This window comes from Passer montanus, unplaced genomic scaffold (genome assembly GCF_014805655.1).
Source record: "Passer montanus isolate IOZ18808 unplaced genomic scaffold, ASM1480565v1 scaffold13, whole genome shotgun sequence".
In the NCBI taxonomy this organism is placed as follows: domain Eukaryota; kingdom Metazoa; phylum Chordata; class Aves; order Passeriformes; family Passeridae; genus Passer; species Passer montanus.
The window spans coordinates 5,845,786-5,989,334 of NW_024359832.1; the positions used below are offsets into that span (position 1 = coordinate 5,845,786).

At 43.0% G+C, this 143,549-nt stretch overlaps 4 protein-coding genes and 2 long non-coding RNA genes across 10 annotated transcripts; 4 read left to right on the forward strand and 2 right to left on the reverse strand.

The window, feature by feature from the left end:
- Window positions 1-10,355: 10,355 nt before the first annotated feature.
- LOC120497511 lies at window positions 10,356-11,243 on the forward strand. Its single transcript, XR_005626521.1, has 3 exons — window positions 10,356-10,440; window positions 10,758-10,854; window positions 11,222-11,243. It is a non-coding gene; the product is annotated as an uncharacterized LOC120497511 (long non-coding RNA).
- Window positions 11,244-11,854: 611 nt separating this feature from the next.
- LOC120497498 lies at window positions 11,855-13,461 on the forward strand. Its single transcript, XR_005626519.1, has 4 exons — window positions 11,855-11,983; window positions 12,374-12,456; window positions 12,774-12,870; window positions 13,242-13,461. It is a non-coding gene; the product is annotated as an uncharacterized LOC120497498 (long non-coding RNA).
- Window positions 13,462-20,893: 7,432 nt separating this feature from the next.
- RBM47 (RNA binding motif protein 47) lies at window positions 20,894-97,288 on the forward strand. Of its 5 annotated transcripts, XM_039699042.1 has the most exons (6): window positions 20,894-20,995; window positions 21,151-21,291; window positions 87,058-88,217; window positions 89,726-89,932; window positions 93,893-94,095; window positions 94,466-97,288. In XM_039699042.1, the coding sequence occupies exons 3-6, from the start codon at window positions 87,089-87,091 to the stop codon at window positions 94,709-94,711; spliced, it is 1,785 nt and encodes a 594-aa protein (XP_039554976.1). In that variant the 5' UTR covers window positions 20,894-20,995; window positions 21,151-21,291; window positions 87,058-87,088; the 3' UTR covers window positions 94,712-97,288. The 5 variants fall into 5 exon arrangements, with proteins under 5 accessions (XP_039554976.1, XP_039554974.1, XP_039554975.1 ...); XM_039699040.1 differs by lacking the exons at window positions 20,894-20,995; window positions 21,151-21,291 and adding an exon at window positions 21,940-22,363; XM_039699041.1 differs by lacking the exons at window positions 20,894-20,995; window positions 21,151-21,291 and adding an exon at window positions 54,865-54,988.
- Window positions 97,289-120,096: 22,808 nt separating this feature from the next.
- Window positions 120,097-126,547, reverse strand: CHRNA9 (cholinergic receptor nicotinic alpha 9 subunit). The gene is made up of 5 exons (XM_039699011.1): window positions 126,430-126,547; window positions 124,176-124,321; window positions 123,179-123,333; window positions 121,998-122,530; window positions 120,097-120,653 (listed from the first exon to the last, which is right to left on the reverse strand). The coding sequence occupies exons 1-5, from the start codon at window positions 126,497-126,499 to the stop codon at window positions 120,097-120,099; spliced, it is 1,461 nt and encodes a 486-aa protein (XP_039554945.1). The 5' UTR covers window positions 126,500-126,547.
- Window positions 126,548-137,154: 10,607 nt separating this feature from the next.
- Window positions 137,155-138,718, reverse strand: LOC120497458. The gene is made up of 2 exons (XM_039698999.1): window positions 138,469-138,718; window positions 137,155-138,282 (listed from the first exon to the last, which is right to left on the reverse strand). Exons 1-2 carry the CDS (start codon window positions 138,695-138,697, stop codon window positions 137,336-137,338), a joined length of 1,176 nt encoding a protein of 391 aa, XP_039554933.1. The 5' UTR covers window positions 138,698-138,718; the 3' UTR covers window positions 137,155-137,335.
- Window positions 138,719-138,869: 151 nt separating this feature from the next.
- LOC120497447 lies at window positions 138,870-141,477 on the forward strand. The gene is made up of 2 exons (XM_039698969.1): window positions 138,870-139,870; window positions 140,353-141,477. Exons 1-2 carry the CDS (start codon window positions 139,531-139,533, stop codon window positions 141,228-141,230), a joined length of 1,218 nt encoding a protein of 405 aa, XP_039554903.1. The 5' UTR covers window positions 138,870-139,530; the 3' UTR covers window positions 141,231-141,477.
- The last annotated feature ends 2,072 nt before the right edge of the window (window positions 141,478-143,549 follow it).

Sequence of the window (143,549 nt, forward strand, 5' to 3'; positions counted from 1 at the left end):
CTGGCCAATTCTTGAAAATAATTAAGACAATCTAAGTCAAAATTCATAAATATTCAGTCAGATTTATACTGTGACAAAATTTCACCACACTGGATCACACATCAGCTCTGTAATCAAGGCAAGGCTCTTTGCTGCTATTTAATGTACTGTTATGCCAGATGAGAAACCAGTAGTGCTTCCACACATCACTCATTTAGCAAAGCTGTCACTAACTGCATGTGACCAGGAGAGATACCCTGGGGCAGGGAAGGATTCTTGTGTCTCTGGGTGCACTTGCTTCTCATCTCTCTATGTACATTTGGCATGTTCTGTTTTCTAAAATGGCCTCACCTTCATGTGACCATCTCATGTGGCTTAGCAGGAGAATCCATGCAGCCTTTGTGATGGGCTGTAATATACAATGCTGAGGTTCTGGGTTGCTGTGGAGGTTCCCCCAGAACTCAGCTTCATTTATCTTCCAGATGGCGTCCCCTTCTCTGCCAAGACATCTCCCCTGGTTGGCAGCAGTGGCTGAACTGCCAGAGCTGAATGACAGCTGCTACCTAAACTAGAATCAAACCAACAATTTGCAGGAAAAGCATCCTGTTCTGAGCAATCAGATTCCCAGTTTCAGGAAGAATTATCTGTGACACCTTCACACTAAGGCATGTGCCAATTTTTGGGTAATGAACATGGTTTCTTGCCATTCAAGACTTCCAAAGATTTCCATTTTATGGATAACCTAATTTGCTACATATGGGGAGGGAAGGCACAGAATTTCTGAACCTGTGTTTCCTGATGGTGGTAGACTTAACATGTGTTCTTTTGCCATTAAATTGTATTGTTAGCTTTATTTATCTTCTCAGCTTTTGTATAGGATGTTGCAGGGTTTGTTAAAAGGCCTTTGCTACTCGGTTGGATGTGTGAATCCATACTACAGCTGACTTTGAATGGATTACTTCTCTGCATTCACAATCTATCTTTCAACAAGCAGCACAAAAGAAAAAAATCCAAGTAATGCTGATGGTTAGAAATTTCCCCTGTTGTTCATCAAAAATAAGCACATTGTTAGCTTAAATCCAGCTGAGAATTTTGAGAAGAGTGGAGAGAGGCTGCAAACCCCTGGTTAAAAATAGAGAATACTTTTTTAAAGGTTAAAAAAAGGTTTAAATATAGTTTTTGCAGATATCAGAAGGAATTTAAGAAAGGTGCACTAGATCTTGTACAACTTGTGTTTTTCTTCCATTGAAGTTTCCCCACATGCTTTACAAATGCTTGCTTTAGCTGATGAATTTAAGACTATTATTCAGTACAATGTGTTTGCAAACACTGGAAGGGAATGTTTTTCTCCAATGAAAAGGGTTCTTTCACATAGCTGTGTTTCCATTCTTTGATGTGGGTGACGTAATCTGTACCTAGTTAGTGCTTTGGAGTGTTTAAAAAGTGTTTAAAAAAAAAAAGAAAAATCTTCTATATTTTCTATATATTAGATCCCTTTTATTCCCTTACAAGATGCCAAGAACATAAACAAAAGCCTGTCTATCTATGAAGAGAGCTATCAGGCCAAAGAGGGTCTCACTGAGCCTTTGTTCACCTGTTTGGTTTGTCTACAGCCTTTCATGCGAGTCGCATTTCTGAAAGCTGTTGTTCATGTTTTATGGGAATGGCCAGCTGGTTGTACTGGGTTTGCGAAATGCCTGCAGATAAAAAAACACGTGATCATTTTAAAGGCTTTTGTAAAGGAGCTACCTTGAGATCTAGCCCAAACTGACCACAATCCTTTGCACTTGGGGCTTGAGGCTCAGCATGTCCTGTGCTGTTCCTGTGGTGTTTGGGAAGGCACAAAGTCTGGAGTTCCCTCTGTTCCACCCTTCCTCCCAGGGATTAGCACTTAGCAGCAGTAACTAACCACAGAGGTCTTGCAGAGAAGGCAAGCTCTATAAGCACTGTTTGCATTTACAGCACAACCCCAGTTATGGCAAAGGAGCTCAGCCCTCTTGGTTTTGATTGCCATGTCACCCAGATGAGTTATGTCACCATTATATGATACAACTCATTATGAGGAAGATAAGGTTATTCCCCTGTCACCTGAAGTCTGTGAGTTATATTGTTTCTGCACAGCACTATTAAGTCCAGCTTGCTAGACTTGCCTTAAATAGCCATGCAGATAGGGATTTTGAACAGTTTTCTGTTGAATAGAAAGGGTTTAAGTTTGAAGGGTGTTCTCTGGCCTCAGCAATGCATTGTCAGAGTTCATATTTCTCTAAAGAGCTCAGATTCAAAGGCAGCTGGTGCTTCTGAGCAGCTCTGCATTGCCATCGAGGTAATACATCAGTGCTAATACCCACACTCAAGATCAGATGGGGTCATGGACAGGAAAAGAGAGCTTTTAGCTCTACATCTACCTCTTCCAATTCTTTCCAGACAGCTTTGTTCAGCTCAGAGCAGGAAAACAGGAGATCTGTCCTATCATTTCATACTGTCTCATGATGGACTTCATGGGATGACACCATGGGGACTCACAGGGAATAACCCTAGGGCTAAAAGGCTGTTGTGTGTCCTGCCAGAGGGTTTGAAGGGATATGGACAGCTTCAGGGAGTGGTGGGTGCTCTCAAGGATGCTCTGCTTGCTCTCTCCCTCCAGTCCTCTACAGACCAATTTTTGAGCTTGTAACCTCTACACCCTTTCCCTTTTTTCCCCAGTTTTGGTTTGGGGTTTTGTGGATTTGGTTTTTGGTTTGGTTTTTTTATATTGTTTTGGGCTTTTTTTTAAACCCTTTCCCTTCTGGGAAGGGCTTGAAGGTTTTGTTAGAGCCAGGAGCAGATTAAATGTTACACTGTCCTGGGTGCAGCCAATGGTTGCTTGGAGAACCTGGGAGCTTGGCTGTGACCCAAAAGATCTAACCTGCCTGGAGATAAGGTGCTGGGCTCCTGGGGCTGGCAAGGGACCAGAGCATGGTAAAAGCTGAATTGCCCAATCAGGCTGGAGGGGTAGGATCTCTGCTTGCTCTGGTAGAGATGGAAGGAAGTGGCTCAGCTCTTTTGGAACTTACTAGTTCTGTCAGAAATTTTACATCCCAAGAGAAGTGTGATTTGTGTTTCCTAGTAATAGTTGGGTGAGCAGTGTGAGAAAGAACACAGGAATTTTCACACAGCAGCTGTTTTATGGGTTTTCTTGGGGTTAGTAATGGCTGGGATTTGGCCCATGCTTTTGAAACCCCAGGCCAGGACACACAGAAGAAAATCTTAACAGAAGGATTTATCCAGAATTACTTTTTCTTTAGTTAACACAACTGAGATCAGCTCCCAAACATGAGATTTCCATAAGCAGAAGATAACCAGCCCAGCTGAGGAGTTGCACTGGAGATGTCAAGTTCAGCTGGAAGAAGTTTATATCTGGACATTTTCAGTCTGCTGAAACTCAGGAAGAAAATTTCCCATGCAAAACATTTGAGACTCTTAGCCTCAGACTATACTGCTGAATCTTGATGTTCTTTGAGACATTTGAAACTACTTGGGGTTGGAAAATATATCTGCAAATTGTAGGTAGTCATGTTTGACTGTGATGGACTTTCAGTTCTTGTAGCAGCCACACATACAAGTGGAGTATAGCTTGTGCCAGTGCTTTGTGCTGGAGTTCAACTGGTGCTGTCTTCTGCCAGGCCCCACAGCTAAATGTATGCCCAGCTATTTAAAACACTGTAACAGTGGTTTTAAATATAGGGGGGCATTACAACAACTTTACTCGGCAGTTTTCTGCAAATAATAGCCACTTTATTAAAAAAATTCCAGATCAGCTTACAGCTTAACCCCAGTCATTGACAACCATTTATAATAACAAACATCTACATTTCAGGGAATGGGACTCATGCAAATTTTTGAAAGATCAAACTTGTGGCTGACATATTTTTTAAAGATCTTTAAAATTAGATACCTCAGATATCCTTGCAGAGTGAATTCAAATATAAAAGGTTTTTTAATCCTTCTGCAGGGGCTGCATTGGCAGCATGACCAAGTCTTGGCCAAGCTTGGGAGACTTGCATCCCCTCTATGCTTCTGAGCCTGGGGTGACTGCCCCTGTGCTGAGGGGTGCAAAGCAGAGATCCCACAGTCATCACTGGTACAAGTGTTCATCTGTCCCTCAGCCGCAATGATCGAAGAAGAAAAGCCTGAAGATTGCTCTTCCTCCACCTCCCAAAGGAATTTTTTTGGCAGGTCTGGTTATTTCATCCAGACATTAAATAGCTTTGTTTTATCTTCTCCCCATCACTGCCAAAAGTTCTGAATACTGTTGTGTGTCAAAAAAGTTTTTCTTTAGACCTCAGATAATTAAAATAAAATAGCAATCATTAAAACTTCTTTTAAAAGCTTAAAACCTGTGAGCTGAAATAAGCTGGAGATTTATTCATTTTTAAGAAATGTCTTCCCCAGTTGACAGGAGTTTAGAAATCTTCTTCGGGTACTTCCAATCTGTCCATCTCTTAATTTCTTTACCAAGAATTGAAGTTAATAAATGGAGAAGACATTCATTTTTTCCACACACAAAGACTCATGTTTCCACACAGTCGCAACATCAACAGGGGCAAATTTTTCTGGCTTCACAATACAAAGCCAGCCATCCACATTAGCTTAGAAACCTGGCTGCACTTAATGCTCTTTCTTTTTTCCAGCAAAGGCTCATTCCTGAAAACATCTTGTTCTTTGAATAATGGCCTTTTTTTGGATGATTTTCTTTGATGGGCCTAGGCTTGGCAGGTTGCTAGTGCTACTGGGTACCAGGCTTTCCCCTCAGGGACTCTGCAGTGGGTGCATTACTGGTAACTGCAGCAGTTTGAGTCCATCATTTTATTTTGAAATTTTCAGAAGCAAAAGATGTTGCTCTTCCCACAGTTTTTCCTGTTGAAGTCTGTGGAAGATTAGAAGTAAATTCACAAATGTAGTTCTTCCATTACAGACAACAAAAACCCCTTTTGAGGAAAACTTGAAACCACATCAATATTGCTGTACTTAATCCCTCAAATAATTTTGCTAATTAATAAGTAATTTAAAGAAAGTTTACATCAAAACTTAGGTACTAGGGTATTACTATGCCTGCATACTTCAGGTTTACATGCAGCTGCTAAAATATACTTTTGATCATACTCTGTAACAAGAGTATCAGGCTGGTCATACAGCATTAGGTCTCATGTAAAATAAGTCTCCTAAACCTTATGGTCATAATCTTCCATTTTGCTTATAAATCAGTTATAATGGTGCATTTCACTTTTAATTTTTTATGTTCTTCTGTTTCAGAACTAGGACAGCAGATAAATGTAAAAGTATCTAAAGGAATCCCAGTTCCATCTCCAACTGTCTCTTCATAAATGATTGCATATGCTGACAAAATACATTCTGTGACCTTCCTTCTGCATTTCTTATTTATAAGGTTTCTGGAGATGAACTCCAAAGATACATTTCTTATTTAGAAAGAACAATTTTATTGAAAGAGCAAATAATGACTCTGAACATTTGCTTATTCCAAAAATGTGCTTTTTCACATGGGATCGCAGGACCAGTCGCTCCTCTACAGCAGCAGCAAAGCAACCTTTCTTGCTGTTAAATTATTACATCTTCTCTCTGCAAAGTTCACCAGAGAACTGCAGAGGGAATGAAGGGACAGTGACAGAGGTGGGGTGTACAGTGTGAAAAATGCAAAGCAATACCCAGGAGCAATTCTGGTAGTCAGGGACTTAATGGTCTCCTCCACTCCCAGTGCACCCCCAGATCCTGGCTCTCCTACTGGAGGCCAGCAGTGGTTGCCCCTCTGGCCTGGGCAGCATGGTCTGACACAGATTTCTAACATGCCAAGGAGACTAAAACAGAACATTTCCAGAATAGCAAGGTGGAATGATTCACAGATACACAGCTCCACTACATCATCAATTATCCCAAGTGATGCCCATGTCTCCTACATTTAATATGGGATTCTGTGCCACTCCAAACAGGGGTTTAAAAAATGGCCAGTACAAGACAAATTAAATTATCTCTCTAATTACTTCTGGAAAGCCAAACTCCTCGTCTGACACTTTAAAGCTTTATCTCCAGCTGTGTCTTGGCGTACCTTCTCTGACCAGGCTTGCCTATGCCCTCCTTGGGTATATTCTCACCATTCACTAAAGGTTGTCCCCCAAAACACGCCAGTGCAGCATCCCGTGTGGGAGCAGCAGCTCAAGAGCCTCTTGTCTCCCCTCCATTTGCCCCTCTGGGCTCTGCCGGGCTTTGCTCCAGTTCTGCTCATTCCGGGGATTCAACACTGTCTGCCGTGAGGTAGCTGTGAGTTTCCCGAGATTACTCCCAACTGTGGGAATTGTCCCAAAACATCTCTGCTGTTGCGACTGCCTTAGCCGGCATCTCTTTAAAATGCGGGCTCCAGGTGATTGACTTCCAAGTAAGAGGAGCTGAATGGGTTTAGACAGATTAACATTCTAGCAGTAAGTGGCAGTCATTCCAAGGAGCTAAATCAAATTCTCAAGTGCTCATTAGCAACAGGAGAGAAAGAAAAAAAGAAAAAGAAAAAAAAAAAGAAAAAAAGAAAGAAAATAAAAAGTAAGGGGGAAAACTAGTTTGAGAGCATAAAAAGAATGACCACATAATGGAGACACTTGGTGGAGGCTGTTTTTTCATTAGAGTTTTTCACCGATGGCCATCTCCCTAAACCACCGGTCATGGGGTGCTGCTGCATGGCATTTCCTTGCAACACAAAGCACGAAGGTGCAGCTGCCCCGGGTCACTCCAGGTTCAGAACCAGCCCGGTCCCCTCGGCTGGCAGCATGTGTGTCACCGTGCGGCGCTGCGGTGGCAGCGGGGGGACAGCTACCGCAGCTGCTGTCTGCTGTCCAGCCCTGGAGGGACTGCTCTGCACCCTGAGGAACGAAGTACAAGTCTGCTGTGATGAGTTCACTCGGGTCATCCAGGGCACTTCGTGTGCTCGTAATAATTTGTCTGTTTGGAGTGTCCTGATGGGACGGAATTGCAGCAATCGTCGTGAGGGGGAGGCGAGGCGGACGCTCACCTCTTAGCAGTCCGGGCAAGAATTGCCGCTCTGTCTCGGGGCGTGCGGGGACAGCGGCTGCCCCGCGGGCTCCGAAAGGTGCCCTGGCGCTGGCACTGCCGAGCTGCCGGCGGGGCAGGGGCACAGGGGCCCTGGGCGCTGTCCCCGCACGGCCGCCCTGGCTGCGCTCCCGCCTGCGGCAGCCCGGCCCCGCCGCCCGCCCGGGCACCAGCGGCAGGGCGAGTCCTGGTCCCAGTCCTGCTGGTGAGCGGAGTGGTTTACGTTTATACAAAATATTTACGGGTTTTTTCTCGAGCTTGTTTTCCTAGAGTTCTGCAAATCATGCAAACAGATTTTTGCAGTTTAGGCAGTTGCACTGCAGAAATTCACCTGTTCTCACTAAAATCATACCAAAAGACATAAATAGGAAAGATGTGAAATTATTAACAACTCATCCCGTAAAAGTAAAACCAGCTCTACCTGAGTGCAGAGGGAAGTCCCCATTTAACTTTTACATTTCAGAAAGATCAGAGGCAAATCCTGCCTCAGGTTCCCTTTGCCGCTTGATTTACTCAGAGAAATATTTTCACTGCTTTCCACACAGCACTAATGAGTTTAAAACTCAGTGGGTTCACGGCAGCTGAACGGCAGCAAGAGCACAACCCTGAGCTGTACCCAGCAACAGACTCGCCTGCAGGAAAGGAGGAAAACCCAAAAGCACTCTACAGGCTTGAATGCTTGAAGAAAAGTTGTCTAAGGGTTTGGGTTTAAGTCAGGCACCCACACCTGGCTTTGTACACATCAGAGTTCCTGATGCCAGCCCTCCCAGGTTCTGCTTGGCTGCTGGCTCGTGCTGCTCCATTCCCTGCACTGTCCACCTGCTCTGCAGAGTGTGCTTTGCCTAAGTGAAGCTCACCCTTGGCACAGGAGCGTGATGGAAAGTGCCTGGGTGTTCTGGCAACAGAGTCAGCATTAAGCCTGGAGACAGTTGAATACATTCCTTTGACCGGCACCCACATTTTTCAAAGCCTTTTAGAAAGCGGCTTTCACTGAAAAAAGAAACAGCAGTGAAGAGATCAAGATGTCAGGAAATGCTTTTGCTGACTTGGTGTGAAGAAAATATTTTTCTTATCCAAAGCAGGAGAAGAAGCTGAATAAGTCACTTGACCTTCCTTCCTTTCCTCTCCTTACCCTCCAGGCCTTCTGCCTCTGCAAGGGATCTTTCTTCAGCCATTTGCCATCCTGTCTAGCACATTTGTTCATTATTTTTTCCCTTACACAGTCAGCTCTTTGGTCTATTCAAAACACCTCTTGATTTGCTCCTACCTTGCACTGATGGGCATGGCAAAGTCTTCTGCTTGGATCCACCACACACACAGTGATTATAGAATTTTGCTTAAACAGTAGCGGAAACGATAGCAAGCAAGTTTTCTTTCTGGTATTCTGAATCTCTCTGCTATAGTCTCAACAGTTTACAAGCTGTAAATTTGTGGCTCTAAGCCCATTATGCTTGAAAGCACTGCATACTGCAAAAATTCGTGCAGGAATTTGAGTCATTTTGCTAGGAAGTGTCATGCATAGCTCTCATGATCACTATTACAAAGTATGATCCTAATTAAAAGAAACCCAAACCACAAAAAGCACCTTTGTGTTCAGAATCCTGATAGTTTGCTAGTGCAAATTATTGTTTGTTTCCCTTCTCCTCTGGATTTCTTTGATCCTCTAAGCCAGCACAGGTAAGGAGCAGAAAGCTGGATCTTTTTTTTTTTTTTTTGCTATATCATGCATCTGCACTGCAGGTACAGTCCCCACTGCAAGCACTGTGTGCACAACATAGTCTCCAGCCTCATAATTAACAGTGATGGTTAATGGCAAAGTATGTCAGAAACTGTGGGAATAACTGCTCATACCTTAAGGAAGGGGGATGGACAGGATGACCTCTCAAAGTCCCTTCCAGCACCTGACTCTGTGACAACACAAAGCCAAAAGTCCTCCGGCTTGTTTTTCTAGTAGTCAGCTCTTTTCAGGGCTGCAGCTAACAGCTAGGAAAAAATATCCTTCCATCTGCAAGCAGAGCTCATTGATAGGTATGCAAAACTCTCCTGCCATGTAAAATTTTAATAAATATTTGTTTATTTTCTTCCAATTATTACCACAATTGTACTATGATGCTAGCTGCTAATGGCAGGCTCTCTGTTCAAAATTATGCTTTTTGACAGCTGTAATGTATGGATCTAGAAATGGTGCCCCAATTGCAGGGCATGTCTTGTTAGTTTAGAGACTTCAGTCCAATGATACATAGTAAAATTAATAACTTTTTACCTGTTTCAATGGAAACAGGTTTTGACAGCTGTAATGTACGGATCTGGAAATGGTGCCCCAATTGCAGGGCATGTCCTGCTGTCTTGTTAGTTTAGAGACTTCAGTCCAATGATACATAGTAAAATTAATAACTTTTTACCTGTTTCAATGGAAACAGGTTTATATTAGAGAAGAATGGAGACACCATATCTCAGAGATTTAGACTTTTGCAAATCCATTTTTATCATTGCTCTTCTACCTTCCACAAGAAAACTAGGAACAACAGCACACAAGTCAATGAAACTTTCAATTTTTAGTAAAGATCCTTTCCTTGAAAGGGGAAAATTACTTCACCTGGTGAACCTTTTCATGATGCTAATGTGATGGCGTGAAGTGATGCCACTGCAGTAGCTTGTGGGCGTGAAGGGTTTGTTCCCAGGTGGAGACCATTCCTTGATAACTGGGCATTTCCTCCCCTGGTGGCTCAGGGGCTATTTATGCTGAGCAAGATGGCTCTGGCCAGAACTATATTTTGGGAATGCACACATGGTTTCTTTGTCAGCTCAGCATCAGCTTGTATTAACAAAGTGGCAGAAGATGGGAGAGAATAGGGTCAGAGCACTCCACGTTTTTGTGTGGCTTCTGTCTGTTTCTCAGGTGCTCAAAACCTTCTTCTAGATTTCTCCACTTGCTCCTGCACACTGGGTAGAATCTATGATTTTTTTTTTCTACCTGCAGTTTAAACTGGTGAATTTTGGGAAGAGCTGCAGCTGGGTGAGGAAGGAAGAAGGGAAGGGAGGAAGGACCTTGGCCATTGTAGTAGAAAGTGCTGCTAAATAGCCAGTCATATCAGCATTGGCTTGAGGGAAGGTGCTCCTGACTCTGTGCCATTCCTCTCCATCACTCCTGCTTAAAACAATACCAGTAGATATTTTGGCTGTGTCAAGGTTATTATTAGCAAACCACTAATTACTAAGCTAATAGAATTAAAAGAAACACCCCACAATTAAGGCCTATAAAATTCATATAATCTCTCTAATTTTGTAGGAGCAGTCTGACAGGGAATGGCAGAGCCCCATTACATGGCACAGAGGGTGGCTGGGTTCCAGCTCGTCAGTGTAAGTCATCAGGTCTGTGGCAACTTGTATTTCTTACTGCTGTTGCTAAGAGGCTATTTTAGGGTGCACAGATTTATTTGACCTTCACTTACTAAGACCAGACTAAGCCATTAGATTTTCTTCTGGTGAATCCCATTAATTAATCTGCCAAATATTTCATCAGAGTCTGTAATGGGAAAAACTACAGAAAAGCTAATGTTTATTATGGTCACTAATGTAGTTTATCTTACTGGAGAAAAGATACATCTGGATGGACTTGGTCATGGATCAGGATCCTGTTATGCCAAATGCTGCCAAATGCGGATCACATCCCATGTTTTTCCCCACAGAACTTATCATCTGAATAGACTATGTCAACAGATCTTCCTTACAGTAGAGTACACCTGGACTGGAAAGATGAAACAGCAAGAATTGCCTTTTTTTGTTGTGAGTTATACTCAAAATATAGAAATATAACTTTAAAGTCATACTTATTTAAAAGTTAAATGAACTGTGTCTGTGCCCCTCTTTGTGTCTGTGTTCCAAATTCTTCCACTTGCCATGTTATGTGTAATCAGAACTCATAGTTTTATTTTGATCTTGTTCTTATTCATGAATTGGTATATGCAGTGCTAAACATTTGTTTCTAGATTAATTTTTTAAAGAACACTGAATTACTTAGAATGTTGCAACTAAGACTAAAATAAAGCATGCAGTTTAATGTGCTACATCTTTCAAGCATATACAGTCTGCACTTTTCACATAGGCTGGATGAATTTTATCTTTACACTGTACATTTGTAATTAATTTTCAGCTGTGGAGGATTTACTTGCTCTCTAGAACCGACTTGTTTGAACTATCAAGTTAAGCTGAAAAGATGCTGTGAAATACTGAAAAAATGGAAGAAACAGAAACATGCAAATGTTCATTGTTAGCTAACTGCAGGACACTGCAAGTAAGGAAGTTAAGCTGATAAATATGCTTTCTGTATAACATCTCAAATCTGTGTTGAATTGTTCATCTTGCTGCTATGAATCTGAAGGGGCTGTTAAGTGCAGGCATCTTCTTCAAATATTGCAGCAAGACACCTTGTGCTGCTGTTATATGGTAACCAGTTATGAAATGATTATCATGGAAATTTTCAAAGCTGGATTTCAGTACTACTCAGAGTATTCCTGCCTGAGCTGGTAACAACAACAGCACACAAGTCAATGAAACTTTCAATTTTTAGTAAAGATCCTTTCCTTGAAAGGGGAAAATTACTTCACCTGGTGAACCTTTTCATGATGCTAATGTGATGGCGTGAAGTGATGCCACTGCAGTAGCTTGTGGGCGTGAAGGGTTTGTTCCCAGGTGGAGACCATTCCTTGATAACTGGGCATTTCCTCCCCTGGTGGCTCAGGGGCTATTTATGCTGAGCAAGATGGCTCTGGCCAGAACTATATTTTGGGAATGCATACATGGTTTCTTTGTCAGCTCAGCTTCAGCTTGTACTAACAAAGTGGCAGAAGATGGGAGAGAATAGGGTCAGAGCACTCCAGGTTTTTGTGTGGCTTCTGTCTGAGATGTTTCTCAGGTGCTCAAAACCTTCTTCTAGATTTCTCCACTTGCTCCTGCACACCGGGTAGAATCTATGATTTTTTTTTTCTACCTGCAGTTTAAACTGGTGAATTTTGGGAAGAGCTGCAGCTGGGTGAGGAAGGAAGAAGGGAAGGGAGGAAGGACCTTGGCCATTGTAGTAGAAAGTGCTGCTAAATAGCCAGTCATATCAGCATTGGCTTGAGGGAAGGTGCTCCTGACTCTGTGCCATTCCTCTCCATCACTCCTGCTTAAAACAATACCAGTAGATATTTTGGCTGTGTCAAGGTTATTATTAGCAAACCACTAATTACTAAGCTAATAGAATTAAAAGAAACACCCCACAATTAAGGCCTATAAAATTCATATAATCTCTCTAATTTTGTAGGAGCAGTCTGACAGGGAATGGCAGAGCCCCATTACATGGCACAGAGGGTGGCTGGGTTCCAGCTCGTCAGTGTAAGTCATCAGGTCTGTGGCAACTTGTATTTCTTACTGCTGTTGCTAAGAGGCTATTTTAGGGTGCACAGATTTATTTGACCTTCACTTACTAAGACCAGACTAAGCCATTAGATTTTCTTCTGGTGAATCCCATTAATTAATCTGCCAAATATTTCATCAGAGTCTGTAATGGGAAAAACTACAGAAAAGCTAATGTTTATTATGGTCACTAATGTAGTTTATCTTACTGGAGAAAAGATACATCTGGATGGACTTGGTCATGGATCAGGATCCTGTTATGCCAAATGCTGCCAAATGCGGATCACATCCCATGTTTTTCCCCACAGAACTTATCATCTGAATAGACTATGTCAACAGATCTTCCTTACAGTAGAGTACACCTGGACTGGAAAGATGAAACAGCAAGAATTGCCTTTTTTTGTTGTGAGTTATACTCAAAATATAGAAATATAACTTTAAAGTCATACTTATTTAAAAGTTAAATGAACTGTGTCTGTGCCCCTCTTTGTGTCTGTGTTCCAAATTCTTCCACTTGCCATGTTATGTGTAATCAGAACTCATAGTTTTATTTTGATCTTGTTCTTATTCATGAATTGGTATATGCAGTGCTAAACATTTGTTTCTAGATTAATTTTTTAAAGAACACTGAATTACTTAGAATGTTGCAACTAAGACTAAAATAAAGCATGAATTTTAATGTGCTACATCTTTCATTCAAGCATATACAGTCTGCATTTTTCACATAGGCTGGATGAATTTTATCTTCACACTGTACATTTGTAATTAATTTTCAGCTGTGGAGGATTTACTTGCTCTCTAGAACCGACTTGTTTGAACTTTCAAGTTAAGCTGAAAAGATGCTGTGAAATACTGAAAAAATGGAAGAAACAGAAACATGCAAATGTTCATTGTTAGCTAACTGCAGGACACTGCAAGTAAGGAAGTTAAGCTGATAAATATGCTTTCTGTATAACATCTCAAATCTGTGTTGAATTGTTCATCTTGCTGCTATGAATCTGAAGGGGCTGTTAAGTGCAGGCATCTTCTTCAAATATTGCAGCACAGTTTAATGTGCTACATCTTTCAAGCATATACAGTCTGCACTTTTCACATAGGCTGGATGAATTTTATCTTTACACTGTACATTTGTAATTAATTTTCAGCTGTGGAGGATTTACTTGCTCTCTAGAACCGACTTGTTTGAACTTTCAAGTTAAGCTGAAAAGATGCTGTGAAATACTGAAAAAATGGAAGAAACAGAAACATGCAAATGTTCATTGTTAGCTAACTGCAGGACACTGCAAGTAAGGAAGTTAAGCTGATAAATATGCTTTCTGTATAACATCTCAAATCTGTGTTGAATTGTTCATCTTGCTGCTATGAATCTGAAGGGGCTGTTAAGTGCAGGCATCTTCTTCAAATATTGCAGCAAGACACCTTGTGCTGCTGTTATATGGTAACCAGTTATGAAATGATTATCATGGAAATTTTCAAAGCTGGATTTCAGTACTACTCAGAGTATTCCTGCCTGAGCTGGTAACCCTCTCTAGGTTTCAAGCAGACTAGACAGACAAGCAGAGTGTTTTTAGATTTCCTCCACCCAGTTTTGAGACTACACCCATCGAGACTACTCAGTGCAAATCCAACTCTTATAATGGCTTACAATTCAATTATTTTTTCAACAGGATGTGGGGGTTTTGAGTGTTTTGTCTTTCTCTTAAAAAAAAAATTAAAAAGAGAGAGAGAAAAGAAAAAATATTGTGGCCTCAAGTATTTTCCTGTCACAAAGCCTTCTGTTCCTATTTCCCAGATAGGTGTATGGATTTTTTGTCATGTTTAATTACTCCTTCTGTCCCCATTGCTAATGCTTATCTTTCCTAGTAGTCTGCATACTCTTTTTTCCTTCTGCATTTTAATATCTTTTAATTATTGTGTCCTTTTTGGAGGGTAAGAGCCATGGAGCTGGATGCTGGCACTTGGTGTTTGGGGTTTACTCAGCAGTGGGAGAGGGCAGCAGCTGCCCAAAGCCTCGGATGAGAAAACATGTAATGTTCAATCAAAGGTGTTCAAGGGCCCAATCTTACTTTTCATTTTGCCCTATCATGACAACATGAAAATATTTTAGGGAATCATTTCAAAAATTAGTTTGAGCTCATGGAAGTTGGTTTCTGACATCTGTCTCACACTATTGAAGGAGCCCCTGTACCAGAATGGGTGTTAAAAACAAGAATGATCTCTAAATTTGGTAGTGACCCAGAACTTTGATGAAAGTCAAGGCAAATGTAAAGGTAACCATAATTTTCTGCTGAAATTTGTCTTTGGGCGTATGTTCTCCCAGGGTTAGATGATCAAGAACATGAAAACTGAATATTTTTACAAAAAGTATTCTTTAAAAGTATTCAAAAGTTTCAGAAAGAGTTTTAAACTGAAAGAGAGTACATTTAGACTAGATTTTAGGAAGAAATTTCTCACAATGAGGGTGTTGGGGCACTGGAGCTGGTTGCCCAGAGAATGGATGAGCCATCCCTGGAGCAACCTGGTGTATCTAGTGAAAGATGTCCCTGCTGTGACAGGGGTTTGGAATTGAAGATGGTCTTTAAGGTCCTTTGCAACCCAAGACATTCTACAGTGCCTTGATTACTCCTGGGTGGGTAGACTGGAGACAGCTGAGGGCTCAGAAGCTCCAAACCAAAGCACAGAACAGAGAGGAAAAGCAACAGGTTACGGCAGTGCAGGTGAACAGTCCTACCGAAAGCCTGTGGAGGAGCCTTCTGATTTAGATCATCTGTTGCTGAAATAAACTATTTCATGATTATCTGATTTTTTCTGCATCCAGAAAATTCCTGGGTTTGTTGCAAATTGCTAATTAAAATTAAAAAATAAAAAATTACCTGGCTATTTAAGTCAAAAAGAAGATCAGTGTTTATTATCATAAGGCTTATGTTGTACATGAGATCTTGTGTATCTGGGTGACGTTCCTGTTTGATGGCTTCCTTTTCTGCTTTATAGTCCCACAGCCCGTGTCCTACGTCCTGCTGGAGTACTTCTGTCCATTGGAGTGTGGAAGGGGTTCAGCTCTCACCATTATTTTCAAGTCCCTGAGTCATCTGAGTCCTTTTTTGTTCTGGTAACCACCCATGGCTATTACGGGATGTGTGTGAACACCCTCTCCCTCCCACAGTCACAAACCTTCCTGGTTGTTCCTCTGACCTCTTCTCAAGCTCACACCCAGCCAAGCACATAAATGTCTACATGCACCACAGTGATATCTGATGCTGTCTTGGCGGCCTCTCAGACCTCACTGCTTATGTGAGCTGAGAGACAGAAGTGAATTTAGGCCATGTCTTTCCTCTCCTCCCCCTTTTTACAAGGATTAATAAATAGCTGGATTCTTGGCTTGGCTTTTGTTCTGTTCTTAGGTCTTGCTTCAGTACATAACGATAATTTCCTGCTGAACTGCTTCTGCTGCACTTTGCCTGTTTCACTTCCCTTCCAAAAGAAGTGACTTTAGAGTAAATACCGGACCAGAACAGTGTGACTCCCAGCCAGGGTTAAATCTGACCACAGAGCCTTGTGATTTTACCCAGCTTCTGATTTCACCAGCAATGGCTTCCAGTTTTAGGCTAAAGTATCTTTGCTGTGAGGAGAGCGCCCAAGTTTTCAGCTGCAAATTCTCAGCAATATGCAAAGAAGATAACCTGTGCAAACTGTCTACTCTTGTGAGCTGCAAAGCTGTGAGAGCAGGGTAATACTACATTCAGAGTGGTTTGCCCTTGCTTTTTCAGGTCCTCATTTTATTATGAGGACTGGAAAACCACTTTGTATGTGTGAGAGAGCTCGGCACAACAACAATGGAAATGACATGACTATTACTATTTCTGTGCTGGAGGTGCTGCTGTCTGTGGCTCTGTGAAAGCGTGGAGCTCTCTTCCCTGCAAAGCTTTAACAGAATCAAGAGGGAAGAAGAGCAACAGCTTGTTGCATTACTCTCTGAGTTGTGGGTTTGGTTGAAGGGTTATGTAAGGGCATGTTTGCATATAGCCAAGGTGCATCGTGCAGACACCCCTGAACTAAACCACCTCAATATATGCCTCTGGCCAGAAGCCCCCGAAGGCTATTTGCTAGCCAAATGCAGCAGGAGCACATGGCATGTATACCAATGTGTCCTGAGTGAAGGGATGACATCAAAGAGAAACAGCTGTAGCTGTGACACCCCCAGGCCGGGCTGATGGGCACAGAGCCCCTGGCAGCTCGCAGGCCCTGGGCAAGGTGTGGCTGCACCTCTGCTGCTGGGGGCTCCTGCACACAGCAGATGCAAACCCACTGCTTTGTGCCCGCTCTCACAGGTGTGAACAGCTGCACAGCGACCTGAGCTGGGGCCTGGAGGTGGAGGGGAGTTACTGCAGTGAGATGAAGGGCAAAGAGAAGACAGCAGCTTCAGCATGGCCAAGCAGGCAGCAGAGTTTCTGCCAGGGCCAGGTGAGGGCACATGTCCAGGCTTGTCATCCCCATCCCAAAACACAACACTGGGAGTCTCGCTGCTCTCACAACAGATAGCCTCTAGGAGCAACTCAAAGAAAAGACAGCAGTGGCTTTACTTCCTTTTTTGAGGGGGGATTGTATTTGGTGTGAGGACAGCACGGAAGAACGCATGAAGTTACTTGTAGAAAAGCAAATATTACCATGACTTGGGCTGGTGCTGCTGGAGCTGTGGAAAGACACTGCTCTCACAACAGATAGCCTTTAGGAGCGACTCAAAGAAAAGACAGCAGTGGCTTCACTTCCTTTTTTGGGGGGATTGTATTTGGTGTGAGGACAGCATGGAAGAATGCATCAAGTTATATGTAGAAAAGCAAATATTACCATGACTTGGGCTGGTGCTGCTGGAGCTGTGGAAAGACAGAGGCAAAGCACTGAGATGGAGGCATGAATAAGGGCTGAGAAATTAAGCGTTTAAATTAAAGCCTGAATCTGAAATGTGTGTAGAGGAAGCAGCTTTTGAGAGGGGTAGGATGGCCAAACCAAGAGGAAAGCAAGAGGTACAGACTGGAAGGAGATGATGGGGGGACCACAGTGACAGAAGTCACAAACAGACTTCATGCAAGTATCAGAAAGAAAACAAGATCTTTCTGAAGAAGAAGGTGCTGTGTTACAGACTAAGCACATTGAGATCTTTTACATAGGAAGGAACACGATTTCACAGACCATTATCAGAAATGTTAACTCTCCAAACTTCAATTGGGAAAAAAATCAAATGCTGCATGATTGCAGACTTATTTACAGACTCTTTGATTACTGAACTATATTCAAATGTTTAACCTGTAGTAGGAAACATTTTGTGTTATAAAACTTAAATATAAAACTTAAACAAAATTTAGAGTTGAAGTAGAGGCTTTTTAATTTTTGACAAAAGTACAAGTGTTCTACTTCTCCAATTACTTTTCTGATAATTAGAAATTCATTCTTGAGTAACATACTCTCACTTTTTCATAGTTTCCCAATTAGAGAGAGGGGGGAAAAAACATTTTGCCATAATCTCCTTAATGAAATGCAGTCACCAAACTTTAAACATGCAGTTTTCTTGCTGCAATAAAGTCAGCTATTGGGCAGGAGTGACAAACTCTACAATAGGTATTTCACATAACTGATAATACAGTAAGCCATATTCAGAAGGAAAAATTGCAGTTCAGGAGACACAGCCCTCCAAAAAACATCCCAAACCTCCTGACATTTTTTATTGCAATTTTAAGATCAGTTTTGGAGGACACCTTTCTTAATCAAATACTATTGCCTTTAAAGATTAGTGTTCACAGCCTAATCATGCTGCACTTAGCTTAATTTGCTTTGCTATGGTCTCATTAAATTCTTTCTTTTGGTCAGAAACCCTGCCATGGCTTGGCAGAGAAACAGGAAATTTCTTCTTCATGTTGCAGGATTGCGACTGCTCTTTGATTTTAACACACAGACTGGAGGGTGCTGCAGCAAATTACATGTGGGTCACTCATTCCTTCCTATGCAAGGAGCTCACAACCCCTCAGAACACTTTGTCAGCTGGACAATTGGGACAAAAGGGAGAAAAATCATCCTTGTGTCAAAAATGTCTCAGATTGCCATTTTATCAGTTAGATCTAATGTTTAATTTTAGCTTACCTGAAACCTCAATGATAACAATTCCTACAACTGATTGTTGAAGTTGCTTTTATCCTATCTTCACTTGTGATAGATTCAGCATTTGGTGGTCAAGAAGAGACTTTCCTGAATTGCTACTCTCCTTTGTGCTGAGAAAGTGCACTTAAGGAACAACCTGGCAACATTACCTGTTATTTGATCTGGAATCTGTGAATCAGAGTAAAGCACAAGCAATAAATAGTAGAGTATTTGCACTATTGTTTTGCTGGTAGATGAGAAATTTAAAAATTGCTTTCTTCACCAAAGTTTGGAAGTCCATGAAAAAGTGGTGAGCAGATGTGTCATGATCATCCCTACACCTGCAGGAGTATGCAGACAGATGTGGTACCTTGCAGTCTCACCTGGGTCCATGGAATGTGTCTCCTCACACAGGTGGTGAGCAATAAGGAGTATTTAAATTGCTGGATGAGCTACTGCCAGGGATCAGATCTAACCAGACAACCTCTAGTGCTGTCATGCACTTCATCTGCAGCTGACCTGAATTAAGAAGAAAGTCAAACTCTTTCCTATTTTTGGTATCTTCCAAGGAAACCTATTTGCATCCTGCACCAGAAAGGCATGAACTGGCTTTCAGAGGTAAGACACACAAGCACATGTGCAGAGTCAGTAGAACAGGCAGAACTACACTTTTAGCAGCATACCTTAAAATAGTTGACTTTACCCCAGTGGTGCAACCATGGCTTTTGGTAGTATGCCTGTGTTCTGGACATGCAGGACAATGCACTCACATGTCTTTCCATTTTCTGTACTAGCCATTGCAGTACAGAAATGCTCATTTAGAAGTAATCTGTACATGTTGGCAAGGAACTACTTCTGCCAGAAAAGCCAATTTGCTCCTCTAAATGGAGCAAATGGAGCATAGGTTCTCTCTGCTTGAGATGGATTGCCTGAGAACTTTGTTGGCAAACTTATCAGATGAGGATTCTATGGAAAACCTCCCTTTGGGTGAATGGGTTATGATTTTAAAGAGCACTAAATACTTAAGAGGTTTTTGTACCACTAAACCCCTCATTATTTACTATTCTGGACTATTTTTTCTTAAAGAATTTAACTGCGTAATATTTGCTGCTAATGCTGAACTCCCATTTTAATTCACGTATTTTGCAAAACTTTTCTCCATGATTGTTTGCTGATTAATGCAGGTAAGTTCTGTAAGATTTGGTTTTGGTTTGTGGGGTTTTTTTGGGGTTTTTTTTGTGTTGGTGATTGTTTGGGTTTTTTGGGGGGTTTTTTGGGTTTTTTTTTTTTTTTGTGTTGGTGGTTGTTTGGGTTTTTTGGGGGGTTTATTGGTTGGTTTTTGGGGGTTTTTTTGTGTTCTTGATGCATTTATTAAAACTGGAATCACATGCTTTTATCAACTTTTGAATTGCAATAGTTTGGAGAGAACACACTGTTAACTTGAACTTTGCAACATTTGACTGAACTTTACATATTATACCAATAGTAGTTTGATTAATTGGTTTCTACCTGCAGCAAAACTCTCTTAGGGAGTGAATGTGGATTTGTTTAGGTAAAACCTGTGAGAATTTTCTATGTTTGAAAAATAATACAATTAGATTTACAGTTGTTTAGAAGGACAAACTGCTTTTAAAAAGTATAGGTAATATCACAGAAAAAAGGCAGCATAGCAGGTACCCAGCTCTGAATAAGTCTTTTAGAAATTTAGAAGCATTAAGAAGAATTCTTAATTAAGAATAGCTAAGAATTAATTAAGAATAAAAATAATGGGGTTTTTTAATTATGAAGAATTATGGAAATAAATTTCTTTCACTTTGAGCTCCAATATTACTTATTCTTTAAAACTTTAACTTGCAGGACTTCTAATCTACTGTTGGAGACTTGAATTATCCTGGATGAAGATCCTCTGTCTACTCATCAGTTACAGATGTTAATTGGGGTGAGGGTCATGATACTAATCAGCTGCACAAATGACCTACATGGGGAAACAAATAGGTGAATAACATCTCCAGGTCACCACTAGTGGTAAATATTGCTCTGTTAAATATTTGCATATACAGATGGAACATCGCTTGTTCGTTTTGGGATTTTTGTTGGTTGGTTAGGTTTTTGCTCTCCAGAAAAAAAAAAAAAAAAAAAAAAAAAAACCACCCAATACCAAAAACGGTTGCATTTGAACAAAAATTATTGAAGGGAGAAGAAAAACTTTTTTTTTTTTCTGTTTCATGACAATGCTAGCAGGAATTACTACTTTTAAAAAAATCTGCTGGTGTGTGCTTCCTGTTCCAGTTTGTTTAGTCACAAGTCTGAGTTAGATCTCTCTGTTGGTTGGTTTCATTTACTATAAACAGGTCTTGTGCTTTGTTTCAATACATCAAAGCCCTTAGCCAGGCACAGACAGGTAAAAGGGGGTAAGAAAGTTTACAGTCTTGCTTCATTGTTTCTTTAAGCGTTCCAGACAACGGTCAGAGGGATCAAGCGGAGTTTAAAAGAAGGCTTCGTTGTTGGGGGTTTTTTTGTCAATATAAACTGGTTTCTCTTTTGTTCCTTTTCTAGAAACCACATGTAACTTTAGGTCAGAAAAGTGTAAAATGTGGCACTTTTTAAACCCGCGTTACCGCTGCCCTGGGGTAACTCGATCAGGCAAAGGTGCAGGCTCCTCTCCCTGCTGTGCTGATGCCTGCTGCCGTCCTTCAGGTGAGTACCAGAGGTTTATTTTCTTTTCAAATATCCATCCACCTGAAGGAGGCAGATGGCGGAAAAGGATATTTTCTCATGACTGACACTGCCAAAAAAAAAAATCATCACTGTTTTATCCCTTTAGAGATAAACGCGAATCACTCCCTCCCACAATATTTTTAGTAAAGCTGCTGTAAAAGTTTGCTTCCTTCCAGCTGTTACAGATAGATACAGTCCTTGCATCTCTTCAGGTTTTCTTCTCTGGGTTTTGGGGCGTTTGTTTTTTTGGATTTGTTTGTTTGTTGTTGTTGTTTTGTTTCTGTTTCTGGTTTTGTTTTTGGGGTTTGGGTTGGGTTTTTTGCTCATTTGTTGGGGGAGGGGTTTGCTGTTGTTGTTTTTTGGGGTTTTTGTTTGTTTGGTTTGGTTTTTTTTAATCTGCCCCCTTAAAACAACAGGAATGCTGGCTGGCCCTCAGCCAGCCAGAACTCAGCAAGCAGGGTAAAATTTCAGTTCAGATTTACGGGAAGGTGTTGGGAGTAAAAATCTGGTTTGGTGAGTTTAAGGCAGGGAGTAGTCCGGAGACAACCTTGCTACTGTGAGTGTGGAGAGAAAGAGAGGAGGGGGGGAGGAGGATAATAAAAACCACCCAGGCTGGAGATTAGAGACCAATTTTTCCCCTGTCCGAGTTTCAGTGCGTGTTGCTGAGCTCCCGCAGCCTTATCGAGTCTGCGGGCAGAGTGCCGGGGTGCAGGAGCTGCGCGGTGCCGGCAAAGAGCTCAGCGCCCGCTCAGCGCCCTGGAATGTGCGGCTTAGGGCAGGGGCTTCGGCTTAGCTGGTACTAATTGCGAGTTTTAGTGCTCAAAAACTCTGTTAAAAAGAAAGGAGGAAAAAAAAAAAGGCAGCAGAGAAGCGAAGAGCCAAGAGAGCAGGAGAGGGTGTTAAGACTGGGAGAGCTGTTGCTCCAAGCAGCAGCGCAAGGAGTTGCTCAACTCTCGCTTGGCAGCGCGGTAGGAAGGACAATGCGTTAAGGTCGCTACCCCACAGCGCTGCCGCTGCTGCGAATGGTGCTGGGCGCTGAGGTGGGCTCCAGGTAGGTACCGTCGCTTTTCGGTCTGCTCTGCCCTTCCTCCCTCCTTAGCTGGGCATTGGATTGTACTCACTCTTCTGTGATTGGGTTGACAATGTAAGCGACCAGAAGTTCACTCAGAAAATACATTTGAAAGTGTTTTTAGGGGGGAAAGGCAAATGGAGAGAACTGCAGAGGTTTTCGGTGGAGTTTTGGTGACTCTTTCCAAGTGACAGATTTCTGGTGATTCTAAAGAGAGATGACAGGTGAGAGGCAGGTACTAAAAAAAGGACAGATTGAGAAGCGATTTGCAGATCTGAGAGTTTTAATTTAAAATATCTTTTTCTCCATGTCAAAGAAAAAGCACAGCGTGACTTGCCTAATGTCTTTGGAGTCAATTTCGGAAGTAGTGTTGCGTTTCATGGCTGTTTTTTCTTTTTGAGCACTTAAAATGCTGTAGTTTGTACAGACCACAGAGCCGTGGCACAAGTGACAGGGAGGTGACAAGAGGACTCTGAGTCTGCTGTCTGCCAATCTGTTATAGACATTAGCATAAGAATGGGATCTTATCTGTGAAAAGTTTCTGAAGACCATTTAGAATACATGTATCCATGGGGAGGTCAAGCATCTTCTTCACTCTGAGATATGCGTGGTTAGGGTTCATGTTAAAAGAAGTAGCAGATTTAAAATTTTTTTTAGAGGTAAGGCTCATTTCTTCTCAGGAGCTTGAAATAAAACTTTGAGCTAAAGCCAATCTATTGTAGTGGTTAAAGATGGGCCGGGACCTTACAGGTCGCAAAATCCCTACTAAATTTTATCAGGCTCAACTGGGCTGACCTGGCAGGAGGCATCAGACGGGGCTGAAATGAGCCGCCCGAGGCTAACGCAAGCCGAGTATCGGTGCCCCGATGTGTCTCCCAGACTGCACAAATGATAATTTGGACAAGACTGCAATTATTGTCTCCCAGTGCGGCCGAGCTCACATGACGCGGGAGGGGAACCGCGCGCGTTTCGCAAGGCGGGGTGCGGGATGCAGGCGGGGTGCGGGGCTCAGGGTGCGGGGTGCGCTGCCGGTGCGGGACGCGGGGTGCGCTGCCCCCGCGCCCGGGGCCAGGGGTCGCCGCGGTGTTAAGCGCAGCCTGGTATACAGCTGGAAACCGGGAAGGCAGCGTGTGTTCTCAGAGAGGAGGTGGAGATAAGGCCGGGAATGGGCCGCTGCTGGTGTCCAGCAGGCTCGAAGCTAAAGCGAACAGGCTGCCGTCTGCCAGATAAACGGAGACAAACACTCCTTTTGCACATTCGCTCTCTCTCCCGCCACTCCCCTGCATATTCCTGTGCTGAGAGAGGTTGTTCTCCTGGCTTCTTTCAAAGCTGTGCATGCTGCCAGAGCTGAGGGCAGCTGTTCCCACCTCACCTCTAGCCCAGGGAGAGCACAGCACCCTCTTCTGCTTTTGGGGTCTGACCTCTGCTGAGACACAGGCTCCGGGCCCTCAGTGTTGTCAGGGAAATATTTGGAGTTTTTGGACTGGCATACTAATAATTTCTGAGTGCTCCTGCTGCAGCTGAGGACGCAAAATCTTTCTTTGAAGTTCTAGAAAATAAAAGAATGTGCTGCCTTCAATGCAACGGATTTTTTTAGAAATGGAAAACATTGTGATAAAAATATTTAGTATAGGCAGCGGAGAAGGTAGAGCCTTCAGGGAATACTGTTTCTGTGTCAGTTTGGTCTGAACCCTCCATCTTGCATGGCCCTCACCTGGCTGGCTTCAGCAAAGCTATCCCTGGCACTGGGGTCTGCTTTTGCAGCTTCCCACATTTTGGAGTCTTGGCTTCCTCCACATGGCTGAGCCCCCTCACTTTGCTGTCACTCTGTCAAATGCTGCACCCTCTTCTGTGAAAGCTGTGAGAGCATCTGACAGCTGAGAAGACCAGGGCTACCCTGGAGTGGTGTGAGAGTACCTGTTGGGTTATCATAGCAGCCCACAGCACTCTGCAAACTCCAGCAGAGGTGACACCACGTTTATGGGTGAAACAAAAAGGTAGTCTTGGCTTTTTCATTCAAATGGCCCTGATCACTTGTGTGTAGTTTCCTGAACCAATATTGCTGTGATTTACTGAGAAATTTAGTAGGGGCAAGTATGTGCTCTTCTTGAATAAACATGGCCAGATCCTGTTCCTGTTAAAAAAAAAGAAATCAATGATGAACATAAAGGTGAACATAAAAATCAGGTTTGCTTTGTAGCAAGGAGACAGAAATAACAGATTAACTGTAAAGAGACTATCTCCATGCCTGTATATGGCTGTATGCGGTTGCCTTGTTTGTCATGAAGTTCAAATCTCCAAATTACCGATTACTTAAACCAACAAATCCTTCCTTATATTGTAGTCACTTTGAAATTTGTTTCATAAGAGAATTTTTAGGCGCAATTTTCAAGTTTGTAAAATGGATCCCGTGAACAGGATATTTTTGTCTGCTCTCTTAGCAGAGGGAAGGACTCTGACCTTTATCTTTCCAGTATGAGGCCTAAAATAATATTTCTTTCTGCTGTAGTAATTTCTTTTCAATAAAATGCTTCTGGGTACACCTAGCTCTTGCCAAGATCAGGAACATCTCAGTAGCCTTGCTGAGACAATGCAGGCTTTGTATAGCTATGGCTGGTAGGGCTTTGGTGACACAGTAAACTCAACAGAGAAAAGCAACTTTTTAGTAACTGCAGAGCTGACTACCTGATACTTGAGGACATTTTTGTCCTTTCCAGGCTTTCATTTGCCCTGATCCCAAGTAAGATTTTATTTGAAAAGAAGAAAGAGGTTTCTCATATTTTTAAGTGTGTTTTACAAAATATGCTTAGAATCTGGATGTTATCTTTTGCTTAGGTAGGTCATAAAGCTGAGACTGAGTCAGCACAGATGGGCTTATTTGCCATGAGATGGAAAGAAACTACAAAGGCTTGAGAATCCTCAACCTATAATAATGCGACAACAGTAACTTTCATGTATTTCCAAAGGGAGAACAGCTTAACCAGCCTCTAAAAACTGAGAGGCTTTCTATCCTATTTTCCAGTGTGAGAGCCATTGGAAGGTTTACTCTGGAAAAGCAATACCCCGAGTGATGTAGCTCAGAGTTTGCTTTCATGTTTTGGCCTTTGAGTATCCAATGGATGGGCTGGAGTTGTGCCATAGAATTAAACTGAGGTGCTGCTTCTGCCTTTTTGTCTTTTACCAGAGAAACTTAGCTCCACCACAAGTCAGGGTGTAGGCTGAGTTTCAGCAAGTTGAGTTCCCAGTAACATTCAAGATGTCATTCATGATTGCTGTGTCACAGACCTGGGATTCCTGACCTGGGTGTTTCTGCTGTGTGGACCTGCTCTTACAGGCAGAGCAGAAGGGCTCTCACTGCCATGTGGGGCTTATGCACAAAATAGCTGGTGAGAGGCAAGAGAGGGGATGGATGCAGGTGGAGCACAAGGAAATGGTGAGGGGTCAGCTGGGTGCAGAGCCAGAGCAGCACGCCAGCAGACTGGCTGCTGTTGGGCTAGCTCAGCAGCAAAGGAGAAATTTTAGAAGGAATTTCAGAGAGGTGAGCAAAGATCCTCTGCAGCTATGATCAGGGAAGCAGTCCCAGTGAGGAATTATGAAGGAAAACAGAAGGGCATACGATGAGAAGTGTAAAGTGGGTGTTCATAAGCTGCAAAATACACCTGGTTGTGCTATTCAGCTCTGCCTGCCTAGGCAAGTATTGTGTGTAAGGACGCCTTTTATTTTATTTGTTAGAAGATGGAAAGAGGATCAATAGGAGCACAGAAAATGAGCGGCACATTCAAAGCTATGAAAATTACTCTTGAAATAACATTTGGAATATAAAACAATGGATAAAGATTTTAGCTCAACAGTGGATCAAATTATGAAAGAGCAAAAAGGAATGTCACCATTCATGAGCTAATGTGAGGGTGAGACTCCAGGGAAGCATTTAAGTTTTGAGGGCAGATAAATTAGGCAATGTCTTTGACATGCATGCAGAAAGCATCCAGAGGTCTTAGCTGTATCTTGAAAGAAAGGCTGCCCAAATAAAAATTGTGTCCTGCCTGCAAACAGAGCAGTATGGTCACTGTGGAAAGGAGAGAAAAGAGACTTTGGGTAATCCTTGAGAGGTGGACAGTATTAGAGCCTCTGCTTTATCCACATATAGCTGGAAGTGATGGCTGGGCTTTCAGCAGACCTGAACCTTTCTAGCAGAAGAGAAACAACTGAGTGGTGTTGGTTGGGCTGGATATTATGGGGAAGAGAATCTAAGAAAATTGAAATGTAGGGAGAATTTTGCAATTTAACTTGGTATAGAAGTAAGGGCTAAAAGCAAAAGAGAAGTGACAAGGGTTGATGGAATGGAAATTGCAAAAAGGCAGAATGGTGGACATAATGGGGGAGGCTAATGGATGGTGCTGAACGGGACCACTTGAAGTCTAGTGCAGGAAAAACCTAGCAGTAGATAGCCTCTGGACAGTGCATGCCAAATAAACAGTCTTTTTAAATGAGGAAAAGAAAAGGATTGGGGCAGAAGAGGAACAGAATTGGCAAAATGTTCATAGCATGACAAAGGGTGACATGGGTCATCAGCATAAATCAGCAGCAATAAGAAAATGGGGAATCAAAACCCAAGGAGGAAGGTGATGGACTTGGGTGAAGGGAAGGCATTTGCAGGGCTGGGAAGAGAAGGGAAGGGAGAAAATGACAAATGAGCAATCCTTGAAAAGGGGAGGAGGAGGAGGAAGAAGTGGAGGAGGAAGGAGACAGGGGAGAAAAAGGTCAGCTCACTGAGTATGATCCCAAACTGAGATGAGAAAACCTGAGACAGAGGTGCTTCATTAGGGTTTGAAAGCTGTGCTCGAGATTTCAGGACTTGTAAGGGTGGAATTGTGAATAGACTGTGGCTAGCAGGGATTTAAAGCTGGAAGTTGTGCTGGGGTGACAAACAGAGGGTATGAGGTGTGAGCAGTATGCAGGGTGCAACTGTGGGAGCTCTTGTGGCTGGGGAGGGAGGAAGAGACAGAGCAGGGAAAAAAGCATGAAAGGCAAGGAGGGAAGGTAGAGTCAAACACGATCATGCACGCAGGGACATGTCCTCTAGATGTTTTTGCAACAAAAGAGCACGTTCAACTCACCTCAATTAAATATTAACATTATTACCATGACTTAAGGCCATGTTTCTGGCAGTAAAATTTCTGTTGACTGTATGCTGAAATTTCACCAGAGTTCATACACTACTATTCACATTCTAATGTGTGTTAGTCCTCACAGGAAGCACTTCACTGTCATTAGCATTTTCATTAAAGGTAGCACTAATACAGCGCTGGAAGCTTACAGGAGCTTAGTTACAGTAAAGGCTGCTAGCAGACCTAGACTTAATTGGCGAGTGCATTCAAACTTTTGGGACTGCAGTATAGTCCGTGGCTCTTGAAGATCTATTCTGTCTTTATCTTCTTGGCCTCATGAAGCAGGCAAGAAAAGACACAACTCATCTGACTTACTGAGTGCACGCTTTCGATGGATGTGGAGGTGCCTCTGGTTGGGTCAAGGAGATCTGAATGTGCTTGCTGTTCCTGCCACTTTCAATGGATGTGGAGGTGCCTCTGGTGAAGGAGATCTGAATGTGCTTGCTGTTCCTGCCATTTGTGGTGTCTTAGTCAGTGTTTACAAAGTAAATGGGATGAGTAGATGCTACTGACAAAGCTGTCTGCTCACCCTGAGAACCCAGGCCAAGGGTGGCTGCAGATGTACCCAGCGGCGTTGCACAACCCCAGGGCCCAGAAGCAAGCTTCAACCTGGGCAGGGCTCAAACAGGCCACAGTTGTCCTGCACGGAAGGAAAAAATGTGATTTTCATAGAGGATAATTGTATTGAGCAACAATAAACAAAAAGGCTTTTACATGCGTCTTCCACATACTGAAGTCCCAAGTCTCAGCTTACCAATGTGAGTCACAGGTCAGACTGTATGTGTGCAGAACAAATCTTCCTAAGCACCACAGGGGTGGCAAGAGGTGTCTGGGATGTCAGCACAGTGCCCTGCCTTCCATGGTGGGTGATCAGTGGGAACAGGGTCTGAGACAGGCAACACCTCTTGAACACAGCTGTGTCTGTGCTGTTCTGCTCCTCTCTGCCTTTCCATCTGGGAGCCCTCCTGATATTTTAAGGTCTGTTCTCTGACCTGTGTTTCACCACAGGTGTTTGCAGGTCCTTGCTGGAGGTGGTGAGAAGGCGTCTTCCCATGGTCACTCTATTTCTCTTGAAAAGCTCTGGTTTTCTGCAGATAGTAATCTGCAAGCTTACACTTCTGGTAAGCAGCAAGACTGGTGAACAATTTTAGTTTTTACTGTTTGTTAACCTTATGAGTCTAAGTAAGAAAATTCTTGTGCAAATTCCTACACAAATTCCTGGCCATTCCCATGGCCACCTGCCTCAGGGAAAGTTTATCAGGTACACTGTCTGGTTGATATACAGGGCACTGTATAAAACCTACAACTCTGAGGAATGTGGGATGAGCTGCCAGAAGCCCTGAGTAAATACAGCAAGTATTGCTAAACCAAAGGCACTGGTGGTCTTGTCTGTTGGCTTTCGCATCAGAATGAGGAAAGCCCAGGGCGAGCATTTTGCTTACAGCAGAGTTTCAGGGCTTTCCCCCCCCTCCTCTATCTACAACATTATCTGGAGTTTCAACAGTGGCTTTTTGATTCCTGTCATCTCCCAAAGATGGGTTTGTGGTGGTGTGCCAGTGGGAAGAGAGGCACCTTTAAAAAACACAGAGATTTGAGAGGTGTTAACAGTGATCCTGCGGGTCTCTGGGCTGTGGGGTTGCTGAAAGCCTGTTGTGGTGTCCATCCCATTGGCCTTTACCAAGGAGACTGAAATCTGAGTCAAATCCTAGCATTTCTATCTATAGATCACTGAGGTTTTGGGTTGTTTATTTTTAAAAGGAAAGGATATTATTTATATTTGTATATTTATACATATAAATAAACAACATGTGCACTATAGCTATCAACACAAATCAGTCTCAGTGCTGGATTTTCAATTCCTAAAGCACTGTAAGTTACCATTTTTATCTCTTTTTCAGGGAGATGATCTTATGGGATCATTTTGCCCACTGTGTCATATTTTTTTCTCTCCCTCTGTATACCAGAAATACACTCTTGAGGAGTGCCACAAGAGATGTGCTGTTAAAGAACATACTACATATATAAGAGGTGAAGCATGAAGCATCTCTGCCTCTGTCTCCTAATTTTCAATTAGGAGACTATTTTTATTTGCTCATAATTTTGCAGAGCTCTGCATTGCATGGCAAGATGCCTGAGGCCTGTGAATTGTTCTGCATTTACCTGTATGGAGGCCCAAGAGTCACTTAGCCTAAAAGTATTTGGCAGTTTCTGAAAATCAAAGCTAGAGAATCTGGTTTTTTTCAAACTTTTGCAACTGTTTTCCAAAACATACAGCAGTGTTTATTTCTAAATAAATGAGTTGTGTCAAAAATACAGGTTATCCAAAAGAAATTTAAGCAAAATTGCGGACAGTGAGGTCTACTTACCCATGGGCAGTGTAAGAAACTTAATTTTATGGAAAATGCCATGCATTTGTAAGCCTAGAAGGTTAAGTTCTCAATAAAGCTTCATACTGGTAATAGTGAAAATCAGTTAAAGACCTCAACTCTCAGCACATGCTGCCAGTACACAAGACATGGACTGAACAGGGGTTTTGTAAGCTGGGGTGTAAGTTTATAGTATTTTTGGAAGCACCTTCATGTTTTTAATACACAGGCAACTGTATGTTCTCTATTTTGTTGTACTCCAAAGCAATCACAATGGATCCTGCTGCAGTTTGGGAGCTGTAATTGTGTTGTAATTGTGGATACAAGGTTATCTGTCCCCTGTGCCCTAGGAATACTCACAAATGGGTCAGACAAACCCTTTGCAGAGCTGAGGCTGGTGCAAAGAGGATTAGATAAGCTTGCTAGTTGTTGTTGTTGCTATGCAAGTTTCTTTTGGAGGTCTGTGTTGAAAGCTGGCTCACTGCTTCCCCATCTTGAGAGGCTCACCTTTGCCTTCTGGCACTGGTGCCAGTTTCTGGGTCTCCATGCTCTCTGCATGCTCTGTCTGTGTCAGTCAGTGAGTCTGGCACTGTGGCCAGGGATCCTGGCACAGGATACCTGCTCTGAACTGGCTTGTGTGTGCCCTGGTGCTCCACAGACCACCCACCCTGCATCCTTGCAAACACTAGACAGCTGGATGTAGAGATGTTAGAACCATGGAAAAGCAAAAGGGTGAACCCCCTTCTGGCTAACATCAGGAGATTTGAATGACAGGCAAGGTGGATGAACTAGACTTTTCACTGTTTTTCTACATTGTTTGAATGTGGGTTTCAGCCACAATACCAAGACACAGAAAGGGCTTAGCTTCTGCCTCAGCTCTGATGAGGGGACACTGTTTTTTTGTCTTCTAAACCAAGCACTGTAACACGAACCGTGTGAGATGAACATAATTTTGTTCATCCTTCTGTAGATCCAAACCACTTATAGCACATTTCCTCTTCATCTAATCTTATCTCTTTATGTTGCAATCCTTGCTGTGCTTCCCTATTTCCAAACCAAAGCACAATCTCTGTGAAAAAATAATCTGAAAGCTGCTGCCATTTTGAAACGTGGCCTTTTTCAAACAAAGAACATCAGGTGGTATTTGACACATTGGTTTGTTAATCCTTACCTGGAAAGTAACTGATGCCAAAATCATTGCATTCTTAAAGCTCCTGCAAATGTCAATCACTGTTAAATAAAGGTTTCTTCTGGGTTCACACGTACTATTGTACACATATGTGCAACAGGGTGTAGAACAAGCCAGGCAAGAAGCAAAAAGTATACAAATGACTGGTTTTGCAGGAAAAGCACCAGTATAAAACTTAGGAAACCTGGGTTCATGTCCCTGCCTTGCCATAGAAAATAACACGCACGAGTTAACAACGGTACAGTCCAGTGGTTTTTGTGGATATCTGTTTTGTGTTACTGGTCTCTGCTGGTATTGCTGAACATTGGGTTGTGAGGTCTGCTATGGCCAGTCTGTGGGGAACTTCTGCAAATCTCAGGGATTTTTCTGTGTTTGGCTTATGCCTCCATTTTGATAGGGTTGGGCCATTGTGCTGTGCGAGTTTTGGGGGAGGATGAGGGAAGGTGCCAGTCACAGCTGGACACCTAACCCAAAATTCCGGCAGCCCCTGGGCTCCTTGCCTCAGCTCCCCTTCCTTCAGTCCCACAGCCCTGGGGTGAGGGGGACTCTGTGAAGCACTGCAATGGCACAGGCTGTCATGGGATGGGAAGGGGGCACTGCCAGCATTTCAGGATCCAGCTGTGTCCCTGTGAAGTGACAGCAAGGTCCTGCTGACAGAGCAGTGAGCAGCACCTGCTATGAAACTCCAGGGGCAGAGGAGAGCCAGGAGTCCCCAGGATGTTGGTGGGAAAAGTCCCACGTTTCTGCTTCAGATGGAAAAGCAGCTTGAAATGTACTGCTAAAGTGCCTGTAGCTTTGGTGTTGATAAATAAATATAACTGCTGTAGCCCACACCAGAAAAAAGTGCCCACACAATATAACCTACAGAGATCTGGGACTGTAACTGCTCCAAGTGCATGACATTTACCATCCAAAAGTTTCCATTATACAAGCAGATGTAAAAGGAAGAAGACAGAGCAACTCTGGTTAATAAGGATGTCCTGCATTTTCGATTAGGAGACTATTTTTATTTGCTCATAATTTTGCAGAGCTCTGCATTGCATGGCAAGATGCCTGAGGCCTGTGAATTGTTCTGCATTTACCTGTATGGAGGCCCAAGAGTCACTTAGCCTAAAAGTATTTGGCAGTTTCTGAAAATCAAAGCTAGAGAATCTGGTTTTTTCAAACTTTTGCAACTTCTTCCTAAGGTTTCCTAAGTACTTGACCTCAAGCAGGGAAGTGGCTCTTGTGGAGGGGTCAAAGCAGGATATGAACCTTTGAAAACTGAGTCTCCATGTGTTTACTGGAAACTTCAACTTTTAACTTCCAAGTCCCCAAACCCACTGTTGATACTGCCTATGCTCTGAGAAAACTTGAGTTAAAGTTCTAGCATGAGCTTGCTGGGCTCTCTGCCCTGTGTTCAAGAGCAGTCTGTAGGGCATCTAAAGACAAACCAAGCAAAGAAACAGGTGCTGGAGCGTGGGGCTCCTGAAGTACAGGTTGAACCTAGTAGGAAGGGAAGAGGGAGAAGAGAGACAGAGAGGCAGGAGAGAGAAGACCACTGTCTGCCTTGAAAAGCTGATGCAGAGTGAGAAGGCTGATGGAAAAGGGGATTTGATAACTCAGAAATGACTGAGAAGAGGTGGCTGGGCAGGGAGAGAGCACACTTGGGAGCAAGGTCTGACATGGGGGATTGCACTCAGAGCCAGCCAGGCAGGGGTTCTCAGGGCTAGAGACAATGACAGGAGGAAGGAAATGTGGGAGTCTGAGGTGCTGCTATTGGACAAGGGCAGGAGCAGAAGAAAGGGCATGTCATCCAAGGAGACTGGATGCAGCCCAAGCCAGAGCATTTTGGGATGTGAATTCAAGGGTATTCACCACTCCAGCTTTCCCTCAAGAAGCTGTAAGGAGCCCCCCACTCCTGCCTCTTCCCTCTTTCTCTGCTGCTGCCCTGCCTTTGTCATTTACTGTTCCTTTGTGAAACAGAAGTCCAAGCAGTAAATATCATGTGCTACCCCTCTGGTGACACACACATCAGTAGGATGCCTCATGATGGAATTTGGGGTTGGGTTTCAGTTTGCATTAAAAAAAAAATACAGGGAAGCTTAGGAAACCACGCACAGATATATCCTACTCATAACAATATGAAGTGCTAGATTTATAGTCTGCACAATCCTAGTTTGCCTTCTGTTTTATAAATTATTATAGTATGATCGTGGCTTTTTGACACATTCAGTGGTGATGAGGTTTTTTGAAGGAGCCTTGCCATATGCCATCCATAAAAATGAGAGTGGACAATGAACTTTAAATATTTAATTTTTTTTTCTCTTGCCATTTGGGATGTAAATGGTTCATACTCTTGAATTCCTTTGTTCTGAGGAGAGATTTATTACTCTTTGGCTTTTTAGTAGTGCTCATTAGTATAACATTTAAATACTTACAAACAGTAATGAGATAATCTGCATAACAACCATTTGATATTTATTTTCTAAAAAATAGGGACGCAGGCTATAAATGAAGAAGTTTGCCACAGTTTTGATTATACAGTTTAGGATACCAGGGCCAGGCACAGGTGAACTTGCTTAGATAAAGGTCGTCTTCACTGAACAGTGTAATTAAGGGTAAGCAAGCTCTAGCTGTAGGCTTGTGTCAAGCTAAGAGGTTGTTTTGGGTGGTCACAAATACACGTACACAAATAAGTTGATGTGTTATTTCCATGTTTTCAAAATTGTGCAATCACTTTTTTTTTCTGTAGAGTGGAATTTCACTTAGAAAATATCACCAAATGTAACGATATAAATGGAGTAAAGAATTCAGAAATTTAATGTTCACCTTGAGGCAAAACAAATTGTCCTCTTTTCTTGTTTTATTTGCACTTCAGCTACTCGTATAAGTGAGTCACACTGCTCACCTCATGACTCCACTTTCCAGAAAACTTAGTTTTGCTTAAAATCCACATTTTCAAAATTCATTTCCCAAACAGTTCCCTTGCAGCTCTAAGTGCTTGTCGCTCCTGCAAGAAAATTGCAGTCCAGAAAATGTTCCCATCTGGAAACAAGGAACATGCCACTGGTCACCATCTGTACAAAGCTTGGTTTAAATGACTTGGCCAGTGATACACAAGATCCATGTGCAGACCAAAGGCAGAAAGCTGTAATCAAGAGCCTGTTTATTTGCCTTAGCTGTGGGTTCCCCTTTCCTGCAGTGCATCAGGTGCTGTCACCTCCATTTTCTCTGGCAGAATGGTGGGGGCAGCAGCCACTGTTGGTGTCTGAGCTCCTCTGCAGGAGCAAGGCCACCCCCTCTACTGCATGCCAAGCAAAGGAGGCCCCTGTCTGCCATGAGGGTCCAGAACAGTGTGAGACCAAATCTGCAGCACCCACATTCCAAATATGAGGTGCTTCAGGAGAGCAGCACATTGCACCACTCACCCCCCTCCATTTTGCACACTTCTGCAAGATCCACCCAGACCCAGGCTGGCACCTTCACTTGGTGAAACATGGGAGCCAGGGCAATGGTACCTGGCATGTGTCAAGTTGGAGGGTACCCACAGAAAGCCCTGCAAGGCTTTTGTCCCTCATGGGCTGCAGAGCTGTGTTGGAGTACACCAGAAATAAGTGCCTGGGGTGGGGAGATGCCAGCCCCTGCCACTGCCTAGTCAGGGTTCTGTGGGGTCAGGAGGAGAACTCACAAGTAGAGGCATCCCCATCATCAGTGGCTGATTAGGTGTTGGGCTGGGAAGGGAGATCCTGGGTTGTCATTTCTGTGCCACGGCCCCTTTCTATGTTTTATCCCCATCCATGCACGTTCGTAGGGTAAAAGAGGGAGGAGTAAACCATGGCTTCTCATGGATGGGAGTCACTCAATGTCTGAATTCTGCTGACTTAGGGGCTGGTTTGAGGATGCAATGGTCCCATATGCATCCCTGCTGGTCAGCTGGAGATCTGATGAGAATGGCCAAGCAGGACAGGTGACCAAAACCTAGCAGGTTTCAGCATTGCAGCTGAAAAAACAGATGAAAACATAAATGAGGCTGGTGTCCTCTGCATGGTAAGAAAAGATAGGGGGATAAAGAAGGAAGACATATAGTGAGGAGTGTGCTGAGGACTGGGATATTACCCATGCTAGCTGTACTAGGGTTAGACATTTCCTTGCTTAGGGAATATGTTCAGCATGGCTCTGGCACCACAGTGCACCTCTTCCAGAGATCTGTTTATTAAAGTGGCTTGTAAAATGGCAGAAGTCAAATTTATCCTGTGCTGTTGAGCTGTTTTACTCTTCTTTTCCTGCTGGATGACAGTTACAAGGGATAGCTGCCCAAAGTTAAGCTGTTTTCAGGTGAGGAACAGGAGGCTGGTCAGAGACTGAGATGATGGGACTGTGGACTCAGGGTTGCCCACCACACAGGGCTGTGTTTCTCCTTTGCCTTTGCCTTCAGGCAGCCCATGGCTGAGGCACGGCTGTACAACGGGGCTGCTTTCCCTCCCATCCCAAAAGCATCTGTGCCTCAAGAAAGGTGCAGGATCAAAGCCTAAATGCATTAGATTTCATAGCCAGTGCATACTGGCAAAGCTTTGGTTCTTTTTAAAGCAAAAATGGAGAAGTGAGAAACACTTCTTGCACTAGGTGCCACAGATAGCAGAGGGAAGGCATCCCCTGGTCAAACAGCTTGGAATCTAGGGTCAGAAATGAAGCACACAGAGCAATCTCCCTAATTCATAGCAAATGGCTGAAGATAAGGATGAAAACTCCTGTCCTGGGTGGGCTGCAACACAGCAGATTATGCTACAGCCTTCATTGAGCAAACCTGAGGCGTGAACATGTTTGTGGAAACTAACAGGTCAACAATTCACAAAGAGAGAAAAGGACCTCTCAAAAAAATAGAAGAGTATGAACCTTGATTAGGGGACAAAGCAATTATACTCCTCTTCTAATCCATGGTGGTAGCAGTACATTCCCTTTCATGCACTGTGCTTGTGCTCATCTGCACTTTCTCTTTTCTACAAGGCCACAGGCTCTGAGCAGGACCTGCAATACCTGGTGATTGCTTTATAACACAACAGTAACTTTTGAAAAGATGCAGGACTGACATTATCATTTAATGTCTGTCCATTCCTCTGGTCATTTAATAGAGCAACCACAGAGAATGCAAACCACCCTCTTTTCATCTTCAAAGCTTTTTCATCAGGTCTGTAGGCTGGCCCAGCTGTGTTGGCCAGATCATATTTAGTTCCTTCTCTGTGTGCTTCACCTCTGCTTTCTCACACTGACAGTCATAGGGGCCATACCTGACCACCAAAGCAGGGAACATTCTTCATCTAATGGCCAGATTTCGCCTGTCTAGGGGGTATGTGAGGTGTGCTGATACAGCAAACAGGGAAAGCACAGCCTGAGTCGGGTGTGAGCCAAGGCAGCTTGCAGGAGTGACCATCAAGCAGGTCACAGCCACCTGGGCAGTCTAAGGCTAGTAAGGAGAGCCTGAGTCTGCACAGGTTATGCCCACTTACTTGAAACTGGTGAAAATCAGCATGTGGCTTTCTGGCTTTCAAAAGCTGAACCCCCTGGAGATAACATGCATTATTACAGTAGTACTTGAGTGAGGTGAGGTTTTCTGGTTTTTTTCCTTTGTATTCCCTCTCTATTCAGACTTTGATTTAATATTCCTTCTCTCCTTCTGTTTTGGTTACTTTGTGTCTTAGAGCTTAGAGATTTCCTGCCCATATATTGAAAGTTTTTAATGAAGAATTTCAGCAACAGTCAGAGTTACCAGTAAAAGCCCTCTGCAGATTTTGACAGAAGGAGTTATATGAAATTACTTCTAATCTCTTTATCCTTGTCACACCACTCTGCTATGCAGTAATACACCAAAGAATTTCCAGAAAGCAAAGGTTGGCAACTTACAATACCTACTCACTTGGTTGAAAAAATAATTAATAAAGGAATTGGGATGTGAATTCAATCTGCTACTTTGTTAGCTGAGGGACAAAGGAGGGGAAAATTAGGGAAAGAAGACTGGAAAAAGTAAATGTTTTCCCAGTTTAATTTTTTTAAAAATAAAAACTTGAGGCCAAGCAAGCCATTTCCCTCAAAAGTTTAGATCATGTTCTGAAAGTTTAAAAAATGAAGTGTTTTGGTTGACTTTATCATGGCAGCTCTCAATGGCACGTGGTTAATCCCTGTGGCAAAGCAGAGTGCAGAGTGGCAAAGCTGCAAGACAAATACCAGTATGTCCTTGAGTGCACCAGTCCTGTGCCTGACAGGTTTTCATTTTTCACCCCGTTGCATAACGCTGGCACGCACATCCGACAGGCAGCATATGGAACCGTGTGAGCAGGGCTTGGTCCTGCTTCCACTCCAGGCAAGGCCAGTACTCTTCCAGTTCCCAACAGAGGCAAGCTCATGGCATGTGCTGGAGCTGACAGCAGCCCAGTGGGGAAGCCAGGCAGCAATATTTTGGAACAGGTCAGCTGTTTCCTACTCTAGTCCAATCTTACCTGTACTTGTGTTAGGACTCAGCATTTGAAATCCCATGACAACGAATGAGTTTTGTCGCTTGTTTTCTCAGATTTATTTCCTTGAAATTAAAAACAAGAAAAAAGGGTAAAAAACTCCCAGATATTATTTCCTCCTAATATACATGTACATGTATATTCTATATACATGTACAGAAAACAACATATTGATTTTCTTGTAGTCTGTGTTTGTCAATCTTAGCCAAGCATTGTGTGTAGGTGTAATGTGATTTAAAAAAATAAGATGAAATGTGGGTGGGACTGAAAATGCAGTTGCTATTATTCATCTGTTTATGCCATCATACACGTGTGATCAGGCTGTGATCTTGTGCAGCAGCCTAGGAACCTATGGATTGCTTGAATCATCTTCTGTAAAAGAGCCAGGAGATTTGTTATTTAACACTTCTACTAGATCAGCAAGATCTGTATATACTACATTTGTATTTCATAGCTCCAGCCAGCCTCAACCCACACATGTGATGAAACATCAGCACAGAAATCCATACCCATACTTTTTTCTTTACAATATGCAAGGTCATCAGGATTTCAGCTAGGATAAAAATATGTGTAAACAGCTTACATACTTACCAAAAGTGAAGATTTTGTAAAAATAAAACTATTGTAAGTTTGGGTCAAGTTTGCAAAACAGACTATCTGTATAAAAATTAAAATATTTTCCAAGGAAAATATTTCTAATTTTCAATTGTGAGCACTTTATGTGGAAATTGAAGGAACCTCTAAAGTGCTGGGGAAAAAATTAAACTGAAATTGATTTTTTATTTGGTTGAGAAAAGCAACTAAAAAGAATTTTTCTTATTTCTGTTTGTGGGGTCAACTTGTGATATAAAAAAAGAAAGGCTGTTTCCACACCTTTAGCTTTGCTACACCTCCTCAGAAGGAGAAAAAATGTGGCACTGGCACTTGCTTGCTAAGCCATCCTCAGCTGGAGAGAGTAGGGAGGTTTTCCATGGAGTCCAGTCCTTAATGCTCCTTCAACTCTCTGGAAACTTACCTGTGACGTATGCAGACCATCCAAAAATCTTAGGTACAGATTTCTTATCACGTTTTTGCAGGCTCAACCACATTCCTGCTTCCACAGAGAGCAGTTCTTCTAGCTGCAGGCAGTACAAACTTGCAGTGCTAATTATTTGATCATCCGCCTCAGTATTTCCAGATATAAAAGATTTCTTTATTTTCCTTGTTAAATAACGAGTTTGGTTTTCTATCTCTGTTCCCCATTAGCTACATCTCTGCTAGTAAATCAAATGCTCTCTGGCACAGGGGCTGGCTGCCTCCAGAGGAGGATGCTGTGTCCCCTGCCAAAACCCTGCACTGCACCCACGCTGTGCGTAAGGTACGCTCCAGGGCTCACCCTAACCTCGGTCTGTGCTGGGAGAGCGATGATCTGCCCTCTGCTTTGGGCAGCTGGCATTTAAATGACACGGGTCCAAAGTGTGTCAGCTGTTCTGGACCTTAAAAGGTGCAAGTGGTTTCCATTCCAGCACCTAGGAATGCTCACTGACGTGGTTTGACTTCACTTACTTCTGTGGAGGCAGTTCTTACATCTCTCCCTTCCTCATTGGCACTGATCAGCTCAACAGCCTTCTTTCAGAGGCTCCAAAATCAGGTGTATACTTGTTATGTCCCCAAGCAAAGTATTTGCATTCAAATAAAAGTATAATTAGTGCTAGCAGCTTTAGCAGGTGTTCTAGAATGAGGCTGGTAGGGAAGAATGAAGGCATCAAGATAAAAACCTGGGATCCATGGGATGTCTGCCCAGAAAGGAGTGAAACAAGGCAAAATGACAGGTAGCAGCAGATGCTGATGGAGAGGGCTGCTGGCTGCTGCTGAACTGAACAGTTTCACTGGGAATAAAGTCAAGAATTTCTAAGCAAGCATAAGACATGAGTCTGTTTGCAGAGGGGGAGAAGGAGGAGTCTGGAGGCTCTAATGGCCTGGGTTTTGTGGGTTTTTGTGGGTTTTTTGAAGGGAGGAAACATTTGTTCGGCACAAATATGCTGTGGATCCAAGTTCAATTTTCCCTAACCTATTCTTACTGGGGATGCAATTGCAAGTTCCCTACTGGAAGAAGAAAACAGTTGACTTCTGATTCCTATGAAAAAGTAAAAGAAGCTGACTCTTTTTAACTGAGACCTCGCTGGAAGGACAGGGTAGAAAGTCTTTGAGAGGCACTGACTTCCCACCTGGTCAGTACAATGACACCTGTCCAGTTTCTTAGTGTAGTAGAAGACAATTTTTTTTATCAAAGTGGACAGTTGTGTTGTGCCTTCTGGGGCTGTTTGTATATATGTGTTTAGTCAATGAGCTATAGTAGTAAACCTATAGAATAATATAAAATACCTACATGTCCTTTGCAAGAAGAATCGAGATCAAGACCAATTTTTACTAAAGCTGGTTTTGCCATCTCTATGTAGGATAAATATATTGCCCTGTTACACTGCAATATTGAATTCAAGGAAGCACTTTTTCTGATGGGATATACCTGTCACCTGAGACTTCTGTTTCACCTATTGGTTTTGTTATCCACTCCTTTCACCCGCACACAGTGGGGTAGCATTTTTAAGAATTAACAGCAGCAACTTTGTTTTCTGAGTAATGTCTAGTTTAACTAACATCTAATCTTCTTAGTTCTTATACCCTCACAAACAGAGGTTTGTTTGGCTAAAAACTTTTAATTAGCCCAATCACATGGAGCAGGTATTTAACAACCCCCAGGCAAGCCCATTTCAGACATCAGAGGTGTCTCACCACCAGATTGGGAGAGCTAATTCTAGGAGCCTTTTGCTGCAGGCTGCAGAACTTGAATAACAGGGTTGGTGAGTGGCTGGCACCCAGTTTTTCTACATAAGTGGGCAGCATTCTTTAATGGCAATTTGCTGGCTCCAAACAGCATTTCATGATCCTTCACTTACCCCTCATCTCTGCTCTCCCTCCAAAGCAGACCCTCAGTTTGTGCTTGCACAAGTCAAGCCAGCTCTGAAGAAAGGCAAGGAACTTCTCATGGGATTGTTAAGACTTGTGAAGACCTGGCATGTTACTGGAACAAATAAACATATAAACAGACTGACTGAGCAGAGAACCCGCTGAACTTTTGATCTGAGTAATTTGAATCCAGGAGAAACATGGCTTGAGCAGTACACGGGTCCTAACCCAGGAAGCACAGGGTCACTGCTGCAGGGCAGGCAAGGCTGGGGGAGAATGCTGATGCCAACGGGACCTGTGCTCCTGTGGTGCATGAAATCAGTGAGAAAAGGAGTGGCTATCACCAAGCAGAAGAATTGGTACTTGTGAAAAAGCAGGAATAAATGCTTGCATAATATGCTTAATGTGCAATTACTAACTTGAGACTGGCTCTGCCACAGAACCAGGGCCTTGGCTGTGCAAAGCCCACCCATGAGCCCATCCATAAGTGATTCTCAGGTCCAAGCTGTTTCTCCAGCAGTGTCTCGAAGAGGGATCCTGGGGGGCTATGTGAAGTATTTAAGAGTGCTCCTCCAGCAGGTCCCTGGGGAAACCAGAGCAATATTGTGATTGTTGAGAATGGAGGGAAGGACCATGAGTGGTGACTCACATGACCATGAATGGTGACTCACAGGGCTGTCACTTCACTGCACTTTTACAGCAGTACTATCTTCCTCTGCTCTGTCTGCTGCCACTGTGGTGTTTTGGAAACACCTGTGTCAGTAGAAGTGATGCTGACCAAGTCACCCCCATTAAGTGTGCTGCCATGGAGTTATTTCTGGTCTATACTATCTTAAATTTGCTTTGGAAAATCACTAAACATAGTAAATGTAACTAAGTAAATAATTGAGAAAAAATTTCAGCATCTTCTATTTAAAGTTGTGGAGATGTAAGCCTTCTATATCTACCACTTCGAGCCCTCAGTTTGCAATATCATGAGAGCTTTCCTAGGCATCATCTTTAATTGATTGTCAATTAACCTGAGGAATTTGGTACATTTGCCCCACCATTCTGCACATATTCGTTCCTGGCTCCACCTGCTGTTCTTCAGGATGCCATTACTTACTCTCAGGGAGGGGAACCCTGCCTGCCCTCCCCTGCCCCAGCAGGGGAGAAGATGTCTGGAAGGTCTGCATAGTGAGCGGGGCAGGATATGCTTTTGGGAAGCATATCCTGCATATACCTGTGAGGAATATGACTGGCCAAGCTGATTTTTACAGATGTGGTTATGATGAGCTGCCCCTGTTGTAAACAATTAAAAATGCCCTTCTGCCCCATTATGGGAGGTAAACCAGGTAGCCATATGGTGCACATGTAAACACGGGGTACCTGGTTTAAACATATTTTTTTGTGTTCTAGCTAGACATAAAATCAATTTTTAAAGCAAATTATTCTGATGAATGGATGTAAAATCAATTGAAGGTATGTTGCCTGAACAAGATCTGCTTGATCAGGCAGAATTTCTATTCCAGCCCACTTACTGAGAGAAGTTAAAATACCAAAAACATGGAGCATTAGAAATCGTTTCTTAGGAAGCCAGCTTTTAAAATAGTGTGCTGACTGAGCTCATGAATTTTTTGCTTTCAGAGGGCAACTGAAAATCTTACTCAGTAGTATCACATGCAAATATTTGCAGGAAGCAATAAATATATGAGTGCTTGCAGTGGTGATGACCATTAAAAGTTCTGTTTTCTGGCTTACTTACAACTAACTGAAAGCAAGCCATAAGGCAAATTAAAATGTGGCAGAATTATGTGATGGAAGGGAAACATGATGTCAGGAAATACAATGAAAAGTTACTGAGTGTATTTAAGTAATGAGGGGATCTTACCTATAATATCCTAAACTTAATACACCAGGTAAAGCAAAATCTTTGGTACTTTGCAAAGTACCATGAAGGGAGCAATTCAGCACTCACACTGAGTGCAAATTAAATATTTGAGACCGGGGGCCCCCACCAAGCTTTGCATGGCTGTTGTGCTCAGTGTGCTCAATGTTCAACAAGTGGGTGATGGCTGAAGTTTTGCCACAAGGATGTGCTGAGACCCTGGGTAACAAGAAGATTTTAGTAAATTCCCTAATCCCTAGGAAAAAAGCAGCCAAAACACACGTGATAGTCAGCCTCTGGCTGAGTAGGCTCAGGCTCAGGCAGAGATCAGCATGGGGTTTCTTTGATTCAGGTCTATAAAATCCAGGGTGGTGTGAAGTGGGTGGTTTGGGGTGAGCTGTTCACAGTCTCTCCCAATGCAAGAGGTAGTGACTGTTAGACAAAAATTTAGGAGCCATTTTCAGAATGAAAGGAGATATTTCTTCATGCAGCAAATACTGGATTTGTGAAACCCTTTACTGAAGGGTATGGCAGTTGCAGCAATTTTTTTCAGGCACTCAAGGGAAGACTGGGCAAGTACTTGGAAGAGAGGTCCACCACTGGGCAGTCTAGATCAGGCTGGAGGAAACCCCTGAGCTGAAAATGGTTGGAGGCTGGGAGACAACTTGCAGAAAAGATCAATTACATTCATCCTATTGTTGCTATTCTTCAGGGATCCATTTTTCGTCACTGCTGCAGACAGGTTACTGGGCTACATGAGCCCAAAAAATCTGAAATAATAACACTGTTCTTATATTTATTTGAATTGTGAGCCAATTGTATATCAGTTTTCTGATGTGTAGATTAATTTAAGGTTCTCTGACTTCCCATCTTCCCAGCCTGAGCTGGAGGGAAGAGCACTGCAGGGAGCAGTGGTGCCACAGTACCTCTGGGCAGCAGGTGGTTCTGTCAGCTGCACCATGGCTACAGGGTGGGCAAGGGCAGCATTGCATGACAGCGTATTTTGTCTGGGGTCCAATAAATTGCAGGCTATGCTTGTGAAGCCACGTGCTATAGTGCTCCCATTTATTTACACTAGGATGGTTTTTTAACCCTGCTAAACTAGCCTGACAAGATTGCCCTAGCCAAGAGGACCTTCTCTGTGTCTTCTGTTACACTTTGTCTCTCTTTTTGTGCATAGGAAGACTCAGAACTGAGATCTGTGCTTTCTTTTATGAAACTAAAATAATTTTTAAAAAGTTTATGGATTAACAAATGACCCCAAGTTCTTCCTTTGTCCTCCAAATAAGTAAAACACGGGTCACAGCAATACAGCAAAACTTGGATTGCCCTTGCGCTTGAGAACATATAGCAAGAAACATTATACTTGGTAGTTTAAATTAACTTGCTTATCTTCAGACTACCAGAAAAAAAAGTACTATTTATCCCCCTGTCTTACAGAGCAGGAAAGATAAGCACTTTGTTAAAAACATCAGTGCAATTCCATTGCCTTAAAGTCTGAAGCTGTGAGGAGGGGAAGCTCTGCCAAGCTGTTTCTGGCCCATTGTGTTTTGTGGGTTTATCATCTGAGTGACAATGTGGCAAAGTATATGAAATACGTGTTATGAAGAAAAAAACACTCTGATACTCCTACGGCTTAGTAAGTAATTGTAAAAATTATTTAAATAAACATTCTAAAATTTAAAAATATAATAAGTAGTTTTGTTTACAAATACTTTTTAAAAAAGGGTTACTACAGGTTTTGTGCACACATGTATACAAAAAATCATGAGAATTGTGTCCAGTGTGTGCAGAGATGCATGTAGTCACAAAATGTGAGCTTTTCTGTGGCTGCAGGGAGCTAAAGCATGTTTTCACATAGGCTTTTTTTGAGATATGTACATATCTATACTGCCTGGAATACAGGCTTTTATAAAAGTTTTATAAATGGTATATGCATTATTTAAGGTTTTATATAAGTATCAATTGTTATAGAGCTTCTAGGTTTTGTTTCAGAGGGGATAAAGCAACTTATTCTTGATATTAGTCATGTTGCTTGAAGCTCTGCTGCGAAGCCCTCTGAAACAATACCTCTACCTTGACTCTAGGGGAACTGTGCTAATTTGTTTTAATGAAGAAAGCAGACTCATTAGGTTAAAAGAAGTTGTGTAAACCCATGATCTGATATCCCAGGTATGTCAGTGGGTTCTGACTGACACATGAATTTTCATGACTGAGCATGGTATTTTTCTTTAGGTTAGAAATGCAGACATTTAGCTTGGATATTCCTTCAGCATCTTATTCACAAGGCAAAAAAGGATCTTGGAGACACAGATTTCTAAAAGAATATCACCAAAATATGATAGGGCTGAAACCTCTTTTTGAGTGACTGCCATAGTCTCACCTTTTCCTTCTTCACTCAACTGGAATGAAATCAATAGAAAATTTATTTTCTAGAAACCAGCTTTCCAGGAATGTGTTCTTAATGAGGCCATGAGAATTCCTTTCACCTTCTCTGGGGCATCATTTATCTTATTTCCTTCCTTGCATATACTACTTCACATAGGTCTACAGGTGGCAAGGGAGGGATTTTAGCAGAGCTAATACAATACAACAATATTGTAATATATATATATATATATAATACTATATATATATATATATATATATATATATAACAATACAACCCCTTGCTCCATTTCCAATTATCATATAGAAGGAGCAGGGATGAAGTGAGCTTTGCTCTAACAGTAGCAATTCCTTAGTACAAGTCTGCAGTTTCAAATCCGTCTATCCTTTGCTTCTTCCCTCAGGGATACAGCATCACAGGTGAGAGATCTGCACACCAAAGAAGCACCATTTTATTTACTGTTCCTTAACAAATAAAGCAATCAGGAAGATGCTAACACCCAAAACATTGACTAACACACTGATGAGAATGAAGTTTCAACAAGACTTACTCCATTTTTGTACAAAGATCATGAAAGGCTCAGCCACACAGACTGATTCACAGTCTGGAATTTCAGGCTCATACACAGTGTGATCCCACAAGCTTATATTTATTGATGCTCTGCCTTGTTCATGTTTTTAGTGGGTTTACCACTGCAATAAAATAAAGAATTTCACTGATGATTTACTTAACCACAAGCAAATGAAATTATATTCAACCTATCAATAAAGTGACATCAGTGAGGATCAAGAAATGGGCTCAGCAACTTGGATTCAATCAATAACTGAACCATGGCATCCATGCATTATAATAACATCTAAGTGTCAAATGTACACATGAAAAATAGCAGCAAATCCAGAAGGTGCATTTTTTCCTTCCTCTGTGCTTTTATTTGTTTATTTAGATGGTCTGAGCTGCCCTCACTTGTTGTGTCAAGGAGTGACGGTGTTCCAACATGCCGTGACCTTCGTTCCCAGAGCGGCCTCTGGTGAAGAAACACCTTTGCCTTTCCCCTGATGTGCTGGGTTACACCTCAGCCCAGGAGGGTGGCAGGCACTCCCCAGCCCTGGCTGCTCTCCCAGTGTCCTCGTGGCCGTGCTGGCAGTGAATGCCGTGTGCAGGCAGGATCCCAGGAGATCAATCTGCTGTGGCAGGCTCACGGGTCCAGCCCCTGAAGCGCTGCCCCAGCCTGGAAGGGAGCATCCAGAGAGGAGTGAGGCTGCCCGAGCTCAGCTGGGAGGGCAGGCTCACATCAGCTACGTGCTGTATCTCTGAAAAGGTGCTGCATGGCAATTCTTACCTTGGCTCAAACAGGCCGTGTCTAGCAGGAGATAATCTGTTTCTTCCAATGAAGCAAGCATAAGTGACAAACAGGAAATTTTTAGCAGCCTTGGCTGGCCCCAGACAAAACACAGCAGAGCCATCGCTCTTTTTTGTGCTGGACCTGGTCTTGTTCTCTGCAGTTCTTTGCTTTTGAGAAGTCCGTGTCCCCACTGCCACCCCAAGCAATGGGTGAAGGTGTGGAAACATTTTTCATTATCTGGAGCGCTTTTCAATTTTAATAATTAAATATATGACAGCCTTCTGACTTTCCCTGTGATGAATGTTGCTTGCTGCTGGTACATTTTGTCTGGAGACAGTATTGTCCTTTACTAAGAAGAAAAATCTTTAGTGGCCAAGACACTCAGTTTCCCATCCCTACACTTTTAACCAGTATCTGACTAATGTGTGAGATCAGATAAATGGCTATCCTATCACTGAAAATGGTCACAGTAAGCTTAGTGAAACCGAGTATTATTTTTTAATTCCTGACTTTAATCATTCCAGTGTCCTTCTTCAGAGCTGACTGTATGTTGAAGGAGGTGAAAGCACCATGTGAAAAACAAGTGAGCTGGGATTCCTTCAAGGGAAAGGCTAAGGAAATGTACACCTTTAAGAGGATTTGAAAGGCCACAAGTACGTAGGTGTAACATGAAATACCAACAATCACTGCAGAATACTTCAGGATTATTTCAAACTACCAATCAAGTTTCAGTCTAGATTCAGGTGATAAATTGTAAAAAAAAAAAAAAAAAGTAATCAATCATGAAAAAACCTGCTAACAGGTTTGTAGCACTGTTTTTACAGTTTGTGTTCAGAATTTGGTATTTTGATGGTGATAAATTCAGTGACCTAGACTCTGCCTAGCAATCTTTACTAAGGCATCTTCTAAGACCTTTCTCATAATCTGGTGATGCTTGGAGCCTTGGTAATCATTAAAATACGATTCATGGTCTCCCTTCACAGTGGTCTATGATATCCATTTAGTACTCTTTGTATGTTATTTCTGAACAGCTGTTTTCATGCATTTACTCTGTTGTTTAAAAAATAGGGGGGAAAATGTAGCTTTCCATGACTGATGTGCAGTACCATAAAAATGACCCAGCTAGGGGTTCACAACACAGGCAAAATTTCCGTGATTGTCAATATCCTCATGGAACAAATGGAGTTGTGTTGAATCAAATTAAATACTTTCAGGTGTTTAAGTCCTCACTGCTTAGGGGACTATTTTGAAAACAAAAAGCCAAAGAGTGAACTCTCATCAAATTTGCAGATACAATAGATGGGAACCCTACAAGCATAAACTATTACTGGTTGTGTATGCATAGGAGTAAATGATATCTGGTTTTAGTCCATACATAGAAAAAAACCAAGTTTAAAAACATATTTTGTTTGCACATATGATGTAGTTATTGTAGAGAGGGTATCACTGGTTCTCCTAGAAGCCTTTTATATGAATATTGTTAATTAGTATGAAAATCTACTTGAGGGTATTTTCATCATACACAGGAAAAAGCTTCATCTGACATTTTTCTTCCTCAGCCGTTACCCTGTTCCTCCTCTCACCCTGGCAGCAGCCAGACCTGCCCTCCCCAGCCCTCCCTGCTGCCCTGGCAGGGCCCGTCCCAGCCCGCCCATTTCTGACCCTGCACCGCTGATTGCCAGCAAGGGTTAACAAGCTCCAGTTCCTGCAGACTGCACCCAGCACTGCCTCTCTTTCCTCCCCCTGCTCAACCACCTGTACACTGCTCCCCATTGTTTTCCTCACAGAACTTTGCATCTCGGGCTCTCTCCTGCTGCCCCAAAGATCTCTCATTTCTCAGCACAGTGACTCATTCAATGTCCCATGTCCCTGTTAGCTTTCTACCTTCTCAGCCTCACAGCTTTGCTTGACGTTTTGGAAGTGAAGCAAGACTTCACCCTGGTCACAAAAATGCTCCCTAACTGTTCAAATCCCCATAGGCAGTTTATTTTCTGATCTTCAAACCTCTGAGCTGTCATCACTTCAGTTTTCCCACCAGTCCCTCTTGAATAGTTTGCATCCTTCCAGCTTCACCACACCAGGAATTTTGTCCCTAATATCCCTTTTTAAATGTGGTCAGGCTCCGTTGCACTGTCCCCTCTGACCCTTTCCCATTTCTCTCTCTAGATGGACTCCATTTCTTCAACTTTTGAGCAGTCTGGCTTCCAGCACCCAGTGCAGTGATGCCAGATGCATGGCTTGAAAGCACACTACCCACCAATTCTTCCTTCACCCAGGGACTAGATGTCCTTTTGGTTATGTTCTTCCAGTACACTATTATTTTATCTGACTCACAGGCACATCCTTCAGAGCCATCATCTGCACATCCTGTATTTGCTACTTCCTCTTTCCAATTCAGCCCTCATTTTCTCCCTTCTCACAAGCATTACTATGTCTCGTCAGCTGTCCCTCCAAAACAATGTACTTCACTCCAGCAGCCGGGTTGCCCCATCCTATTTTTTTTCCCTTCAGAAACTGTGGATTTCCTCTTGTCTCTTCTACGCAAGAGATGCCTTCCAGCTCTATCCCACCTTCCAGCTCTATCACTCACCCTGTAAGCAGTTCCCAATAATCGTGCTCCACCTGAACCATACATCTCTTAATCTCCATTATTTTTTCTTAGCTTCCTTTCAGACAATTATGAAGTCACTCACTCTATCCTTGGCATCCTTGACTAACTCATGTTTTTGTGGTACCCCATCTACCTCCAGTTGTGTCTTAGCCATTCTGCTATTTCTAGGCAGGAAATATTTGGGTTCCACCAAAAGAGAGAAGTGAGAGGCAGACAGACACCTCTTACCAGCAGCTGATAGGAAAACCACAAAGCAAGAGGTCCACTGTGTGGGTCCAACCTTCAGATCTTCATCCCATTCCTCTACAAATGTTTTTCCTTGTGCCTTGAATTTGGTGATGAGGTGGATGTGCTGTAAAAGGCATCTGTGTACTGAAGCTTTGGGATGTTTTGGGCTGCACTGAGATAATTAAGTAAATAATAGCTTCCAAATATGTAAGTACAGCCCTCAGGAACTGGCCTCACAGAGATCCATATCAATATCTCCTCTGAGATTTTGAGTGAAGCAAATAAGAATAAAAATATTTCATTCATCATCTTGGCAGCATGTTCTGGAAAGGCTGATTCAGACCCATTCTTTTCCATTCTGCTATAAAAGCTCTGTATGTACTATCTTCTTAAGTGTTATTTTAAATTAGAAACATTATTTGTCTCCTGAGGTTCATTCAAAGCTACTAGCTGCACTTGTGGAGTCTAATGAAGGTTCTTTATGTCATCAAATGTTAGGAACAGAATTTGAGAGCAAATATTTGCCCACATTTAAAATAAGGTGCTAAGGACAGTGTAAGAAGAATGCTCAATGCTAAAATGGCTACAGGCTAGTTTCAGTTCCAATGTTAATGCCCAAAAAAGTGGAATTAAAGTATTGCTAGCAACACATGTATTATCTTTTATTAGAATAACTCTAACTTTTTAGAGATCCATATGTCCAGTCAGCTCTTACAAATAATTTTAAAACCTAATGTATCTTGACATAAGGATGGATAAAGGATAATAGATAAAAAATAAATTAATGTGATGGACCCTGCACACCAATGCCCCACAGACACTGCTACCTGCAGCCAGTGCCACTGGGATATGGCTGCCAGGGCAGCTGTGGTGGCACAGTGTTCCTGAAGGCATCTCCTCCCAGACCTGTCCATTTGCCCCTCTGCATCTGGTCTCCACAACTGGATACAGGGGTCCAGGGATAAGATAAGGACATTGTTAAATCATCCAGACCACAAATACCCCTCCCAGCTGTCCAGTTAGGATCCTGACTAAGTGAGCACCACCAAAGCCTGAGCTTCTCCCTGTTTACATTAAATTGCCACATCAGCAAATCCCAGAAGCAGCTTAGATGAGAGACTTTTGCATTAAAATCAAACCCATGGGGTATGTACATCCCTGATTGAGTTTCCCAGGTCCTTTCCTAAGAGCGACTGTGGGTGGCATCACAAAATGCAGCAATACATGTAAAAGTGGTTTAACAGCCGTGTGTTCAGAAGAAGGGAATGTTTTGAAATACTTGTCCACAGCGTGAAGTTGCCAAATCACAAGTGTAGTGTGGCCTTACAAAACAAGATAGAGTAAAAATAGGCAATACTCCCTGAAAGCTTTGGATGATAATGTTTCGTAATAGTATTTTTGAAAAAAAAAGTTACAAATAAGGGAGTGAACAAGAAAGGTGGGATATGTTGGTTTGTGTCTTGAAAAAAGACCTCTTTTTGTAGGGTGTTTTCTAGCCTGATATATTATTTTGTATCAGTGTTGCCCATTCTTTGTTAGCAGCTCTACAGAAACTGCTTGCAAATGTTCTTTCCCATCAACATTTGGTTTCTCTGTGAATCATGATCAACTTTTCTTACGTATCATGTGTATTTTGCAAGGTCTGCTCCCTCTAAGGGAATAGTGATGACTTCAACTCCTATCCAGTGAAACCACAAGCCAAACAGCTCTGGGATCAGCTAGCAGCAATGTTTCAGTTTCCTTACCACCTCTTTATCATCCAGAGGGGTATTTTGTCAAGTGCTGAGGACTCATTCTCTGATAGATGAATATCTACAGGGCATTTTGATCTGAAAGCTCAGCACAAGATACTAAATTATGGACCAAAAGGATGAGAAGGTATGGCAGGACTGTAGATCTTGCACTGCTGGCAAGTGCAGGTAGGATTTCCAAGAGCCCAGATATCCAATCAAACCCACATCTGGAGAGGTGTCCTCATGTGTGCAGCATTCAGGCCACTGTTGAAATAGTGCTCTCAATTCATACTTCAGGTCTCTGCTGTTTTACTGTGATAAAGATCTTCCACAGCTCACAGCCATTATTTCCCCCTCCCACCTGCTTTTAGCAGCAGCAGGTAGCTGCTAGTCATTCTGCTCCAGAGAGGGGGATGTAGATCCTGTCGGAGGAGATCAGTGCTCTACCTGTATTTCCTGGGGAGGTGGTTTCGACACGTTGCTTAGGGATGGGTCTAAACATATTCCTAATAGCCCCATGTGCTCAGATGCAGGTTCTTTACTGGGAATGGAAAATTTTCAAAGCCTCCGCTGTAGCCCCTCTGGATCTGCCTGTACTCTGTTCCAAAGCAAGTGTGGCCCTGCAGGATGAAATACAAATGCATGTCTTGAAAGAGAACTGGAACAAAATTAAGCCCTATTTAAGATTCACAGAAATTTCCCCTCTGTTACCTGATACCCATGTTTTAGTTTTTTCGTTTGGTCTCTGTGTTGTTAAGGTTGTTAAGAATTTGTAAGTAAATAGGTGTTTCATTGAAAGAGCTTTGTGAATTTTAGGTGCTTTCTCACTTTTAATTTCCCTATGTATTAGTTGCTCCCAAGCCAGTATGAAGTTATACGATGTCTGTATCAAATTAATGTTTGACTTTTCAGCCTGTATGCTGCCCAACCCGGCACCTCCTCCATTCGCAGTAAGCAAATATGCAAGTGTTACATTGCCCTTGAAACCTGTGCTCTGTGACAAAGGTTGCAGGCTGAAAAGAGACTGAAATGCCAAGTTTCCATGGGCCCCAGTCCCTTCTGTGAGCTGTGTGTTAATGAGAAGCCCACCCCAGAGACCTGCAAAAGCCTGGTGCAGCACACTTGGGACAGGTGGCACCAGGGCAGACCTGGCCTCCTCAGAAGCATCCACCTCTCTCTGAGCCCTGTGGAAACCTCATCTCTGAGAGAGGAAAATGTGTGAATAACAGATTGAGTTTTCTCAAGGTGATGGCTATACAGGGAAGGCTCTTTATTTATTTCTTGTGCAACAATGAAAAAAGGTTTGGTTTCTGTTGCTTTATATCAGTTAATCTACAAGGACAGGTTCAGAAGGAGGACCCATCAAATTTTTCACTGCTCTATTTGCCATGGGGGACATGATACAACTTTAGGTGTGTTGTAGTAGAGCCATCATTTTTCTGTGGCAGCTATACCTGGCAGTTACAACTGATAACTGAGTTTCTTCGAAGTTCTCTGGCCTTGGAGTGTCAATACAACACACTATTTGACTCTCTCAGGCTTGTGCCAGGCTAACATGATTTGTAGAAGTGTTAGCACTGTGGAAAATTGAGTATTTGTACAACCTTCCCATAACAGGCAGTAACCTTGTCCATGCTGCCAGGCAAACTAAATTTGGGCTGGCACCATAACCCAAGTACCAGTGTGCTGCTCTTCTACTGCCAAATCTCACCGCTGCAACCTCAGTTTTCAACTTGCCAAAGACCAGACCATGACATGGAATACAACAGTGACAAAAACTTTATCCGATGGAGATGTGTGGCCAGGTCTCCTCTAGAGTCTTCTGTGAAATGCCACTGCAGCCATGAAACATCAAACTGGCAAAAGTAAATCTTTTCACAGAAACATGGTGTTTTCCAACTAAGTTTTGTTGGGAAAATCTGAGAGATCTTGAATGGGTTCCTTATCCAAACTGAAGAGAGAAACAGCTTGGCTGGACCTTCTCCCTTGCCTATCTAGTGAACCATTGAAATCAGCATTCGTTACCAGGTAGAGCAAGACTGCCATGAGAAGTTCCTACTCCCTAAATCTGGTTAGGCAGGGTCTTAAGCCAGATAAGCTCTTTCAGATAAATCCCCTCCTTCTGCCTGGGGGTCTCAGAGTTGGTAGCCACAGCTGAGACTCCAAGGAGCTCTGTGGAATAGCAGGGTGTTCTTACTCCTACTGCAGTATCAGCAAGGCACAAAGAGGTCACCATGATGTGGCTTACAAGCCCAAGAAGCTGGCAGAAGAAGATGAGTCCCTCCCTCCCCTGCACAATTATTGCACTTTTCCTCACAGGCTGGGAGCAGATGCTGTAAAGCAGCTGGGACGGATTTTCATCCAGAGGGTGTACATACAAATTGATGTTGGGAATTCATGAGGCTCATGCAAAAGATATTGATCAGTCTTGCAGGTTGTCCTACAGCAGCAGGATTGTGTCTAGCAGCTGCAGGGAAGTCCACATGCCTTTTCTAATCATGGCAGCATCCTGCCCATTCCCAGTAAAGAACCATCCTAGCAGGCAGTCACAGGCTGCTGCCATGAGACATTCATAGAGAATGCATGAGACATTCTCCTTCTGCCTCTCCTTTTCCAGGCAAAAGGGGAGGGGAGGTGAATGCAGACTGGCAAGAGGGAGCAACACACCTGAAAACACACAGAGCAAATGGACCTTGGAGAGCTGAGCAGACTTTTGTGTGCTGGGCACACTGGACATCTGGTCTAGGCTGTAGCCACAGGGCTTGTGTTACTGCAGCAAGTGGCCATGCATCAGCCCCTGCAGGTTTGCCCTGGGCTCTGGGCAGTCCTGGCTCAGGGAAAGCACTCCTGATTCCAGTGACACATCTGGTCAAGTCAAGCCACAACCTATTGCTGAAGCAATGGTGTCACATGTGTGTGCAAGCTGTTGAGCTGGATGGAGCTGTGCTGCTGGCCACCTGTGAATACACACACAGCAGTGCACCCAGCAGGCAAAGAGTGCCTCTCCAACATGACTGGACTCAGCTGGTGTCCTTCCACCCAGCATCCCTGGGTATGGACATCCCCTACCCCTTTGCAAGGCTGTACAAGATCTGGATCCACAGCAACCCCATCACATGGACCCCATTACAGTGATCATTGTTGCACCATGTGGCAGGTCTTAGCAGCTAATCTGACTAGCTGGAGCAGCTATGATGTAGATTTTCTCCTTAAACATGTACATTAAAATACATACTGTTTAGGCTGGTGATCCAAATGAGATGAAATTAATTGCTCTTCCCCAAACCAGGATTGAAATCTCGCAACAGACAAGGCAATATCACAAAACCAGAGCATATAACGTAGCCTTGATTTTCCCATTGTTCCTCCATGAGCAAACACCTCTGTATACCAGGTCCAGAAAATATCTCCCATGTTGGGGACAGCCACTCCATGTTGAGTCCCAGCCTCTGGGTGCTTCGCAAGTTCAGCAGCTGCCCTTTCCTCCTCAGGGAGCAGCAGTGTCACCTTATCAGCACTGCTCAGTTGCCAGCCCATTTCATCTGCCCTCTGTAATTGTTAACTTCCTGAGAACAGGAAACCTCTGTTTAGCACAGGTAGGGCTTTAACTCTGAGGCATTCCTGAAAAGCCAAGACACAGGAGTAGAGCGAGGTGTTGCAGATTGTTTTGGCCATTTCTCTCCCCTCTCTTGGTGTTTAGGCTCCCTTTGCATTATTTTATCGTGCGGTTCTGGTCTTTTTGTTATAATTTTGGAGTCTTAGCTGCTATTTGTCTGAGTGCTGTCTCATACAAAAGATTTACTTGGAAATTTATGTACTCCCACAAATTAAGCATTCACTCAGCCCTCAGCAAGGCACGCCTAGGCTTGCCTGCAACCTTAGAACAATACACAGAAAGGTTATCATGACTTACCTGCCACAAATTATCTATTAATAGCACCGCTTATGTACCTTTTTTTTTTTACCCTTCATGACATGCTTTTCCCAGATCTCCCTCTTAGCAAGTTTTCACTTTCTTGAGTGCTTTGTTTTCCCTGTGGAGAGCAGGGCAGGTAGAAGAGGAGCAACCTTTCCAGCACTGGCTCTGCCCCCGTGGCCCCGGCACTGCCTTCTCGCACAGATGTTTGCCAGGAGGGTGGGACACGGGCTGTTCACAGCCTGGTAAAACATTGACCAGCGCGGGCAGCCGAGCTGCTGGAAGCACAGGGCTGCCCAGGCAGGCAGGCAGCGAGAGCCCAGCGGTAGCCAGTGCCCACGGGAACTCAGCAGCTTCTCCCCAGGTACCGTTTTCCACTTTCATTTTCCCAGCCTTGAAAGGCAGAGGGGCAATGGTGCTGGGTTATAGGGTTTGCCAAAGCTTGTCTCCCTGGAAGTAGTGAGGGGAGTTAGCCTTGTTATTTTGCTGTTTGCTTTTATCAACTTTTAGCTGGCTGAATGGTGTCCTCTAGAGCATGGGCTGATTAACTAGTTGTTTGGATTTTGTTGTATCTTCAAATAAACAAAATGAGTGCATTTGAAAATGTCGTTGTCTTCTAATAAAACTCAAACCTGACTTCTGCTCTTCTTCTAACTGAAGAGTAGGAATAATAGTCAGAGCTTTTAATGAAAATGTGTAATCCAATTATTGCAACAGGAACGTGGGTAGTGACTCATGCTGAAAAATACTTGCTGATTTTTGACCGAGCTTTGCAAAAATAGGCAAAGTGACTAATTTTTTCAAGATTATTTCCATGTTCCTTGGAACATGGACACTAGAAACAGAAAAAATGCCAGGATTTAAGTTCCTGGTATGCATATGCCACTCAGAGAGGTTTAGATGAATAGATTCAAATAATTGTTTTAATTTTGCTCAGTGACTGAAAGTTTCTGCCAGGCAGTGGAAACTGACCCATTCATGCAGGAGCCATCCTCCATGTGTGCTTTGCTGATCTGGATGTGTCTTCAAAAAAGTATATATCGTGACTCCTCAGAAATTACTTTTTACACCCCAGGCAACTGTCAAATAATCCTGAAGAGGGCTCAGTGTGAAGTGAATGACATGTTGTCTGTATTCATTATTTAATATCGGTGTGTTTTGTGTGCTAAACAAAATGCAAGAGATTTTTTTTTAAATAGCCTGTTGCTTCCAGTTTATCAGTGTCTGGCCCTGGCTGTGCTTGCTTCATGTTTAGATCCTCCCTGACATGACAGAGATTTTTCTTGATGTGTTTGCTCACTGTGCTTGCACACTACATGATATTTATGCTCAGTACTTGCTCTGTGGTGTAAAGTTGCAATGGAGTGTGGTAACTCATTTACTTTCTTAAAAATAGTATGCGTGGCTCCAACTCTTAGCAGTACTAAAACTCCTTGAGAAGAGTGCAAGGAAAGGTTGCTGGAGAACAAAACAAGTGGATTCCCACAAAATGCTGCTTTAAAGGACTTTGGCTAAATATGATTCAATAAATTTTTTGGTGAAGGCTGCATGATAGTTTCAGTCTGTTGGTGAATTTGTAGACATAAAGCATGATATGATTAAAACCTGTGATTTTCATCTGTGTCATAGTGTTGTGGGATTCTTGCCCTCTCTTCCTAGGAACAGTATTTGATAGTAAATTTGGACTGATGTAAAAGTTTCTTTTGCAGTAACAAAAAAAAAAGTGGTAAAATCTTATCTGACAGTTCACAGACAGGATCTGTTCAGTCTTTAAGTCCTGTTTGAAACAACATTCAGGATAAGGGAGCCATGACAATCTGTAAATTATGAACAATTTAAATAGTTTCAGTAAATAGTAACATATCAACGCATGCTAAAATGAAGCAAACCGGTTTCATCCCCTGTGCTTGATTTTCAGCACAGCTGTTTACCGAGTTTCAGTTGGTTGAACCTGTGTACATAGACTGAAAGGATCAGGGCTGCACAGGGATCACAAGGACAATCTGGTCTACAAAACCTTCTGGATATACAAGGTGAAAAAGACTGAGACTGGTGCTTAGACTGGGCTAGTTGTAGAGTTGCTAGTTAAAAACAACTCTCTCCTCACCCTTGAAGGCAGTTCCTGCGACACAGGCATTAACGCTAAACCTGTATGAAATAAAATGTCCTGGATCTCACAAAGTTCACATATGATGCTATTTTAAATTTCTAATTTATATTTGAACCAGAAATTGCCATGTTGAAGGGGTATATTAAGTGGAAATGATCTCTTCAGATACTTTGGGAGTGATGCTCCCAATGTAAGGGCCAGATATTTGAATGGCAAAAAAAGAAACCCTGCCTAACAAAAACCCCCATGCACCCAGGGTTGCAGAATGGGCATTGCAAAACTCTGCTGTCTCCTCCCGGAAAGTGTCAGGATTTCCCAGCTTGCCCATGCTTGCCAGGCCCCACAAGGTGAGCAGTGCCCCTTCGGAGGCTGGGACAGCCTCAGCCCCTGCTCTCTGTGGGTGAGTGACAGGGCTGTCCCTGGAGGATGCCAAGAGGAGCATCCAGGCCTGTTTTCAGTGACCTCCTGCACTCGAGTGCTCGTTCTGGTGGCTTACATTTGCTTACTGTACTTGTTTGTGTAGCAGCTACCACACCACTGGTGAGATTCCCCCTTACAAAGATGTTGACAACAAATCACCCGGATCAGATAGGTAACTTGTGTCTTGCTGTGCTGAACCTCTTTGTTTAAGAGCCCACCCCAAATGAGAACTTTGTAGTTACTTTTTTTCTCCCTGACTGCCACATGGCAGCTGATTATGGCCATGGCAGATGCTTGGGCTTGGGGCAGAAGAGCAAGAGCTCTGCAGTCCGGCAGAAGACTCATTCCTTCTATAAAGAAAAGCTACTGACTTCCTAAATGTTGGACAATCTTCTCTATAGAAGTCTACACGTACATGACCCACACAATCAGAAAAACCTCTTTGTGTCACTTTGGGAGCAATTTAAAACGCTGGCATTCCAGTAGTTTATTTCCTTAAGGCAGAAGTGTAAATCTTACCGGGGGACACTCTCTTTTATAGGACTGAGTTTTCTGAGGGAAGCTATTTATTTTTTCAGAACCAATTGAAGAAGCATATTTTGAGACAATAAGCTGACATTCCTCTCTCTGTTGCAGTGAATGAAATTATCAGGTAAAATGCAAACATTAAAAGACAGTGATTAGATACAAGCAAACTTACTTTTGACATTTCTAGCTGAGCAGAAGTACTAGTGATGCTTGATGAAAACCCCAGCTTTTCAATTTTGCTAAAATAACACAAAGTTAACTATGAATTGCAGCTGAATGTGAAATACAATTTCCATAAAATGAAGTAACTTTAATTATTGCAATTACAAAAATTATTTTGTGCTGCATGCATGTATATGTGGTTCCCAATGGTGCCAAAGAGAAATGAGTGCTTAGATCTTGATTTAGTTTTTCCTTCTTTGCAATGTGTGCTTTCAGTGATATTTCTTTATGCAATTTTTGCTTCCTGTAATAACTTTCAGAACTTTTATTTCCTCACAAGTCAGATGTTGCACAGATCAGAGTGCAGTACATAGTTGATGATTAAGCATATCTACCCAAATGAATGGCAGTTCTTCCTTTCCCTCTCTGGTGCTGGGCCTCAATGGTTCCCTGTAATTCCAGCATTAAACAACTGTCAATATCAAACACCGTTTGCTTGCACATTAGAAGGCAGAAGTAATAACAAATAATTCTGCATAGATGTTTTTAATGGCTGAACTAAACCAAGGCTTACATCTCATAGCACAGTATTCTGACTCCCTGCAACCTCCAGGATATAAGGGTGAAAAGCAAAAAGACACTGAGCAAAAGTGCCATAGTGCCATTGAACCTTTGTATTTTGAAAAAAAACAACTTTGAGAGGTCATTAGATTGTATCTCTTGCATCTAATGAGTATTTGGCTTAAAAATAAAAACACATTGTTCAAACCAAATCTTTTTTTGGTTTCTGAGCGAAGAGCCAGCCTCTACCAAGTTCTCATCCCTTTTGAAGAATTGCAGAAAACAATCATTATTCCAGTCTTTCCTACATCCTGCAAGGATATTATCAGACAAAATGCTGTGGTACTATAGCAGTTTTTAATGGTCTCCAGAAAATTGCACATCTTGCTGTTATCTTCTTTCCTTTGGGAAATCTCTATTACTGTGACTGGAAACAGTCCCCACAACAGCCTTAAACAAACTGTTAGCTGGGATCATGCTAAGCTTTACTGAACAGAATACTTTCACCTGAAAAATTTGGGATGCTTTAAAAGGAACACTGCTATGTAAAAATTCTGTAATGCACAGAAACAGCTTTTGCCACCCTCGTTTATGGCACTTTTGTTCATGCTTCTCCAAGTCACAGCCACTCTATCACAAAGCTCTTCCTTGAGTGGTTCCCAGAAATGATCAAACCACACCTGTAGTTAGCTCTGTATGGGCAGACAACTTTATAAATCTGAAACTAAGGACTTGACAATAGAAAATTTGTGGATAGGCATCTTCAGGATGAATTTAGCAGGATTACTTGGTCCATTGGTGTTAATCAATGGGAATAATAGATAAAATCTTGATTCTGCAAACCCTCCTCTATCTGGTAGCAGGTTTATACCTGTTAACTTTATCCTGGGAACCGACATTGCAATTACATCCTACATGCTGAAGGGACTGTGCTCATGAGTAAATCTGAAAGGGCAAAGCATGCCTGGATCATTATATGGATGTAACATCAAGGATAGCTCTGAATGGATTGCCAGCAAAAACAGGCTGTATTACTAAAAAATTAGTAGGATGTGCCTATGGACCCCATTCTGTATATTCCTATATTTTCATCTACTCAACATTTTATTACAACTTCTTGTCAATCAGTACAGAAGTGCAAAGCTTAGGTCTGTGTGAGCAGTCAGGTGGGACTCTCTCATCAGAGGTGACACTGTTTGAAATTGAGTAATGCTGTCATTATCATACCACAGTCCCTGCAAAACCAAAATCATAGGGGAGAGTGGGAAATTATCAAGTACATCTATTTAAACGAGCACCACTGATCGTGGAGATCTCTGTGGAGAGGACTTGATATGGTGGTGGGCATGGGGGAACCCTGCTGCTCTTGGCTGAGAGAAGGATGAAAGGCAGGAAAAGGGCTCTGGACACCTGGTATATCAGGACAACATTGAGAAAAATTCCATGGAAGGGAGCAATGCCACAGAAACAAGCAGGTAGAATGGTGGGAGAAGGGAGTGGGGGAGCAGTACGATGGGCTGATGAGCAGCTGCCTGGACTTCAGAAGAGCTGCCTGTTTCAGAGGTGCATCACACCCCACAGCAGAAAGGTGTCATTTGGCTGGAAATCCAAGACTAGAGTGCTGAAGGCCTAAACAAGCCTGTCTTCCTGACAACAGCCAACAGGCTCCTCCTTTCCACAATCCAGAGATAAGGGGAATGGTCAGTACATCCAGTGCAAATCTATTTTGACAGGCTCAACAGGCTACAGTCCTCTTCCTCAAAGCCCCGATGGGGTTTCACCCTGAACAAAAGCCAGCAAAAGTCACCCTCCTGATCCATTTTGTGTTGAGCAGTTGCTCCAATGAGGCTGAAGAAAATTTCTTTCTGATCAGCCAGAGTGAAAACCACTACTGTGATTCTGTACTACCACCATAATAACAGATAGCCCACATTAAAGCTAGAGTCATGCACAGCTGTTGAATATAGTACTGTTCTATATGCTAAGTTTTTCACTTGAGGAGTACTGTATTTTGTGCTGCAGAATATTTTGATGTAAATGGGAAGTTAGTGTTGATGTTGGATACAATGCTATGACTCACTAACTGGAATAATGTACATGTCTGCAACTGAGCATTTTTCAAAGTGGCTGCTTTCTGCACAGGTGTAAAGGACATGTTTCAATGAAGAATGTGTTTCCTTTTAGTTCATCTTAAAAATTGCAAATGGAAAGGTGAGCAACCTTCTGTAAATAGAAAGAGGATTCTTTTACACTTCATGATGACATATCTTCCTGACAGAAGAAAAGAGGGAAGGCATGAAAATTAAATCCGGTTAAGGCATTTCAATTTATGTTTATTCAACACTGTAGGCTCAGCTCTGCTCTTCATTTGCATTTAAACAAGGAAGTTTCAATAAAGGAATTGTTGAATTACTTGGGAGTGTCTTTAGGGCAGTGTGAATAGACAGTGAAACTCTTCTGTTCATTAACCATGGTGGTAGGAAGTTCACTGAGACTTCTGGCTACAATCTGGGAGATGCAGGGAGGATCCACCCCCAACAGCACATGTGTAGTTTTAGACACAGCATAATTTTGTTAATGTGATGAAATTTATACTGTTTGCACTTGCTTAGATATTTCACTGCATCAGGAGTCTAATTAGAGCTTTGTTTTGTGGAAAACTAAAGAACTAGGTTAAAAACAGGCCAAGAAGGAATTATTCCAAAAACATGCATAATAATCATTCCTAGTCAAATTTTAGGATTTCTGATGGACAGTAGCAAAACTGGTAAACTCATGCTTTCATGAATCCTTCCCTCTCTTTCCTTATGGTGATAAGCAGTCTTCTTAAACTTCTACCTGATTAAGTAAAGAAACTCTGTGCTAGCACCACATAAAAGAACTTCATGGTGCAGATCTCCATTTGCCCTGGGTATGTGGGACACTCCACTGACCTCACTAGACTTTGTGTCCAGAGTCCATGATTGCTCTCCTTGGAAAGTTATTAACTGGCACTTAATTTTACAATGGTGCTGAACTTTGAGGCCTGATTGTTTTGTTCTTGAATATACCATAAAGGTACATTAAACAAAAAAAGGGGGGCAGGGGGGACGGGGGCAGGAAGGTTATTTTCAAGAGGTCAGATTTTTACAGATTTTTTAGTAAGTAAATTTTTGGAATAGAGTTGTGCTAACAGGCCAGGCTGTGGGAGATAGAATCCATGTTTTGTTGTTTGGGTTTTTGTTGTTTTCTTTTTTTTTTTCTCATGCTTCTCCAATCCAGTTCCAGGGATTTTGCTGTTTTGTTTAAACACAGGTTTTCCAGAGTTGAAATTATGTAAATTACTTAATGTTAATGTTTTGGGGTTGTTTTTGTGAGTGAACTGCAATCAATTTAAAAAAGGGTTATTCTGTCTTGTAGATTAGTTTCTGTGTCAAGACAGCAGGCACTGGAAACCTCTCTGGTTTGTGTCCTTCAGGCTGTTAGCAAGTAATATCTGTGAGTTTGTGTAAGAGGGGCATATGCAAGGACCTAACAAACAGATGTGCAAGCAAGTCCCTCTGCTCCTCCTCTTTAATCCCTCTGATCACTTTGACTCTGGAAGACAGTTGATATTCAGTATTCCTACATCTGCAGGTGAAGTTTTGGTGTTAGAGATTATGAATTAGAATTCCTGACAGAAAAACGATTGCACATAGTTCAGTGACAGGCATTTGACCATTGCAGGTCTAACTTTTGCCTGACCAAAAAAAGAAAAAAAAAAAAAGAAAAAAAAAATCCCACTATTTTTTTTAATTAAGCAACTTAACAAATATTAAATATTTTTAGATTTAAGAGCAGCTTTTTGACACCTCAGATTAGCATATTACATCGGTTGTTTTCTTACATGCAATAGATTTTCCTGTTTGCTTATAAAAATATCTGGGACTGGCAGTTTTTAGTCATATAGTTAACTCATAGTGTCTATAAGTCTCCTGTCAGCTCTGTCAGGAACAGATCAAAAGGGTCAACTATTTGGGTTTTGCTGGGGGCTTTTTGGAAAATTAATGGGAGACTGAGTAAAGAGACTAGGAGGTGTTTTTTTATGAAAACCATCACCAGAACAAATGTACCCATCTGAATCATCTCTTCCGCTTTCAAATAGGATTTATTTCTGGTTCCTGAACACGATCTACTTCTTATTTATTCTCCTGGCTGCTCATGTGAAAAAGAACAGACACAAATACCAGGAAGATGGGACCCCTTCCCCAGCCATAAAAGCAAGGAAAGTTCACAGGAAAGGACAGGAGAGCTGCAGCCCAGGTCACAGTCCCAGCTGTCCAGAGGGCATGTGCAGGGTGACTCCCTACCCTGGCCCAGATAGGTCCAGTGGAGACAGAGCAGTTTTGCCTTGCTGAGGAGGACACAGAGCACAACCATGATAGATGTTGACTGGGCAGGTACTGAAGGGGGAAGCATTCAACCCTTTGCAGCTTCTCAGATTATTATACAGCAATTAAAATAGCTCCCCCCATGTAAAAGCATGCCATCAGATAACAGGACACTCTGACTCATTAAATGGACCTTTGCTAAAATTGTTTCTGGAGTGTTCCAGTTTCTTGCTTGGGTCATGAAGTTAAATCATTGCTTGCACTCAAGTTCTATGAGCCAACTCACTGCTTGAATAGACCCATAAACACAGCTGTGCTGGCGGCTACTTTTTAAAAGGTTTTCTCCAAGCATTGGGCTTGACTTTTAAAAATAGCCTGTTTCTTTTGCACAGCCTCTCATCTTCAAAGCATGACCTCCTTGCTGAAATCTGGTTGTGAAATACGACTTTCCCATTCACCTGCTAGCAGTGGGATGCTTTCTGTGCAAGTTGGGTGTAATGGCACAGTATTTCATTCCTCTTTGGTGATTTAAGGCTGTCAGCAGCAGGCTGTGCCATGACGTGCCTCTCTCTCCTCTGCTTGCCTGCCTCTTCCCAGGAGAAGATGCCATTTCCATTTGTATGAGGTTTTTTTAACCATTTGCACTGCAAATGTCTATGAGAGGGGGGCAGACATAGCAACATTTGCATTATCCTCTAACTGGTCCAATGCTAGATGCAAGTTTCTGCACATTTATAAATGAAGTAACCTTTTAGTTATAGGCCCACATTTCATACAATTACTCCACTTCTGAGAAACCAAAAGGAAAATAAATTTTGCCTCACCTGACCTCAGGGTAGGTTTTTCCTGGCAGGTTTCAGTAGAATCACAGAAAGTCATTTGGAGGTATGACACCAAATATGTGCAACTTGCACCTCAGACTTCCAAATTTATTTTGCCTGCTAGATATTGCTTTTGTATAGAGTAATTTTTGTAACCAGCAGTTTTCACTTACATTTACTAACTATGTTGTGTTGCTTAAGGAAAATAAAAGTAGTAGCAGACAGTTTACTAATTTAAATTAATATGAATGTATTATTTGTATCAGAAGCTGGGGGTGGCCTGCTAACCTCTCTGGAGCAGGCTGGCTCATCCATATAACAAGTAACCCATGTCTTCTCTAGTACATGTGGTGACCCTCCTAGTTCTAAGGCATAATTATAATTTGACCAGAGCATAGGGTTACACAGGATCACCTGGGGGTGCAACAACCGTCTCAGAAGATTCTGCTGCCTCAGCCCAGGCAGCCGTTCCTGGCACAAGCTGACCCATTGTGTCTGTCCCTGGAGCCACATTTTGACTTTGGTCAGGAAGAATTGGCTGATTCTCTCTAAAAGAGGACCTAAAAGAGAGCAGAGGGGTTCATTGGCTGAGAACGGACAGGACACATGTACCATGCCCTGCTGTCTCACAGGTCAAGTGGAGGTGCTGCACGGGCAGTGGGCAAGTCCTTCCTTCACCAGGAATCTCCTCCTAGGAGTAAAAGTGATCCTTGTTCAGAAGGGAGTTTCTGCAGCTCTTCCTCAAGATATGGAAGCTAAAGTCCAGGTAGTGTGCTTATGTTATGACCTGTTGAGAATTTTTTTTAAGCAAAACACAATTTCGATGGAGAACATACATGATTAGAACTAAAAATATCCTTTTAAGAATTAAGTTTCTATTGAACTTTCATGTCCAGAATGTAATTTATGGGTCAAACCAAGAGAAAGAATTGCTGCAAAGCAGGGCAGAGAATCTGAGTTGTGAAATACCAGCAGTAATGCAACGTATTCCTTTTCCCCATGCCACATCTGCAGATGTTGATTCCTTTTTCTGAGCTAAGAACTGACAACGAGTTTTAGAAAACATCATGCTTGACAGGCACTTAGAGAAAGTCCTAACAGGTTTTGCTGCTATCAAAAATTTGCCCTGCTTTCACGCTTTGATAATCCCAGTCTAAATGTGTAATTATGTTCATTCTGGCTGTGCAGCCGAGGAAGCATTGACTTCCCTGTTCTGATGAGAAACAAGAGCATTGTTTGATATTAAACAGTATGTTGTTTTGGTGCTTTTGCCGCTTTTGAGTGTAAGGGCATCAGAAACAAAGCCCTGCAATGGGATAAGAAACAAACTGTGTTTTCCCTTTGCTGAAATGAAGGCACAGAAACGTGCAGTATATTTGCTGTCAGAGGTTTCCAAACCAACAGGCAATGGGATTGTTCCCTTATACACCCTTATCTGAAGATATCCTCTACTCTTCAGATTTCTACCTGTCCTCGTTGTTTCTTCCTTGTTTCATTATAAGGTCAGCTCTTCTGGAATATGTTTCTTTAAGTCTAGGTTAATTTAAAAATTATGCCTAATGAAATAAAGTACAGCATAGTCTCAGAAAATTTATTTTTACTCAAGGTTAGAATGTTACTGTGTACTTTTTTCGATAAAGTTTCTGTGACCTGGGCAATATGTGAGTGATTTAAATTTGTGTTTGAAAGACAGAACTGGATTTTTATATGTTGCTGTTTTAAGACATGAGTAATTAAAGTCAGACCTCCCAAGCCCAGTTTCTAGGCACCCATACAGTCTTCAAAGGCTCTTGAGCATGCTTAGTTCCTACTTATCTCAGTGTGTATTTGACAGACAGGGACTGGAGGATTTAAAATCATTATAGCTGGCTGATCTATGACTAACACAACTTATTAAGTCTGCTTTTCTACAATACCACTGTAGAATGACAGAGCAATTCCAGCTTTAGTCCAGGTTCCCAGCAATTCCCATCCTCCCAGCCTGTCCCCTTTGCCCCTCCCTGCACCGTGTCCTGCAGGCTGTGTGGCTGCTGAGGCCATGGGTGCCAGCACCTGCACCTTGTACAACCCTGCTTCCCCAAACACCACTGGGGAAAAGCTCAGCTCTGACTGCTTCTCCCTCAGCTTCATAGAAATGTAATCTCAGAGTTAGTCCTGGCTTTTCCAAGGCTGCATGAACTGCCTGAGACTTCTCCCCACCCACAAGCGGCTTGACTGCACGTGGTGAGAGAGCCACAGGTGGGAATGTGGAGATGAAAGACTGCAAGTCATGAGTTTGCAGGCCCTGCAGGGACAGGGTGTGAGACCATTTTTAAGAAACCAGGATGGGGGCACCACACATTCAGGAAAACCAGGAAGAGCATGCAAGTGTTAGGATGTGCAAACAGGGAAATTAACTCAGACAAAGACAATGAGTCTATTATTGCCTGTTTGCGCAGTCACAGCAGCAAACGTTGTTTGTCTTCTGTGCCGGAATGCACTCCCTCCTCTTCCAAATTTTACAGTAGTTTCCATGTGTGTGTTTTCAGTGTCACAGCAGCTTTACTGCTAGAGCACCTGCCATAAGCCAGAGTGGCTTTAGCCTTTTAGCCATGAACTACGGCTGGACTTTGTTCGCTTTGACGTGCTAACCTTTGGCCAGCTGAAGCAGGAGAGAAGCTGGCTGCTCTCGGCGAAACACGTTCACAGTGTACCCAGGGAGGAACCTTTTGTAAAATGCCCTTTAATCAGTTCCAGTCATTGTTAGGGGTTGTAATGATTTAGGTTTCGCTGATAGTTTCAGTAAAAGAGCATCTGAAAGCACGAGGTCTGTCCTGCTGCTTCTCTGCGACCTCCAAAGTCCCTGGCTGAGGTCTTGAAGCAGTGGATGGCCAGGTGCTGGGCACACCCTATTGATGGAGGTACCAGCTGTGTGACAGCTTAGTAGGGCATGAACCTCCTTCTGGCAGCCAGCTGAGGAACGACCTGTAGGTTTCTCACCATAACCAATGGCAGTATTGTGGTTGTGGTTATATTTCCTATGGTGTTTAGAAGGGGTCCAGGTTGTGTCAAAGGGAGCCTGGACCATGAGAGACCTGTTTTGGTCTCTTGGGAAGTAGTAGATGCCCTAAAACACAGTGTCCATTGAGGAGGTGGTTATGGAAAATCTTGTTTCAGAAATCTGTCTCCTTAGCTACTAAATGCAAGAGACTATCTTATGCTTTAGATAGGAAAGTTGATCCTTTTGTGAAGCTGCCTGTGCTCTGAGCATGACTGAGAATCCCTGGTAGAAACAGGCAGTCATTGTGGAGGCTCCTGTTCTTCCAGGTCACCAGTGCCACAGCATGTACAGCAACCCCCATGCTGTGCTCCCCAAGTGCTCTTTTAGTGTTATGTTTCATCTTCTAAGGTGACCAATAACAGACCAAAAGTAACATTTTCCCGTGTATAAAATGGTCTTTTCTGGAGTAAATACACAAAGACAAATATTACATTTTTTCCTCTCTGAAATGATACAGTTCAGTAACTGCATAAAGAAATTACTTTTCTTTTGTTGACATCATCAAGGCAATTTTAATCTGCTTAGATTTCATTTCTAGCAATAACTGTTCCCAAAATAATTGAGTTTCCAAAGAAAAACTGTTTAAAGCCTCAGAATAAGCTTACTACTCTTCATTGGTCTTGTGGTACATCTTCAGAAAATAATTTTCCTTCACTTTTCAAAGGCCAGAGATTAGAACAAGGCAAACCTCACCACCTGATTGCTTTATTTGCTTTTTCTGGAATGTACTCTCTTTTACATGCCACCAGTTTCATACCATGAAACATATGAGAAGTCAAATTAAAGTCCTGATGTGACATAGTTCATGTCAAGCATGATGATGTGGCACCAAGCACATGCCACCAGTTCATGAAACACATGAGAAGTCAAATTAAAATCCTGATGTGACATAGTTCATGTCAAGCATGATGATGTGGCACCAAGAGTGTATTGGCTTCATTCAAAGAAACTTAATACACCAACAAGATTTCAACCACCTCTTCATATACGCCCCTCAATATAAACAGAACAAATACTTTCTCCTACAGATAGAAAATTCAGACCTCAGAGGTGATGTGAAAATCTAAGTATTTGGATAGATGACAACCTGGTGGTTGCCACATCAATCAACCAGTGTGCTAGATAGCAATATATTACATATTCATATTCAGACATTCTGTCCTAATCTTGTGGAATACTCATGGGTGAGGCAGCAGGAAGGACAATGTCCTCATGCATAAGTCTCTGCCTACCTCCTTTGGTTCTCTGAAGACAGCGCACAGCCCTACAAAGGTCACATTTCAACCATTTTAGCTTGCATGCAGGCTGTTGCAGCTCCTCTCTGGATGTTTGGCAAAATGGTTACTTTGAAGATGTGACCTATACATATTCCCACCAATTAACTGTGCTTCCTTTAGGAGTGAGTTTACCTGGCTTATTTTTAGGAAAGGCAAAGTCACTGACCTTTTTAAGTTCCTGAGAAGATTTTAATTTTTTTTTTTCCAAAGAAAGGGAATATCACTGCATACTGACTGCCATTTGTCACTCATTTAACACAGACAAGCTGCAATTTCCTGCTTAATTGCAGATTCATCCTTGCAAACAGCTCATATCTCAGATGCGTGGTGAGCATTATTTCAGCCCCACAGCAGAACAGTTGATCACATGGGTTATATCTCTGCTAACAAATAAAACATGATGGAGTATCTTCCCTGAACCCAAAGACAGCACAGCAGACAACCTTTTAGATGAAGCCTTCTCCTTCCCCATCAAAACAAGGTGGCCTCAACCACAGGGCCTAGCTTGGGCAGTCCAAGTGTCTACATCCACCCTGCAGAAGAGATGAAATCTGAGAAAGAAACACAGCGGAGCTGAGAGTGCAGATACTGCTCAGAACAACTCATTTTGTGGCTCCAGCCCCTCCTTCAACCAAAGTAAAAGTATCTCCCTTGTTTCATGTAGCTTCCGAGTTTGAACTTAAGGGTTTAGTTACTGCCAGTTTGGAAATGTCCTCTTGAAAATACAAACCTTCTCTTAGAGATAGGAAGTGTGGGACTTAGATTCTTCCTGAATGAGACATATCTCCTGCTTTTGGTTTGTCAATGCCTCAAGAGTGGCAGATCCTAGGTCATTGTAGAGATATTTTCTTTACTGAGAAAGGAAAAGATCAATTTGGCTATTGGATTTAATAATTACTGCCATTCAGACCATTCTTTTTACTCCTAGATACTTCAGCTATTATGGTCCTTGAAATCACAGACACTTTGCCTGATTTATCTTGTCAAATATCTGTTGAGGTTATGTCACCAGCACTCTGAGAGTTTTCTTTGAGACAGAAGCATTTTATAGCAGAAGTGTAGTTCTGTAAAAAAATCACCTCACTGTGGTTATTGAGAGCTGCCCATTAACACAGCCTTTGAGCACTTTCAAGTTTTGTTAGACTGGCTCTACCCCACAGGGTGACCTGGGCACCTCTGGCAGTCAGGGGCTGATGCCTGAGAGTCCCACACCAGCAGTGAGCCCTGGCCCAGGTGCAGCTGCAGAGGTGGAAGTGCCCTTTTACTATTTAAGCACGTTTCGTTAAGGTGAGCATTTTTACCACAAGGTTGCAAAGTTTGTGTCGAGAGTTGCTTATGTTACACTTCTGTTTGTGCGCCATGCATGTGGCTGGCTATAGGTGTAGCTCTAGGACTTGCCTGTGCTGTAGATGATGTTTGGTGGGAATAACAGGCAAATCCACCCTGTTTCCTACACTGCAGAAGCACACCTCAGACTGGCACCACAGCTCGAGTCACCCCAAAAGAGTGGCTCAGGAACAGCACGCCTGCAGCTCATTTCTGGTACAGTGGTGGCTGCAGAGAAGAAAGCTCAGCTGGGGACAGGTTTGCAGTCCCAGCCCTGCCTGCCCATAGGGAAGGTCAGCAGTGGGGAGGAGCAGACAGACTGCAGAGGCTGGCAGAGGAGGAGCCAGAGTGCTGGGCTGAGGTTAGGTAAGGCATGTGACAGCGTGGGTAAATCTGTGCTGGACCACACAGACAAAATCTGCCGTGCCATGGGCCAAGAGGTGTGACCCCACTCCGACCTCATGGCAGCACCCACCGCTGATGGGTGACTGAGTCACACAAATTCCTTCCTTGGGAAGTCCCATCACAGCCTGCTTAACACAGGCTTCTCTGGTAATGATGCCTTTGCTGTGCACGCGAGCTCGGACTCTGCCGACATCATCAAAATCTGCTTTTTCTAATCCTGATAGTAAATCAGTTTTCTGAGAAATGGAAGTTGTGTACATGTAAGAAAATACAATATTAGAGATGCTGGAGTTAATGGATATTTTAAATTCCCCAGCAGATCATTCAGTCTCCTGTACTCTAAACTTTGCCTTCATGTTACGGGGAGGAAGAAAAATAAATTTGCCTTCCTAAAGAAAACTCTATCAGTTTCCTTGTTCGATAACCTTTTTTTTTACACACAATTTCTATGTGATGCTTATTGTTTCATTTTCAATAAGACATTAAGAATGAAAACAGAAAAGCTTATGCCCTGACCAAAGATGATGTCTGCTGGCTGGAGGAAGAGTTTTTCTCTTAATATTCTTATATTCTACTGTGAGCTATAAAAAAAAAGAGCAATTACTAGAAGATACTGTGTATGCTAACCACACTCATTTTCATACTCTGATTCTGAAAGCTCCAGTAAATATATGTTTGGAAGTCTTTTTTTCTCCTTCTTGTGAAGATGTATCACATAACCCTGTGGTTTTCTTTGCAAAAAGGCCCTGCAAGGAACCAGCAAGAATGTTGTTTGCCAGTAACCTTTTAATTAGCAAAATTGGTTGGTACATGGTTGGCTTGTGCTGGTTGGATATCCCTGCTAGCCACAGCAGGTGGCCATTGGGTACCTTTCTGTGACCTATTGAGCTCACACTACTGTGCTGCCCCTCCTTCCTTGATTCCTCCAGGACCTTCAGCCCCTCAACAGCTATAGTGCTAAAATTCACCAGAGGCATACAGACTTATAAAGAGTTGCAATTTGCTATTCCCTCTGGTCTCCCTGGATGATTCAGTGAGATCCTTGGTGTTAGAGAAAGGCTGTCTTTTCCCCCCCTGTGGAATCTCATTGGCCTCTTCAGAGGAGGAGCTACACTGTGAAACTTGATTCAGCAGGTTTTAAAATAACCCCTTCCCCTGTTTTCCCATGAATTTGCTCAATGCTGGTGACTTGATAAATGCATTAAGCCAGCAATGCTGGCAGAGGGACAGGTCCCACCCTCTTTTACCCCTCTGCCAGCACAGGTGCTCAGGTGGTGTGGGTGGGTGCATGGTGCAGCTGCACAAACGCTTGTGGCAGCACATGCAGAGGCTGCAGTAAGGATGGAGTGGGACCCTGTGGAGACAGCACCAGTTTAACATGTTGGTGAAGCTGTGGTGTGAAAGAGTGGTCTGGTGCAGCCACATCAGGATAGCAAGGGCAAAACCTTTTTCCTATGGAGTGTTTTATTTACCCTAGGACTGAAAGGCAATTATTGTATTAACCTCCCTTGTAGATATGTCTATCCAGAACCCACCCTGTATTTGTTTTAATGGAAAGCAAACATGCCACAGAAATGTAATGGCTATGGCTATATAAAAACAAAAAAACCACCTTTGTGTTTTGCTGGTTCCCTTCTGTGTGTAATTAAAAAGCTATTGCACTCCATGGGTTTATTCAGTATCTGTGTTACATTTTGGAACCTAAAGCCTGCTTTCAAGTTTAAATGAAAGCACAAAATTCTACATGGGGAAACTGAGCCTGACTGTTACAGTGATCCTCTGTGCTTTCATTGCAGAATGACAATAAAATAGATTTTTACTAAAAATATAACAAAACCTTTGCCTAGTGACCATAAAGGTTATCAGAGCAAATCCCACTGCCCATGAACTAGAAAAGCCTAAGACTAAAAAACAAAGTGGGAAAGCCCAAGGTGTCCTTGGCCAGATTTCCCCCGTTGGTACTCCACCTTCAGGTCTGTGACTTTGTCATCTCCATGGTGGGATAAGGCCTGTGGCTGGCTGGCAGAGCAGAGGGGAGTCCATCCTTAGAAGGGTAACTCTCTGTGATGTGGCAAGGTAAAGATCAAACACTGACATAGGTTATGCATAGAACTGGGTGTGCGAGAACTTGGAAAGCTGTGCCTGTGCCAGACTTTATCTTGTCTGAAGGATCTCCCCAGGTTTTGGTCTTCAGTAGCTTAGTGAAGTCAGGAAATGACAAGATCTGCTGTATTAACTCACATTGTATAAGAACACGTGTAAAACAACATGTTATTAATTTAAATAAAGTGGTGTTGTCCCTTGAAACATTCAAATAGGCAGTAAAATTGTTCTATAAACATGTGGGAACCTGTTCCACCAACTACAGAGTGGCTTTGTTAAAAAGAGAAGGAAATTATAGAAAAGGAAAAAAAAATGCTGTTTCTAACATTATGAGATCCCAATTTTTGTGGCTGTATTGTGACTGATACTGGGTTTATGTGTGAATATACTGCTCAAGACTTTCTGAGATTGAGATTAGAGACACCTTGCTGGTCACTCTTAGATTCATGTGTCCTTTCAGTGAAATATGTTACTTGGTACATTCCCTTCTCTTTCTACTGCAGTCTCTCAATAGTTTTTGAAGAGTAAATAAAATCATAAAGGCCAACCTATTGCTCACTCCTTACTCTTCTTGTCATTTCACTTGCTCACATGTCTGCACTGGTACATAATTCTGAATTTCCATAATGAAATATCTCCTGAAAACCTATTTACTACCATAATCATCAAAAATAGTCACTCTTATCTGGACAATGACATCCTGCCAATAAAATGATGAGCCTGTGCTCAGCCTCTGGATCACCCAAAACACTTGGGTTTGGTTTTTTAAAAAATCTTGGAAGCAGATCCAATGCTTCATTAGAGCTTGCCATCACACTGAGGAGGAGCCTGGTGCACTCCATCTGTGCAGGCCAGTGGATGTGTCTACTTGTAGAAGAGAGACAGCTGAGGGGAAGCACACCAACTCATTGGAAGTCTTTTCTGCATCAGGGAGAAGATCCCCGTTCACAGGCATGACCATATTCCAGTGAATATCACTTTTTTTCTTTACATTTCTAGCTTTTTCTATCACTGTGTTCAGGAGAATAATTATTTAGGAAAAATCTTTCACCTGCAATCCCACTACAGGAAAGAATAAAAGGCAATGGAAGGTTTAAGTGAAACGTGGGCATGGACTGGTCTGGACTGTTCCCTTTCACATCTCTTAGGATTTAGCCCCTGGTTCACTGTCAATAATTAAAATGACAAGACAACTAAATATATATGTTATTATTGTAACAGTGGGTGGCCTTTATTCATTGTAGTCAGCTGTACATTAGGAAAGAAGTGCTTATATTTTTAGCCCAGAGCAATGGACGCTGTATGAAGAGAGGAACATGTGTACACACAATCTGTTCTCCCTGCTGCTTGCATGGCTTTGCCCTTAACACCTTCCACTCTTACATGCCATCATAAAGAGGTGTATAAAGAGTTGTGCAATCATTATGAACACAGTGGTTTTGAAGTCAAAGGAAACCAGGTGTCTAATGTCAGGGAAAGCTGGGACACACACTGCAGGATTCTGCCTTAACTTCTGAAGTTTCTTATAAAAGCACAGCCTCCAGGAATAACTAATATATTTTTTAATTCTGCCACTGGGAATGGTGACACCTCAGAATAGCCTGCAGCAGATGATCTGTTGATGATTCTTGCTTTAAACAATAATGGGAAAATAACTTGGAAAGTAACAACAGAATGCAGCTAAAAGTGAAATGAAATGAAAGCCATGGGTTCGAGAGGCCTCCCTACATGATCCTAATTGACACAGCATTTGAACAGCCTTCTGAAAATGAGCCCATCAGCTCACTAGCATCAGTGCTTTTTCACTTACACCAGAGTAGTCTTCTCTGGACATTCAAGTACACACACAGTTGTAGCTGACAGGATTCACTTTACAATATTTTCAGCTGTAAGTTTGGTTTGTTTTCCAAGAGAAAAATATGAAATAAGAGAAAGATACTGAATTTTTAAAATAAATTAATTTTATGGAGTTTCGCAAATTTGTAACTGCCAATTTTTTAATATTCACTTTCTTATAGAGTTCAGTGGGATCAAGGCATGGATCTTATTTTGGCAGAATCTCCTAGATTTTTTTCTCCAGTTTTCATACTGATTTTTCCATAGTCTTGGGTAAACCATTTAAGTTTCCATGCTGCAGTTTCCCTACCTGCAGGGCAGTACCTGCTTTTCCACAGCTCTTACAGCTTAACATTTACGGGGATGAATTCTGAAGATGAAAGACTTGCACGGTAGACTTGGGCTGCCAGCACCCTGGGACCAGGATCCAGGCTCCAGGTGTGTTTGTACAGTGTCTAACACACCACAGCCCAGTACAGTGGATAAACAAGAATAAAAATCCAGAACAGAGTGATTGTAATCACCCATTGGTTTGCAGTGTAAGTAGAACAAGTCTCCTTCCTGTTTGCTTTCAGAAACCACCACAAAGATGCTTCTTTTGCCAGTCTTTGCCATCCTCCACATTTTTCTCTCTAACTTGGAGCCTTCTAATATTAGAGTGCTTATCTCTACACCCACTGATTCCCCTACCCCTCTTCCCTATTGACCAGCCTCTGACTTGGCAATATATGGTTATTTCTTAAGTTTTATGTGCCCAGACTAAAGGACTCAGAGGACAAGAATAAATTGTTGTGTGGGACCATCTCGAACAAACTGACTTTGAAGAATATACTTGTATTTATGGTTTGTCACTGACAGCTTAAGACACCTTTCCTTGCACATGTGGATGCCCTGAGGTTGTTGCTTGTGTGCTTTGGATGGAGGTTTGGATCAAGCTTTCTTTTTGGTGTGGGAAAAAACAGTAAAAAATGAGAGAAAGAAGAAAGGAATGGTTATGCCTGTAAAAAACACCTGGGAAAGGACTGAAAACTGTAGGTGTTTTGCTACTGCAACATGCTGTTTGCTTTTCGCCTTCTTCAGGCTGTCTCCTCTCCCAGAAATTAGCCATCTCCCAAGGCATGCCCTGCTCCCTCTTCTCCCACCTCCTGGTTGTGCACACTGCTTGCCAACTGGGCAAATCTATCATCCAGAGAGTGTTTCGGAGCAGTTCCTCCTCTTGGCTGCTCGAGAAGGTGTGTTGTTTGCTTTGCCTAAGTGCTCCCAGGGCCTAATGCTCCGTTGTTATGTACAGACCATTTCTACTGTCATGAATCATGTTTTACCACCCCTGTGCTTTTACTTCTGCACCAGGTGCTTTTTTTCCTTTTGAGCAAACACGCTGGAGTTTCCGTGTTTACTGCTGACACAGTGCATGTCGGGTACACGGCATAGGCTGAGTTATTCCTACCGTCCCACCGCCGACATGTTCAGTAAATCTGCTTCCCACTCCAGGAGCTGCAGACCCTTTGTGTTTCCTACAACCAAAGGTAAATTGATTCAGCGCAGCCTGAAATAATTTTGCCAGACACACATAAAGAAGAAGAAATACTTCACTGAAAAAGCCTCATGCAGTCAAGCAAAATATGCCCTTTTCTTATCTTATCTGTCGTGAGTAACCCAAGTTATTTGCACAACGCCTTGTGCTAGGAAGGAGTTGTTTGTACATGTTTCACTCCTTTTTTTCCAAGTTTTGAATTTTGAATGAAATCTTTCTCTTTAAATTCTTTTTACCTGTGAAAATGTTGCAGTTTCTCTTTCCTATGCTTCCCTGAAGGTTGGACCTAGCCCTCCCTTCAAAGATCCATTCGTTGCAGAGTTTTCTATTAATCTTCAAACCACTTTGGAGAGCTCGCTGCGTCTGGCAGCACTACCATCCCCTCTCCCTCCCGTCCCACCCACTTAGCCTCAGCCTAAGAGCCCTTAACAAATGACTCCCAAGGAATTTAAATGGCTAACGCTCGCTGGCCAATAAAGAGATGCATAAACTCTATAACCAGGTTGCACAGCTCTGGCCATTAGGAAGAAAGGTTGCTCGGGCAAAGGCGCGAGTCCCCTTAACCTGTTGCACTTCGGTCGCAGGAGCGGAGAGGTAAGGGAAATCTTGTTTGCTCTGTAGGGCTTTTTATCTGGTTTTCATTTACCAGGGAGCTGAGACCAAAAGTATGTCATCATCAAGGTATGGGTTCAGGGGTTTGCCTTCCTTTAGAGGGTCCTAAGGGGTTGTTTGAGAATTAAGCAACTGCCTGTAAGATTGAGCTGTGAGATCAACATGTGAATATCTAAAAGAATTTGCATAGCAAATACCTAACAAATGTCAGAACAATGAACACTAAACCACCGATATTTTAGACAGAAGAAAACAAAATCATGTTTCCGAGATATCTTGTCTGCTATCTTTAATTAACGAAGCAAAAGGTAGCCAATTGCAACTGCTTGACATGGTGTTTTCAATCAGTCTGTCTGCCATTGTTTGTGCTGCCTGGTAGTTTGTTCTGCTTTTTCAAGAAATTGACACAAAAAAATCAAACTTTAAAAGTGGGTTATTGATTTTTAGTGCAGAATTTCGGGTTTGTAGATTGAAGGTGACTAGGATGATTTAAGTAAACAGGGTATACATGCAAGTATTATTAATACAAATGAATCTATATAGCTCCATCTGCACACTGAAAAATTGAGAGTATTAAAGACAGTCAGTTTGATATTCATATTCTGCTTAAGCAGTATGTGAAATATGTAAGACTTGTATGTGACTTTGGACATATGATGTTAATCTGTTCACCCTTATTTATTTAATTATTAATTTATTGTTTTATTGGGGTCAGTGCTGATAACAGTAGCGAAGTTTGAACTTAAACCAGGAAAAAAATAAATGTGGCTGTTGAAAGTAATTAAAACCAATGACAAAAATGTCAATTTACATGTGGACCAGATGCAGCAGCTGTATATAATGGTGTCCTGTCCTGAGCTAGGTGGGATTGAAACCATGATTCAAAATGTATCTGTAAAGAACCCCCTCTCCCTTTGCACATCCCAGCTTGCCATGGATGACAGCCTGTGCTCAGAACATTTGAGGGATGCCATGGCAAATGTTACTGCAGTGCTGCATGGCCTGGCAGACTGGGTTGCAGACAGGACATCTTTTTCAGTCGTGTTATCACAGCTGATCTCTGAGGGCCTTCACACCCAATGCAGTCTGCAGTGGTGTTAGCTGATGGTGTTGCACCAAAGACCTTGCCCATGTGTGTAAGAGTTGAGAGAGGTTTCTAATTGACACATTAATCCAACAGAACACCGAAACATGTCCTTTATGTTTGTCAAGACAAGGCCACATGACTGTCTGTCAAGAACTTGTTGTTATGCTCTTGGTTTGATTCTTTTTCCATGAGTTTCTCATATAGCTTTGCACTGTATAATCAAGTTTAGAGAATATGTTGCATAAAAATAAAGTTAACAAAGGAGTCACCATTTTGCTACTCTTTTTAATGATTTCCATTCAATTCTGCATTTCACCTCCAGTCTTTGCTGAAAAAAATTATATTGAATCAAATGATCCTTGTCTTCTTTCTTCAGCTTCTAATTAAAGGAGAAATAATCTCACTTAAGGTCAACAAAAGGTGAATTTCAAATTATAAGTGTCTCAAACCCCAGTCCTTTAATGGAGTGAACAGAAATTTCATTTCAAAACCATAGATATTTCCAAGTGAACTGCAATTTCAGTAGAATTAAATTGTCTTGAATTAACCCAGCACAGGAGAGTTGCCCTCTGAGAGATTTCCTGCCTTGGTTAAACATTTTTTTAAAATTTATAATATTAACACTGGGCACAGGTAACGAGTGCTGAAAATCTCTTCCTTGTACTTGTAAACCTTGTTTCTCAATTCTCCAACCCAGCGTTCAAAGGTCTGTACAAACTTCTTAGATCAGAGGTCAGGTACAAATTGCTGCACTTTGCAGCTCCTTTCTGCCGATATGACAGAATTTCACAGGAGAGACGATTGACTTCCAGCCCCCACTTCTCCCGCACGGGCAGCGCCAGGCAGTTAAAATGCTGATATGTACGAGTCAGCCATTGGTACCTGAGCTTAATTAATAACTAACTGGGTTTCAGCGGTGCAAGGTGCATATTATAAAAAGGGTCAAATGTCAGTGCACAAAGGGAAAAAAAAAAAGGACAAAACCCCAGCCACTGACTAAGCCAAATGCTTTGAGTTTAATGTACTTTCAGCAGCGAACATTCACATCCCAGCTGTGGTTTGCTTTATGTTGATTTTCATTTCAGTGACCTGAGGGGGAGGGAACATGTTGAGCCACTTTCAGCTTTTCCTGGAATCTCTGCCTCCTGCTGAAAGCAGGGTTGCAGGTTGGGCCCCCTGTTGTTGCAGTGTTCACGTGGTATACACAAAGCTTAGAATGTTGCAATAAAAGTAGTGCATAGGATTAGGGTAAACTGAAAATTCTGAAGCTGTTTTTATTGTAATAAATTTGACTAAGCGAGTAGACTTTATATGAACAAGCAGGATGTGTTGTGTTTCACTCTAGAATCTCCAGGAGAGTTGGAGGAAAAAGTTTGATCAGAAAAGCTGAGAAGAAAACTGTAGGCTATGAACTTTTTAAGATACTATTGGTAGCACTGCAGAGTGGAACATATTACTGTAATATTTATGTAAACAGACAGATAGATGCTGTGTTATAAATTCCTGCACCACAGAGTTCAGCAAAGACTTTGACAGACATTTGCAATTATTGAATTAAATCACCATGTTCATATATAAGATTTTTCTTCAGAAGGACAAGAAGTGAAATAAGTGAATGTGTTATCTTTCCCGTGTAATGATTAACAGATGAATCTAGTTGTGGTTTTGGTTTTCAGTTGCAGAACATAGCTTCTCCTGTCCTCCTTATGGCAAAATCTTGTGAGCCTCTAGTCCACCCTGAATGAAACTTTCTCCCTTTCCAAGCAGAATGCTTTCTAAAGTAGGTAGTTAATGAGGAGGACACACTTACCTGTATCAGAATTTCCACAGAGAACAGTGTTTAATTACATTTTTGTAAAGAAACACTGCAAAAAGTTTCCCATCAAGTAGAGCTCATTCAGAATAGGAAAGAGTACACTGAAATTTATAGATCATGTGTTTTCCTGTCTGATCATGGTAATGATGGACTTTATTGACTAGATTGAAATATGGGTCTTTGAGGAAGAGGGGATGGTTGTGCTGTTTCCTGATTTAGACAGCTGATAATAGTGATTACATGAACTATGTCTCATCTTCTTGGCCTTCCTCAACGTGTGGCTTCAATATATTGTAGGGTGATAACTTCAGCCTCAGCCAGTAGCAAGTCTTATCAAAAATAGGTAAGAGTTATGAACTAGTATCAACTGGAGTGGGTAAAAGATGGAGCTGAGGCAAATAGGATAAAACAGGGGTTACACAACATGTTGGACAAAGTTCTGAATGACTTGCAGAAAAGTGCATTGTATAAAATAAGGGGGGAGACAAGGTTTTGCTTACCCAAACTTATTACTCATATCTCATTGAATATAATTTTTGCCGTTTTTAAGCAGGAGGTCAGGTCATTGAGGGACCTTCCTCCTGGGAATGTTCACTGCTAGGCATGGATAGTGCTTACGTATAATTCAAGTGGATCATTGTAGATTAAAGATTAAATACACTGTAGAAAGTTGCAGAGAGGGTTGGTAATAGAATAGGCAAGATGTTTGCACAACACAAGGTGACTTTATTTTGTATGGGAATCACAATTTTAGCTCCATTTTTTAAATTGTACATAAAATTGCAGTGAGGTAAGATTAATAGGCCAAGGGGACTGGTTTAATATGGTTAAAGGAATTAGATCTGTGATTGTTATTTTTCTAATGATAATGGTGAAAATAAGTTTAACCTTCGAATCCTAGTTTGAAGCTGTAGCCAATTGTTGACTGTACAAATTCCGTGTTGAATTATCTGATTAGCATTCAAGTTTTAACCTGGGAAATTCCAGGACATTAATTTACAGAATAATTTCAGGTGTTTTCCTCCTGAAAACGAGCAAGAAGCAAAACAACATATTTCTAGTAATTTTGTTACAATTTTTTAAGCTTTTGATTGGTGCCTGGAGAATATAACCTGTCCCTGCAAGACCTCTAAAGCAGGATTTTCTGTAGTGCTCATCCCTATCTTAAATATATCCCTCTTGCAGCCATTAGAGTCTTGAAAAGGAGTGAGAAGCAAAAATATTTCTAGTAATTTTGTTACAATTTTTGATTGGTACCTGGAGAATATAACCTGTCCCTGCAAGACCTTTAAAGCAGGATTTTCTGTAGTGCTCATCCCTATCTTAAATATATCCCTCTTGCAGCCATTAGAGTCTCGTAACTGATGTCAGGGAAGTCATGCTAGATGTGACTACTGATAGAAATATCACACTTTCTTTTCTCTTTCTTTCTTTGAACCTAATACAATCAAAAGTCAGTCAACAGATTTTGGTGAATTTTAAATTGAACCAACGATTTTTAACATGGTTAGTCACTTGAGACAAATTTAAGCAACTGAAAAACATGCAGAGACCCTCCCTACAGTAAATCCACCCTGAAGACTGCTTTTCAGGGCTTGAACATTAACTTGGCCCATATAAAGTGAACAAAACTGACCAGAATAAAACTGAAGTTTAAACATGAAATATGAACTCTTGAAATGAAATCAATGGTCAGAACTCTGATGATAGGCTCTATATTAGAATGACAATTGTCACCATAGTAGAAGTGGGAATTTCATAAAATCAAGGAATCTTTAGGTTGAAAGAGACCTCTAAGATCTTTGAGTCCAACCACTAGCTCAACACTGCCAAGTCCACCACTAAACCACATCCCTAAGTGCCACATCTACATGTCTTTTAAATATCTCTAGAGATGGTAACTCAACCACATCCCTGAGCAGCCTGTTCCAATGCTTGACGGCCCTTTCAATGAAGAAATCTTTCCTTCCCTGGTGCAACTTGAGGCCGTTTCCTTTTGTCCTAATTTCAGCAGCTGGCCTCAGGATTTAATAGGCTGGTTTATCCTACCTCTCAGGCACTGTTGTTCTCTGTATTTAAGTATAGTACTTCTAGTGGGCAGAGAGCCTCTGCTTGTGCATGTTCTTGTCTGAACACACATGGGAAATACACGGTGCAGCAAATGCTGCTCCATGCACATCTCATTGTGTTTTGTGCAGCACCTGAGCCAAAATGTTCCTGACCCTGGCTGGAGAGGGACAAGTTCGATGATCCAGTTGAGGCATGCAGATGATGATGAGAATAAGCAGTCCTTTAGCAGTGGTGGCAGGAGGATAAATTGCACAGCAGACAGACATGCCATTGTCAATGATCTCTGAGGTTGCTTTCTTCCAAGTCACTCATCACAAGCCACTCATCAAGTCTCTCACCAGCCTTTGTTCCTGCCCCTTCAGGTCTGCTGACACAGTTCACCACTTTTCCCACTGTTTTGCCAAAATGGTCCAGATTATGAAAATTTGCCTTTTCAAAATGTTTCACCTAGCCTGGGGCAACTTCTTCACTCAGTTCAGCTGCAGGTAAAGATGTGTTTGACACACTGCAGACATTGTCATGGCCTGGTGGTCCCTTTTTTGTAAAAGGATGAAGGCATCATCCATCCCTTGTAACCTTTGCTTTCTTGCCTAAAAGACCTTCAGAAAATGGTCTTGGACAAAAAGCTGTCCTGAAATGCTGCGCGCTCTTGCACTGACCCACCACAAATTTCAGCTTTGGACACCTGAATTTCGTTAATGGCAGAATGTAGGAAACCAGGTGTGATCCAATTCCTGTTGATCCCCACACTGACCCTGAGCTGGGCATGCCATGTCTCAGCTTTGGCAACAATCTCAAAGACACCTGCTTTGTTCAGCTCATTTATGAAATTAATGAGGAAGAAAAGAGTAACAGTCTTGTCAAGAAAGAGCCAAGTGATGTATAATGATAGTGTAATAATCTTTAAGCAGGGAGGTAACTTGCACATGACACTTGAAGCAATGCACGAATCACTACCTTATTTAAAATTGATGAGGCTGTTGAATTTTTCTGTTCAGCCAATAGATCTCTAAACAGGCAAACTGGATTTTATGCAGGAGCATTTCTGGGGTGTCTGATGTTTGTGATAAAATTACACAGTTGTTCTCAGTAAGCTGTTGTTTTTCTATGCATTTTATGAATATAAAGTTGTCATGAGAATGGAGTCAGGATTTGAAAATAAAGAACTTTAATGACAGCCATGCTTTTAGAGCTGCTGCCTATCATCATCATCAGGATCAATATTTTCCCTTATTATTTTAAGTAAAATACTGAGAAGGTCACATTTAAACCAGTAGCTGTTATTTTCCTCTGCCAGCTGGATGTATTTGAAATTTCAGCAACTGTCTTTCCCTCTGTGGTTTAAAATGCAAAACTGTGGCAGTTTCTTGAAGGAAGCAGTAGCTGTGCAGAGTCCATGAGGGCACGCCCTGCCAGCTCAGTGGGAGTTTGTGCAGCACAGGGTCTGCAGGTGGGGCACAGGCGTCCCCATTCCTCCCTGGACAGTTATCACAGAGACAGCACATCTCCCTGGTCTCTCCTGTTGCCTGTGGTGGTGCTGGCATCTGTCCCCAGGCTTTGTGACTGCCAGCAGTTGTGTCACCCACAGATGATGCCACTAAATCCATGTAACACAAAACTGGAGGGGTGAATTAAGTCCAGACATAAACAACCTCATTTTGTAGGAGCACGTGAGTGAAGTGGACACACAGTTACAGGCACAAGGACGCTGGCTGTGTCCCTGTGTTTGTAAAAGCCTGTTTGACCACACTAGGGTCAACAGAGGAGAACGTGTCTGCCTAACTTCGCAGGGCACTGCCCGTGCTGGACTAACCCTGGGATGAGTTCGTACATGGACTTTGGGCATTGCTTTCTGCATGGGGCCCCAAGCTGCCTTTGCCCTGGGACAAGGGACATCACCATTTGGCCCTGCATTGTTATTGATCAAGGTGTGGTGTTTCTGCTTAATAAATACCTGTCTCAGTTAATCAGCCTGCTCACAGTATGCTTTGGGTCACTCACTGTAAGCTTGCCATTTAATATTCTGGGATGTGGGAAATAAGTACCTTTAAAAAGAAGGTAATTAATTTTTAGGGCAACAACTATTTACACCCTTCCTACTGGCAGCAGGGGAGTTTCGTAAGCAAGGTGAAGTGAAATTTGAATGGTTTCAGTGCAACATATATGTCTGAGTTCACCTGTGCAAGGAAGAGTCCTTGGAACAGAGATGCTGAACTGAGGGGCTCCTAAGCCTCGCTCCTGGGTAGGCTGGCAGATGTTAGCATCCATCTAACATGGTGTGAACAATCAAGCAGGATTTACCTTTTTCTAAAAAGAAGCCAAGGACTTGTTTCAGTTCTGATAGTGCTTCAAAACATAACCTTTCTTGTTAAAAACATAACCTTGCTTGTTAAAAACATATTTGTTTGTCTCTCTTTTTTTGAATCTATGTTAACAAGATCAGATGTGCCTTCCTCCTCAGAGCTCAGAAACCAAGCAGTTATAGTTCAAAAGACACTGCATTTTCATGGAGATTAAATTTTTGCCTTTTCTAGCATTAATCTCACTTATTGGATGCTGGAAATCAGTTTGGTGTTATTAAGGCCACTAGACCCATATTACCAGACCATGCCCTGTGTAGACCCACAACACAGAGTAGCATGTTATCATGACTGTTGACTTAAAAAATGCACAAGCAGCTTTGAACACTTTGGAAATTGGTATTTCCATAAACTGTTTTCTTGAGAGGGTTTGCATTTCAGTCTGAAAAGGGTTAAATTGTGTTGGTAGCCTGTTTTAAAGAAAGGCAGAAGAAGAGAAGAGCTCCCAGACCAGACATCCTGTGCATTTTCTCATCAAGCTACAGATGATCACTGATGATAAATGTTCGGGTAACATTTATCAAGCTGTTGATTCTATGAACTTAGTCAAGGTGTCGATTGTACAACGTGGCAATGAACAAATTGTTAAGTGTGTATTTAGTTACAAAAAATAGGGTTATATGGCTCTATAACTTTCTTAGGTAGTACTTACTTATGAAACCCAGCTCTATGTAGCTGCACAGGAAAAAAACCCCAAACCACATTTGATCATGAATCTTGATTCAAAATAAATTACATAGGGATAAATGTGTTTTAGGTTCATAAGGAATTTTTAATTATGCACTATCACAAATGTTTGTGGCAGTGTCTGCAGCAAAGGTGGCCAGCAGCACTTAGAAGCAGCTTCATGTAAAACTTGCAATATGAGAAATCACCTTTCCAGTGCAATGCAAAGTGCTGGAGAACATGTAATCTCCTGCATGACCATTGAATTACCAGCTGGTTTCTGCAGGTCAAGGGACATTCTGTTTCATCTCCCCTCACTCTACAAATCCAGTAGTAATCTGTAGCTTTCCAGACTATAGCCCCAGACACAGAGCCCTGCAGATAACAGAGATACAGGGACTTATTTTGTAAGTTGACCTAAAACAGGTGGTTTGAATGGAATTGGTAATTTTTAAACTTAGCCAAACTTGGGGTGATAAGTACTTGACTTGCCAACAGGTGGCCCATGTAAAGGTAATGATTATTTCCCACCAAAGTGTTTGTATAACTAGCTTTATTTTAATTCCAAGAAAGGTGAAGTTACACTTCTAGAAGCAAATTGTCAAGTGAAAAACGAAGCTGTTTTACTCTGCATTAACTTTCTTAATAATTTCAAATAATTCTCAGGAATAAAATTAAAATGTCTAACTGTTAAAGAGTAATATTTTAATCTGAGAGAAATGTGTATCAACAACAGTTCAAGAAGCTATCCATGACAGATCTGGCTTCAAAGGAATTGTGTTTAGTAAAGTATTGCCTGAGGATCAGCATCACTTTTACTGCCCTCCACTTTCTTTATCTTCTCCTCTGCTCTCCATATTTTTAAATTAAAATGGCTCAGAAGCATCAGCATGCAACTCTCACGGCCCAAAACCACATGCAGGATCAGGTCCTACCACAGACCAAAGCTCAGAGGTCTGGTTTCCCAATCCCAAATGCACTTAGGAGATGAACCAGGCTCAACAGTGTTTGAGTTTCCCTGGCTCGGGCAGAGGCACCTCTGGGTATAGACCAGCACAATTCTGGACAGCTCAGGAGGTTTACTGAAAAACATCTGAGGTGCTGAGGTTACTAGAATTTTAGTGCATTTTGTGAACCAATCAGACTTTGGTGCCTAAAATTTGTGCTGATATTTTTGTGAAGTTGGGCTTGCTGCACTAATGAAAGATTTTCCTTGGTGGTCACCAATGCAATTATGGGACAGAGAGAAACCTGTGTCTCAATGAATAAGAAAACTGTATAGAATGAATAAATCTCTCTGAAGCTTCGTCCTTTTTTATTTAAAATAAAAAATAACTCTGTCAAACCCAGATATTGGGAACATTTCTTGCAGTGGTTTGCAGTGTCCTACAAGAGTCAGTGTATTTTGACAGTTCCATCAACAGACTGGTGATAAATGAAAGTCATGACAAATAAATCAGTGAAGGAAAGACTGATGGAGTTGTAAAACACAATGGGGAGGAGCCAACTGTGTAACATTCAACAGATGGGATCCACTCAAAAGGCAGTTGGGATAGGGCTGAATGCAAGGTTGTGGCATTCAGAGTAATAAAAATAAGTCATGCCTGCTACATGGGACATAACCAGAGCAAGTGGTGCTTCTGTAAAGGATTTGAGGTTAGAGTTGAAAGAAAACCCACCCAACTCCATGTGACTTGCTAGTGAGAAGATGGAAAAAGCAGGCTTTGGCCAGACGGAGACATGGGGAGAAGAAGGAGGGATGATCTTCATCCCTGTATATAGCAAAGGTGAAAAAGGCTGAAGCTCTAGAGAACTGTCCAAATAACAAAACCCAATAATTTTAGGTGAAAAAACGACTAATTGTGAGCTTAGCCTGCAAGTTTTATTCAAAAAATAGAGTAGTATCATGATTAAGTAACTTAAATATCACTACAAGGCATAACCAGAAGTTTTGAAAGACCCTTTAGTCTATCTAATGACTAATTGTGATCTTAGCCTGCAAGTTTATTCAAAAGATGGAGTAGTGTCATGATTAAGTGACTTAAATATCACTACAAGGCATAACCAGAAGTTTTGAAAGACCCTTTAGTCTATCTAATCCTATCTGGAAGCAAAAGCCAGAGAAATTCTCATGAGAAATACTGTGCACTTGCTTGTATGGTGGAGTGGTTAGCAAACAAGACATACAGGGATGTGGCAGGGTCCACAGCTCTCTGATTCCATACAGCCAAGGTCCTTGTGGAAGATACAATTTACTCAGACAAATGCTATAGCACCTAATGTGCAAATAACACTAAAATGTAATGGTCCATGTCATATACAATCACTTGTATTAAATTGTCTGGTGGACCATTGCAGCTTTGAAAGTCAATGAACGAACTACTCTCAGAGTCCAAGGTGTCTCATTTAATTGTGCTCAGAAAGAAAGCCCACTGTCATGCAGTTTTGGTTATTAACATGGTCATTTCCTGTATGTCGACATTTCCTGCTCTCTGCCTGTGTTCAAATGCAGAATAAGGTTTCTGAGATTTGCCTTCCTCTTGCAGGCTTGCAGTGCTGTGCTTGGTTTAAAGCACAGCCTCTCATAAAGGAGTGATTCTCTTCAGCTTTTGTGGAGTTCTGCTGTAATAATTGAAGAGACAAGCACATCAGACATTGTAGCACAAGCAGTGGGCAACTCAAAAGCTTGTCAGATCACTCTTTGCACAAAACAAGAATTGTCCCCCACCCCTGCTGCCAAAGCGTATTTATTATTTCCTACTTGACAGTTACTGCAAAGGTCTAGAGGAGCAAGGGTTTGCAATCAAATGGAAACTGTCTGGTGCTTCTCATGCATTTGCCACTTTTCACCATGGAATGTGGCACCTGATGTTTTTGCTGTTCAAGAGTAAATGGATTAACTGATGAGTGACTGAGAGGGAGGAGAAGCTCTGTAGGTGGGTACCTTTGGCTTCCTGTCAGTATCTTCTCTCTCCCAATTCTGTGTCATCTCCTTCCTACCGTTTCAAAGGGAAGATGAGGATCTCAAAGGTCATGAGATTTTGAGGTACTTGGTGGTATCATTTATGTGCCTTTGGTGTCCTTTGACAGCAGCTCTTGATGACTGGGATGTGTGGGCAGGTGATCCTTGACCATTCCCTCAAAGAGGAGCTTTGCCTATGTCCAGGATGCGCTGTTCCTGCAGTATCACTCTTCAGGCTGGTGTGGCTTGTTCCTCTGTTTTTCTGCAGCCTTAGTCCCAGTTTGAAAAACAAACTTGCAGAACAGCTACAGGAAAATGAGAGAGAGAGGTGGAATTCTCATGGTAGCTAATAGATTTTAACGAGTGTCTTCCTTCTTCATTTGCCCAGGTTTTATCACGCTGTGAATGAGTTTGACACCATGACCGCTGAAGATTCCACTGCAAGGATGAGCAATGATTCCACTAATGTGGCCACCACAAAAGTCCCTGAAGGTGTTGCTGGTGCGCCCAACGAGACAGCTCTGCTGGCCCTCATGGCCCGCACTGGGTACAGCATGATCCAGGAGAACGGGCAGCGCAAGTACGGCGGCCCTCCTCCCGGCTGGGAGGGCCTGCACCCTCCCCGCGGCTGCGAGGTCTTTGTGGGCAAAATCCCCCGTGATGTCTACGAAGACGAGCTCGTCCCTGTCTTCGAGTCCGTGGGCCGCATCTACGAGATGCGCCTGATGATGGACTTTGATGGGAAGAACCGTGGCTACGCCTTCGTGATGTACACGCAGAAGCACGAGGCGAAGCGGGCTGTCAGGGAGCTGAACAACTACGAGATCCGCCCCGGCAGGCTGCTGGGTGTGTGCTGCAGCGTGGATAACTGCCGGCTCTTCATCGGAGGCATTCCCAAGATGAAGAAGAGAGAGGAGATCCTGGAAGAGATTGCCAAGGTGACAGAAGGCGTGCTGGATGTCATCGTGTATGCCAGCGCCGCAGACAAGATGAAGAACAGAGGCTTTGCCTTTGTGGAGTATGAGAGCCATCGAGCAGCAGCCATGGCCAGGAGAAAACTCATGCCTGGAAGGATCCAACTGTGGGGACATCAAATTGCTGTTGACTGGGCAGAACCAGAGATAGATGTGGACGAAGATGTCATGGAGACTGTTAAAATCTTATATGTGAGGAATTTAATGATTGAGACCACAGAGGACACCATTAAAAAGGTGTTTGGTCAGTTTAACCCTGGCTGTGTGGAGAGAGTGAAAAAAATACGTGATTACGCCTTTGTGCACTTTACAACCAGGGAAGATGCCATTCATGCCATGAACAACCTTAATGGTGTTGAACTAGAGGGCTCGTGCCTGGAGGTTACATTGGCCAAGCCGGTAGACAAGGAGCAATACACTCGCTACCAGAAAGCAGCAAAAGGAGGGGCTGCGGCAACCTCCGAAGTAACCCAGCAACCTAACTATGTTTACTCTTGTGATCCATACACACTAGCGTACTATGGATATCCATACAACGCCTTGATCGGGCCCAACAGAGATTACTTTGTGAAAGGTTAGTAAGCACAAGTAGGGGATGTGATGGGCAGGTTTGATCTTAGGCTGATGCCAGAGGTCTGCCTCAGCCAAAGGGCAGCTAGTGCCACGCAATTTTTTCTTAATACTCTTGTATAGGCCTTTTTGTCATATTTCTGTTTGGTCTTACTTTAGTTTATGACTACACAAAGTATATTGATCCATAAATAATTGCAAATGTACAAGATAGTATGAGAGGTATCAAACATTGGGTTAAGAATAAGTGAAAACTAAGCATGGGATGGGGAACAGAGGGATCTGGGTTTTATGAGTGATGTACTAAGTCTGAGCAAGTCTAAGGATTCCATCATCTGATGTCTCCTTTCAAAGAGCTGGATCCTATGACACAGTGCTCTGGAGGCATGGGTATGGTGACCTATCCAAAGGGAAGGAGGTTAAGGAAAGCCTTAGTTAGGAGCTCTCTAGGTGTCATTTACCTTCCACATTAAAATGACAGCAATGCTGTCCTTCATAAAGTCATTTGAGAACTACAAGCAGAAGGAATCACGGGTGAAAAATAATTATTTTATTATGTATACTTTAATTAAAATACTTTAAAAATACTTTAAAATACTTTAAAAAAAAGTTATCAGTTACAATCATTAAAAATTAACCAAAAATTACTTATTCATTAAAAAAACCCTAACAGCTATAACTGGTATTATAATTACAATTATCCTGTACTTACAGGAATTACAGTTTCCTGACATTTGATGTGTATTTCTATAGAAGAAGCAATTTAGCATAAATATATTCTTAAAGCACCCACATAAACCGAGAAGTATTTTTAACCCTAGTTGTTCAAGAATTTCAGCTTCTTCTCAATTTCCAGATTTGTACTTGCAATAAAATATGACAGAGTTGAGTAACAGTCTAAATGTTCAAGCAGACCATCATAAAGTACATCAATACTGCAGTGTTCAAGATACTGTCGTAACATATGTGGAGTCACTAAGATAAATAAAGGCAATATTTTTGGAAATGGGTTATAGGCACCTAATAAAATAGCATAGAAAACAGTTAAAAAACATACATGAAAATATATGCAGTCATGGGACAAAGTTGATTAAAGGGCAGGTGTGATGCTGTGCCATCTCGGCAGGTTCCATTGCAGGCAGTTGACAAGTTGGGTCTCTTCTGGAGGACAGGTGAAAGCAGAAGCTGTTCCTAATGCACAGAATGAGCCAGAGGATCCCCTCACTCTCTGCTGACTGCATTGAGCCTGTAACACTTGCCACAAGAGTTCCATCAATATAAATGAGCAGTTAATATATGCTCACAAACATCAAAAGCTAAACAAGCATAGGCTTACCTGATGCTTCTTAGGCACTTGTGTTTTCCTAAGCAGGGTCACTAAAACTCAATCATGCTGACTTAAGCAGCCACATTTCTAAGTGCAAGCCTCCAGATTTCAGCCTGGGGTCACTCATGCTCCCCACAGGGCTGTCACTCTCCATTATTCACCATCTTCTCTGTTGTTATCATAAGCAGGCAGCATACGAGGCAGAGGGCGAGGTGCAGCTGGCAGCAGAGCTCCGGGTCCCAGGGGCTCCTACCTGGGGGGATACTCCGCCGGCCGTGGAATCTACAGCAGGTACCATGAAGGCAAAGGAAAACAGCAAGAGAAAGGATTTGAACTGGTTCCCAACTTGGAGTTACCTGCAGTCAATCCAGTGGCCATTAAGCCTGGAGCAGGTTAGTATGTGTAAGGAGGGGAGGAAAGCAGGGGTGGTGGGCAGGGCCCCACTGCAAGCCCTGTCTCAAGCATGTGAGGACCCCTCCAGGGCCAGTCCACAACTGCAACTGCAGCAATGGGGATGGCCCCAGGGTTGGGGCTCAGTGCTCCCTTGTGCTGAGTGCCTCCTGGCCCTGGCCAGACTTTCTTCACACAAGAGGCACACAGTGGGATAGGGGACACAAATATTTGGGAGTCCTTCAGGCCAGCATAAAAACGACTAAAGCAATACTCACTCCTCTCCCCTTTTGCATTTGTTTAACAGGAAGTAGACTTTCCTCTCCTACTACTCCTGTAAACCAGAACATGGTGACTAAGAGCAATTTTCCTCTCTTTTAATGTCTTCAATGCTAATTTCACCCTGGGAGATTCCTATCCTAGATTTCCAGCCAGACTGGAGCCCTCCCCTGTTTAGTCCATCTTGCTCCAGTGGAACAAGGCGGAGAAAAGGATCTGGGGCTTTCCCTTGCAGGAAAGTCCCTGGGTGAGGCAAGCTCCTCCATCTCCATCAGTGTCATGGGGAAGGAGCGAGGCAGGGAGCCCTCGGGGTCCATTGTTACAGCTCTGCCATGCCTGCAGGAGTGCTCTCATCTCTGCTGGGCTCTGATGGGCCAGTCCAAGGGCTGGGGCAGGGACTGCCCCCTTCTGCTGCTTTGTCAGCTGAGTACCCAGCCCTTGCCATTCCCAAGTGAACAAGAGGAAAGCTGAAGCTCTGCAATTCCTCAAGATCCTGTTTGGAAAGATTTTTATTTGAAAAAGTAGCCTGAGGAAGAAGGTTCTTGAAGGGCGTGGGAACCCCATCCTGAAGTCCTGATGTCTTCTCTCCGTTTCTCTTTCCAAGTAAACTGTAAATGGCAAGATGTAAGCATTGCTTAATAATAGAGCTACTGTGGTTTCCCAAAACATGTTTCATTTATGTCAGTGAAAATTACAGCTTGCATCTAATGAAGTCTGTGAAGAGTTCCTCATAACAGCTGGATGAGACAATATCTGAAGTCTAGTGACAAAGGAAGGCTGTTAAGATTAGAGTTGGAGAAAGATCAGACTTCCTGAGAAAACTACCCACTCACCACCAGAAAATATTACCGCTATGTGTGTTTGCAAAGATACTTTAGGAATTCCAAGTATTACTAAAGGATGCTTGAAAAGTGAGCTTGGAAATGCATGCTTATTAGTGGTGTCTATATTTCATTCGACTGCCTAACAAAAGCTTGAAGCTCAAGTCAAAATGTTTCTACGCTTGAAGCATGTTGAGACTCAGATTTTTTTTTATCAGACCTTCCCCTGTCGTATGGTTCCAGCACAGCCTCTGAGCACAGAAGCACCTGGTCTGTTTTCCTGTCAGATCAGCTGATCTAATAAGAGGTACCACACGCAAGAGTCACCTCTGTTACTAAGAGGGTATGACTTTGAAAGCATGTTACTCAAGTCAAAATGTTTCTACGCTTGAAGTATGTTGAGACTCAGATTTTTTTTATCAGACCTTCCCCTGTTGTATGGTTCCAGCACAGCCTCTGAGCACAGAAGCACCTGGTCTGTTTTCCTGTCAGATCAGCTGATCTAATAAGAGGTACCACACGCAAGAGTCACCCCTGTTACTAAGAGGGTATGACTTTGAAAGCATGTTACCAGAACAGAGGAGTAGAAACTGCAAGGTTTCCTGCCTACTGTTTAGACCAACTTCAAAGCTCATTTCTTTGAAAATAGTTGGAATACTCCTGGGAGGTCACCCCAATACCCCAGATGCCTCCTACTGTTTTTCTGCCAAAAGTTATTGCAGATGTGAGCTCTTTGCCTTGGTGAGAAATTATCAGGATATTTAAACCAAAGATAAAACCAGTTTGACCTGACCAGATGGACTTGGTGTAAAAGGAGAACTTGAAAACCTCATGAGTTGGGGGTCTCTGCTTGAGGAAATAGTGGTAGTCCACTGGTGGAGGACACATCTCTGCCTGAAAGACAGTTGATCATCTTCCTTGTTGCAGTCTCCAGGATCAGAGCAAGAGTACTGCTTTCTGTCACCTCCTTCCACCAGGCATAACTGCACACATTAACATTGCAAAGTTTCATTGCACAGAAACAAACCTAGGATACTCATATTAGGTTTCATTTCTGGCTTAGTGGCTGCACCTCCCGTAAGTGCCAATGCCACCTCTTAGTCCATCATCCATTATTTATCGATTACTTTGTTTTCCTTCTGAACAACCTTACTGCTAAAAAGCGAGCTGAATGCTGAAGTGTGCAATATGAGGCAATGATGGAAATCATAGCATCACAGAATGGTTTCCATTGGAAGGGACTTTAAAGATCATCTAATCCAATGCCTCTGTCATGGGCAGAGATGTCTTAAACTTTGAGAAACTTGAGGTTGCTCAAAGGCCCATCCAACCTGAACTTGAACACTTCCTATAATGAGCCACACAAAACTTCTCTGGACAACCAGTCCAGTGTCTCATCACTTCATTATAGAGAATTCTTTTCTTATGCCCAACCCTTTTTCAGTTTAAACCTGTTACCCCTTGTCCTATCACTACAGGCCTTACCAAAAAGTCTTTCTTATAGGCCCCCTTTAAGTACTGAAAAGCTCCAGTCTTTATGGTCGTTATCCCAGAGGCATCTTTTCTCCAGGCTGAACAACCTCTCTCAGTCTGACTTAAGAGCAGAGGCGCTCCATCTCATTTAACATCCTCTGAACCTGCTCCAACAGGTTCACATCCTTCTTATATTGGGGGCCCCAGAACTGGACATAGCACTCCAGGTGGAGTCACACCTGAGCAGAATAGAGGGGCAGAATCACCTCCCTGAACCTGCTGGCCACACCACTGTTGATGCAGCCTAGAATACAGATGGTTTTTCTGGGCTACAAGTGCACACTGCCATGCCACATGCAATTATTGTCATTACTGGGAATGTTTAGCAAAGAATGTTTCTTCCCTAAGCAAGTCATGAAGCTCCATTTTGGACCATGTACAGACTCACTATCCTTAACACTATTATTCTGACCAGAGTGTTCTCCCTTTGTCTGAAAGACCATGGCTCTAGTTACATCATGTTGTCCAATTTTGGCATGAGGGAGAATTCCTTAAAGAGAAGTTTGTTTGGGTTTTTTTAAAATGTCATAAAGTAGATTGATCCTGTAGCAGACAGAGGGGATAAAACATATTTAGCCAAGCTAGTCCTGGGAAATGCTGGTAAAAGAGATGATATTTTCACAGAGCTGGCCAAAGGCTGGCATGTAAAGCAGACCCATTGCTGCCTCTAAAGAGAAGTTTGTTTGGGTTTTTTTTAATGTCATTAAGTAGATTGATCCTGTAGCAGACAGAGGGGATAAAACATATTTAGCCAAGCTAGTACTGGGAAATGCTGGTAAAAGAGCTGGTATTTTCACAGAGTTGGCCAAAGGTTGGCATGTAAAGCAGACCCATTGCTGCCTGTAACTTCTGCAGTACAAACCACAGCTTTCTGTCCTGGACTGGCTCTTCCTATGGCAGCTGCATATTCCTCAATGTCAACAGCTGGAGCAGGGACCTCACTGGAACATTGCACAGTCTTACCCCTTGTGTTCAGGCCACACTCTTGGCCAGAGGGAAGGACAGCAGTGGTCAGAAGGGGTTGTGTGAATCTGGGTCACAACTCCCAGTCCCCATGAGGACTCTGGCCCTAGGATACTCATGGCAGGAGCATGGGATAAAAATCCTGAACCAAACAGCACTGAGCCTGTCACTGTGCATCAGCTATGGTGCTCCCATGCGTGGGAGGGGAGAGGTGCCCCAGGTCCCCTGCCTGCACAAAAGGCTACCTCCCCTGATAAGAGCAGCACAGGATCACTGCTGGAGAGTTGCACAGCTGGGAGGGAGAGTCTTTGACAAGAGGTCCTGGAAACTCTCTCCGATGTATCTAACATGTCTGGTCTCTCCTAGTGGCCATCCCTGCCATTGGTGCCCAGTACTCCATGTTTCAGGCCGCACCACCAGCCAAGATGATGGAAGATGGCAAAATCCACACTGTTGAGCACATCATCAACCCTATAGCTGTCCAGCAGGACCCAGCTAGTGCAGCAGCCGCCGCAGCAGCCGCAGCTGCTGCTGTAATACCAGCTGTCTCAACACCTCCTCCTTTCCAGGTGAGCTCAGCACAGAAATCCTGCTTCCCATACACCCTGCTATGCATATCCAAGGTGGGGGGAAAGCCTAGTCTCTTGCCCTGCTTCCATTCAGGACATGCTCTTGAGGATGTCACAGTGCCCAAGAGCCCTGAAGTTCATCTGACCTGCCAGATGCACGTAGAGCCATTGCTTTCCCCACTGTGGGGGACCCAGACTGGGAGGGGGGGAGCAGCCCCCCATGACAGCATGACTCTCCATCAACAGGGCACATACTGCCTACCCTCTCCATCATTCCCTCCTTCCCTTCTAGGGGGTTTGCCATTCAGGGCATGGCAGCGGGATGTCGCAACAAAGTCCTTTTTTTGAGGTCTGAACCCTTTCCTTCCAGGGTCGCCCCATCACACCGGTGTACACCATGACTCCCAACGTGCAGCGGATCCCGGCCGCTGGGATTTACGGGACAAGTTATGTGCCGTTTGCGGCGCCTGCCGCGGCCACGGCCACAATAGCCACGCTACAGAAGAATGCTGCCGCGGCCGCTGCCGCCTACGGGGGGTACGCCGGCTACATCCCCCCGGCATTCCCAGCCGCCACCATCCAGGTGCCCATCCACGACGTCTACCAGACGTACTGAAACTGTCGGCAGAGGAGGGTGGCGGAGAAACACACACTGAAGGAACACTTTACTATTTATGAAGAAAGAACTGTCTGCGAAAGAGAAAACATTTGGGCTTAGTAAAACAATGCAGAAAGTGAAGAATGTCATAGAAAAACATGTTTGAAATATTTTCTATGCTTGAAGTTTTCACTAACTTTTTTAGGCTATTTTTAAAAATTTAACATGCCTATATTCATACATTTCCAAAGGACCTCGGTGCATCCAGCCCACCACTGACGTGCATTGCATTTATATGCACTGCAGTAGGGTTGCATAGGGTCTTTTTTTTTTTAGCAGTTATATTTTCAATATATTTGTGGTATGAAGGTTATTTTTTAGTAATATCTGCACTCCAGAGATGTCTATTTTGTAGTGCCTTTAATAATATATCAGCTATATATTAAAAAGCACACCTGAGCAGCTAGGGAAAGTTTTAGCAATATATTTTGAAGAGTATATTCAATATTTAAAGAATACATACCTTAGTTTTTTGTTTTGTTTTGTTTTTTAAGAAGAAAACAACAAGTATCTTATTTAAAAATTATACTGGAAAGTGCAATTTGAAAAATGTGCAAGACCTCTGCATTTTTTGCTGGCATTAATACAATCTGCTCATTCTCATTTGAAATCATAAGTAACTAATATTGCCTGTTTGGAAGAAAGAGAAAAGAAAAAAAAAGCCTCCTCACACATACCTCTTCACAGTGTGATTTGCAGGCTTGTTTTTAGCTAAAGAAAGGCTCCAAGTTTTCCTCAGCAACTGGATTTTCTATTTATTGCAGCTGCTTGTAGTTGCAGCATGTACAGAAACGAGTAGCTGATGTTTCACGCGAGGTGTCTTGACTTAGATCTTCATCCAGTATAAAGCCAAGGCTTTTTCTCAATGCTCTTCATTTTATTCTTTGAAGTATATGTTGTAGTGACTGAGAACGTGTGTTGCTGTTAGCAAGAGTAGCCACGCTCTCGCCAAGAGGATGTGCAGCATTACTTACTCATTGCTCCATCGTGTTCCATGAGAAATTTCAAAGATACTAGGGGTGGTAGTGATACTGGAATTAGTGAAACAGGGCTAGCCTCCCTCCCAGCCTCCCTTCCACTCTTAATTCCCCTTCTCTGCAACTGGAGTTGTACATGCACATCAGGGGTGGGAGTGATTAGACCCAATGATTTTAAGACATAGAGCTTGTAAATATCTTTTAATATACATTTTTAAAGTCATTTTATGTTGCAAATTTACATGGTATGTGGTTTGCCACAAAACAAAACCTTTTATTGCAATGTTATAAAAAAGTTTGTTTTATTAAGAAGTAAATATATTCTTGCAGTGTTTTGTGGCCTGTTTAAAGGCTTTTATTTAGTAGTGCAGTGAATGTAAAATAGAGTAAAATGGTAAAAAATATCTTGCCCTTTGTATGAAGTGCATCAGCTCTACAAACACAAGTCTGGTGACAAAAGGTGAGAAGCAGGGAGTCAGTAAACAATGTTCCTTTAGTTTTTGAGGTATAAGTACATACCAAAGGGGTTTCACATTGGCCACGTTTTGACAACTGAACCACTTCCAGACCACACTGAGCTCACTTAAGTGACCTTTTTAATACGCTGCTTTTGCTTGACTCAAAATTGAGCAGCTGTATTCTAGGTGCTCTTGCTCAGACAAGCTGAGCTCCCCTTGACCCTGTCAACTCATTAGCAAAAGCACTGTGAGGTTACCCATTAGGTTGGACTCTGCCCCTCCACGCCCCTTCCCAGGAAACTTTTGTCTGTACCTGCACATCTGAAAGCACACCCAGACCTCAGCCCCAAGGTCCTGCCCTTGTGTAGGCGAGAGAGGAGGAGATCTGGGCAAAGCCCGAGGGGCGAGCACCCAGCCAGAGTCCAGCACTGCCTCCTCCAGTCTAAGGTCTCACATGGCTCAACACTAAAAGCAGCGTGGGTCCTTGGGCCATGCACAAACAGCCCTGGGGCCAGGAAAAGGCAGTCCAGCGGTCTTGGCCCACTTCCAGCCCCACGCCATGGCTGATCCCCAGAGGAGAGAGGAAGGGTGATGGCTCTCTTCCCACTAATCCTCTCCCTGGCAGCAGGACAAGGGACCTGCTAGTCACAGAGGTGGCAGGAAGAGAAAGGAGCCAATGAGGGAAAACCGTGAGGTGTCCCCAGCCAAGAGTGGGTGCTGCCCATGCCAGGGTTGTAGCAGGCAGTACCCAGGGATGGAGGCAGGACCCAGGCATGCAGGCAGCCAGGTCATGCTGAGCCTCCTGCCCATTCCTGTCTTGACATTTACTTCTGAACCATTTCATGTACACTACTACTGAGGTAAGTCTAATAACTTGAAATGTGAACATCTTTAGGTTAAGAACAAACTATTCTAAGAAAAAAAAAAGTATATGTAAAAAAAAACCAAGCTAGTGTGCCTTATTCTCATAAGAGCTGATATTTTAGATATTTTATTGTATCTCTCTTCTCTGTATTGTCAGAAGCCTCTGAGTTTATTTAGTTCTTGCTCCATTTATGGTACATTTCTAGGATGTAGTGAATAAAGCATTCTTTAAAAACAGAGACTGTTACTTCATTGAAACATCCCACTCTGCCAAGGCTGTTCTTCCCTCCAAGCTGGGAAGAGGGTTTTCAGGGCAGGAGGAGAGCAGGACACTGCAGCACTGCAGCCATCATCCCTGCAGGGAGGGGAGATGAACTGTCCCACTGACTTCTCTGTCCCACCACCTGCAGAGGACAGTGACCTTACCAGCATGCATACTGGGCATCTCTCCATTCTTCCAGCATCCTCTGAACAACCTAATTCTCTCCTTGTATGCAGTTTAGTGTCAGTGTCTAGATGTGGATGGAGCTGGAGCTAACATCTCTCTGTACTTTCCATCCACCCAGTGCACATATTCCTGTATCTCTCTTGTATCTCCTCACTGCCAGGCAGGAGCACTGGGAACTGGTTCATCCTTTTCATTTCAGCATGCTCCATGCTTCAAACACACAGAAAGCTAAGCTGCACCTCATCTGCAGTGCTCTAGACTCCCTGGCTGTTTCCTTGGTGTAAATACACCTGGAGAAAATTTGATGTAAACACCAAGTCTGTGGAGAAGTCTGAGGCACTAGTCCTGGCTAACCAGAGAGGTCCCAGTTGCTGGTATATATCAAATCCGACAACTATCTACAAGAAGGAGTGGAAGGAGAAACCAGGGAACTATCAGGAATGGCCCACTTAGCTGGTGAGGCAAAGCTTTTGACACTGTCTCTCACAATATTCTCCTGGAGAAATTGGCTTCCCATGGCATGAAGGAGCATATCTTCACTAGGAAAAAAACTGTCTGAATGGCCAAGCCCAGAGTTACACCCATGGATGGAGTTACATCCGGCTGACAGCCAGTCAGGAGCAGTGTTTTCCGGGGCTCAGTACTGGGGACAGTCCTGTTAAACATCTTTGTTGATGACCTGAACAAAGGGACTGAGTGCCCATCGGTCAGCTCACAGATGACACCAAATTGGGTGGGAGTGTTGATTTGCTGGTGGGCAGGAAGGTGCTGCACAGGGATCTGGACAGACTGGATCAATATGCCAAGGCCAACGCTGTGGGGTTCAACAATGCCAAGTGCCAGGTCCTGCACTTGTGTCACAGCAACCCCATGCAGTGCTAGAGGCTGGGGCAGAGTGGCTGGAATGTGGCCCAGTGGGAAAGGACCTGGGAATAATGACTGACAGCTGCTGAACATGAGCCAGGATGTGCCCAGGTGGCCAAGAAGGTCAGTGGCATCCTGGTCTGTGTCAGAAATAGCGTGGTCAGCAGGACCAGGGTAGTGACTGTTCCCCCGGTACCCAACGCTGACACATCTCCAATCCTGTGTCCAGTTCTGGACCCCTCACCACAGGAAGGACATTGAGATGCTGGAGCGTGTCCAGAGAAGGACAACAGAGCTGGGGAAGGGTCTGGAGCACAAGGCTTATGGGAGCTGGAGGTGTTTGGCCTGGAGAAAAGGAGACTCACAGGAGACCTTATCACTCTCTACAACTGCCTGAAAGGAGATTGTAACCAGGGGGTTGTTCTCTTCTCCCAGGTAACAAGTGACAGGGCAAGGGGAAATGGCCTGAAGATGTGCCAGGTGAGATTTAGATTGAATATCAGGAAAAACGTCTTCACTGAAAGGGAGGTCAAGCATTGAAAAGGCTGCCCAAGGAAGTGGTGGAATCACCATTCCCCAATAGCGTTAACAAAGTATTTGGGGGTGGTACCTGGGAACATGGTTTACTAGTGAACATGGCAGTACTAGGTTAGCAGGATTCCATAATTTCAAAGGTATTTTCCAACTTTAATGATTCAATAATTCACTTGGATGAGAAAGAAACAACCAGCAAACCACAGCCCTTTATAGAAGTTTAAACATGAGGCATGACCTTCACAAAAAGCAATGTTTCCCAAATGAGATTAACTGTGCCACATTGAAATGTTTCTGCTCTTTCCTTTTTCCCTTTACCCAAGCTACCCAAGATGCAACTTTTTCTAAACATGCACTTTACAAAATTATTTCTTTATTTTTCTAGACTGCTGGTTTCTGTCTTCGGTTCTGTAAGATCTTAATTAATTATTAACTCATTGTAAGGTTGAAATATGCTAGTCATTCTCAGGATATTAACATAAACAATGCCAGAGAAATGCAATTGTGCTTTCAAGATGACCTTGCTGCCTTGGGAATGTCAGGAGCTCTGCTGAGGCCTTGGGCACTGTGACAACTCAAAATGCTGGGATCAAGGTGATCCCATTCCCTTTTTGAATGTCTTTCTTCATGTTCTTGAAGAACAGATGTGCTCTTCCCTGGCTGGTATCATCCTAAAAACCATGCTAAAAACCACTTTTAGCTTTCTTCAGGAAATACCATCCAGTAGCACAACTGTGTTACAACTATTACATGAACAGATTTAGAAGAAATTCAAGTGCACCACTCTGATATGGCAACATCTCATCTACAAAACCACTCAGAGTATATGTAAAATGCATTTTTCATGCATACAAACGTAGATGCAGTACTTCACCTTTTCTCTGTGGCTGGTGTTACATCCCTAACATTTCTGGTCTGAATGAGTCCTGAGCACTTACAGGACTCTCTGCTCCCTGGACGCCAATCAGCTGCAAATCTGGCCCATAATGCTGACCTGTAAAATCAATAAACTCAAAACCTACATTGTAACAAGAGAAACTACCTTTGCCATGCATCTAAAAGCCAGTAATATTCAGGTTTTATGCTCCAGTGTGTCAATTAAATGCTGAATCACACTTGACTGAGTTTTAGAGCCAAGTCCTGCCTGGCAGCAAAATGGTCGGAACAGTGTTGCAGGGAGAAGCTGCAAGCTAGGGAATAAAAGAAAGGTACTTTTATGGCACCAAGTCCCTCCCTTTTGGCACAAAGACAGGCTGTGCCATGCAATTATGATTGTTCAAGTTGCCAAAGAGGAAAGAGACAACGGAAAGTTTTAGAAATTTGGAACTGTAGAAGTACTTCCACATAAAATATTTTCTGTCAAGCTGATGAACTAGATCGGATTTTTTTTTTTCCTCCAGCCAGAAGACAAGAACTGGAGTTCACTTGGTTCCTAATCAAAGAAGATAGAAATTCTGTCTCACCATCCTCACTCAGGCAAAACTGCAAATCCTGCATGTGGGAACTGACCAGTCAAGGACTGTCTGCACCAGAAAACCTTATAGGGAAAAATGCTCAGGTGTGCTCAGCTTTGTCCCACGTGTACCAATGCCTGTGTCTTCCCCACATAGTGTCAGATGTCTTTGTCTCTTTGTCTAAACAGGCTGTGTCAGTTGTCAGGCATCTCCATCTAACAGACTGTGAAAGTAAAAACTCTGCCCCACAGTGGGCCCTGGGCTTCACCTCCTGACCAGGGCTCCCCACAGCCACATTTCCCCAGGGCATTTGGCGACACACCATCACAAACCTGGTGCCCACCCTGACTGCTCCTGCCCTTCTGCACGCAGCTGGTTTGTGGGGTGGTGGCTGCCCTGGAGGAAGCTAGGTCACTTTTCATGTTTTGGCTGACACCATCATATTTTAACTGTGAAGAAAAATATGCTTTTGCTTCCTGCTTTTTCACCTCTTTCCAAACACATCATTTCTGCCAGCCAGGTTGCACTTTGAGTCCATCCTTGCATGTTTTTGCAATGTCACAGAAGCTCATCATTAGCTCAGCCACTGCCTGCAATCTGTGCACTGGTGAGAAGCAGGAAGCCACAGGTAAGCCCAAAGGTCTTCATGAAGCATGAAATAAACCCCTGCAAACAGCCTACACAACCCACAGAAGTGACCTCAAGCTAACCAGCAGAGAGAAAAATGCACTTAAGTCAGTCAGAAGCAAAACAGCCTACCCTTAGAGCAGGTCCTTTGTTCCAAATCTTTGAAGCAATAACTACAATAAGCAATTCTCATTCCTGTAAAAAATCCATAGATTATGGACCAAGGCGTCTTACAGTCACTCCAAAGGGCAGGTAATGACAAGGGATTATTTATTAATGTTGTTATGCATGTATTGGCCATGCACAGGGCATCCTTAGTTTCTCAAGACCTTGCCTTTTCAGATGCTGTTGCTCACAGGAGGCTGTCTGGCCACACGGATAAGCGAAGTATTCCCTTAAAGCTTGGCTTCATTCCAATAGATGGATCCCTTGGCTCACCAGCCTTTGTGCAGGACACAGAGGGACACAGTCCTAGTCAGCAGCTGCAATGCTGGCATGCAAGCAGCAGTGGGGCAGCTCAGGAGAGCTTGGCAGAGCACTGAAGCACTGCTTCCACCATAGCGAAATATAAGCTGCTGTTCGTGGAAAGGGAATCATGGAAGTCTGCTGTAATTTGTAGCTGGGAAGAAAAATCAAGCCTTGTATGGCACTGTACTGTCTCTGAGTCCCAAACTCCTCTACACCCATGACCCTTAGGAGCCAAATTCCCAAATGCTGATGCAAACCCTCAGTCTCCTCAGCGTCCTGCCAGGAAGGTGTTCACCAGGTTCAGCCACCTCACCTTTGCCTGAGCCCCCTGCCTGGGTCTGTAGACACCCCAAAAACACAGGGACCTGCACTGCTCTTTCCACAAAAGGCTACATGGTGCACGAGGGTCTCACCTCACACTTCTGGACCCACTCCTTGCAGTTCATCTGGGGATTTGAGACGCTCTTAGATGAAGTGACTTCGTTACACACTTTGGCTTTTGTACAAGTTTTTTTCAGGCTGTTCCTTTTGGATTTGGGACTAGGACAGCACTGAGGTCTAAAAGGATTAGATTTAAGGATAATAAATGGTACTTTAAATCTACATTAAGAAAAAAAAAATCTGCCTCCTGAGAAAATGAACTTCCTTGTCTTTTTCTGACATCTTTGTGAACGATAGGAGGGGAGGGAGAACACGGAAATGTACAACACTTGGCACTGGCTACACCTCAAACTAGTATTTCAACATTTTACAATCAACTTTGGCCATGTGACCTATGTGGAAAGATAAACTGAGATATTTAATCCTATTTTTCTTGTCTTTTTTTTTCAACATAAGGAAGTGAATTTCATGTGGTTGTTGTTAAATTACAGTAAATTATTTGCCCAGAAGAGAGGGAAAAAAACTTTACAGAGTTAGTTGACATAGGTAAGGCTCAGACTGGGCATCTGTTTGTGACCAAATACTCCTTCCTACTTTGAAAACTCTCAGTGAGCTATTTCTCCCTGGCTGTGGCATTTAGGGACATGTCAGCTCATTGCAGGTGAGGATTGCCCACCATTTTGCTTTTGCAACCAGAGTATGAATAACAATTTCCCAAAAGCCAATTGCATTTTGAGATAGAGCAGCAGCAATTACTATAGTTTCTGATTCATCTCCAGAATACCATAAACTGTTGAAATGACAGCTAGCTGTTTGGTGAGCTGTACACTCTGTCACAGTGTGACAGGGAAAGCCAGTTCAGACCAACCAGAGGCACAGGTCTGCCACCACCCTGGATCAGGAGTATGCTGATGCAGAATGCGTGGAGATGCCAGGGTACACTCAGCCACTCCCTCCTGATGGAGCATCCCCAGGGACCAGCATGCATCCCTGAAGTGACAAGGGCAGTCTTGGCCCCTGAGACAGAGTGGGTGAGGTTATGAGCCCCTGGCAAGGCAATGTTTAGCCAGCATTGTCAGCTGAGATGAGAACACAGGCTGGGAAAATCTTAATGGGACCAGAAGATGTTCAAGAAACTCTGCAGACTGTGCCCATGACTTGCCCCAGCGCAGTTTGGAAGGTATGCTCTGATTTTCCTGTTAGCACAAAGAACAGACCTCAAATGACTGAGGGGTGCAGTAGCAGCTGCCAGAGTGCTGGGCACTGGAGATTGTCTTCTTCAGCACCTAGGGGGGTGTGATTTCTGAGAACTGTGGCTTTTTGCTTTTGGTGGTTTTTGGCTTCACTCCCACATGCTAACACATGCCATCATCTCCTTTAGGGCAACGTTAATCTCATCATATTACTTAAACAGCTTTTTGTTGCAGTCCGCTCAATCCATGGACAGCTAAAGATGAAATGTACCTTTGTAAAGGCACTGCTGCAATCTCCTGGAACCTGCCAGCTGGACACCCATACAGGCCAAGCAGGGCTTTTCACCTCAGGTGTTATGACAGAATGACATCCAGGTTTCCAGACTGGAGCTGGCTCAGCTTTGACCAGCCCAGAGCAGTGGCAGGTGAGCCACACACCCCAAGTACCTGCAACCATCCCCGGAGAACCGCTGCTGCCAGCCCCAGTCTGGCTCCACCAGCTCCCACCGGCCAGGACGGGCCCAAGGGGTGGAGCAAGGGCTTGTGTTTAAGCAGGCTCAGCTCCCTGGTGCAGGTCTGCCACGTCCCCACAGAGCCATGGCACAGGCAGGAGGCAGAGGGGCGAGCCGTGCAGCCCAAGGCAGCTCTGCAGGATCAGCCCAGCTTCTGCTCCCGTCTCAGCCTGCCTGTGTCCACAGGGCGATGCTGAGGGCACGGCAGCAGCAGCACACCTAGCAATGCCCTGGCAGGTACGCATGGCACGGCAGAGCAATGTGAAAGCCCCACCTTTGGCACAGAAAACATCTTGTACATAAAATTGGGCAACGCCACAATGCGCTGTGACTCTGCCTGTCAGGCTGCTTCTGATGCTCAGCCCCAGTATTTTCTGCTATGAGCCTTTTTTATTAACTGGCAGCTCTCCTGCTCCCATTCATGCCTGTGAGTAGGTTTATTGCTAAGCTAATTCTTGGGCCCCACGCAGACCCCATTCCCCCACAGCTTGCTCCACCGGGCTCCTCTCATCCCTGCTGCTCCGCTGCTTGCACAATGGCATTACGCATCTCCTCGGGGCTGAGGAGGGGCCAGCAGCAGGAGCCACAGCCAGAGGAGGATGGAGCACCGATAGGTTTTTCACGCGTGGGCGCTGCCCCAGCTCAGTCCCGGCCTCCGAGCGGTGGCAGCGCTCCCGCACACCCCGCGACCACCGCTCGCCTTCCAGAGGTTCACCTCCAGTCACTTGAGAAATGGATTTTCATGTCTGCCAACAGGGAAAGCTGTGGGGAGACCTGGCCTGGCCCTTGTGATCCACAGAGGCTACACTGCCTGTAATAGGGAACAGGCAAAAATATTAATGGAAAACAAAGGATGAGCGGGTTCCTGTGGCATCGCTCCTCTGTGGGTCTGATTTGACTGGTGTATCAGACTGCCCCCACACAGAGGTACATTCTTCCCATCTTACCACAACCGTGGAAAATTCCTACCAAGAAGCATTTCAGGATTTGACTTTGGCAGAACTCAGGAACACCCTGGAACAGATTGTATAAGATAAGGGATCACATGTAATAGTCTTACATACACATAACTCAATGACTTTGTGTATTTCATGACAAGTCTTTAAGAAGAGATTACTAAGACATCCTAGCACCACATGTTATGCTGGGGAAAAAAGAGTACATGCCTGCCAAAAAGATATTTCAGAACAGCTTTCTGATACTTCAATTATAAATTTAAAAGCATTATTATAAATTAATCTTGACAGGCTTTCTTAGAGTCTTTCCTGTTTTCCAATTGTCGACTCCAGTCTTACCAGTAGAGCCCTTTTTCTTTTTTTTAATTAGTTGTTACCTGGCTATTTCTTAGTTGGCCAATCAGTAAGTCCCAAAATGAGTAGAGAGGGTGAAAGTATAGTCATTAATCTGACAAAATTCTATCTATATGTTCTTCCAGAATGCTTTTCCTTGCAGTCTGACATTACAAGCTCACTGTAATGAGCAGAACAATGTCACAGGGTTGGACAGGGCTCAGAGGCCTCAGGTCTTGTTCGCTGTAAGTTTTATGCTTTTCTTGGGTTTGATGAAGCAGCACAAAAGGGCCAGCATATGAGTGCCCATGGAAACACACACCTCCCAAAACAAAAGATGAAAGCTACTCTTTTAATGAAACCAGAAGGGGGAAGGAAAAAAGTGAAGGCAGAGTGGAAAAACCTGCAAGAGGTCAACAAGGAAAACAAAGGGCAGCTTTATGAAGCAGCTATTTCACTCCAGAAATGGCAGAGCAGGCTAAGGATCTGCTACCCAGTGTTTTTAATATAGAAATTCAATGTAATTAGGGCTTTGCTTGTTCCAAGAAGATAATGGCAACCCAAAAGATAAGATTTAATACTGATGAAGCTTAGGAGGGTGGAGAAGAAAGAAAATAGACAAGGAATAAGGCTCTTCTTCTCAAAAAGCAGAGGAATGCTAAGGAAAATGGAGGTGATTCTCTACATTTTACTTTTCCACTTTGATCAGAAGTAACAAAAGCTTTTGATGACTGTTACAGGATCTATTGATCAAAGATAAAAACCAAGTCCAAATGAGCTAATATCTGATTGAAGAGTAAATATAGCAGATCACAATTCTCTAGTAAGAAAGCAACTTTTGGACATCTAGCAGATGGCATAAGAGGCTCAAACTGATGAAAGCTAGAAATAGATACATTTAAATTGACATAAAAGGCTCAATAACAAGGATGAGCTGATACAGGAACTATGATACAAATGATAAAGCTGGGCAAATCATTGTGAGATTTCTGCCAAAAAGCTGTTCAGAGGCCTGCACTCGAGCTGCATCCCAAACAGGACAGACAGGTTGAGCGAGCAGTGCCGCGCTGGGCAGCTGCAGCGTCAGCCCCCCTACTGCAGCCCTGACCCATCACTTCTGCTCCCATGGGTTTAAGCTGCCAACACCTCCCCACTTGGTAAAGAGTTACCCTGGCAGCTTGCTAGATGACAGCTTGCTAGCAGGCTGTTGCCAAAGCAACTGCTTGTGTGAAATTTTGATTTTTGGTTGGACATTCCCACTATCAGGAGCCTCGTGCAATGGCTGTTCTGGTCCAGTGTACTGTGGGGGCTCTCTGCCAGAACAGAGACAACTGTGACTACCTTGAGCTCTTATTTCTACATTTGCTGAGCCCAAACTGCAAAGCAGTTTGAATTTACTCAACTTGCTTGCTATTAAAAGGAATGCTAAGAGAGAAGATGGTATTTCAGAGCAGCCCAAGATGAATAGTGGAGAAGAAGCAGATTGATGGATTTGCTTCCACACCTTTTACAACCTAGGAGAAAATATATTAACTCCCCAGGAACGTCCTTCCATCTCTTTAGCAGCTGCACAGTTAGAATTTATGGGGTTTTGTGCTGAGTGTGATGCAGGATCCATTTAGCCCAAGATTTAGTGTCCACCACTGTCAGAAGTCAATAACCAGAGAAGAGAAAGAACAGGACAAGTTTATCTACTGTTCCCCAGCATGCTTTCCACCTCCAGGCAGCTCCAGCTTGGGGGATTTCTGCAGATGAACATGTTTTCTGTTTATTTAGTAACTGTCAACAGATAAGTACTCTCCCTCTCAAATAAAACAGATGGAAGCTCAAGTAGACATGACTCCTTTTTATTTTGCATAGGTACTTTTTACACTCCCTTTACCTTCCTGTCATTACTTCCATTTAAACTATTTAACTTCCATTTAAACTACTTCCATTTAAACAGCTTTCTTGTGCCTGAAACATAGAAGGAGGATAATGTCTCATTGTGGGGAAGGTGGGAACATTCACCTTTGGAGACTGCGGTAGTTACTCTGACATGCTTACCCATCTAGTGGTAGTTACTCTGACATACTTACTCATTTTCTCTGCAGTTCTGAAGATTTAGCCCTCATTCTGTCTTGGCTTTTGAGGAACTAAACTCAATTTAGAGCAATGTGCCCTTGAAAATCTCATCTTGAACATTTCTGAAAATGTTGGTATTTGCTATCATTGAGTTTAAGGAAGAAGTTATGGATGAAAGAGCTACTTTCCAGAAGGCAATTCAAGCTAAGCACATTGAGAAACAGCAGACACACTCAGTCCACGGGAGCAAATAAAGCTTACAACAGCCACAATATTGCAGAAAGCAATTTGTGTTGGCAGGTAGGTGGCAACTTCAGTGCCAGGGGTTGCCATAGGTGCTCAGGCTATTCAGATCATGCCCAAACACTGTACTGGTTAGAAAGATAGCCTGACATCTGACAGAAATGCAGCAGATGTAATGGACCTGTTGGGCACAGTACTGCTAAAGTATCAAGTGTGCCCTGTGCACAAGGGGCAACAAAGTCTGGCTCCAGCTGGGATTCTCATGTATCCAAGATCAAGGATGTGCTGCAAATGATTTCCAAGCTGGGAAGTGATAGAGCACAGGAGCTGTGAAGTTGGGCTTTGGAAAAACGAAGTGCAGTGACTAAGTAAAAAAGGAGGAGACATGAGGGCTGGATGTCCTGGAAAGAGAAGGCAAATTGCATCTTAGGAATAATTTTGAATGTTGCCTTTAGATCTTGCTTGGAGAGGCTTTTTTCTAAAGCTGCCCTTACTTTCACTACAGTGAAGTGCCAGAAAATCTGCTTCAAAAGCACATTTAATTACTGCATTCATAAATTCTGTGCTAAAACATAACCCAGCAAAGGCACTGGAAACAGCTGAAATCAGTTTTTCCCAGTACAACAGGACACAGATGTTATAGTGTACGTTTCTTCTCCAAATGCTCTGCAAAACCCCCAAAGGCTTGGACTTGCAGTCAGGGGTGGTCAGGCAGCTGCAACACTCTGGCCCCAGCTCCTCTACCTGAGCTGGGGTTCAGCACTGGGAATTGGGTGAGCAAGAGAGCTGTAGAGGGACTTTTCATAAAGGCATGTAGTGACAGGAAAAGGGGAAACAGCTTTGAACTGAGAAGGACTTTTCATAAAGGAAAAGGGGAAACAGCTTTGAACTGAGAAAGGGTTAATTTAAATTAGGTATTAGGAATAAATTCTTCACTATGAGGGTGATGAGGCACTGAAACAGGTTGCCCAGAGGAACTGTGAATGACCCATTCCTGGAAATGTTCAAGGCCAGGCTGAAGAGGGACTTGAGCAACTTGGTCCAGTGGGAGGTACCTCTACCTGTGGCAGGGGCTTGGAAGTAGATTATCTTTTATGTCCTTTCCAATGCAAACCATTCTATATTTCTATAAATGCAATTATTATACCTTGCCTTGTGATTTATATAGCCATATGTATACTGTATTTCCTGTTTTAAAAATTATAATCTACATTTTAGAGGTACCACAATGGCTTTGCTGCAGCTACCTTGGAGATGATCTTGGTAGGAAAGGCAAGGCTGCAATTATAGTCCATAGGGACTCCAGAGTACAGCAAGGAGATATTTGAGGTGGCCCTGGGTTGATTACCTCTGCAGGTAGTGGCCTTCTCTGCTGCAGTGGCTCTGGGGAGCTTTCCAAGCTTCAGTAAGTGTTAGCACACCACAATCAGCTATACTCCAACAACTCCAGCAGAGCTGCAGTGCCAGCTTTGCAATGCTGTACCCAGTGAATAAACACAGTAAGAACCACCCTGGCAAAGAAAATCAGGAGGGGACAGCCTGCAGCAGGGACAGGGGCATTTGCTTTTACACATCCTCCCCAACGTGTCAAGGGCTATTCTGCATGATCTGGTACTAACTCATCTGTCCCCACCCTGCTGGACTCTGGCAGTGTGACTGTCAGGAACAGCAGTGGAGATGGCATTTCAGTGCCAGGGAGCAAAGGCTAACCAGGAGTGCTGCATGTAAGGAACAGAGAGAGATCAGCTTTCTATGACAACATCCTGGTACTAGAGTGCTCCTGGTTCCCTCAGATAGGAATATGTTCATTTAGGTCACCAGATCCCCCGTTGGCACTCAGGCTTAACTTTGGAAAGTGTATCTTATGCTCAGAAGCACACACTTCCATGAGTGAGCTTTCTGCGGCTAGAGTGAACATTGCTGGTTTGTGTGGCTTTAGACACCAAAACACTGCTGTCTTATTCTCAGGCTTTTTTCCAGCCCAGAGATGTTCCTAGCAAAGGCAGAAAGTTTAGGGGGAAAGCAAAAGCAGCAGCACACCTTCCAGTCTTATGAAGCAGAGGAAGGCATCTATGCAACACCCAGTTCAGGATCAGGTTTATGTTTGACAAACAAACTCTTTCTACCATCTGATTGTGCTCCAGTAAAATTAGAGGTTCCTAACCCAGCTCTGAGATATGATGCAAAAATTTTATGGAAGTGAACTACAAAGGCAAAAGAGTTTTTCTTTATGATGAAACCTCAGAGAGTAATTAATTTAATCAGCAGACTTCAACACCGCCTTTCATAACCTGAAATGTGCCAAGAGGTTGAGCCATGGGGGCCAATCTTTATCTCTGTGACCTTTACCACCAGGAAAATTTACAAATGGCAATTAGTAGATTCAGAGGCCAAAAAAATTAACTCACACAGAGAGCATGTAATAAACCTCTGGCATTTAAGTCAGCAAGGTTGAAAGCAAAAAAGCCAAGACAGAAGTTAGGCTGTGCAACATCCACCAAGAGCAGCAAAAACAATTAGCATTGGTGTCAGAAGAGGTATGCAAAACATCAGTTGTTATATACTGAGGTCATAAAAGTAAACTCATTTATTTCACATGGGATCCAGAGTTGCTGGACAGTATTTAAGAGAACAAAAGCAAACTACAAGTGATTGTATAGATCCTTGATAAGATACTTTTTCTCTCAGTTTTGCCATGAACCTTGGAACTTCTAGCTCCCTACCAGAGTAAAACCCTTTTCTTTCAATAGCATGCAATCAGGTGAATTACCTGGTATAGATAAAGCTGCTCTTTGGAGAGATCTTACTTACAGTGAGACAGCATGATCCACAGGAGCAATAAAAAGAGAGGAGACCCACATACAAGGTAAAAAGTCAGAAAATTCTTACAAAGCTCTGTTTTGTTCAACACACAGTCCCCACCACAGCTCTTCCTGGACAAAATGAAGTCTCTATTCCCTTTCCCTACAGATTTAATCCCTTTTAAGGGAAATCTTTATCTCTGTAATAGAAATTGCCTGTGTTTGTTTATTCATCAGTAATGCCTGGGTGCACCTGAAGGGTCAACAGTGAGAACTGCAGAGCTGCAGGAAAGCCTGTCACACTTCTGGGATAATTCCCAAGTGGTGGTCCTGCTACCAGGGCATGAAGCACCTCAGCAGGACTCAGAACTTAACCAAAGAAGCTATTCTAGCACAATGCTCTACTTCTACAAATGTCATCTCTAAACTTGTCAAGAGGCGCTTAATTTTGAAAGAAAACACAGCTACAGTCATTAAGTGAAAGGAATTGGGAAATCACTACCAATACACAGTGTCCTAGCTAAGCACCCCCACTAAACGCAGTGAAACAGGCAATGAAAAAAAGAATCATTCTGTCCTGTCTTGTATTCACCCCCAGCTAGAGCAATTTATTCATACATCCTGCTAAAGAAAAAAACAAGGGTTGCTTGCTGATATACAAGCCACAAGAGCAGGCCCCAGTCACAGCAAGACAAGTAGCAGCAGGACCATGGCCCAGGGCTATAATAATGCTTTGCTGCCTCATCTTTAAACAAGCATCTCATTAAAACTAGATGCCACACCACTGCAGATCTGCCCATTGGTTCTCTCCAGCCTGTGGTAAAGACCCACCATCTATGTGCAAAACCTGCCATTTTAGGTTCCATGGCATCCCCACAAGGTTTCCTTTTTTTGAGTTAATTGCTTATAACTTTTCAGATGTCAGGAATTTCTGAAATCAGTAATTGTGCCATGTTCCTTCTCTGTAGGCAGGCCTTTATTAATGGATTTATGACAATAAATCCATTAATTGTATTAATGGATTAAAGACAATATTGATACAGGTCTGATTAAGATTTGCCTTCTTTTTCCAGCTATTTTTTTCTGTTTGTGGGGGTTTAAGTGTATTAATGGATTTAAGACAATATTGATACAGGTCTGATTAAGATTTGCCTTCTTTTTCCAGCTATTTTTTTCTGTTTGTGGGGGTTTAAAAAAAAATACAAGTTACAAAAGAGCAATGTAACAGTCACAGCAGCAGCAGCACAGTGGAAGTGAACAGTGACTGATGTTTTGCTGCTGCACAAGATGAAGTCCTTCCCCCCAGGAAAGGGGATAAATATCACCATTCCCCCCAGGAATGGTAATATTTGCTGGTCATATCACCATTCCAGCAAATACAGCGAGGCTGGTGCCAGAGCCTGCAGTGTCTGCAGCCCTTCTGCCTGCCCAGCAGCACTGCCTCCTCCCCTGTGCCATGTGCACGGAGAGCTGCAGGGGGGAGTCCCTCTGGGATGGAGAGGGAAGGGGAAGGAGCCACCTGCCTGGCTGGGCTCAAGAGGACCACCTGCAAGGCACATAAGCAGGTAAAATGGAAACAGTGTCACCGGGGAAGGCTAGAGCATGAAGCAGGCCCAGGCAGCAGGTAAGCTGCTCTGGGTCTCTTGAGCTGGACCAAATTTCCTCCAACACAGTCTTGTTACATCTGTTACCTCACAGGAGCAGTTGCACGTCTCTACACTTCAGGAATTCTCCAGAGGATGGTAATCTGATGCAACAATGAAAGTTTAAGTTGGCATGGTGGGTTGACCCTCACTGGACACCAGGTACCCACTAAGTCACTCTCACCATTCCCCTCCTCAGCAGAACAGGGAGGGAGAAAATAAGGTGGAAAAAAACCCTCCTGGATAAGGATAAAGGCAGATGCTGTGCACGGAAGCAAAGCGTACAAAAAGATTTATTCTCTTCTTCCCATCAGGAGATGTGTCCAGCTTCTTCCTGGGGAGTAGGCCTTCAGTACACATAGCAGTTGCCATGGAAGAAAAATTCCCCACCCCCTCCCTACCACCACTCTCCTTTCCTCTTTTCTCATAGCTTTTATAGATGAGCAGATGTCTTATATTATGGGATACCCTTGGATCAGTAGGTCGTGTGTCCTGGCTGTGTCCTTTCCCAAAATCATGCCCAGCTCCAGCCTCCTTGGCAAGGGGAATGTTGGAGAGACAGACTTGATGCAGTGAAGCACTGCGCAGCAGCAGCCAAAGCTCTGGGGTGTTAGCCACACTTATCTAGCTACCAATGCAAAGCACAGCTTTGTGAGGGCTCTTATGGAGAAAATTACCTTCACAACCTGGCCAAGGGCTCAGGTTTCTCCTGTCATAGCTCCAAATGCCTCTGGCAGGCATTTTCTCTTGGTCCCAGCAACATACCAGACTATTTTGATCAAGTGTAGGACTAACAGCCTACCTCAAATCAGATCTTATACCAGACTATTCTGACCAAGTGTAGGGATCTACCTCCACTGCTCATGAAACCCCCAACATGCAGTACTTCAAGGACTAACAGCCTACCTCAAATCAGATCTCTTCCTAAGACTGTTCACCCCTGAATCACACTATAAATTAAAGCACGGCTTCAGAGGAAGCATTGAAGCAGCCTTTCACGAGAGCAATCTTTTCTCTTACCCATAGGATAGAATTCTTCATTTACTTGGTCCTTAATAAAGGATTAACAGGAGTAGCCGTGTTAACAAGGCTGCATCACTTGTTGCATCTTGGAGAAAACAGCACATTTAGGGTTAAGAGCCGCTTTCTTTTGCCTTTTTTTTTTTTTTTGCCTTTTTTTTTTTTTTAATTGCCTACAAGCATGGCCTTGAAGCACCCCAGGAACTAGAACAGCGCTTGTATGACCCCTAGAGGTCTCAGGAACTAACTCTTCAGAAGGAAGTTTTGCAAGGTGCTTTCACAGTAGACACTTGGGCCCTGGAATTATTCTTTCCAACACCCTTCACCTCTCTACCATTCCGCTGAGGACAGGACCCCCAGCCTGGTTTGCTGCTGGTGCCTCAGGAATCCAGGGTCCCAGTATAGTGCCCCTGGAAACACAAAACCTGCTGGCTTGAAGCACTGCTGAGAATTCATGCAGCTCAATGGTGCTGTCTCAAACAACACACTTATCCAGCCCAGTCCACACTGAACCAAGGTGTTGAGAGTGCTCTTTGTTGCAGGTCAAACAACCTCTGCAAGGCAGTGAACATGGCATTCCAAAGCAGAACTGAGACACTGGACCTGCAGGTGAGTATGTTTTGCCCATACCTAAGCAGCATACCCCTGAGGTCATTTGCACTCCACTGCTGTTTCAGTGAGGGGGTAAGAAGCTAGTTCACCTTTGGGTTTGGGATGTTAGTGTTAAGCCTTTTCCATAAAGTTTTTCATAAACTATCATCCTTTAACTATGAGGAGAGAAATTATCTTGTGACCACCATTCTGTTTTCAGCTATGTTAAAAACAGTAGATAAAAGCAACAGAAGTTTAATTTGTCACAGATGTCTCGCTGACATTCAGCTAGAATATTAAAATGCTAATCAAAAGTAGGCACAACCTGCAGGACAAGAAAATACACCTATAGCAGCTGTGAGCCATGTCAGGCCTCCTGTGGAGGAAGTTACCAACTTCCTGTGAAAATATGGGTGAGCTGAACAGAAAATTTTTAAATAATCATGGTGCCAGAAGGAACTTAGTGCTATAAAGTAGCCCAGAGAAATCCAACTTTCCAGACCATAGAAGTGACAATTTTCCTACTGAAGGCCACCGGATATTTCCTTTTGGGAACTGAGCAGAGAGATGAAGTAGATCTGCTTTACCAGTAGGTGATGACAGTGGGTCCCCAGGGTCTCACCAATCCATCAAGCTAGTGAAGGCTTGGACACCTCATCATGATTTGGGGGAAGCTGGCACCTTGTCCTTGACTGAGACAGTCACCCCTTACCCCACAAGAGACCCACTGCTGATGCAGCCCCAGGGTTGCCACCAGTGCACCCCTGGCTGCCCAGTGAATGGGACATGGAAAATTAAAGTGCTATCCCACAGCTTGAACATGAACTCGCAGGTGCTGAACAGTAGTCTCAGTAATTTTACATTTTTCACTTCATGTTTAGTTTGCTTTTCCCATCTCCTTTCTCGTCTTCATTTTGCTAACATTATGTAGCATTATTTTGCAACACGGCTGTGTCTGCTACCATCCTCTAAGCAATTGTGGCCCTATGGAAGTCAAACCAAAACTTTCATCTCCACTGAACATGGACTCCACATTCTAGCCAAATGCTTTCTCTGTAAAGGTCTTTCCTAACTGCTGGAGACTACTCCAGATGACTTTACCATATATTTATTGTTAGGGTATGCTTTTGCTCCAATGTAACATTAACAAAAGGCACTCTTGTTACTGAAATGTGGTGAGCAGCTTGGTAGTGCTCAGCTAGAACTGAAAATACAGAATGAATAAAAGAGCCAGATCTATTACTATCTATGGCACACTAACAACAGACGCATGCAGATGTGAGCATTAATGATACTATCGTTCTTTATTTGTTCATATTATATTGCCTCAAAAATTTCCTTCTAACTTGTTGTTAAGCATACTAATGGGGAATTCAAAAGCAAACAAAACTAGAGTATGATGTGATAATACAGTATTTAAGACTGTTATTAATCAAGTTGTCTGTTAGTGGTGACAGACACATAGTAAGCAAATACCCAGTGATTCCAGTTTAATGATTCTATTGAGTGAAACACTGTGCCTACAATAATCTGGGTTAAAATTAAGTATTTTTTCAAAGCATGTGATTTTTTGCTCTACTCTTCTTTTGACATCTCTGGCATTGCATTTAAATTAATCAAAACTAGTGCATTCTTCAAACAAAAGTGAAATGTAGGAAAGACTGTGGTGTGCAGTCTCCGCAGCACTCCCAACACCATAGATAAAATCTTGTTCAGTGAAGAGTGATATACACAAAAATAATGACCTATGAAAATCTGTTTCAAATTCTTTTAAAATAGAGATAAAGATTTGTTGTGAGTAGCTGTGCGAATGTCAAGACAGAAAACATAATAATGGCAAAGGAAAAAAACAATACCTGCTCCCCAGCAAAATCCATAATCCTAGATGAGTTGCTAAAAAAGGTAGTAGTGGATCACTTTTTAAATAAATCTCTTCAGAAAGTAGAATAGACAGTCTACTTGGAATTGCAGATGCCCTTTTTATTAATTGCAATTTTCTAGATGTTCTGTAGATGGACATCTACTCTGAAGCAGGAACACCCAAGAAGAGACCAGGGCAGCTCCAGATGCCAGCTTTTTCACAGACCCTATTTTCCACCCTGCTATGCTCCCCATAAGCTCACATCCCACCCTCTACGGTTAGATTTGTATTTCATCCTGATGTAAAGGTGCCTCTGCATGGCCTTCTCAAGCACCATGGCTAGAGCTACACCTGACAGAAGATACAGCACTGCCGTGGCCAGACAGAGCAACTCATGTGACTTAGGCATGACTGAGTTCGCCACCAGCATCCATCCCTGCAGCCCAGGTCACCAGAAGGCAGCCCCTGAGACACTCACCTTGGTGGTGCAGTGCACTCCTGGTGGCCTTGCAGAGGGTCTGTGGTCTGCAGACTAGGAATCAAATGTACAGAAGTGTTTAGAAAGACAGACATAAAAACAAAACTGAGCTAGGTTTTCTCTGTTATTCCTTACTGCAAAGGTAAAAATGGAGTTAAAAAGTGTCAGGAGACAATGAAGCCCTAATCTGCACAGCACAAACTAGATACAAACACCTTCACTACTTTCTGTGTCCCTTCTGCAGAGTCTCTAACAAAGAAGAAAGATTTCTCCTTTTTAGTAGACTTCAGAGAACAGTGAGAAAATAGATGTTCAGCTTGCTCCCCTCCTTTAATTAAGCTCTAGGTCACTCACTCTGCCTGCACGTACAAAGGAGGTGGCTGCACAAAAACTACAGAGGTCACCTTTTATCCTATGTATTACCACTGATGAAAACATGTTAAGAAAGGAAACAAGAGTCAATATATTCTTTTCTTCAATGAATAACAGAGGTCGGTAAGAAAAGATGGATTCTCCACACTTTTGTAAACAGAATGAGAGGAGCTGCCTTTCACCCCATAGTCTCCTTTTTCTGTCTCCAAAACAATCATATACTCAGGTCTTCAGCTTCTCAGATTGGGACTGGTGCACAATCAGGAATTCTTGCCACACTCCTGCATTTCTTGAGAAATGACTGTGAGACATGTATCATAATCCTGGCAGTGTCAGAGAACCAAGCTTTGCTAACCAGTGGACAAATGATGTAGATGCTTAGAATGTGACATCTGAATTCCTGAAACATGGGAAAAACCTCTTCTCTTTCAGAATGTCATTTATTGTTCAGGATGATCCTTTTTGGTTTAGTCTGAACCCTCTTGCTCCAATTTCTTTGGACTCAAACAGATTTCCTAGGTTAGGAAAGACCATCTTCTACTTTCTGCACCCGCTATTGAAAATTCAACACCCCAACATCCCACTACACTTCAGCTCTGTAATTCTGCTTCTGAAAAGAGCAGTGAAGGCATCACAAGAGACAGTTTCTATTTTTCCTCATTTCAACACTGCAGTGACTCAGTACAAGAAAGGAGAGTTGATCTCTCTGCCAAGAGATGGTGCAACAAAAGAATCTGTCAGCTCATCCCTCGAAGGCCTCTGCAGCACATAGATCTAAAACATATTTTTACAGCATCATTGCTCTCCTCAGTAAATATAAAGTCACCCTGCTGTCTTCATGGTAAACAGAGTTACTCAGTGCATAAATAGCTCATTTTATATTACTAGAATCATAGTTATTAATAATTTCTGAATTTCATCTTCCTCAAAGATTACTGGATCTAAGCACAAGGCACACAAAGGAAAGAGGAAGAGACCAAGACAGATAGGATTAGATTAAACAGTCCTGTCTCACTCAGCACTACAGCTCCCTTGTACAGTTCTGCCTAGTCACACACAAGGCTGATTTAGAACAGATTTCTTCTTGATGAAATTTCTTCATGGAAAGGGTTGGCATGAACTGCTCAGGGAGGTGGTGCAGTCACAATCTCTAGAGGTGTTCAAGAAATGACTGGACATTATACAGTGATCTCAGAGGTCTTTTCCAATCTAAATGATTCTGGGATTCTGCAAATATTAAGACCTAAGCTACTGTCCCTACAGTTTAGTCAAACTCCTAAACTAGCTTTAAACCAGGTAGCCCTTGCATGGCAGTAGATGGGCCTTGGGTCAGCCTTGTCACCAGAATCATGGCATGCAGGTCATATCATGGTTTTTACCCCGAATGATGATCAAGTCCAGAGACATGACTCAAGTCCTAGCATCACAAAAATTCAGGGACCAACTTCCACTGGCACTCATCATCTGCTACTTACAATCTTTATCAAATCCAGGGCTCTTATGAACTAAAAATGGAAAAGTCTTTCTTACAAGATCAAGAAAAATCACCTTATGTAAATAAAGGGTGAAAGAAACACTTGAGAATCTCTGGTGATCCAAAGAAAAGGATACAAATTTTAAAGAGTGACACAATGAAATCTGAATTTCTAAGATATTCTGAATCAGACTAAAGGACTGTCTAAATCTTGACAAATTTAATAGTTAATAAGTTTGAATCATTAGAACTATTTTTCAAATCATATTCTTGCAAGGAAGGTATTTCTTATACCATCACATCTTCACATAAAAAGTATTAGGGAATTACAAAACATTATTTCAACATCATCCAAGCATGCAGAGTACTGAAAAGCACCAGCATGACAGAGGCCCACTGTTCACCTATGATTGCAAACTTTCCCTTACACATGGAAAGCCCAGAAGTGCAGCAGTTTGTTTTGAACAGAGTGACACGACGAAATCTGAATTTCTAAGATATTCTGAATCAGACTAAAGGACTGTCTAAATCTTGAACTGCGTTCAGTGGGTGCCACCAGTGGGATGAAGAGCACTGAAGAACATATAGTCATGAATCCCTAAAATATCACTCCTCCTTTAAAAGCTTGGTGACAGTATTTAGATTTTTCTTTTATTTTTTTCTCTTAAATCTTGAAATCCATATAATCTTTTGACATTCACCAATCCTGTTGCAAAGAGTTCTTCAGCCTTATCACGTGTTGTACAGACTCTTCCACCACCACCCACTGTGTACATTTCATGTACCCTGTTCCTATATTGTAAGAGACTGTGAACAGTAGTTCTTTATGCCACCCATAAGCCTTAAATAAACCTTTGGTCATCAGTTTTCCATGTGAAGACTCATGTTCTGAATATTTTACCCTTATCTTTAAATACCTTACTCCCTCAGTTTTACGGACAATAATATTTTCCACAACGAAGAGCAAACCAGTTTCCTCAAGCAGGCAGTGTAAGTGCCAGACCCTGAAGTATGTGGCAAATGGATGCAATCGTTTCTCTGCACAGTGAATGAAAATGAACAGCTTGTCTTCCAAAGAAGCTACTCAAAGTTACCCTGGTTGAGTGGGAACTGATAATACACAGGGAACACACTTGAGACTTTTTCCACATACTGAGTTTATTCTTGGCTAGACACCCAGTTAACTTTACATTAAAACCTGGACTTTAAGGCTTGCATTATGTATGAGAATCCAGATAAGTTTACAGTGTTAATTATTCCACACAAAAGAAAACCTGCCATTAGCAATTCAATGCATCATTTACATCATCAAAATAAAAAGGACAATTCCCTTACTTCTAATAAATTTGGGCATAACAACTGCATTACTTGACCAGTTTAGCTCCTTGCTCTTAAGTTACTGATTCACAGGTATGCTCCTATTAACTGCGACAATTATGAAAATTAGTTTTATCACATGAACTTTTGACTGGGATCCATTACAATGCCATTCTGCCTCTCCCACCCCATCTAGAATATCATGGTTTCAAAGTTCAGGGTGCTTTGCAAAAACAATTTATTTGCCATGGGCATGCCCGAGGTACTGGTTTCTTACTTTACTACAAGAGACACCTTCCAGAGTTCCATCAGTCTGAGAGGGTTAACAGAAATTAACACACAGGAGAGGAGTTTTTGGTGTTGTCAGCAACAAAGATTTTCCCATATATGTAAGAACTAAGGGGCTGAGCAAGGACTGTTGATTATGGCACTACTTTAAAGAGTCTGTAAATCATGATTTTGTGCTAAGTAATGCACGGAGTAACCTTGGCATTCCTGTAAACTGTTTAAAATTTAAGTATTAAAGAGCTTGTAAGAGCGAACAAGAGACACAGAGGGTGAACACTGGCAGGTAAATACAGTGAGAGAAGACAGAAGTCACAGCCTCCTATTTTAGCAGTCTCAAGTAACATTTAAAGGCACACCTTGAACAGATGCCCAGGGCAATGAGACATATTGGAAGGAAAGGAGAAGTTCCTCCTATTATTAAGCTCAAGAGAAAGAATTTTAAAGAAGCCCTCTGACTCAGTGAGGAAGAAACCCTGGAAATTTGGCTTACTTGAGCCATGGTGACAACACAGTAACATTCTGCAGCAGAAAATTTTAAAGAGGAAGATCATATTCAGTAAGCTCAACCATATTAGAAGATAAAGGCACAGCATGCAGAGCCTATGAAATGAACAGTGATCAGTGAGCTGGAACAAAAAACATAAGTTTTCAAGTCAAGCTAAAATAAAAGTGAAAAAGGCAATGCCGTGAAGGGATGATCTCCAGAAAATGTATCACAAGTGATATCAGAAACACACTTTTTTTTTTCCCCTGGAAGAAAGAAAAGGCTGATCAAATTGCAGGGTGCAGAGATGCAGGCTGTGAATACACAACTCCCTGCTAGGCTGTCTGCTGCACTGCTGCAGTACTCTGTCCCAGACAGACACGGCCAGCACCCACCAAGGTGCAGCACTGACTGCTTGTCCTGCAGCCTCATCAGCACACCCATACCAAAGGGCAAGGACAGTCACCAGCAAAGTCCTCAGCTGTGCTGTGTCTCAACTCACTGTCACAGCCTACTAATCAATTTATTATTACAGAATGCAAGACAAAGATCTCAAAAGCACCATTATCACTGAACTCCTCCTAAACAAACTAACATAGAATATTCAGATTTACAAAAGGAATATATATTCATTTCAGTTAAGCAGCTTTCCCAATGATCAGCACGCTCATAAAAAACACCATGATAAAGAAAATCCACATGAAAAACCTGTCCATTACTTTTGCAACTTTTTTCCACTCAATTCCCTTTGCCTTGTTTGCTTTATGGTCTCTAACACAATTAGCAATATACTCAATATTTTTAATCAGTATTTTGTAACAAGAACAGCAATTAACAGTCTCCCTAACATTTTCACCATGAACTCCATAGCTTTTATTCCAATTTCCATTGAGCTTCTCCTTGAGATTGTAGTCATCATTCCTAGAGGAAAGAGGACTCCTCACCTCTTTGTGCCTCCTCTGACACCCATCATCCCCCTCTAACCTACATTCTTCTTCCTTCTCTCTTTTTGGACTTGTGCAATTTTCACCCACATCATAAACAAAAAAGATTTTTGACATATAGTCCAAAATAACCACTTTGGCCCACTGTGGAACAGGCTTTGCTTCTGAGCCACAATGATGGAGATTCATTATAATGATTGTCAATGCAGTGGAAGCTGTGATCATGGTCATAGTTGCTATGTAGTACTTCCCTAGAACACAAAATAAAATTATATTAAAGATGTTACTCTAATAAAAAAAATAAATTAAATGTAACAATGTGACAACATAGTGTTAAGCATAAATGCAAGGGAAATAAAATTTTAATCAGCTTAATTCTCTTAGATCAGGATTCTCCATTTAAAAACAAAGATAAAAGCCATTAAAATAAAATCTCATACTCATTACCGGCATGTCTTTATCAGATGAATATGTGACTACTGTATTAGCGTGGTAAATATTTGCAAGCTAAAACCTCTGATTACTTGAAACACATCCATTCAGAAAGCAGTTCAAAAATGTTTCTCAAAAGTCCTGTTCTTTTCATAGGATCTGCAAAATCCCCATGCCAATGGCTTCACATGGCACATTGAAAATCCCATTTCCTCAGGTATTAACAACAGTGATGATCACACTTTGTGTGAGCTATTGTTGCATCCCACCGCAGCAGATGTGTGCTTTCACATTCAAACATGCCAGGGAATGGGCATGTTTGCTTTGCTGGCATGCAGAATCACCCATGTCAGAGCACACAGCTGTAGAGAGCACGGGCCGTGCTCCTCTGCCCTTGCTTTTGGCAGCTGCAGCACACAGCTGAGCACCCAAGCAGCCTGTGCAGAGAAGCAGCTCCCAGCCCTGCTCTGCAGCCCCTGCAGGAGAAGCAAGAGCTGACTGCAAAAACACGGGCAGGACGTGCCACAGACAAGTGTGACACGAGCCCAGTTTCAACGGGGTTGGAAAGGATGGCAAGGGAGAGCGTGGGAATGGAGAAAACAGACTGAGCTGGGTTCCTTTCACTGCACGTGAACTTTCCTGAACTCCCAGCCATAAATTAAATTTCAGCATAATGAATTCTCAGGAACTATAATCCAGGGTAGCAATTGTCAGATATTAGGTCAGCTGTGAGTATGCCAGCCAGCCCATCCAACTGTCTGGATCTGACAGAAACATATCTTGAAATAGTCTGACCCTGTGCTTATAGCTTTTGATTATACTTCATGTGTTAGTTCTAAAATTGTTTTCCATTACCAGCTTTGTTTCAAGATAGCATAATTTGAAATATCTAACCATATTTAATAAATATAAAACAGCTAGTTATTTTGTGTTTATTTTAAATGATACATTTATTTTAAAAGTATCATTTAAAATAAACACAAAATAACTTCTAAAAACTGCAGCATACCTATACAGATTCCACACATATTTCAAGTACTTCATTATGTTTCAAAAATGTAGCAAATTTATCTTCCCAGAAATCACAAATTACATGAAGATTTCCTGACATATAGCCCAGCTATTAATAAGTCATGCTTAAAGACTAGGTGTGTAAAGCTCACCTATCAAAGGTACATTTTCAGATGGGGGCATGATCTCTGCAACCATCAGCTGGAACACAGTCAGAGCAAGAAGAACTGTAACACCCAGAGACACTTTCTCACCAGAGTCTGCAGGGAGATAGAATCCCAGCGGGGCCAGGAAAGAGATCAAAATGCAGGGAAGCAACAGATTAAATATGTAGAAAGAGGACTTCCTTTTCAAAATCAGCGTGAAGGTCACATCTGGATAAGGCTCAGAGCAGCAGCCATAAGTGATAACATTCTTAACTGCTGGCATACCATGAATCTCCCATTCCACGTCTTCTATGAAGTCAGAGAGGTCACCGCTATCAAGAGAATTTATGAGGTCTACCTGATTACCATTATAGGTCCAGGACCCAAAGGTGAGGTTGCACTGCTGGCTATCAAAGGGAAAATAAGACACATCCACTACACAAGAGCTCTTTGTGATAGCAGGTGCATCCCAAGTGATTTTTCCATCATATCTCAGCACCACATTAGTATTTACTGGTTCTGAAAAGTCATCGTCAGCCCTAAAAGACAGAAAAATGGCAATCAGGATTGACAGACAAAAACTTAAGGGTGAGGGCCAGAGAAAGTGGGCAATGGGGAAGACCCTCCTTTCACACCATTAAAAGCACATTTCTGAAATCATATTTACACTGAATTTTAGTAGGAACTTACTATTAACCATTATTTACAGGTATGAATGCCCATGAATGCCAAACATCAGTGCTGCTGAATTATGTTGCATTTGTTGGCCATAGTTCCTTCAAACTTAACCTCAAACAGAACACAGAGTCCATTAAAAGATGAAAACAGTCTGCAAGTCATTATTGGCCTGGGAGAGCAGACAAGGAGTGCAGCCTTTATGTATCATCTCTTTGTGGACAATCTTCCAGAGTTCTCAAGGAGCCTCAGCAGAAAGCACCTCAGACAGCCAGAATATTCAATTCCCAGTGCAGAGAAATTCAGAAAATTTGTTGGGTAGCATAATTTTCAGATCTTGTCTATAGCTTTATTGCAAAATATTTAGATTATCAACAACAAATGTTAAGACAACAAACATACTCCTTGCTAAGGTAAGGTAGAGATGAAAGTTCAGACTCTGTAGGCCACTTTCTCCTTTAACCCCCTCCCTCCCTCAAATATGCAAGCTGATTTTCTCCAGCCACACTCACTTGTTATATAGGACGATATCTGGTCTCCAAACCAAATTGCTTGGGATCCTGATAGAATCCAGCCCATCGTATTTATCTTTGTCCCATCTGAGGTATGCGTCATACCAGCTTTGTCGAATCCATAAGTAAGCTGACAAAATTTGGTTCCTTTCGTCCTGCATAAAAAATGTAGAAATATTTCTAGCTGAAGGTGACAAAAATCACATCTTATATGCAGGCAGCATTTGTGATATGGCTTTGATGTAGTGCTCAAAAGAGGCCAGAATACTAACAGGCCACAAAATAATTCTCAGACAGTCATGTAGACACATACACTGTACAGGAAAATCACTGGTCTGGACTTCCACTTGTGCAAACCTTCATCTCTCAGCACCCTCCCTAGTTTTAATCACAGTATCTAATGCTCCCAGTTCTTCCCAATTTCCTTTTGCAAGCTTCAGAATAGCAAATAGCTAACAGATGCAGGCTAAGAAATTCTTTGGGATCTTGGCAAGGCCTTGAAATTATAATTCAGAAGTCACAAAAATAATCTTTCCTTCCCCTTCCAGACACTTCCAGACATTTTCTTTTGCCTTAAAACTGTATCTAAAAAACTATATTTATAAAATTACTGAAGGCTAATTTTAGGGATTTTATGTAGAAATTAATTGCAGCTTAGAAAAAGCATTTGCTGTATTTAAAACTCAGCAAAAGTTGCCTGGAGGGTGTGATACCAACACCTAACTCAAAAGAAGTCTTAAAAATTCAGCAGCTCTAAGTCCCCAGACTTATAATGGAAGCCTTAAGTGATGCAATTCTTCAGAGAAGAATGTAGAAAAAACTGGAGAACAGAACACAGCCCCAGTCCCTGAGGCCACCCCATCTCCCCTGCCTGTGGGGAAACATTCCTGGAGTTGTCACAACAAACTGAGGGCTGCTTTTCCTACTCCAAACAAAAGGCTTACATCTAGTATATTCCTGCATATTTTTAGAAAAACAGAACTCTACTTTTACTCACCATGTCTTTAATTTGGGACAATGTGATCTGAAGGGTGACATTCAGAACTTTATCTGTGTCTTCCACTGGTCTCAGAGCATTGGAGTAGTCTTCAAACAGTTCATTAAACAGCATGTGAGCATATTTTCCTTTGGCTGACTCTACAGCTAGAAAACATGGACTTGTTCAGTACATTAGGTTAAGCACTGAGCAGCATCAGAAAGCACCTCCTTTCTACTGCTTCAGGTAATATTTGCTATAACCATATTTATCATTCATATATGGTAGAATATCATTAGCTCAGATACAGAAGAATACCCGATGAAGTTACTCAAATAAAGACAGTGCTCACCTGGAGCAAGTGAATAGCTAACTTAAGCTTTTCACACCCACTGAAAGATACTGTATATAGCAATCCCTACCTTTTTTGAAAGTAAATATAATCACTTTTATTTTACTAATGACTCTCACAGGCAGATATTACTGACATCCAGTCAGTAAGGTCTGAAATTACACTTACAGGCTAATGGCTTTTGATATGTCCCCACATGCAGCACTGGTAAGATTCCTGCTACTTCCAAAATTTAGTCTTTTTTTTTTTTAACTACCACCTGTAAAATGTCTGAGCTGTTTTTCTGCACAAGCTGGCAATTTCTTAATGTGTGAATACATCTGTGCACCAACATCTTTTCCAAACCACGTATTTGGAGATGCTTCTTGCTATCCAAACTTAGATACTAAAGATAATTGGGCAAAAGTTGAGGTTTTAAATCATACTTTTGCTGTTTCATACTCTTTTGTACATCACAGTTTCTCTAGGCAGACTCTTTACATAGATACACAAATTTCTGCAAGCAAAGGGCAAGGACAACATAACCACTCTGTCACAACCCACCTCTGAAGGTGGGGTAACTGAGGTTCTTCTTAGTAGATCCCTTGGGATGGATAAGAGTGAAACAACCCTGAATGACTGGTTGTGTATAAATACACATATTTATGTGTATGATGCAATGCTGTCACTGAAACTACAGGGAAACAGAAACTCTCCAACAACACCTCTTCCATGTTAGAGAATTAGGGATCACTTTATTCTGGTCAGGATGCTATTCTAAGCAGGACATGCAATAGAAATTTTTTTTATACATGCATGCCCGGATTGTGCAACGAAAATCATTCCATCATACATCGTTCTTTACCAGACTTTTCACCATTTACACATAAAAACCCCAAAGAAATTCATGTTCACTCGTTTTAAATTACACAGTTCTTAGTGTTCAGTCTTCTATTGGTTATTGATCCCTTTGATACTAATTCGGCCCTCATTCCTTGGTTCTCTTATCAATCTTTTCCCAGACCAAGTGTCTCCGGGCGAGTGATGCCCGTAAATGTTCCCTGGGTACCTTCTGGCTACTCCCCATGTGCAGATGTTAAACTCATCAGACCTCACCCGATGAACAGTCCTTTGAAGACTAACTTCAATTCCCCTCCCCCGGGCAAAGGGGAGCAAACCCCTGACTAAAAGTTACAAAAAAAAAAAAAAATTAAAAGTTGCCTCAATTCCAACAATGGGAAAGAGGTACGTAGTCGTATCGGTCATTATCTATAGAAACGAAACAATATAAAAGCATAACGATTGCACTTAATACAGAAGAAAGAAAAAGAAAGAAAGGATAAGAATAGATAATGCAGACGAACATCACCATACATGATAAGAAGTACATGATAAGAAGTATTATCCCGTCTCACAGGACCTGCTTCTTATCGGTCTTCTCCCTTATCTGGCTCAAAGCCCAGCTTGCGGTTAAACAAAGGTTAATTTGTCCCGGTGCTCTCCGGTGATGGGTGCCCACCCGCTTTGCCCCTGCCTTCCTCCCCTCGGGTTGCCCCCGCTGCTCTTGCCAATGGCCAATTGTTCCAGCCATTGTCCCTGCGGCACCCCAGGCTCCCACACCGGCCCGACTCGTGCAAAGGTGGCGATCTGCAGGGAACAAGTGCTTTGGAGTACATCTCTGGTGATTCACACCGATCTCCTGGACTAATTAAGCGTTCAAAGCAAATCTTCCTGACTAAAAAGAAAGCCCAACAAATCAAACCTGCCCGAGGAGCGCTGCAATTCTGGTCAATTCAGTTTCGCCTATGCATCAGTGACACAAAGTTAAACTGAATAGATCAAACACTTCTGGGGCTCAGCCGTGTAGGGTACACCAGCTCACAAGATCCTATGTGAATAAAATAAACTTCAGTGCAACATTTAACTAGCAAGCAGTATTCTCACCTTTGAGTATCACTGCTGCGAGCAGCAACCACAGAGAGACGTAAAAGGAGGAGAGGCTCCTCATCTTCATTTCTGGACCTTAAATAAAACTGTTCACCCAAGGGCATAGAAGTGTTTACCACCATCCAAAACTATCCAGAGAAGTAAACCAAGGTGCTGCTGCGGGTCTAGGAGCAGCTCGTTCTCCCGCAGCAGCTGCCAGAGTCCCGCAGCGACCGCGGGCTCTGTCCCTGCCTCCACCTGCGCTCCCCCCTCCGAGTAACCTGAGCGCTGCCTGCTCTCCGGCTAGGGCTGAGACAGAAAACCAACAGATTGGGTATCACTGCAAAAATTGTATTCCCTCGCATGTTTACTACAAATGCAAGATTTCGTCCCATTTATGATAAATCATTTTACAGTTCTTTGGAGGGCTCTGTTTTACTGCATTTTTATTCTGCAATAGCCCGCTCAGAACCAGTTCTGTGGAACTTGTGGACCTTCTCAAGAAAGTGATCTGACTCAGTCCCTTAACAGGAATAGTAACACTGTACATCACACATCCAATATCACACAGAAAAAAATCCCAATACCCACAGCCTCTTCCACGCTGATAACACAAGGTTTTCATTACCAACATGTTGCCACCTGGAAGAGATGCAGTTGCACCAAAGTCAGAAAACACATTTAATATTTGGAGTAGCCCAATATCACTGTGTAAACAAGAACTTCACCAGGTGTAGACAACTAGAAGACCAGTACTCAGCACAGTAAATCAGGAGCAAAACTGGACTTTGCAGGTAAAATGCCATTTCCCTTATACAGTACCATTTTTCACAGGTGAACTTGACAACAAAAAAATTACAGTTACTGGACCACACTTACATTTAACCAAAATAGTTTCAGGAGAAAAATATAAACATGAGACAATATCTTACCTGGCCTTCCATCTCACCCTGATGGTCAGAACAGCTCTGTCTATATTACTCATGTTGTCAGGTTAGCTTCCTAGTACCACAGACATTTTCTTCAAAGTTTCTCAGACAAGAGGAGTTACTTCCTCCTCTCCACAGTCCAATCCATCCTTCATTACATACTACAGTCCATTCTGCCATCCTTTTAGAACGGATAACAGAAAACAGCCACTAAAACAGAAAGTGAAAATATAGAATGAGCTACCAGGAAAAAATTTGGTCCATAATAGTCCTGATCCACAGAGGTCATAAAATATTGTTGCTTTACTCTTGCACAGTCTTTTGGCCAGAAGAAAAGTTATCCCTCCATACATATTATTTCTACACAGCAGCACTACAAGCAGTCACTGGCTAATGTTTGTGCTTTTGTGGGATTTATAAATCAATTACATTTATGGCCAGACTTACTAGGTAAGCAATAAATAATTTTGGTCCAAGGCCTTGAAATGAAATCCATCTCTGTCATTTCATTTGAAGAATTGTGAAAGGAGTAAAAAAGTAGAAAACAGTTTAGAAGTCAAAAAGGTCAGAACAGCCCCTAGGCAGTATGTAATAACTTGCATTCTCTGTGGGATGAAGGTATATGATGCCAGAGACAACAAATGTCATGGACAGAAGAGAGAAGATTTTTGGATACAGTCAGATAAGTGCATTCTCAGGGGACAATTTTAGTCTACAATAAATTGCCATTCTGTCAGCAAGGAGCTACTGCATAACATCTCTTACTCTAATCACAAGAGTGATGAGGGGTACTGCTTTAAGAGAGTTGCAATAAGCACTACTGGGCCCAGGACTAGGCTTGATCTGCTGCAGGTTTGAGACAACCGTGTGACCTGTTACATCAGCAATACACACGTGTCAAGCAGTGTGGGCTGATGTACTTAAATTACACATACAGACAGGTAATCGTGAGCACACATGTATATTAGACATATCTGTTACATTTGAGACACTGCATTGATTGCACAGTGCTTGCAAAAGTAAACTAAAATACCTCCAAAAGCCTTTTCAATATTGAAGACACAAAAAATTTAACAATGTTAGTATGACAGACCATTTAGCTTCTTTATGTTTGTTCACAAAATATCTGATTTGTATTTGTAATCAAAATGTCCTTAATGTATATCTTTTGTATGAATGCCGAGCATTAACATTAATTTCTCGTTGATCTGAGAGATTCTTCTACAACCCACACTTCCTCAGAACACAGTTTTTAAGTTTTGGCATGATCTAAGGCAATACTAGCCCCAGATCAAACATCCCATTTAACTTTTGAATGAAGCTTAAATTTTTAGTTAAAGAGTTGTCTTTCTTTACAGTAAAAATTTCTGCTACCAAATCAGAAATTAATACAAGATACGAAGCCGCTTACAGAGATAATTTCAGAAGAGCGACGGCTGTTTGGAAGTTGGAAGGAAGGCACGCAGCACTCCCAGAAGGAGCGTCGCGGGCAGCAGGATTCCAGGGATGCCGTCGCAGTGGCTGTGCCAGCAGATGGCCCTGTCACCCCGCCGAGCACGGGGCTCATCGCCCAGAAACCACGCCGTGGCACAGCCTGCTTCCGTCCCTTTCGCCGATCATTGGCCTTGTGTTTGATGAGGCAAGGTGCTCCTTTAAAGAGAAAGACGAGCAGAAGGAGCAAAACCGTTCGGTGGCTGAACCCGGGGTCTTCCCGGACGTGCTCCAGGCAGGAGCAGCAGAGCGAGCCCAGGCACGGGGGGTTCCGAGGCAGCGAATTCCATCACCGGTACCACCCCTCTGCTGGTTTGTACCAGAGCTCCTTTGGGGCACAGGCTGCTCCTGCCGGTGCGGAGAGTGATTGAGGCCCATGGCACAGCATCCAGCCCCGCTCCCGCCTATTTTGTTCAAATATTTGACTTCGTGGGAATGAGTCTGGGCATCAACAGAGCTGTTGGCACTCAGTGGGACAAGAGTGGGCCATTCATTGCTGCACTGAGCTTGTACAGCACTCACATAACACCTATAACTTTTTATGCTTCTAGGCACACTTATACTAATATATAGACATCACCAAAAACATAAATAGGACAGGCTGAAGTGGAGATGACATGAGCGATCTCTTCCATATTAAAACTTCCAAAGTTAGATATTTATCTTGGCCAAACTATAAACAATGTAGGTAAGAAGTGTAAAAACATATTTAGAATTTTGTTCTTTCAATCCTTCTTCTCCTGCATAAAATAATAATTTGCTCTTGAGCCTAAGGTTTTTACATATACATTTTCAGAATTTTTTAATGGATTCTTACCCTTTTTTGCATAAAAACCATTAAGAGTTTTCAGCCTTCAACTGGAAAAGCTGCAGATACTGTACAATCACAGGCCTCAAGGCCGTCTGTACCATTTATAATCCATCCCTTCATCGGAGAACAATAAAGAAGAACAGATTGGTTTCTAAGCACAGTTTGTAAGAAATGTCTCACAGTCTGCTTCTACTTGCCTTCCTGCCAATTTTTCCCCACAGAAGCTGTTGAATTCACTTTCTTCACAGCATTTGCTACTGAATATTATCTTGTGATAGGGTCAAGCAGCACACTAACTGTTGAGAGTCAGACTTCTCTCCTTAGACTAACTGGTCTCAACAGCACGGGTAACAACAGCTCGAGAGAACACAGCACTTCATTTAGATGCAACAAGTTTCTCTCCACCTCATTTTTTCTCACCACCTACTGCCTCCTCCTTCCTTCTCTCTAAAAATCCCCTACCACCCGAAACCAACATACTCATTCATATTTTCTTCCACCCTGCTGTACACACAGAAGATAGGAAATACATTAGGAGAGTGCACAATTCTGGCTCATGAGATAATGTAGAATATTAGCCACATTTTCCAGAGGTGGGAAATCCTCATTTGCATGTTACAGTTCTGGGGTTTTCTGAATATAAATTTTTTTGGTGCACTTACCCAGGCTGTTCTGCCAACCACCTTCCAGCACCTGAAGATGAACTTTCTGAACCTAGAAGTCTGGTATTACTTAATGTGATCTAATATGCAGCAGGTTACCCCTTTTTCAGCACAATGCTTATAAGTTCATTAGTATTTTGTCCATCAGTATCTGGCAGGGTTAAGGACAAAGCTAGTTTATAATTTGAGGTATCAGAAAGTTATTTTATGCACAGCTTTTTCTCATTGGGATAATTCCCATCTTTGTAGCATGCCTTTGAATGGCCAATCTGAGCTCTACACAAAGGCAACCCCTGGGCTTAGACACAAATCACAAGTTTGCTGTGATAGGCAGCCTGATGCTCCATACTAAGCTGAATTTGAGAAAAATTTATACACTATCACAAGTGTGCTGACAGACTCAAATATCTTCCTCCTGTTGATCACTCTTGAGCCATGGAAGGCAGCACACTACCTCAGCTTTTGGAGTAGAAGGGAGTCTCCCAGCTCCCACTGCAGGCTGAAGACAGCTCTAGGTGCCCCAGCTACTCATCTCTGAGGAAAAAGAACTTCTGATAAACCATGGGTTTAGGTACTGAATCATTCTGTGGTACATGGGTACTGACATTCTTTAAAATGTCCTAGTGTGAACACACCTACATTATGCTATGGTTTAAGCAGAAATGTTTCCTCTTGAGCAAAACACTGTAGTAAACCTGCTGATCTATTCAAACTCTGCAGCTACACTCATTCTGGCAGAAGAGAGTCATTTATATCTTGGGAACAAAGCGCCACCACTTCAGCTGAAGACAGCATCCCTTTTCTGCATCTGTATCTGTAAGCATAGTGGCTCAGTTAAGAAAGGCTGTATTCATGCTATTGGTTTTCATCTGCAAAATTCCATGCAATTGTCCAAAAACATTATATTGTTTTCTTCTTTTCAACCCGTAACATACGTATTGAAATCAAGTACTTCCAGGGGGAAAAAATAAGTTGAAGTGTTAATACAAGGAATGAACACCAAGAAACATCTTTTCTTTGGCTGAGTGAGCTGAAAGCTTATTTTATAAAGACATAGCATTTGCCATCTAAAGATGTTGGCCTACAACACTGACCTGAATCTTACAGGCTTAAGTACCTGCTATTTTTCAGGTACTGTGGAAGGTACACAGAATATTTTTAGTTGGAAGAGATCCACAAGGTGATATGAGGTATTAAAGCTGTTAAGGAAAAAAAAAAAGCATTTAAACAATAAATTACTACTATAACTACATATCTGATTGGTTTGTGTGCTTCTGAAAACATTTGCTCCTTGGTTGCCAAAAATTGGCAGGGGGCTTTACCAATTGCTCAGCTGCCTTTAGCTTAAGGAAGTGCATTTTATTCTGAAACAGAACCAAAATGATGGACAAAATGCAAGAGGGATTAGTGCAATTTCTATCTAACAGAGCTATGAGAAGTCAGACTATCCTACAATCATCCTGTGGTTACTGTAGCTTTTGGGAACTGTATATAAAAGTACAAGAATCAGTTTCTCAAACGAGTAGCAAAGAGTTAGTATAAGAACATTCCCAGAACATGGAACAATTGTAACAACAAAATCCATATTGGCTTTGCTCCTGGGCCCTAACAAAAGGAGCATATTACATTGCCATATGAGTCAGCTACTTCTTATCCAACAGTTTTAATGACTGAGGTATGGTCTACACTGGCCTCTGATGGAAAATTGATTTCTTCTTGGTGGGAAGCTATATATAAGGAAAAAGGCATGGGACTTATGGTACACATTGTTCTACAGCTCTTTCTCTTCTGCCAGTATTTCAAGGCAGTGTAGGTTGCTGGTATGGTTAAGCAGCGCATTGCAGTGAATACACAGCCAACCTCAGAGAGCAAGACATGATGACATCTCACTGGAAGAGATGGTTCAGTGAGCAATTGGTGCATTTGGCACAATGCTAATGCTTCTAGCTGAGCTTGCATCACAACCCGTGGGACAGCCTTCTTCACCTATCTTGACTGAAAAACATTGATTTTCCTTTAGATATCTTAAAATACATGTAGTTTCAAATTCTATGCAGTTTCAAAGTCTGCAACATTAGCAATTACAAACCTCCTGAGGAGGAATGACTTACAAATATGAAATGAAACATCTTCAACAGAAAGCACAAAAGCAGGAACAGGGTGAGCAGAGCACGGGTAGGTTGTGCCCAGCACGCTGCTACTACAGATACTGCACAATGTCAGTGTCCTCCTTGCTACGGGGAGGAATGAGCAGGTGCCTTCAGTGTACAGGTAACATCACAACTGATGGACACACATATCTGAAAGCAAGCAGAAGGAAGAAGTCGAGGTGACAAAGACGTCTAGGTAGATATGTGAAAGGCACTTTGAGGATGTTTCAAGTAGCAAATCAGTGGAATCCCTCAGTCTACATGGGTTCTCTTTTCCTAGCTACATTTCACAGGTGTTGGTAGCAGACAAGAAACAAGTATGTGAGACAGAATTGCTTGTCTTAGCAGTTTGTCTCAAAAATTCTTTCCAGCACTTTTTATAGCACAAATAATTTTCCATATAACTACTGTAAAGAAAACCTCTGGAGGTTTAAAGGCATTTGGCTATTTATTCTCTATTTTCTGGATTTGTATCTTAGCTATCAAAGGACACTGAATGGTAGAGAAGGATGCTTTCATTCTGCAAGCAAGAAATACTCATGGATCCTAGTGTGAAACCTGGCAGACATCTGATTTTGTTATCTACTTCCTTTTCAGTAGATATGAAAATAAGTAATAATTTCAAATTTCACTCCCTTCAGGATTATTCTAAGGTACAATTAAAAAAATTAGAATTTTAGCTGTATAAGGACATAGATTCACATGTGTTTGATTAGTACTGAAGTAATGAGCAGGCAACATTACTTCTGTCATTCTAGGGAATATGTATTTGATATAAGCATCACAATCAGGCATAGATATAGGCTTCAAAAAAGGAACCTCAAAGCAGATGTAGCCTCCCTGAAAAACAGCGGGTGGATGAGGAAAAGGCTGAGGTACTCAACAATTTTTTTGCTTCAGTCTCTAATATCAGCCTTTCTTCCCACACCTCTCGAGCAGGTAGACAGCAGGATGGGGAGTGGGCAAGCAGAGCACTTGTAAGAGAAGATCAAGGTCATGACCACCTGAAGAACCTGCACTCACAGAAGTCTGCGGGACCTGCTGAGATGCATCCCAGAGTCTGGAGAGAACTGGCTGATAGAGTTGCTAAGCCACTTTCTGTGGTATCTGAAATGCCATGGCAGTCAGGTGAAGTCCCAGATGACTGGAAAAAGGGAAACATTGTACCCATCTTTAAAAAGGGTAGAAAGGAAGACCCTGGGAACTACCAACCTGTCAGCCTCACCTCTGTGCCTGGGAAAATCATGGAACAAACCCTCCTAGAAGCTGTGCTAGGGCACATGGAGAACAGGGAGGTGATTTGAGGGAGCCAGCACAGCTTCACCAAGGGCAAGGTCTGCCTGACCTAGCCAGTGGCCTTCTACAATGGAGTGACTGCCTCAGGGCACAAGGCAAGGGCTACAGGCATCATTTATCTGGCTTTGTGTAAAGACTTTGACACAGGACCCCACAACATCCTTCTCTCTGAATTGAAAAGAGGTGGATTTGATGGGTGGACTGTTAGATGGATAAGAAATAGGTAGAAAGGTCACATCCAGAGGGTAGTGGTCAATGGCTCAGAGTCCTGATGGACATCAGTGGTACCCCTCAGGGATCTGTACTGGGGCCAGTGTTATTGAATATCTTCATTAAGCACATAGATGAAGGGATTAAGTGCACCCTCAGCAAATTTGCAGATGACACCAAGCTGAGTGGTGCTGTTAACACTCCCAAGGGACCCTATGCCATCCAGAAGGGCCTGGACAAGCTTAAGAAGTGAGCCCTCATGGTTTAGCAAGACCTAGTACAGGGTGCCCTCAGTCAGGACAGCCCCTGGTATCAGCCAGGTCTGGGGAATGAACAGATCCAGAGCAGCAATGCCAAGGAGGACTTGGTGATGCTGGTGGGTGAGAGGCAGATGTAGTTTTGTTGAAGCAGTGGTTTTGTAGAAGGTGTAGTCTTCTTCTGAAAGTCTAGTGGTGATGTAGATGTAATGAGACTTAATGGCCTATTAACAGAAGGTATTTCCTTGGACAAAGGATGGGTCATGGAAGAGATAAAGAAAACTACCCTACATGGTTTTGATAGCTGGCCTATTCAGAGGCTATCCCTCCTGGAGTTATCAAGGATGGGTCATGGAAGAGATAAAGAACACTGCTCTACCTGGTTTTAACTGATGGTGATAGAATACATTTGGTTACATCTTGCATTGCAACCTATGACAAAGAGTTTTGCAGTTTTTTCTGGAGTCAATACACTTAGCCTTTCACCCTTAACATGATAAAAATGCATTAAACCATTTACTGACATGGTAGGGAAAAATGTGAGTTGAAATGGTTCCCTATCTTACACCTTGAAGTGAATACCCTTCTTATTACCTATTATTTTTCTATGCTTTAGAACAGCTAAATGAAAAGAACTAGTGTGTTGGGTTTGCATGGCCAGGTTTTGGTAGCAGGGGGCTAAAGCTGTGTCTTCTGTGAGAAGCTGCCAGAAGCTTCCCCCATGTCCAGCAGAGCCAATGCCAGGTGGCTCCAGGACAGCCGTGCTGCTGGACAAGGCTGGGCCAGTTAGAAATGGTGGCAATGACTCTGTGATAACGTGTCTAAGAAGGAAGAAAGTTATTGTGCAGATGTAACTGTGGCCAGAGAAGAGAAGGGTGAGAATATGTGAAAGGAACAGCTCTGCAGATACCCAGGTGAGTGGAGCAGGAGGGACAGGAGGTGCTACTTCTGAGGTTTTACTTCCACTAGGGAGTGGTACAAGACCAAAACTCTGGCTATAGGTATAAAATGTAGGCAGAAATAAGAACAAAGATAATGCTCTTTTCTGCTTCATGTGTCAGTGACATAGAAATTACAGATGAGACAGACATCCACTTTCCCAGTATTCCTGAGCAATCATCATGATATTCGCTTGCCAAATACCAGGTTCCCCAGAAGACAGACTTACCTAAAAGCTTTCATAACAGCACCTATATTAAAGGTGCAAGCATTAATATAGCCATTGCTGTCTGCTAGGACAACTATTCACACTCCTAAAACACTTGCAAAAAACTTTCCTGTATCCCCATTTGGGAAGCACAATTTATTGCTGTAATCAATTTAATTGAAGAGTCCTAGCAGGTAGTTAAATGGTCAGGCTGTTAAAATATTTGGGTACTGGGAAACAAAAATATGACTGGGGCAGCCCCTTTTACCTCTTTCTACAGAGGCCATCCCCACAGTCCCTCCTCCCACTACTCACTACTAAAGCCCTGCAACATAAGACCAACACACAGACCTTTCACAGCAAGGGAACAGGACTAGACACTGGCCTGCCTAGATAGAGCACAAGCCAGTGAGCAGATACATCACATACACAGGGGACAGCAAAAACCCAAAGCTTCCACAGAGCACAAAGCACTTCCTTATGCAGGCGTGTTCTAAGTATCTGCTCGGTGGCCTAAAGAGCAGCAGCTAGCTGGTGGGCATCTTGGAATAATTTCTGGGGAGATGCTACATTTGCTTAGCTCTATTTACACTTCAGATTTCATGCACAGAAATGGACATTACCATGCAAACAAGCAATTCAGGTGAACAAAGGAAAGAAATGAAAAAGAGAGCTTTTAGCTGACATCTGATACGAGCATAACCACAGGAGTGTTGCTGCACTGTAGTGAACTCCCACAGTGAGCCCAACAGCATGCACAGCAGAGATGGAGGGGCTGCCCTGCATGGACAGGGTGTATTTCAACTAAAAACAAAGTCTCAGAAATCACAGCTGATCACCTACATGGAGGTCAAGCCAGCATTAAATTTCAGCTAGCTACCATCTCTCTGTTCCCCGTAATTTTGTTAGAGAAGGGTATAGCGCAGAGCAAGATACAAAACTACCCTGCTGAGCTACACTCCTAGTACAGGATTGAAGCAGTGATAGTAATAAGGGTGATCTAAAAGGCTTGCTCACCACAGTTCTCAAAAGACTGTCTGACTCACCAACTCCTGTCCCCATCCAGCCATATGATGAAAAATATTTTCCACCAGAGGCTATCAAAGTGCTACAAATGCTATTAGCACCAAAATTAGAAATATTCAAGCCATTGTACTTTATGGTTATCATTGAAAACTCAATTTTAAAAAGTAACTTAAAATTCAGGAAAAAAGCAGGCCAAATTAAGGCCAGCACATATCACATCCTAAGGAAATCATTAACTGTTAGGTGAACCATGTGCTGTTTTTGTTATTTAAAATACTGATTAAGCTAATTATGCTCACAGGGAATTGAATCTAGAAGATTTAATCTTTTCAGAGGCAGAGTTTGATGAAAAGTTACTGTCATCCATTTAAACAGTAAAAGGTATAATTTCTAACATTTTAATGATGACCAACATTTTAAGATGATCATCCTCTGGTGTCTGTTATTTGACTAATAATGTAGCTTATACTTTCCTTTTGGCCTTAGTGAAATGTTAGTGTTAAAATGTGTACAGCTATGCCAAAATATATTAGCATTTAACTCCTTCCTCGTTAGAACTAGTACCTTAAAAGCTCCATTTTTTTTTTTTGAGAGCAAAGCATGACAAACTGAGAAAAGTCAGTTTGTCATTCTTTGTTCTCAAAGCTAAGATTATGATCTCTGAGTAAAGACCAGCAATAGAACTAGTAGGCAGAAACTGTTTTTTAAAAAGGCAATATTTATTATCTCAAGATAAAGATATTATACAAGGTAAAAATGCAGTCTATGCACAAAGGTTTGACATTCCCCCTACCTTCAAATACAGACAGAACAAACAAGTTCTGGGTGAATTTAGGACCACCCCACTGTGAGGCAGAAAATTAATTTCGGCTGCTAATACTAAATTCCAGTCGAAAGCTAGAAACTACACAGCTAAATTTGTCTCTACATAAACAAGATGATTGCTTAGCTTCTATTCTCCTTTGGTCCCCCTGGCAAGAACCTTCCTGGGATCACACAGGGCCATCTTGCCAGGCGAGTGATATCTTCCCGAGGGCAGCCGCAGCGCGCAGCGGTGACAGCAGTCCCCAGCCAGAAGGAGTGCACGCCGTACTGCTCCGGAGACAGCCCCAGCAGGCACAGGGCACGCCGGAGGACCGCCAGGAACTCCCTCTTCGTTACACTCCTCAAGTCCGAGTGCACGAAGAGCGGCCCTTCCTGCCGTGGACGAGCTGCCAAATAGTTGCGGAGGGCCAGAACAGGGCACACCCAGGGCTCTCCAGACAGCGCCAGGCTGATGACATGTCTCTCCTGATCCACCGGAGAATAAGGCAGAAAAAGCAGCACTCTCCTCTCCATCAGCTGGAGATCACTCAGGTGCAGCAGCTCAGGCTGCAGTACATTACGGTGCTTTGCCACCATCTCACCTATTCGAAGTGCCCCAAAAAAAGCTACAGTAAATAATGCACGAAACAGTAAGCATTCATAGTGAGTCATGCATGCAGATTCCAGAACTCCTAAGAGAGATCGCAACATCTCAATTGTTACAGGCAAGTATTTATCCCTCAGGATACCCGCTCGATGTTTCAACCCTGTCACTATGCAACAGGTTATAGGATCTTCTAGAGGATCAGAGTTACCGGTCAATTTTGATAAAAAAGAAAGTGCTGCCATGTATTTGAGTGTCTTCAAGGGGGAATAATTACATTCCACAGTCAAAAACCCTCTAATTTGCTCCACTGGAATTGGCCAGACTGCAGGCATTCCCAAGCTTTCCCTGAAGACAAGGAACTTCTTCAGTCCTTCGAGGTAGGCTTGCCAAAGCCTACTATCCCCTGAGTGCTCCAGCAACGACAGCGTCTTCAGAGGACAAGGTCCCAAGGAATGCTTCTGATGACAGCTGATCTCGCTTCCTGCAAGAGAAGAGCCACATTAGCACATGGTGACAAGAGGCATAAGCAGAGGCACTGCTTAAGAGGCAAAAAACCCTCCAGTACTCCCGAGCGCCTTGCACCTCCAGATAACGCTGAGTTTATCTGATAGACAGCTCTGACACAGGTGCACCAGAGACATTTTTCAAATGAGAAACAAGCACCTACCGCTCTGCGGCGCTTCCGGGCTGCCAGGAGGGGACGGGAATCTGTGCCCAGCGAGGCTCTGCTCCAGCCACTCCATACCCGGCTCCCGGGCCAGCAGAGCCAGCATGTCCCAGAACACCGTGGCGGCAGGAGCGCGGGCAGGGCAGGCCATGGCAGCGGGACGAGCAGGATCGCGGGCATTGCAGGCCATGGCAGCGGGACGAGCAGGATCGCGGGCATTGCAGGCCATGGCAGCAGCACCAGCAGGCTCCACGCCGGACACAGAGTGCCGGAGCTGAGTCCTGGGGCCCTTTTATGGAGAGGCCTCCTCGGACCAGCCCCCGAGGCCGCAGCGCTGCCCGAGGCCATTGGGTGCAGGACGGGAGGCCGGGCGTGGCCTGAGAACGGAAAGGTGTGAAACGGCGAGGCCTTCACTGCGTCCTCTGCCAGGGTCTGAAATGTGGCTGGATTTAGTGACAAGGTTAAAAATGAGAGAAATGTACTTGTGTTACCTCCCAGTTATTCTCTTGGGCTCTGCAAGACGTGGTTTCCAGGTTTGGTAGAGAATAGGTGAGGGCAGCCGGCTCTGTTCTGAATTACTCAACAGCAGTACAGGCTGAGATGCTTTTGCACAATTCAACGAGACAGCTGCCTTCCCACAGTAGCTATCCCAGAAAAATCCTAAGAAAAAACCAAAGCTACCAGTCTGCTCAGCTGACAACTTAAGCTTTCGGTCTCTCTTTGAAGAAAGCTGTACAGGGACCGCGGCGGCCGCCTTCCCGAGGAGCTTCCATCCCCTCAGGATTTGCCTGGCACTCCGGGCCGTCATAGAGACCTGTACTGCGTTTGTAATTCCCCCTGCTGCTGGCTCTCTCCTTTTTCTAGCTAAATGACGCAGGTTTGTGGCAGGGCAGAAGAATAATGCCAGGCACAAACAGATTAAGTCACCCTCGGACAAACAGATTAAGTCACCAGTGCTCCTTCCTCAGCCCTTAGTTGCAGCACAATGGATGTGATAATGGGCCGCTTAAGGCACTGAAAGTCCCTTCCTCAGAGCCGTGGGAAGAGGGCGGAGGAGGCAGGATGGGGGGACCCCCGCCTGGACCCTCGGGCACAGGCTCGGATTGGGCCGCAGAGGGACACGTAAAGGAGGAGTTCCAATTTGCACAGCAGAGCCAGGGTATAAAAGGGCAGCACGGTGGCCCCATCGAGGAGTCGCTGCTTCGTGCTCTTCGCTGCGTGGCTGCTGTTTGGTTGGTGATGGAGAGAACAGCTGAGCTGCCTGCTGCCCCTTCACCCTTCTGGTCGCTGCTGGCGCTGCTGCGGCGGGAGCCCGGCTTGGGGTGGCTGCCGTGTGCTCCGGACGGCTGCCCCGCATCGTGTGGCACCAGCGGACTGGAGGCTGGCAGCGGAGAAGGAGAAGGTAACTGTGGCCTTGGGGGGACAGGGAAGGGCAGGGGGCAGCTGAGTGGTGGGGGAGGTGGGTAGAGTCCTGCCAGGTTCTTCCATGTGGTCTGACCGCACTGTTGGAAGACTTCTGAGATCTCTGCATGCTCCTGAACATATTGTGGTGGTGCCTTTGTGGCTTCCAGCCACTGGTGCCCACTGATGGAGGTCTGAGGTCACAGAAATCTTGCAATAGGGTGTCAGATCTGTCACCAGGCTTGAGATGTTGCTTTAAGGAGCCAAATAGGTGGGGGTTCATGGGTTTCGAGAATGTAATCCTCCTCCTGTTTTCTGGCTGTTGGAAACTCTGCAGATGACAGTCAAAAGAATGTATGGGATAGGCTTTTTTTTTTTTTTTTTTTTTCCCAAAAAGTTCAAGTAAAAGCTGAAGCATGTTGAAAGGGAGGGAACTTCTATCTTCTTTTGTTTGCCATTACTAACATGGTTTTCTTTCAACAGATAAACTCAGCCAAGTTCCTGAGAAGAATTCCTTGGGCCCTTGGCCCCTGAAGGCTCTGCTATTACTGGAGGGCTCAAGAGAAGGACACTTATGGCAAGACTACCATGAAGGCCTGAAAAACTTTCTTTCCTTTAGAGACGGCAGGTCTCTGTCTGCAGTCTGGCCAATTCCAGTGGAACAAATTAGAAGGTTTCTGGTCGCCATGGAGTTCCAGGATCTGCCTCCCGCAAAAATAATCACGTATATGGAAGGCCTGTCCTTCATCTCCAGAATGGTAGATCATCCTGCTCCTCTTTCAGATCCTCTTGTCTGTTACATGATATCAAGGCTGAAACAGAGGACTAGCCATTCAAATGTTGAATACTCTCCTGTAACAATTGAAGTGTTAAGATCTCTCCTGGGAACTCTGGAGTCTGTGTGTTGCTGTCCTTATGAGTGTATATTGTTCCGTGCCATTTTTACTGTAGCTTTTTTTGGTGTACTCCATATAGAAGAGATGGTACTAAATCGCCAAAATATAGCACAGCCAGACCTCCTGTACCTGAGTGACCTCCAGATGACAGAAGGAAGTGCAACCCTTTTTCTGCATCCATCTCATGTGGGCCAACAGAGCTGCTTGATCCGACTGAGCCTACGTAGAGAGACGTGGGTCTGTCCTGTTGAAGCTCTCCGTATCTACGTGAGAGCACGGCCCCCAGGAGAGGGCCCCCTCTTTGTGCACTCAGACAGTAGGGCTGTCACAAGGAGGGAGTTCCTCAATGTCTTCCGCTCTGGTCTCAGTTTTGCTGGACTTCCTCCAAAGCAGTATGCAGTGCATTCCTTCTGGCTGGGGAACTCTAACAGGAGAATCTCACGGGTAATCCCAGAACGTGATTAATAGAATGGCGAGGTGGTGGTGGAGATTCTGAAAGACACATACTTCTGTCTCTGTTGCACTTTTATAGTAGAAGGTATCTTCTGCAATGCACAAATTTTATACTTTATATAGGCTAAATTTTCACTGCTCTGTAAAGCTAGAGAGAATGGGAGGAACAAGTGGAAGGTGACTTCACACCTGGGGTGGTTTTGAGAATGAAGTGTCATGGTTTTAAAAGTGGGACTTGTGGGGCACATGGTATTCTGCATGTTTGTTCTAATTGCACTTTGACCTTGTGTAATCTTACATTAAATGGTGTTTTCTTTCAAGAACTTCTCTAGTTTGTTTGTTTTCTTTTTTTTTTTTTTTTACACCCTGGTCAAAGGCCATTCTTTGCAGTGGTGACAATGTAGCTTGATACAAGCTTGCATTTTTTTTCTGTCTAGTATGATGAGAAGTAAAGCTAACTGACAGCTGGTGATAATGTGACACCAGCAGTGAAGTTACTCTGCTGTCCAAATTGCAGTTCCATCACAGCTGCACCCAACCTTACCTGTGGCTGCTGCAGCCTCACTCTCCTTACCTTCAGAAGCCTTCCCCTTGACAATTCCTAGTATCCTTCACTGATCCCTCTTGAAAGGATGTATCAAACCTGGGTACTGTTCAAAAGTAGCCTTTAATTGAAGCTTGGCTGACACGTCAAAGTTGGCCCTGCCCAGTTCAAAAGCTGCAGAGGCCATAAAAGAGATAACTAACATACAAAACATTCACTGTGTAATTGGTGCATTTGTTAGACTTTTAACACAGATTAAATGACTAGTGTCTGAGAAGCATGATCATAACAAGGCTGAGTGTCATCTTCAAACATGGGGTGTTTGAAGAAATGGCATCCTGTGTAGTGCTTCAGGACACAGCTGAGCAAGGTGACAACTGGGTGTTCAGAAAACAGCCAACATCATATTGCACTCCATGGTCCTGCAGCTAGTTTCCAAGAGGATCTTTAGTTAGAGGAAGCTCACTCTGCAGAAACAGCTGTGATAGTAGACAACAATCTGTTAATTCCCTGGCACACAAGGTAGCTCCCTTTCCACAGTTTTACTACAAGCTGTAGTCCCAGTCATCCTGCTCATATTCATGAATGTGGATCTGGATCCCCTGGCATGGTCATCTGGGAGCCTTGATCAGGTTCCAGTATGCACCGATGCCTTCCCTGGGGGCCGGTAGCCTGTTGTATACTTTCAGTCAACTGATCCATAGAAGTTATGTATAAAGCACTGGGATTGCCTGTCTCCAGGGGAACTCAACCCCACAGCCCAATAGGTGGCTCTTTGGGTGAGGGACCAAGAAGCTCTTACTTTCTGTGGTTAAGAAAAGCCCAGGTCCCCAGTTGCCCTCGGCTTCTGTTTCTGCTAGCATAAATCATTCTCCCCAGGTAAGGGAGACTCTCCAAACGTATTTAGGCTCTTTCTGAGTGCAACCATATTCTTCTTGTAATTTAGCCCATTCAGTAAGAGTAAAAGGTATTTCTTTTAAAAGCTAACTATGAGAGGCAAAGCATTGTTATTTCCTTTATGTTGATATTCTATTTTAATTAATAGCCACGATTTTTTCATATCCATTTGGCGCAGTGAGATGCTTTGAATTTAAACAAGTGTGCTGTGAGTATCACCTCCTGACCTGTTGCTATAAGGCTGGAAGTTTCATTTGGGGCTTTTCTTTATACAGCCCAAGTGAGCACAGCTTTTTTGGCAGGTGTTTCCGGCAGAGAAAGAAAACATGTCCCTGTGGTTAAGCCACACAGCATACTTGAGTTTATTCACCAATCGGCACCGAACACAAGAAACTCCCCCACCTTATCTGAGCCCCTGTGAAAAAGCTCCAGAGCCAGGAGAGTATTTTAACACCCACCACTAACCTCTGTACTTAATATCACCCAAAGAAAGTAGCTGAAAAAAAACCAAACCCACAATTCATTTACTTAGTTTTTTGTGACAGTGGCTGCAAAAGTTGGGCAAGGGCAGTGGTCCATCAGGAGCTGCCAGCAGTTCTCACGAGCCAGGAAAAGTTTCCCAGCCTTCCCCAGCCCCTTGAGAACATACCCATTGCTGGACTTGCTCATCCTAACCTGAGTGGAAGTGTCACTACCTATCTTCTTTCCATCAGGGAGGCAGGAAAAATAAAAAAACTCTGAAGACTCCTGGAGGAAAACTAAGGAGCAAAATTAAGCTGAAAAATCCAGTGATGCAACACATGGTAATAACTCCCACAGGCAGAGTGCAGCCAAGCCCAGTGTGAGTGCAGAAAACAAAGGAAGGCTTCCTGGGCCAAAGATTCAGGAGC

Bases quoted from the DNA above. Each gene is read 5' to 3' on its own strand.
- LOC120497458 (XM_039698999.1), bottom strand. From the start codon at position 138,697: ATGGCCTGCAATGCCCGCGATCCTGCTCGTCCCGCTGCCATGGCCTGC. The intron at 138,283-138,468 runs GTAGGTGCTTGT...CTTCTCTTGCAG, and splicing joins CCCGGAAGCGCCGCAGAGCG to GAAGCGAGATCAGCTGTCAT.
- CHRNA9 (XM_039699011.1), bottom strand. From the start codon at position 126,499: ATGAAGATGAGGAGCCTCTCCTCCTTTTACGTCTCTCTGTGGTTGCTG. The intron at 124,322-126,429 runs GTGAGAATACTG...CATGTTTTCTAG, and splicing joins CGCAGCAGTGATACTCAAAG to CTGTAGAGTCAGCCAAAGGA. The intron at 120,654-121,997 runs GTGAGCTTTACA...TTTGTGTTCTAG, and splicing joins TGAAAATGTACCTTTGATAG to GGAAGTACTACATAGCAACT.
- RBM47 (XM_039699038.1), top strand. From the start codon at position 75,578: ATGCATAAACTCTATAACCAGGTTGCACAGCTCTGGCCATTAGGAAGA. The intron at 89,933-93,892 runs GTTAGTATGTGT...GGTCTCTCCTAG, and splicing joins GGCCATTAAGCCTGGAGCAG to TGGCCATCCCTGCCATTGGT. The intron at 94,096-94,465 runs GTGAGCTCAGCA...CTTTCCTTCCAG, and splicing joins CAACACCTCCTCCTTTCCAG to GGTCGCCCCATCACACCGGT.
- LOC120497447 (XM_039698969.1), top strand. From the start codon at position 139,531: ATGGGGGGACCCCCGCCTGGACCCTCGGGCACAGGCTCGGATTGGGCC. The intron at 139,871-140,352 runs GTAACTGTGGCC...TTCTTTCAACAG, and splicing joins TGGCAGCGGAGAAGGAGAAG to ATAAACTCAGCCAAGTTCCT.